The 144,179-nt window shown below is 39.6% G+C and overlaps 2 protein-coding genes and 1 long non-coding RNA gene across 6 annotated transcripts in view; 1 reads left to right on the top strand and 2 right to left on the bottom strand.

Moving 5' to 3' along the window:
- lzts1 (leucine zipper, putative tumor suppressor 1) overlaps positions 1-21,590 on the bottom strand; it is a 22,494-nt gene extending 904 nt beyond the window's left edge. Inside the window, exons 1-9 of one of the 3 annotated variants that reach the window (XM_077522971.1) lie at positions 21,416-21,590; positions 7,813-8,099; positions 7,622-7,747; positions 4,626-4,788; positions 4,143-4,528; positions 2,770-2,943; positions 2,554-2,685; positions 1,299-1,493; positions 1-655 (exon numbers count right to left, since the gene is read on the bottom strand). The exon at positions 1-655 is cut by the window's left edge and continues 904 nt beyond it. In XM_077522971.1, the coding sequence (XP_077379097.1) occupies positions 137-655; positions 1,299-1,493; positions 2,554-2,685; positions 2,770-2,943; positions 4,143-4,528; positions 4,626-4,788; positions 7,622-7,747; positions 7,813-8,043 (1,926 nt within the window). In that variant the 5' untranslated portion in view covers positions 8,044-8,099; positions 21,416-21,590 and the 3' untranslated portion in view covers positions 1-136. Of the gene's footprint in view, positions 656-1,298; positions 1,494-2,553; positions 2,686-2,769; positions 2,944-4,142; positions 4,529-4,625; positions 4,789-7,621; positions 7,748-7,812; positions 8,100-10,291; positions 10,456-21,415 lie in introns of those variants that run through there. The other 2 variants (XM_077522973.1, XM_077522972.1) reach the window with 2 other exon arrangements.
- A 9,841-nt stretch (positions 21,591-31,431) lies between these two features.
- On the top strand, positions 31,432-36,783 carry LOC144019656 (uncharacterized). 2 transcript variants are annotated; one of them, XR_013283736.1, is made up of 8 exons: positions 31,432-32,939; positions 33,550-33,691; positions 33,817-33,894; positions 33,968-34,038; positions 34,153-34,204; positions 34,319-34,381; positions 34,819-34,998; positions 36,481-36,783. It is a non-coding gene; the product is annotated as an uncharacterized LOC144019656 (long non-coding RNA). The 2 variants fall into 2 exon arrangements; XR_013283735.1 differs by having other exon boundaries at positions 31,435-33,691.
- Positions 36,784-63,589: 26,806 nt separating this feature from the next.
- Positions 63,590-140,201, bottom strand: LOC144018761 (GDNF family receptor alpha-2-like). The gene is made up of 8 exons (XM_077521298.1): positions 139,683-140,201; positions 138,496-138,834; positions 125,046-125,132; positions 101,613-101,991; positions 77,975-78,087; positions 76,960-77,100; positions 73,041-73,183; positions 63,590-64,065 (listed from the first exon to the last, which is right to left on the bottom strand). The coding sequence occupies exons 1-8, from the start codon at positions 139,732-139,734 to the stop codon at positions 63,925-63,927; spliced, it is 1,395 nt and encodes a 464-aa protein (XP_077377424.1). The 5' UTR covers positions 139,735-140,201; the 3' UTR covers positions 63,590-63,924.
- Positions 140,202-144,179: the final 3,978 nt, after the last annotated feature.

Raw genomic sequence — 144,179 nt, 5'->3', positions numbered from 1 at the left:
GAACTAAATGTCACAAAAACTAAAACATCTACTCTTTGAAATGTTCAGTTATAATAACAATAATTACCATTGGCGATGACTTCCAGTGTGAAGACTTTTTGTGTTAAAAAAAAAATAAAAAATAGGAAGCAGGCAGTCATATCTCCGTGGCAATGACATCATCGTAGGTCTGTAACCCTGAGCTGTACTTGAGATCCAGGCCCAGCTCTGCTCGGGCCTCCAGCTCAGCAGTCAGTTCCTTCATGAGCCGCTCCAGGTCTTGGTTCTTCTTGTGCACCTGCAGGTAGTTGAGCTGGAGCTGCTTCTGGTACTTGATGACCTTGTCCTTCTCTTTGTTCCACGTGCGCCTCTCCTGGTCGAAACTGGTTGCCAGTTTTGCCTGAGTCGCCTTCTCCTCAATGAGCTGCCGCTTTAGTCTCTCCACTTCTTTTTGGAGGAGTTCCGTGGAGGTTTGCCCCTCAGACTCCCTCTGCTTGTGGTCGGCGATGACACGCTCTGTGTGTTGCATGTGGCCACAAGGCTCAGATTGTGAAGTATGCTGTTGGGGCTTCTGGCCTTCTTTGGCCTTTCCCTCAAAGTCCTTCTCCAGTTTGCCCACTTTTTCTCTCAGCAGGTCAGCTTCATTCTTCTTGCGCTGGAGTTCATTTTGGCACACCTAAATTGGGAGAAAGCAGACTTCATGGGAACTAATTTGTGCCGTGATCAAAAACAACCAAAATGGACGCAGCTTTACAAACTCTTTTTCTTATAGAAACATCTCTTTTAATTGTGCCCACAAGCAACACACTTCAGAAGGGTTGATTTGCGAGGCACCCTGGAGAGAACTTGATCATGTGGTATTTTGCGGTGAGTTACTAGTAGTAACAAGTGTCAAGCGAGTAAACTGACAGTAAAAGTACCTATTGTCTGCCAGTGGTTAAGTTTGGCTACAGGTTATAGTCCGTAACATGAAGCAAATAAAACTATCTTTAATTTTTTTCAATGCTTTAAAGAGTTCAAATTAATCTCCATAGTTAACTCTTTAATTTTGACAGTTCTAATTTCAAGTTTACAAGAAAAAAAAAAACGTCATCAAATTTAGCTGAGGTTTTTTTTTTTTTTTTTTTTTTTTTTTTGGGTGTCGCTGTACCGAATGTTATATCCAGTGCGTATACTTGAATAAACACTTGAGCTCAAGTCACAGCTTGGCATTCTTACAAAAGTACTTTTATCTTAAATTGTAACAAGAGTAAGTACCGTAGTCATTTTCTTTTTGAAGTTGAACCCGTGCTTGTAAGGGAATTCCAAAGGAACCTCACCTCCACTTCGATAGTGCGGGAGCGTAGCCTGTCGCCGCCGTCTTTGTTCTCCTTCTCGAGCATCTCTGCCTTTGCTGTGATTTCCTTCAGCTGTGCCCTCAGGCTAACTATTTCATTGAGTTTGTGGCTGACGTCGTCTTGGCTGTCTCGCAGCTGCTTCTTCAGAAGGGAAATCTCGCCCGCTTTCTGGCACACCTACATTGGGACACAAAAGATCACAGTGTCTTCTGTTGTCTGTGTTGTAACCTACTGGGGGCTGTTCATGTATTTTAGCAGCAAATATTCCACTTTTAGAAACATTTATTATTCACCACTTGTGTGCATTTTGAAATCGCTCTCTCTCCAGTAACCACATTTTACAGTGATGGATTTTTGAATGGATAGAACACTTCCTCTTCGCTTTCTATTTTTCAAAAATGTTAAAAAATCTATAATTTATTTAAAAACAAATCTATCATTTCACTTTCATCCTATCTATCCCACAATGAAGGCATTTGAATTTTCTGGCTTGTAACCATTTAGTAGTTACAATTTCATATATACATAGTATGTATTTTGTTAAATCAAAGGTAAATTATGAATTATGCTAATTAAACTAATTTTCAAAATGAGAATGGACTGTTATTTCATTAGTGAAATATACTATATGTATACCTTAGCTACAAATGACTGGGCCCATCTGTCTGCTTTAAAAATTCAAAATGTGGCCCTTAAGCACAAACATTTGCCCTACCAGGTGGGAACAGACATGATGAGAGCTGTAAAAAGTTGTCTTACAAAAAGTCAATTAAGTTGTCTTTACGGAGGAAATCTAGCAGATGTGCTCATTTATGCAGGTGCTCTCCACTGCTGTATTAATTTACCAACAAGATCTCACAAGAATGTACGTGAAATAAAGCCCTGTGTTGTTTGATTTTTTTATTCTTAATCATTGGCATTTTTTTATTCATTCAAATTTGTGAGGTTTGATCACAACACTTTTTTTTCTGTGGAGTGTCAAATTTCTAAGACATTTCTGTAGAAAATGGCCGGATGAATGGTGTTCTTATTGTAATATAATTAGATTTCATTTCAAATCTTTTTGTGTTTTTCTTGGGAGATGTTTGGATTATGTTTTGAGCACCCAATTATGTCACCAAAGATGCTTATTTAACCATGGTACACAAGTACAAATGTTTAATATTTTAATTTTCACTTTACAGAGACTTAAAAAAAGGTCCTGTAATGGCCTGATGACTTCACAGTCGTGTCTCACCTCCCACTGAGTTTCCTCGAGCGTTGGAGCGAGTTGCGTGCTCTCCTCCTCGCAGGCCCGCAGTCTTTGCTCTGTGACATCCCTCTCTCGGCTTAGCTTTGCGAGATCCTCCTTGAGTCTCTCGTTTTCCGCCTGTATGCGATGCAAACCTTGATTATAGAGACTTCACCATTTAGTCCAACGTGACTCATTGGCGAGAGGTTGAGCTGGTCTGACCTGGAGTTGGCTGACCTGAAGCTGCAGTGCTTGCTGGCTATTTGCAGCCAGCTGCGAGGCTTGTTGTAACGTCGCGGAGCATCGATGGTTCAACTCGTGCATCTCTTCAGCGCAATACTTCTGCCTTTCCTCGAATAACTTGCAGGTGGTTGCTTCTTTCACCTCATAGCTCACCTGTTGTTGTATGGAAGAAATCTCAGCAAAGATGCTTAAAGTGATACTAAAGCTGTTTTTTTCTGACACGGCTTAATAGCTTTTATCTGACAAAAATTAGATATTTTATAATTTGTTTAGTGCTCATTCATTACAGCACAGTATGCATTTTTGAGTGTTTTCATTGCAAGAAGTCTTAAAATGTCCATGCAGTCCAAGCGTTACCTTTCTGCGGCATATTGGTACATTATATTTAGCTTGTTAATAGATGGAACATAAGACACTCCTGATAGGTCAGCAGAAGTTTCCTTCTCTTACAATTGAATGCAAGCGTGAATCGGAAGAAAACAAAAGATGTAATTTCACGAATTAGTGAATTGTGTCAGAAACAGCGATTGACGTCATGCTTATGGATAATGGTGGCACACAGTATGGTTTACATTTAGTATTGATAAAGATTTACTTCCATTTTTAAATGTGGAAAATTGCACATTGCCTCACCAGCATGATGATACAGTATAGGCCCTAAAATAAATAGAATTGAGGTGCGGCAAAACCATTCAATTTTTTTAGAGTGGATCACATGGAAGGTTTTGCAGGAATTAAAATGTTGAGGTTTTATTTAGGAGTGACCGGGTCAGTTAGCAGAGGTGGGCACTTGTGTCTCACAATTTTCCCCAGCATTGACGGACGGATGCCCACATTTTCGGCAAATGCTTTAAGATGCGAAGCATTGAGCATCGACTGAAGTAGGTTTTCACTACAGACTGTTTTTCTCAGTCCGTATATTTTTCCTCGCGTCATAAAGCGCTTGCTGAAAATGTGGGTAACCGCCAAAAATGTGGGCGTCCGTCGACGACTGGGCCGACGGAGAGATTGAAGTGCCCACCTCTGTCAGATAGGATTAGAAATGAGCACACTAGACGGACAACCAAGGTTAGATGTTTTGGGGACAACGTTAGAGAGAGTTTTTGATGGTTTGAACACATCTAGGGGAGAGATTGTGAATATATTGGTAGAAGGGTGATGAGAGAGCAGAGGAAGACCTAAGAGAAGGCTGATTGCAGTGAGGTAAGACTTGAGGGCAGTTGGTATTAGAGAGGTGGATGCAGATGATTTAGATGGACCAAGTTGACTTGCTGTGGCGACCCTTAACGTCCCGTCGAAAGGAAAAGTTTGCTTTATTTCGCTCGATTTAGTGATGTGAGCTAAGTTCTTACCTGTAAGTCTTGTAGTTCATTCTCTCGCTCGAGTAGTCTTTGTTCCAATGTTTCAATCAATGACTCATCTGTTGTCAGAGGGGACCGACTCCCTCCCACAGTTTCAGAGAGACGTTTCAGCCGATCTGAAGCAAGCGGGGAGCCACCGTCACTGTGAGCCTTAGATGACAAGCCCCCTGGGCTCAAACTAGCCCTGTAGCCACGGTCTCGACTACCGCTGTTCACCCAGGGGGACAAATTGGGCTGAACTCCCTTGAGGTGGCAGTTGGCGGGAGCGGAGTTCCCATCGCTGTGACTGACAGGGCCTGTGGAAGCACTTAGGCTACCGCTGTTGCTGTGGGTGGGGAGGCTTGACATGGAGTTACGGCCGGAGTCTGACAGATTCCCTGAAAGGAAAGGTGGGGATGAATCATTTAAGAATTGTCTGGAATTCAACCGACATCATAACATTTGGATGTTTATCGGTGTTGTTTATATATAGACCAGAGGATGTGTCTTGTTTATGTCGGTTATCTGGACTCTTTGGTTTGTCCAGTTGGCTGAGGATGTGGTCCAGGCTGTTTCGTTGTGCCTCTGTGGAGGATACAGTCCTGGGAATTAAAGGCTTGTATGCAGTGGATCGGACCAGCGACTTCTCAGCAGTGGTCTAGAAGAGTGAAATGACACGCTGTCAGAAATGCTCTGCCCGCTTCCAACCCTTTTTTCTTTTTTTTTTTTCTTTCTCATAGTCACTAACTCCTTTTAGCTGACAGCCTTACAAAATGCAAGTCATCCCATGCCTCACAGAGCCGAGGATGTGTCTCAATGCAAAGCTTAAAATCCCAGCAACTAATTTTCTTCAGATTCGGGCACAATATCCATCCATCCGTCCTTCCGTCCATCCATCCATCTTATCCTCTTCATGGACAAAGGGAAGATAGAAAAGATATAGCCAATCCCAACTGACTTAGGATGTACTTACATTTGGAAATTACCCAATGCAAGTCTGGCAGGTTTAAATCTATGCCGGCAGGCTAAGCTAAGTTTTGGCCTTTTTTGCAGCACATGCATGCCAGTGCAACGTGGCACATTTTAAAAAGTGATAGCTCCTGACATGGCGGAAGAAGACACTGATTTGTGTGAGGCCTGCAAAGTACATTTATAAGGACCTGCAAGCACACCTCTTCGGGCAGATGAGGAAGTTGGCTAGGGAGATCACAGATCTGTGAAGTGGGCACTTGGAGACCGCTTTCTCCCCAGATCGTATGTGTCCGGTCATATTTTGGGTGTTTAGAATGTATTAGTTTTGTGAAAATTGCTTCAATTTTTGTTTGATTCAGTTGTGCGTGTTAGTCACGAAAGTAGCGTTCCACTGTACCTCACTGTGCATACTATGCCCAGAAGTTGGTGATTTTGATTCAACTTCATCAGTGTGCACAGAATGTGCAAGCATGTAGCATGGATCCAATTCTCACTCACTGATGGTGTGAATGTGAGTGGTTGTTTGTTGCTACTGTATTGTGTAGACTCAATGTCATTAACTGGGGATGAGTTTAGGGTGTTGTACTCTTTTTTTTTTTTTTTCCCCTGAAGTCTGCTGGGATAAGCTAACTATTTAGGATAAGAAAATGGATGAAACTTATGCAACTCTGTTGCTATTCAATGAATGTAAGCTTCATTGAAGGTGCATTAAACATAAACAATACTAGAAAGCTTTGTTCTTGCCAGAACTACAGCGGTCTTGTATAAACACTCCCTTCCTAATCCAATATGTTTCTGAATTGTGAACTACAAATTGATAGTGTTATACTATAACTCCTTATGTTTGTATTGCTCTGCATTGCATTATACTGTAGAGAAAATGTGAATGTTCAGCATTCGCATTTTGTGAACGCCACGGTTTCTATCTGTATTGTCCAAGAAAGACACAAGTGGTACCATACAGTACCTCCCTTCCCTTTTCTGCTCCCCTCTCCTCCATTCTGTATCCCCCACCGCCCACCCCTCACATCCTGCCATGGGGAAGATGAATAGCCCTTTACTAGGTTGTTAATAATATGGGATGCTGAGGTAAAGAGGGAACGCTTGTGAGCTCAGCATTCCTCCTCACCGACTACATGACTGGGATATGGGATGCCTTCTTTGATATGAAAAAATAAATCTCTCCCCTATCCACCAAGCTCTATTGGACCCTGATCTATCTCCCATTTCTGCTTCCTATGCCCTACACTTTGGCCTGGGGGCCCTGAGGCATATAAAGCTTTTAGAGAAGGTCATTTCACCGCCTTATTCTCAGCACTCTCAAATCACTTCCCTGAGTAGATCAAGGAATTGTAGCGTATTCATTTGGAAAGGGGTAATTATTAAGATGGTGAGGTTCACAAGTGAGAAATGTCTGCTACCTGCTGTGAGACTTCTATCTGGATTTTTTTTTTTTTGGGGGGAGTGCACTCATGAAGTCTGACTCATTAATGGAGCATAATGGAGCACTGGGAAGACAGATCCAGAGGCAAGGCTACTTCCTGTCAATTCTTCTATACACGTGAGCTGCTTATACAGTACCTACAGTACTGCTGCTGCTCTTTGAAATGTATACTATAATATCCATACTTACAATAATGTCATTAGGTTATTACAGTTTTTGGCCAATTTACATGGTTCTACTGCATTACTGAGATGCTAAATATTGTTCTTTGCCAAGAGACAATTCATTGATTATTTGATCACGGCCCCCACCCTCATCTGGCATAAAGTTTTCAATCATATTAGCCCCCTTTCATTTAAATATAAATCTAAAAGGTTAATTCATCGCCGTAGGTAAACACCAACAATTTTTACATTTTAAAGTCAATAGTATTTATAATAGTAATAGTATTTCAAAATGTCTCATAACTTAGAGACTTGATCAGTTTCTCTAACTGGACAATTCGTTAGGTATACACGAGTTGTTTGAAAAATTTCTGCAAAGAGATAGTGATCCTACTATTTTGAGAAAAATCTAATCACGGTCCCCTCAGTGCTGCTATTATGATCTAATATAGATGACAACAAAAATACAAATAAATATGTGGCTTTATCAGTTTGTTTCGTGGAACAATGATCAAAAACAGATTTTGTAGGCCGTCATCACAATCACAGCCCATCTGAGAAACAACAATAACCAGCAGAGGGAGATGGAACGGGAAGCCTAGCGGTTTGCTAGTTAGTGCCCCGAGTTTCGTAGATGGAGAAAAGGAAACATGAGGAAAAAGGGAGGGGGGGAAACAAGGCGTAATCTGTACTTAAAGGGGCGCACAGTATGGACCTGGAAAAATTTGAATTTTGACTTGCAAGTGTGGGTGGGGGGAAGTCATGACAACACAGGCACACTGGTAAACGCTGTCTCAAGTAGTTGCCAGGCGCATCGTCAACTTGAAAAAATAAATGCCACGACAAAAATCAGCATTTGCTAAGTAAATGCACTTTGTACAAATAATGACAATCGATCATTTTATTCTTACCCCATCAGTCCCTGACATGAGCGTCGGTTTCGGTCGCTCGTCAGATTTCTCCTCTCTGTTCCGTCCGCTGATGCAGTCTTCCACTGATCCTCTTTTATGGTGCGCTGGCCTTGGTTTATGGCTCACCTTATATGAAGCGCATATAGCATTCAATATCGTATACACGTCATTCAAAAAGCACACAAGCTCACCTTGATGTAAAAAAAGTCCTCGCTTCGTCCTGAACGGGAGTGTGAGAGGCCTTTAGGGAGATGAACGGGGGAGTAGGAGGCCTGCGTGAAGCTACACTTCAGTAAGCCATCAAGGCTGCAACCTCCACTGCGTCTAGGCTGATTCGTTCTGTTTTTCAACCTCAACTCCGTTGCCTTGCAGTGTTTACTGTTGAGTTCGTCGTTGGTGATGAGGCTGCTGACGCTCCCCATCTTCCCGCGGGCAAGTGAAGGGGTGATTCAGCTCATGACCCTCCGGAGAAGTTCATCTGCAAAATAGCACGTTGAAGTGAAAAGTTGTAAACAGTTTTTTTTTCCTCATAAAATTCATGCCTGTGCCGCCTTTAAAGCAATTTTAACTGCTGTTTATTTAACTTCATTGCTTCCCGTTCGGTGAAGAAGCGACATCTGGAGCAGGTGTGCTTTCATTTGCAAAGTAAACATGCTGGTATAAAAAAAAAAAAAAAAAAAAAAAAAAAAAAAAAAAGCTCGTGTTGGCTCCGTGCCCAGCTTTGTATTTCTAGATTTATGGCTTAACCGTTGGATTGGACTCAAAAGGCCTTTGTGCTCTACTTTTCAGCAAATTAGGATATTGACTGACCACTTGCAAACGTTTGATTAATACTTGGCCTTCATTTTACTGAAAAAACAGCCGCATGTATTCTTGATGTTTACATTCTAATTTGTAATTTTCCATGAATAATTACACAGCAGTGCAAATGATGTTGTCCATCCCCAGTAAAAGATGAGGGCCCAGATGTATTGTGACATGATCTGACCCACAGTGGAGAGTGGTGGCTATCAGGCTCAGAGGCACCCCTAAACCAGCTGGTCCTCAGCCCCTCACCACTTTATAATGACCACAGCCACAAAGGCTTGGACTAACGTGTACTTAATCACATCACATTTGACTTAAAAGGGTCGTTTAGGATTACTGGATGCATGACTGTGTTTGTGGAGTACGCACAGCCACAATGTACACTGTAGGTACACCTACAATTTAATGAGATGCATTTCATGGCATCAAATGCCTTTCTGCAGATTATGGTTTTGATAAATATTTAATACATAACTTCATTATCCATTAGTTTATTAATTTAATATTAATTTGTAGTAGTTAAACTATAGTAACTTTGTTACATACTTTATGATATACTGATATACCCCCCCCCCAAAAAAAAGTTAAATATGATCAGAAATATTATTAAAAACAATATCCACATAACCTAAAAATGCATTTATGGAACTAATGCTAATTTATTATTAGTCGAATTGTTATTATTGAGTATCTGCAGTTCTGCAACACTTGGATTTCCCCTCTGATATTATTTTATGGTAATTTATCCATAAGCTATACGCACAATAATGAACATAAATTCATTGCTTCACGTTTCTATGTTGCATAATTCTGCATTTTATCAGTGTTAACCACCTGTTATTTAAATTAACAACTGTCCTTTGAAATAAATAAACACATAAATAAATAAACAAATAAGTAAATAAATATATATTTAAGCTGCATTTAATTAGGGATGTTTGATAACACTCACTTTTTTTCCAGACCGGTACAAGTACGAGACAGCTCTTGAGTAGTCTCCGATACTAATGCCAAGATCCCACTAGTACTTTTCATACGTGAATGAGTGAATTTGAGCATTTGTTATGTGCTTTGAGCACCATATGGTGTGGATAAAAGCACTACATAAGTGCACTCCATTTGCCATAGTTTCCCCCCAAAAAATAATGACAGACCTATATCGGCCTGATACCGATTCAGTATTGGTAGCCCATCCTTATATTTAAGGAAATATACAGAAACATATTGTGCAGATAGGGTATTTTATATTTGTTTTATTTTTGTTGCGATTTGTTTGTACCGAGAAAGGGATGGTAAATAAATGTAATATGAATCATCACAATTATTGTGAAATGAAAACCTCTCCGACAGTATCAATCAAAACTGCATTTATTTTCTCACAAAAACAGCTCTCGTAATCATAAATCATTGATTTATTGCAGGTGTACCTAATATATGGCCCGCCGCCAGTGTCATTTGACTGTCTTGTTTGATTACAAGAGGAAAAACATGAATAGCGGCGCAAGCGCCGATCAATTTTCATCATCGGAGAAAACAATAAGCAGACACCACATCACAATGAAATGCAGTGAGGAGGAAGATAATGGTAGCATCACAAAGCAGAGAAACCTTTACACAAAAAGTCATTAAAAGAAAACAAAAGTCTGATTGTTGCTAAAATAAAGGAAAGATAATCCAGAATTCCATCATCTAATCCATGAATCAAGATGATATTAAACAGAGCAAAACAATGTTGTAAACTTGGCATCTATAAAAGTGTAAACAGTCTTTGTCATGACTGTGTTGCCCCCATTGTGGTGCTCCAGCTTTCACTATCACGCTCACAGCACTCACATAAACACAGTGAAATAGCTTTTTACTTACTGAGCATCCATCTCTAACCAGGCCTCACATCACACGAGTGATCTGTCCAGTCTTGCATGTGTTGACCCAACGTTCACTCATACGCACACGCGTGCACATGGAACATGCTCTTGAACGCTAAAATGCTACTAGGCCAAGAGGGTCTGATAATGTGCAGTTGAGGGGTGGGGTCAGCTTTGCATTATAACTGACATGTAAATGGAATTTTGTGTGTGTGTTTGTGTTGGGACCTCCCTCTTTACACCCCCCACCACTCCCTGGAGAGCAAGTGTACAACATGTGCACCCTCAGAAGCGGCGTGTGCCGCTCAAGTGATTAACTCGAGGCCCTCACAAAAGATCCGCCCGTGTACCCCTCCCCTCCGTCTCCCCCTCCCCACCGTCACCCAGACACCTCCTGCTCTGTGCCCGCCCTGCACCCACACTGAGCAAACAAGCCTTCAGCCCAAGGAGGGAAAAAAGCTGCTTGCTTACTCTTTGTGTGTTGAAGTGTGCCGCTCTTTGTGTTGCACTCCTGTTGATGTATTCTCCCAAACGGCCCCGGACCATATTTGAGTGTTAAATAAAGGACTCAACCTCACAATGGAGAAGGGGCTGGAGAGCTTCACTTTTAGTGTGATTTACCACCTTGGCGCCACACGTATTCAAACGGACGAGTCTGGCAGGGCAACGTATGAAAAAACAACAAAGAATTGAAGATATACTGTATTTGATGGTCCCGGAGCGGTGCGGACAAATCAGGTGTAAATCTAACAGGCTATAGATGTCGCAAGTGGGCTTATATTTTCTGCTTAATGTGAGGAAAACAGACAGTTTTGCAACACATCTGCTGATTCATTGTCATGGCCATACAGGAGGAAATCAATGGGGAGAACATTTGGTGACATCATGTTATCTGGGAAGAACATTTTTATGTGCAGGATTTTCTCACTGTTAGAATAAGACACACTATCTCACTACCACTCCTCTCTGTGAATGTTTTCCCCTCGACTATAGAAACACCTGCACAATATAATGACAGTAAGCTCTAAGGTTGAAAGAAAAATCTGCCTTTACAAAATAGAATGGTATAAAGTTGGAACACACATACCGTCAATCCCTCTCTTTTCCCATTTACAATCTTAAATTCTTATGGTTGTGGTCAACACCAAGTTGGGCCAAGCCACGCCAACTCTGTGTGATTGTGATTCGAAATGAAAAGAGCCTGTATCGTTGTGCGTATATGTTGACACATAGGCTACAGGCCAGATTGTGATAATGATCAGTGTATGTACGTATTTGCCTAACTCTTATGTTTTTAGTGTGCTGTTATAACCATCCCCCTGAGGCAGCCATAGCAACAATAGGGTTTGTGATGATGAAAACAAGTTTGACCCCCCTGAGAATTTGAGTTTTCCTGAAGGGAGTTTGTCAAAGTACGAGCCATGGACGTTGCCCAAAGTAATTGCTTCAACACAAAATGATTTGTTCAACTCTGGTCTTAGGTGCTTGAGAGGTTTCTTTTTTGAGAGTTTTTGATTGACGAAATCTGCAAAAAGTCATTAAATCCCTGTAAAGTGAAAATACAGGTCTTCTAAATTCGACACACCATAGCAAGGAATTCAAACAACCCTGTTAAATTTGAATCTTTCTTATGCCAACACATCCCTACCTGTTTGAGCCGCGAAAATGTATACGCTTAAAGGCTTTGGTGTGGAATACCGTATATCCCACTGGGTCTTATGCAGGGCTTTCCATGCTGCAAAGAGAGGGTCTAGCCAAAAACTAGCTTGTGAATCACCATCTGGCGCGTTGCCGTACTACGGACGGTTACACTACGGCTCACAGTACACGACAGACATTAGCACACATACTTGCTACTAGTATATCCACACTACTTTACGTTCCAACTTATTACGCTAGCCTGAAAAACACAAACTAAATAACACCTGGTTGTTCTTTCAATTCCAGCATCCAGAAAAGATGCATTTTTAGCGTGTAAATGTAGCTAGTTAGCTAACTGCACAAAATAGTGATAGATGAGCCAATGACTCACAAACGTGCTGGGTAGGCTAACTGTTGATATGAATGAAATCATTCAGTTAATATATAATGGGGCAGGGGCTTCACTGTGTACCATTTTAGCCCAAAGCCCTAAAGTCTCAAGCCCTAAAAACTGACAATAATATCATTAAAATTTTAAAATTAGAGCCTAAGTGTCAATCAAAATCAGTCTTTCTAATAGCTTGTCTTGGAGCTCACGTACAGGTTGTGGTCCTCTTGTATGCTATTCACATTTCTCAGTAATGATAGTTTCATTTGGCTTTTATGAGTGTTAAAATACTTAATATTGCATCGGGCAGTCGGCGTGATATAAGTGCTTTGGTGAGACGGTGAGGGATGATAGATACATGTGTTCCTCTTTTATCTGTAGAAAAGTGTTTGCACTTCTTTGTCACATCTGTGTCGAAGCAGGGGGTTCTCTGTGTGTATTAGGGGGGTATCATACTTAGCTTTTGAGCACCCGCTGACCCGCCTGACACAAAGCAAGTCCAGCTAACAATGCACCCCCCTCCACGCACTCACACACATATACACACACATTCATAAAGGAGCATAGAGCATAGCCAATCGTTTTTACCGCAGCCAGTGGAAGGCAGCATTGTGTTACCACGTTGTGAGATTTATACCTGCTTCTCTCACACAATAACCATGAAAGTTTCCACTGTACCTCCACACTGCCAGATGGCACCGCTTTAATTCTCACTGTCTGTATGTTAATTTTGAACAGATGCATGTATAATCTATCTGGTTCACTGTGTCTGTTTTTTTAGGTCACCCTCGGCCGCCGTATTGTTCTTTCGGTTGGGATTTCCTCAGCTTTAGTAACTTACTATTGCAGCTGCACCTTTACTGAACTGCGATTTTACTACTCCCACCAAAGCTATGTTTTTATCATGAGGGTTTGTTTCTTTTTTTGTTTGCAACTTAATCCCTGAACTCATTATATAGTGTAGTAACCTATTCTTCCAAGGATGTTCCCATTGAAATATTGTCAGTAGGGGTGTTCGGCAATATATCGCGATATTACACTGCGCAATTCTCGAATCGATTCAATAGGCGGCCAAATCGATTTTTAAATATCCATTTTTGATGGAAAAATATTCACTAAAACGTCTTAGGGTTCACACCTTAAGCATGGAAGAATGTTATGTTAATGGAACATTAAGCCTTAATATTTTATTTCAATGCTGTTCAAACATGAAACAGATTACAACCTGTATAAAACTGAAGTTTTAGATAAATAAATAATACATTTTCATACAAATCTTACACTGTACAAGTTTACTGATTAGTATTTTCTAAATTTAAATTAAAAAAATCGCAACAATTGACTTATAAAGTCGTATCGGGATTAATCGGTATCGAATCAAATCGTGATACGAATCGAATCGTCAGGTACTAGGCAATTCACACCCCTAATTGTCAGCAATACAAAGCTAACAAAGGAAATACCCATACCCAATACATATTAATATTGATATTTTCTGTGCTTAAATTGTAGCCATTAACATTTTGGTACTTTGGTACTGCGGGCTCACTCTCAATGAGTTTTCTCGCTAAAGAAAGGCAATATAACGTCAACTTGAGGGGGAGGAGGACTCTCGCGGCTCCTTGGGGCCTACTCGCCCAGTGCGCTTGTAGTGCGCTTTATTGGTGTCGGGTGGGGCGGGTTTCTGGGCCTCTGGTGGTTCCTTTGTGGTGGGGTCTAAGTAGCCCATTGGCTTGTGTAACCTGCCGGTTTCTCTAGCTTGGGGGAGGGATGGGCTGAGCACCAATTATCCTGTTCAGGGTCATAGACAGTTAGAGCCTATCCAGCTGATTTCGGATAAACGGCAGACTACAACCTAGCCTGCCGCCACTCAGTCACATATAGAGACGGGCAACCATTCAGTCTTACATTCACACCATCACGGAATTGGAACTGGAGCAGATCTGGATCTGATTATGTTTACATCAATTTTTTGAACGGCCATGTAAAATATTCAGATATGTCGTCTTATTCAGGTTTTAAATTAACTGCCATTGATAACTATACTTGTAAATTTGCTTTTTTTATGTTGATGGGCCGGGGAGCGTCTCACATCTGCTTCACTGAAAATTTCAAATTTGAAACAACTTTCCTGATGCACAACCACCAGTAGATGGCACCAATGCCCCATTTTAGATATGAGATCAACATCAACAGTTTGCGAGTCCACTGGGGAGAAACAGCTGAATTTTGTGAACCTACCTTTTTTTCTACTGTTGATTATGAAAGACTGGAAAAAGGCAGAAAAGAGAGTCTCTTCTTTCATTTGGTAGAGTCGGTGTATAGCTATAGTATATAAAATATCCTGTGGGTATTAAAAATGCCCAAATGCTCTTAAATGGTTGTTAGTGAATGAGTTTTAAAAAGGGCCAAATAAGACCCCTGCTTTTCTAATCCAAATATGTGGTTATATAAACGGGATCGGGGTACCTCCTTTGAACGCAACTTTGGCTTGTGTTCTCTTTTCGCAAGGAAACTTGGTCGTGGTGTAGTACAGGAACTACTACTACTCCTACTATCTTATGTTTCTACTCGCTAAACGAGTCTAGTTTGAATACATTGATTTCTCTGTGCCATTTTCTCGTTATTTTCGATCTTTAAGGCAAAAAAGGCCAGCCACAGTGTGTATTTATGCACATGTGCAGTCTCCGTGTGTGGTGACACTTACTCCTCACAAGGGTCGCGGGGGGGGGGGGGGGGGGGGGGGGGGGGCAGTAGGCGGGGTATACCCTGAACTGGTTGCCAGCCAATAGCAGGGAACACAGAGAAGAACAACCATCAACACGCAAAAGCATACCTAGGAACAATTCGGAGCGCCCAATTAACCTGCTCTGCATGTCTTTGGAATGTGGGAGGAGACCGGAGTACCCGGCAAAGACCCACACAGGCACGGGGAGAACATGCAAACTCCACCCAGGAAGGCCGGAGCCTGGACTCGAACCCGAATCCTGAGTACTGGGGGGCGGACCTGCTAACCAGTCATCTACCGTGCCGCCCACCGTAGAAAGTAACAAACATAAATTATATGTGTTCTAAATCTATTGGTGTGATGGCATCCAGATTTGTGATATCTTTAAGGGCGTAATTCTGTTAGTTTACGCATGCAGACTGGTTATCCCGAATGTTTCAGAACCCGGAATTTTCACATTAACCTAAACGTTGACTGCACAGAAACGTAGCCAGTGAGACTTCATCAAACATTTCCGATTTCATTTCGAAAGCGTAAAACTATTCCAATTTTGCCTCCATATACTGGCATGCATATGATATACTGGCCATCGGCCGTGATGTTCGGTTGCCTCAATGCAAAATGCCGGACATATTGCTGTCAGCGTTATGTAACACATTAGATAACCGGAATCAATCTGTGTTTCACGCGAAGTAACTGATGATGACTCCCGTGTAATGAAGCAGGCACTTCCTCTTATCATAGTCATGACACGGGGGAAATTAAACTCACAAATTAAACAGGAGCAAGAGGAGGAGGAGGAGGACGACGACGATGGGGGAAGCTCAGAATGATGGGTTGAATTATTGAGAAGTAATACTCCATCACTTTCTCTGTCATCCGCTGTGGCCTGTCTGACACACACACACACGCACGCACGCACGCACGCACACTCGGATGTCCTGATCTGTGTGGCGGACTGACTTGCAGGGATGACTAATGTGACCTCCAACAGCAAATCAAATAGGAATGAAGTGTGGGCTACAGACAGCCATCCATCTTTGACTTTCACTGCTAACACTGCCACTGACCGCGCATCATATGCACGCACACACACGCACACACTCACAATGACACCAAATAGCGTCTAATTGGCTAATCCTTTTAGTGCATTGTAAAAGGAGATTGAGCATGAATGGGGGGCTTCAGTGGTGAAGAGCAGAATAGCAGATAGTCATTACGGGCCCCACAGTGACGAGACGGAGCGCCAGGCTCGGACTGAAAGAGAGAGACGTGCACCGAGTGCCTAAGAGAGAGATTTATGGTGCGAGAGTGTAACGCTGCATAATAAACCGATGACTGGTACATTGTCCTGCACACAGTCGTGTCTGTGAAAGGAGTTTGGATGCAAAGGATGGCTGTTCTATTTTAATCAAATGGTTATCACATCATCTATGCTCATTGTTGGCCTCCTCTTTGATAGTGGGCCAGTTTTTCATGACGTACCCCCTCTGGAGAAATGAGATTGGCTTCAGATGACGCATTCAAATGAGACAGCGGGTCAACCAAACAATCAAGCATCTCACATATTAATAGATAAGGAAGTCAACTGGGTTTGTGTGGCTGGTTAAACACTAATTACGCAACACCGGCATTTGCATACGCCTAACAGCTGCAAAATGTATAGCGAATGAGTCTTGAATGGAGCCTAAACTGATGCTCAGTATGACAATATAATAATTGCAATTTCCTTTTAACAGTCTTTAATTTGGTGCATATACTATAGCCATTACCATAAAACATGTTACAACACCTTTTGTTGTAATTTATGGAATATATTCTCCCAAATACTGAAGCGCCTTTTCTCTTCTCACGGCAGAGGCTATTGTAAGTTTACCACCTCTTAAGGTGAAACATCATATTGCACGTTTTGATTCTATTAACTGCTTCACTGGTGACTGAACGACTGCTGACTTGTGCGTCTAACTATTTTTGTTTTTGTTTTGAAAGTTTGTCTCAAAGTGTCGCTCACAACAACTGCATTCATTGTAAAGGTAGCGATGGTGAGTAAAATTTTGAATCATTTTTTTTTCAACTCATTCACTGCCAGTCATTATAGAAATTTTTTACATTTCCAATACTCACGTGATATTACATTCAATAATTATATATAAACCGAATCTACCAAATAACAGAATAGACTCCCTACTTTTTGTCCCGTCCCGTTCTTTTATAATTGACAGCAGAAAAATGTAGGTTTGCCAAAATACAGCCATTTCTCCCATGGACTCTGAAACTGTGTTTATTTCCTATAAAATGGGGCAATGATGTCATCTACCGGTGGTTGGGCATCAGTAAAGTTGTTTCCAAGTTTGATATTTACAGTGGAGCATGCTCAGATTCGCCCCCATTTAGCACCGCTCTAAAAAATACAATTGACAAGTATACTTGTCAAAGGCAGTGAATGAGTTGTTAATCTTTGCCGGTTGGGGTTACTCGGCCACGTGACACGCATGACACGCAAGCAGGGTTGCTGGGCAACGTTGATAGACAACAGCTGGCTAACTCGCTTTTGTATTGATGCACCAGCGTTCAGTCATGATGATCACAGTATTCTGATTAAATTGCCGGTACTTTTATTGGATTTATTAATGTTATGTTCTGAGGTTGGATCCCAAAAGCGCAGACACAAATAATATTTTAACTCTTTATTCGCGTAATATCGAGAGGCGTAGAACAAACTTGACGAGACGAGAAACAAGGAGAATGCATCAAGAATCACGAGACGCCAAGCCCCCTTGGGCTGTGGAGATGCACAGAGGAACCGAAGTAATAATCCGACCAACTCACACTTTTCGGTTTGGCTTAAATAGACAGTGAATTGATCGGATTGGCTGTGTCTAGACATGTGGGTAACAGGACTGACATGGTATTATCTGATTGGCTGTTGACCAGAAAATGAGATTAAAGATTCTTGCCATCACATAGCGCATGACATCACATAGCTTAAAACCAGTTGAAACTAGATGCTGATTACATCAGTTAAAAACATCAGTTCAAAACAGATTCTTGACCTCACGGTCATGACCCAAACATTACCCTTGCAAGACCCAAACCTAACCCTGGCATGACCCAGTCATGACAATTAAATGCAGAATAAAAAATAACTAACTAACAGAACTACTCTCCTCCAAAGTAGTGAAGTAAATTCTTTGAGGTGGAATCATCCGGTGTTGTCAGGAATAAGATGAAGAATAATGAAGAAACTTTCTTTTATTAGTCCGGTTTTATATTCACAACAGCTTGTGTTTGAGGTAGATTTAAAAAATAAAATAAAATAAAAATGGTGCGCGCTCTTTGTCTGCATCCCATCTTATAAAAAAGAAAAAAAATGACGAATGTTTCTGATTCTGTATGTTGGCTACCTTTCAAAGTTGCATTATCATTCACATCTGAGCTGTACGATGTTTATAATGGGATTTTCTTTTTTTTAAGACACTTCACAGAACTATTAGCACTGCAGGGTAAAAAAATAAGGTAAAAAAAAGAATTCTAATTCATTGAGATCCATATGTATATTATTCCGCTCTTGCATTGGATCTTGAGCAAGTATTGTTGTGGCCAGTGAGTTTTATAGCTTCTGTAAAAGTTGGTCACTCTATAATATAAAATATTTAGCTCCCAGGCTTTTATTACAGAGTAAAAGCAGCAAAGTGGATTTTTAGGCGTGGATGTTCGTTGCACTTTTTAATTACTGCCCATCTCTTATCCTTTTTAAACCACCTCCATGGCTTGTTTAATGCATGCGGTCTTGCAGGATTGTCCCTTTGAGGCACAAATTACACATTTTAAAAGGAAAATCCAAAATCGGCATGTAATACATACACATACACATGCACGCACACATACAGTGAGCAAGCCGGTCTGTTTGAAGCATTATATGTGCATAGCGAGGTAGAAAAGAATGAAGCCTTTCCTGGCACGGGGGCCCATTGACCCTGCAAGCTGAGCAGCGAGTGATAAGGTTGTCATTCTGGAGCATAACCATCCTCCCACCTTCTAATCTGCTCACGCTCCGTGTGTGTGTGGTTGGTGTAATGTGGGAGGAAGAGGACGTACAATGAGCTCACTTTTCAGAGGGGGGAAGGGGGGGGGTCAAATTTTTTTATTTTGTAGAGCGTCGCTAGAAATATATGCCTCAGGCGATACCTGTGCTCGTCTCCAAAATAAAAGCCGTTTGACCTTGTAAGTGCTCACTTGTTCATTACAAGGGGGAAGGCCGCGGGCTTCTCCCTCTCGTGGGGGCGCACGTTTGCTGAGTAAAGAACTAGGATGTAACGCTCTGTAAATGGAGATGCTGTTGTATGAGAATGAACATCACATACATACAGTAGCGAGTGTGAGGCTGCACGTCACCGACTCAGACTTCACTCATGAGGGGGATGCTCTATTTGGGACAGTTATTTTAAGAAGTGTCTTCCTCAGTAGGTCGGAACAGCGACAGTGAGGCAGCCTACATTTAAGAAGTGAGCTGCATTCAACAAGGAATTCCTCTTAAATACACGGTACACACATAATTGGTAATTGGGCCTAATTTGAACATTTTCTCCCTCTTCTGTCCAAAGATTATCTGATGTCACTTCAAGATGATCCTGACTGGTTACCCTCTGGTTTGGGTTAAATCCAATATTAATTCAATTAATCTCCAATCTGCTCGGAAAATGATCGGTTACACATATTAAAATTCTCATGTGCGTGGTCAACACCAGGTTCTGTGATGGGAAATGGAATGATATCCAAGTAGGAAAGAGCAGAGGACCAACTGGTTGTGTTGAATGTTGTTGAATGTGTCAAATGTTTGCTTTCTGACTACAGCTCGGACTTTTGTGGCGACGTTGGTGAACGGGTTACGACTTGTTTCGTATCTTTTGCACTTTTCCGAAATACCACATATAGTCCAACAGAAAAATCCAATTTGATCCAAATGGCAATTACAGTGCACTTATCCCACTTTTCCTACACGATACGGTTGGTGCCTAAAGCGCTTTATAAAGCCTCACAAACACTTATCTAATTATCTGTTGAACTGGAAAGTACAGCAGCATCCTTTGCCTCGCTGGTGGCCACTTTTAACTCCAAAAACTTCTAAAAGTTTTTTTTTTGTTTTGTTTAAAATGGCTTACTTTAACCAGGATCCTCCAAAGACAGAATCTGGGTTGTTATTATGCCTATTGGTGTTGTACATAACAAATCCTTATTGCCATGGCGTTTAGCAGATGTATGCTATAGCTAAGCTAGCTAGCGAGTTAGCTGTGGAGATGGTTTTTCTGGGGCAAACTCTTCATTTGTTGTTGACAGATGTGTTGATGCAATGCCAAGAAGGGCTTCATTAACCATACTGCTGAACATTTGATTTGATAGATTGACCGAATAGCTGCCGAGCTAACTATTCAATACCGTACACGCTCATCAGCATGCGCACTCCACATATGCTATAACTGTTTTACATTTTGAGTTCCCCATTCAAGTGACAACATACATCACCAGTATTTCAAGATTTGTTTCGATTTGTTTTCGATCCGAGTGCGAAAATTATGATTCAATGTTTGCTTTTTCACGCCCACTCGAATCACCATTTGTATCACCACCTACTTCCGAGTAATTCTTCTTCTACTGTCCTTTCTGCTTTTTTTGTATTTTCCTGTCACTCACGCTGCCTCTCACAGGTCAGTCTTGGTACTGTGTACATCTCGACAACACAGTACATAGAATAACAACACGCATACTGATTTTTTTTTCTTCGTCATTTGTGGGATCTCTCACATTTAAAAATAAACAGATGTGGTTTCTCAGTTATATATCATACCAGGTGCAATGCATCCTCCAAAAACCTGCCACACACCCAATGTTTTATCAATGACAATGCACAGCAATGTTGAACATGCTTAGACGTGCCCGTTTGCCTTGTCACACCCCAATAACATGTATGCTTTTCACATAGGCTGCCACTTCATTCCACATAGTTTGAACAGAGTAGAACAGCAGTGCAAACTACTCTTTGACTCAACAAAATGATAAGGATAATCTTGAGACTTGAGAGAATGATTGGTAGCCTACTAGTTGGACACCTTAAGGTCACCAATGCAACATGTTGAAACAGGTTTGTCCAGTAACGGTTGTGATGGCAATGGGCACATTTGGGAATGCAAACTCCTCATTCTCAGTGAGGACATCCTACTGAAATGTATGCAAGTCAAACTTGTATAAAATTAATTTATAGTATGTGAGCCCACTAACTTTCACACAAGACAAACTAGGTCTCCTAAAGTTGGAAGTTGCCAGAGCAGACAGTGTAACTTGAACATATAATATTTGTGGTGACTTACCTGCACAGCCTCTTTTCCCTGTCCCAAACATGGACCGCTCTTCCCCAAAAATGGAGTGGACGACCGATGATGATGATATTGATATTGTTGTCTTTCTCTGTGCCCGCTCTCACCTCCTGTCAACCGCGTGCTATTGTGCAATCAGTCCATCCACTGAACACTCACATTCCTTCATAAAGTCGTTCTGGCTCTCTCTGCCCGCCCCCTCTTTACAGTGCGTCTTTGCAGCCTCCCCCCTGAATTCCCATCTCACTCCGCTCCGTCACTCATCGTCCAAACACCGCTCGACTAAATCCTCCTCCAGCATGCACTTCGCCTCTCTTGTACTCTCTTTCCACTTTGGTCCTTTACCTCCTAAAAAGCCCACCAGCCCCTGGCTTTTGCATGCCGAGTGGCTGTTTCTTTGTGATTAGACAACCCTAGAGTCATACAAATCCATCTAGTGTAGCATACATTTTAACTGGCAATTTAGTTGATGAACTAATATGAACAACACTCATTTTTTGACATTATGTAAAATTCACTTTTTTTTTCTTTTTTTTTTTTTTTAAATTGTAGCTCTTTTGTTATCTATTTCGGAAAGCTGTGAGTTAGCCGTTGTGTACATTCGCTCACTTTTACGTAACAGTGGGCATAATTTACATTACAGTTACCTTTGAGTTTCCCTGCCAATGACTTGACAGCTAGGCTGTGCATAGTTCCAGAGTGAAAGAGAAACTTTCAAGCAGCAGGCAAAATGTAAGCAGTTTAGCATGTACAGGACACTTTTTTTTTTTTTTTTTGTCATTCCTATTGAAAATCTTCGGTCAACTGTTAGCATGTGACATGATCTATTCCAAGCTGCCGTTTACATGTACATGAACAACCGTTTTACAGCCATGTGACACGCGGATCAATTAAACATCAAATGATTTATCAAGATAGAGTTCAGTCATCTAGTTAGTCACACTTGTTTTTACACTTTTATTAAAATAGCATAAAAACAAGTTACAAGTAGTTAAAAAAATAAAATAAATGCTCTCCCATTGAATCCCAACTATGGTTGGAAGCCACCATTTTCAACTTTGTAAACGATTATGTCACTGTGTATTTAGGGCCATATTCTCTCACTGGTGCTTATTAATTTTTCAATTTCTCTTCAGATAGAGAGACTGCTCAGCTGTTTTCTGTGTTTGGTCATGTGACATTAACAAGCTGAACGCTTAGGTACTGTGATGTCATTTTCAGTTGACAGCAAGTAGGGACTTCTGAGATGGATAAAAATGGATGAACTTGCTGGATTTTGCTGCTTAATTCATATTCCACAAAGGCAATTAATCGGAATACCGTGTTTAGTCTAGTTGGGACGCATAGAGCATACTGTATTATTTTAAAGGAAATTTTTGACTTGACTTCCACTTTTTTCTGAATTGACAAAACTGTACATCTAAATTAATTTCCCTTCGGATTCAGCCTTTTGACTCCGATTGATCTGTTCACGTGGACCATTTTCATTTTGTTTTGTTATTCGGCTTTATTATAATAGGAATACAAGAGTCCATCGAAAATACAAATATCATTCGCTTCTAATAGTCCATATATGGACGATTTTCTTTTCATAGTGTGTTTTCTTGGTGAGCATTCAAACCTGTTCACGAATCACGATCCTCCTGTGCCGAAGAACTTCCTGTCTTGCCGTTGATGCAGTGTGAGGTGTACTCAGAATCATCTTACCTGGCCTGGCCCTCCTGCGTCAGCCAATCAGCTTCTTCCCTGCCCTCTTGCCCAGCTTTCCCTCATCTGAGTCTTTTTAACTTCCATGTTTGAGCCACTTCTGGTTGGTTCCTTGTTTGTGCTGTAGTTTCATTGTGCTTGTTCTTGAGACGTCAAATGATCTTTTAGGGGTTTGCCTTCATGATTTTTTTTTATTTTTTTTGGCATGTTTTTGTGTTTGGGGAGAGAAAAAAAAAACCCGTTGAGGTTTTCTGAACCAGCGCTTGCCTCCTTTGCTTGTGGATTTACCTGCTTTTGTCATCCATTCTGTCCTCTACGGCATCAGTAAGTATAAGTACGCTACATGTTGTTCAAGTTAATATGTCTGCTCTGTAAATGTACGGCAGCCATATTGAACTGGGCCTACTTGAGCTGAGCTAACTAGCAAGCAAGCAAGCAAAAAAAAAAAAAAAAAGGCTAACCTCCCAGTAATAGAGTGACACATTTGAGCTAGATTGAATTGCGCTTTTTACGAAAAATTATGTACTGATAAAACACAGCCTAATTGTTGTTGGACTGAGCTCTGCCTGGATTAGCTGATTAGCAAACACAGCTGGTGAACAGTTGCTAAACTACCAGAGTTCCAAATTACAGTAACAGGACACACATGAGTTTCAATTGACATGGTTTTATGTATATTTAATTTAAAAGATGTTGGAATAATTCAAACTTTCTTGCTCCAACCTTTTCAGTCACCATGTGTTCTTTATAGCATAATTTTCACAACAAGCAGTAAAATACATGTGAGTAGTTCAGAGTAATACCCATCATGCCATAGCATGCATGCAAGGAGGTAATTGACCTCACTTTGTGGTATCATCTACTACTTAAATGCCTGCTACCTTGATTTGTTTAATGACTGCTTGCACATGATTCGAAGAAAGTGAGCCTTTTTTTTTTTTTTTTTTTTGACATTTTAATGATTGTATAATGGTACCAGAAATGCCACACTTTCTCCCATTTAAATCAGATGTTATTTAGTATGTGGATGTAGTTCTTTGTGACATTTGAATGCGGTTGACAATAATAAGGCAGGGAGAGGCCGGCTGTGCCTTGCTGTTTGGTTATGAAGCCCATGAGAATGAATGGCAGTGCATTTTTAAACCCCAGTGGAAAATCTTGGCGGAAAATGATTTGAAGCGTGAGTACATCCTTTCTTCTTTGTGTGTCCATCATTTTTGCCTGTGCGCCTGCATAACTGTCTTGTTTATGTCGTCTCTTTTCAACTGACTATCCTATTCCGCAGTCTCCCCTCCGCAATTCTCACTCCTAATCTTTCTCCCTGAAACTCTACACATAGACTCCTGCATTGCAATTAGAAGTATCAAAGTTTTGCTGCTGTCTCGCACAGAATATCAAGTTTGGAATTAGTCAAATTTTCTGGCTGAGAAGTTTTCTTTTTCTTTTTTGGTCTTTGCTGTCAGGGCACATTTAGGGGAATTGTTACAGACTTCCCTCTATCATTCGCCAATTTGTCTCAAAATTACACACAACCATATTATTGTGGATATGGTTGAGCCTTTCTAATTTGCAGCTTGGAACTTGGTGACGGCTCTTCGAATGTGTGACTATACACTCATTGACCACATCATATGCAACACCTGCATGATCATCTGAGATCCCACTCAAGAGCTGTATCATAAGTAGTAGTAGAATGCAGTGCTCACATATAATTTGATATGCAATGCATCATCCTGAGATTTGTTCCCAATGTCCTATTGTAGCAACAATAGAAGGTAGCCCAAAATAATTTCAATCAAACACCTAACCTATACCCCTGAGATGAATTTAAATTATAGTCAGTCCTTGTCTTAGTCTTTCTTTAAAATTGTCTTTTGAGTTCTCATACTGGTATTAGCCTGGGGGAAAAAATTGTTTTCCACATCTCTAGTCTTCTTCTTCTTCTTCTTCTTCTTCTCCTTTCAGCTTTTCCCTTCAGGGGTCGCCACAGCGAATCAGTTGCCTCCATCTCACCCTGTCCTCTGCATCCTCTGCTCTCACACTAACTACCTTCATGTCCTCTTTTACTACATCCATAAACCTCTTCTTAGGTCTTCCTCTCGATCTTCTACCTGGCAACTGAGCATCCTTCTGCCAATATACTCACTCTCTCTCCTCTGGACATGTCCAAACCATCTCAGTCTGGCCTCTCTGACTTTATCTCCAAGGCTTCTAACATGTGTGGTCCCTCTGATGTACGCATTCCTGATCCTATCCAACCTGGTCACTCCCAAAGAGAACCTCAGCATCTTCATCTCTGCCACCTCCACCTCTGCCTCCTGTCTTTTCCTCAGTGGCACTGTCTCCAGACCAAACAATATTGCTGGTCTCACCACAGTTTTATAAACCTTTCCTTTCATTTCAGCTGAAACTCTTCTATCACACATCACACCTGACACTTTTCTCCACCCGTTCCAGCCTGCCTGCACACGCTTCTTCACTTCTTCTCCACACTCTCCAATGCTCTGGACTGTTGACCGTAAATACTTAAACTCCTCCACCTTCTTGGTCTCTTCTCCCTGTAACCTCACTCTTCCACTTGGGTCCCTCTCATTCACGCACAGATACTCCGTCTTGCTACGGCTAACCTTCATTCCCCTCCTTTCCAGGGCAAACCTCCACGCTTCTAGCTTCTCCTCCACTTGTTCCCTGCTCTCACTACAGATCACTATGTCATCTGCAAACATCATAGTCCATGGGGATTCCTGTCTAACCTCCTCTGTCATCCTGTCCATTATCATAGTGAACAAGAAGGGGCTCAGAGCTGATCCCTGATGTAGTCCCACCTCCACCTTGAACTCCTCCGTGACACCTAAGCACACCTCACCACTGTCTTACAGTCCTCATACATGTCCTGCACCACTTGAACATACTTCTCTGCCACTCCAGACTTCCTCATACAAAACCACAGTTCCTCTCTGGGCACCCTGTCATAAGCTTTCTCCAAGTCTACAAAGACACAATGCAGCTCCTTCTGACCTTCTCTGTACTTCTCAATCAACATCCTCAAAGCAAATACTGCATCTGTTGAACTTTTTTTTTTTTTTTTTTTGCATGAAACTATACTGCTGCTCACAAATGTTCACCTCTGCCCTCAGTCTAGCTTCCACTACTCTTTTCCCATAGTTTCATTGTGTGGCTCATCAGCTTTATTCCTCTGTAGTTGGATGGATATTATTGAAATGCAATCATCCACTTGTTTATGGAAATCCATCCATCCATCCATCCATCCATCCATCCATCCATCCATCCATCCATCCATCCATTTTCTTAACTGCTTACTCCTCACAAGGGTCGCGGGGAATTTTCCCATTGCACGTCAAATAAAATTTACTCTACTTAAACAATTTGGTGTTGATACCAAGTTTCTTTGTTGTTGTTGACGCTTTCAGTTTTTGTGGTTTTGACAACACCAGTCATTGTAGATATTCCCAAGCTGCGTTGCAATGAATGCATATTTAAATACATGGCATTTTCTCCTGTTTGTGATTGCCTATAGTGATTTATAGAATGTGTTTTTGCTCTTTGACTTCTCTGGATCAGGGGAGCAGGCATTTAAATGTAGGTTGTGTAAAAGCACATGTACTTAGAATGCATCATTATTCCTCCTCCCTCTTAAAGCATGACACATAATGTAAAGATTGCAATAAGAAGAAAGCAATTAAAAGTTTGTTTGTTTTTTTCTTCCTCTAATGTCCTGACTGACATGGACTAAGCCGGAAACATCAACAACTAAATGGCAAGGATTATTTTTGAAACGTTCTGTCTGCAAAAGGCTCCTAAAGACTGAGAATGCACTGCACAAATCCATTGACTTTTATGTCAAAATCACTCATCCAGAATATGCCTGCTATTCTTGCTCCAGCCTTGTCTTCCTCCATTCACCAGCCTCCCTCACACACGCACACACCCAAATGTTCAGGGGAAAATCAATACCTCACCAAATAAAAAGAATCATGCATAATGTTGCATAATTTTGTTGACCCAGCTGGCCCAAGGAACTGACCCAAATCAATATAGATACACACACACACCCACACATTGATGGTGAGGCAGCTGTAATCAAAATGAACTGATAATAAAATAGAAAAATAATTCTGAAAAGCGGCACCAAGTTGGCCTTTTCTCCTCTCGTACTAAAATCAAGTTATCAAGCTAAACATGACAATTATCGGAAGATGTGAAAATCCCCGGGCAAATGTTTTCATGAGAGCTTCCGTTTCTCCAAATAAAAATCCTTTGTGGGAGAACTTCACTCTGTTAATCGACAGTAATAAGTGAAAGGCGAGCCTCTGTGCCGCACGGAAGTGGTGCTCTTTAGAGTCATAAACAGGTAGCAGTGACATTGACGCTCCAGTTTAATTACTTCCAACTACTCCCTGGTGTTTCTTCCATCACTCTAATGCCATTTGTACCGCTGTTTCGCGGCCCTCCATCATTTCAACCATATTATTTGGACACTATTCAGCCTTACCACCCTAAAAAATATTTAATAAAATGTGCACAAAAATAAGTGTCATGAAACACAATAATGTAGTAATTTCACCAATGCAATAATAAAAAAAAAATATGACTGATTGGATTTTTTATTATTATTATTTTTTAAACCGTTAATGTAATACCTTATTACATTATTGGGGATTTAATACATTTTCATTTGGGTCTTTATCTTCCCTCACTACTGATCATGTAAAAAAAACTCAACAGATAATATCTACACTGTATGTTAATTTTCAGTCCAAGTTGTACATTTTGTGTTTTGAGAATCTAAGACAGCTTTCACAGCAAAAATTGCAGTCTTAAAATTTTGGTGTTAAATGTTTCAGTTGATTTCAACCCCCAAATTGTATTTTTAATACTGTCTGATTTAATTGGAGGTTGAAGTTATTTGACAAAGAAAATGTATTTATTGTTAAAACAAAAGCATGCATTTTTGTGATATGGGCTGTGTTAACGAGTGCAATGACCTCCAGTAACCCCTTGCACCTCGGTTGTTGCTATGGATCTAAAATGGTCCATTTTCTCTTCCTTTTCTGTCAAGGCTGACAGCTCAGGTGAGCATCTGCATGTTCCCCCGGGGTTGGCTTTGGGACCACTGAGGTAATACTGGCACAAGTTGGAGTGAGATGAATGCATTATGTCTTGCTGGCAAAGAAATGGAACACAGACAAGGAAGGGGGAGTCATTTGGAGTGAGAAAAGGTCGAGGAAGTGGCACAGGGAACGGTTTTAGGACTTCATTGATTGTGTTAGCTTTTGTCTGTCAGCGCCTCAGAGGCAATACTTGGCCTATGATGTATACGGTTGCCTCAATCTATGACGTCCCCTGCGAAGTGACATGAGTCAGAGAATTGTGCACTACAGAGACCTTCTGGTTAGCTTGACGCTACAGGTGCTGTAGGGTGGGGTGGGGGGAGGGGGGAGTTGTGTTGCACCCCTGAGAGCGTGGCTCATTGCAGGTGTAGTAAGCAAGACCTTCACCTGGTTGTTGACCCGTAAGGATGCTCATTTTGCAGTGGGAACTTAACAAACTACATTCGCTCTCTTAACTACAGCAGAATAGCCCTCAGTAGAGCAGTTTCCCAAATTTAATTGACCCAAGACGCATATTTTACACAAGCAACTCAAATTGGGTGAAATAGCTAGTTTGCCCATGTAAAGTGACTGATACTTCAATTTGTTTTTGTTTTTTTCCTTCTTCATTGTACTTTTTTGACTGGTGCAATTTATAGTCTTATAAATACAGTAATTAATACGGATACATGATAATCCTATTTTCAACCGGTACGGATAAACCAATAATTTAGAAAGTGCATATGCCAAAAACCAAAGTTGAATAAAAATATACTTTTGAGTCCTACTATAAGTCTAACGTACAAATATATTGAAACACTGTGTAAAGCACCATGAAGCCGAATTTTATTGATATCTATGCTTCAAAGACAACTAGTAACTCATTTTGAATTTGCCAAAACAAAACAATCGTGTTTTAAAAATGCAACAAAAAACTGCGAGGGTAACATTTTGGGGAGACGGTAAAGAAAGCCCACACTGGCGACTGCCATGTTGCCATGACGCATCTTCTGTGAACAAGAAGTCGCGAGCATTATGACGTCACAAATATGCAACATTACCATAGGAGAGGGGAGGGGTTGAGGAGTTGTGCATAACTTGAGCCACAACCACAACGGATGGACCAACGTGGCATGTCGATTATTTTCAGCGGATTTCTTTATTATCTGGTTTATCTGTATGGCATCAAATTGGTCGATAATTGCCGACAATTATCGGCTACCTATATTATTGTGCATCCCTACATCATCTCTGCCTGATGAGCCTATTTCCCAATGTAATTTTATTCCAAATGTTTTTTTATTGTTTTAAAGTGATGTTTAAATTGGCACATTTCCATCTTTTTTTTCATTTAAAAAATAAATTACATCTGTCCAAGTTCAACACAGTCAAATTATATGTATTATAAACCATATTTTCAGGGTATAAGTCAAACTTTTTTTTTCATAATTTAGCTGTTTCTGCGAATTTATACTCGGGTGCGACTTGTACCTAAATATCAAAATTAGAGCTTGGCATCCAAAATGCCTCGTTCCGTTGACTGCGGTGAACGAGTTCCGGTTAGATTATAAACTTCTGCTTCTAACTAGGCGGCACGGTGAATTACTGGTTAGCACGTCCGCCTCCCACTACTGAGGACGCAAGATCGAGTCCATGCTCCGGCCTTCCTGGGTGGAGTTTGCATGTTCTCCCCGTGCCTGCGTGAGTCTCCTCCGGGTACTCCTCCCACATTCCAAAGACATGCTTGGCAGGTTGATTGGGTGCTCTGAATTGTCCCGATGTGTGCTTGTGTGTGCGTGGATGGTTGTTCGTCTCTGTGTGCCCTGCGATTGGCTGGCTACCAGTTGAGGGTGTACCCCGCCTACTGCCCAAAGCCAGCTGGGATAGGCTCCAGCACCCCACCACCCTTGCGAGGAATGGCGGTTAAGAAAATGGATGGATGGATGGATGCTTCTCACTAGAGTAACATTTTCGTTTATAGTTTAAAATGGCTTCTTTTTCCATTCAAAAAATAAGTGAATCAGTAGATAATTACCACTCAGTACTTGAGTATTTTTTTTCCCTCTGAATACTTAAGTAATGATTTGGAGGCCTAATTTTTACAGTTGATGTAAACATTATTCTTAGTAGAGTCCAATTTTTGGCTCCTCTACCCACCTCTGACAGCCACACAGATGCTCTCACTTCAAAGCAGCGATGGCTGTCTCTCTCTGTGCAAAGCCAATTTGCTCTCACTAAGTTGCCTCTCACCCGCAGCATATAAATAAGCCTGGCAGCAAGTGGTCAGGGCGCACAGTAACCGCCTGTCAGATGGCATGAGGACAATGGAGTTGTCTCTCTCACACACTTTCACGCAGCCGCGCGCAAACACCTCATGACAAGTACAAAGGCGCCGATGTTGATGAGACCCTGAGACTGATAGGAACACAAACATTTGGCTTGTGGTATTGATTCAACAAGCTCGACTCCTCTAAGCCGCAGTTTGATGAGACTTCCATTCGTCAACATGCGAGCATTGTCTTCATCGCTGTAAGAGGATTAGGCCTGCCTTCACTTAATGCACGCGAGATCATCAATGCGCATCTTGACCCTTCAAGACGTCTTTGATTGCAGCTTCCAGCTACTGTTTCACCCTCGTTTTACCTTTCAGACTGGATTTCCCTCATAATCCTATTAAAGTCTCGCAGTTAATAGGGGAAGTGGTGAGCGGATGATTTAAGTTTTTGATGTGCGATCGCGCGGAAGGCGCAGATTGAAAACCGCCAAAGTCACCCTGATCTCGCCGCCTTGTCCTCCAGGTGTTGTCTGTCTCTCTGCGTGCGTGTGCGTGATGTCAATTTGACAAATAAAGCCATTCATCTCGTCATGTGCTTGGCACATCAGAGGCTACCCAGATAGCAAAAGATGTTTATTCAACGTTGAATTAGGGTTAAAATGGATGATTTTTGGTTACGGTTGAAGATTGATTGGTCAATCAACATTGATTCAACAGCATTATGTTAACATTGAAGTTTGTGTTTAAAAGATAACATTGAATCAACGTTGTATTTTGGTTAAATTAAAACGTTTGAAAGGTCAATGTTTAATTAACGTTGAATCTATGTTTGCCCTTCTTGTTTTTTTTTTCCCTTCAGCTGAGAAATTGACTAGGAGAGGGGGAGGGGAAGTATTTTGGGGACAGGTTGGTGGGTGGGGGGTGTTAGAGTCTTTAAACATTTATAATAAATATAAAACATAAAGCTAACTACTTTGCGGATTTCATTTATTGCGGGTATTTTTTGGTACCTAACCCCAGCGGAAAACGAGGGAACACTGTATTTGCAAAACTTGTAAATTATTTGAATGTACTCGAAACACCTGGCATTTCCACCAAATAAACTGTACACGTTAGAGTTTCTAGTTTGTGCATTTCAGCCCAGTCATCAAAAATATGTGCCCACATCCGGCATAAGTCCGGCACAGGTGGCATTCAGTCGACACTGGCATAAGGCATGTGGGCCGAACATGGCCCAGGAGCAGCAAAGGTGGCACTGGCTTGACTCTGGCAAACAGGATGTGGGCCAGTTGCTGTGTGACGCATCTGGCCCAGCTATCAATTTACAACTCTGGGCCACATATGTATTGCCAGTCTTGTCCCACTCTTAAATGCAGTTTCAGATTTATTTATTTTTTCTACACACATTTTTTTACACATACTTATTTGCATAACAGATGTTAAGAAGAATTTTAATACATCATCACACAGACATTTCAATATGTTTCTGGTCAAACAATCAAAGTTTGTGTGTGAATTCTGTGAACGAACTTTCATGAAGCTTCCAGAGAGAAGTTCTTCGAACGTGCGTTCACCATTTCTTTGTAGCGATTCAAGGGTAAGTATTTAATTTTCCTATGTTTTACATTTGATATTTTATGGCTTCATATTGACACAATTACTGAATTGACTTCACAGACATTGGTGTGTGCGTGCGTGCGTGTGTGGTTATCTAAATTTTCCCGTTAATAGTTTCAATGCCATAATATTTAGTTAGGTGAACTCACTGGCTGATCAGAGAAAATCTCATTTTATCTGATCAGTTTTGTTTCAACCTGCAACGCATAAACTTTAAGTCTAACAATTCTAAAATAAAAACAACTATGAATATTCATATGAAAGAGATAATTATTTACATTTAGTGGAAATCTGATTCAGAGGTAAAGCTTTTAGGGGGCAATATTGTAATGAAGCTATTTTATTGAGACGCAACTCTGCGAGTATAATCATATAAAAAGGTACCAAATTATCACTAGCACCAAATATTACATTGTTCTGGGATAATATTCAGCTTGTATTGTAAAATATGCAGAGCTTGAATTATGTATTTTTTATAGTGCTGTGTGATATGTACATTGTGTGCATAATATTATATTAAAAAAATACAAAAGAGGAATGACTTATGCGTTACACACATTTCCCAGGTTATGTTTTAAAAATCTATTATATATCTCATACAATTTTAATTTCATCGAGTTGATTTAAATATCTACTGTACTTTCTAACGTTATTGGATCGCTGTTCCACAGTACGCCACTAGATGGCGGGACATGCTACTAACCAGACTGACACACACAGTCATACACAGCGTAGAAGAAGAAGAATTTCAAATTGCCGACAGCCGTGCTAAGAGCGGGAATCCAAACGTCGACGTTCTGTGTTTCAGGTCGGTAAAAGTTACATTAAATAAAACAAATATGTATCACCATGTCCATTGTCAGTTGGGTCGCTAAGCATATTGGTCTTTAGAGGTGGTTTTAGTGAAGAAATTGTTTCGAATGATCCTAAACGTTGAAGCTAAGTTGCTAATTCCGACGGCCTCTTAACAATGAGAGTTACTACAAGCCTATCTGTGTGCTATGTTGCTGATATGCTAGTAAGCTAACGAACTACACTGAAGCGCTACAGGAGCGTTTACATGAAGAATGTATCTTTTTTCAGTCGTTTTTAACAGGCTGGTTTAACAGTTGAAGATAGAACATTGAATAGCGTTTTCTTTTAGGTTTAGTTTTTAAAGTAAATTAAGTCCACTTGTATAGTAATGTAAGGTTTATCTGTAATTTGTTTAACTTCTGTATATAACTTAATTCATCACGAAATCTAGTCGAATCATGCTTCAGGATATTTATTTGTTGAGGGAAGTAAAAGTATTTTTTTTAGTAATTACTAATTATTGAGCCTATAATGAACACATTTTTTTCACACTGTAATAAAACAAAGGTGTAAATGTTGTACTTTGTTGCTTTTAATATCATTTGTTGTCTGTTGATGTACAGGTTACTTGTGCTGTTTTGACGAGTCACATGGCGTACAGGTGGTGCCAGCATCTTCGAAACCAGATGGCTAATTAGTAATTTACTACTTATTCAAACTAAGAAGGCATGTTGTACCTTGGCCAGAGCTTGGTGAACCTCTTTGGTAAGTAAACAAGTGAACAAACACTCAAAATATTCATTTCTCAGAATCTGAAGAAAGCTTAGGTGAACTACCTTTCACCACATCCAAATGTTGAAATTAGTGACAGAGAATATAACTTGGCACAGGTTTAATGGGGAAGGAGAACATGCAGAGGTCTGTCTTACCTATAAGGAGGAAGAGGGCAAAGTGCAAATTTTTTTAAGGTAATGTTGGTATGTTTTCAGAATTCATAATATAAGATAACATAATAATTAATAGAATATCGGTTGTGCTCAGGTTTCAGGCTCTGAGTGTTTCTTCAAAATGTTCTGTCCACAAAATCCATTCTGAGGAGTAGCGCAAGACAGGTAAATGATTCTGCGCACTGTACTACATGATTGTGATGATTTTATTGCGGTAACACATTGCTGACTTGTACAGTAAGTTTGAAACTTACATGCTGTGTTGTTGATATTGTTTAGGTGCACAACTCACTTTTTCAAGACTACAAACACAATTACAGCTCTACAACAGGTACCTAGACCCATTGTTAATTTAAGTTGTGAGTAATAATAACTACTATGATTATGAAAGAACACAATCACATTGTGAAAAAAAATGTTGAACAGGGTCTTCTGTTTGTTTCAGGCAACCCTTTTTGCGGTGCTTGGGGACCAACCGGAAGAAAGGGAAATACTGTATTCGTAGTTGGTAAGTTTTTCAAAGGTCACTGTTGTAGAACCAAATCATCATAAATCTTAGCACACTTTTTTTTATTTTATTTTAATTTTTTTTACCAATTTGTAAGGCATAATTATGGAGGACCAAAACTGCCAAAATTCAAAATAAATAAATGACTAAATAAATAAATAAATAAATTACTAAAAGTGAAAGTAAAAACGGATGAAAAATATACAATTCAAAAATGAAATACAAATGTATTATTTTTATTTTCAGTTTTAGTCATTTAGTTATTTAGTTAGTCATCTGGGGGGTGGAGAGGGGGTGATGTATATGAATATTGCAAAATTTAGTAAAGGTTATGTAATTTACTTAAAAGTAAAATCTTCAGGCATCGGGAGAATTCTATCAACAAAAGTTGAGTGCAAAAATTACATTAATAATAATAATAATGTCGTCTCTCATAGATTAATCACCTGGCTGTCGTTGAAGGCACCAATTCGGACAACCTAATCAGACGGATGATGGCAACTGTGATGACAAATGCCCTGGGCTGTTAAATGAATACAACTGGGCAGGGAAGCAAGACAAGTGTTGCATTGGCAAGAAGGCATTCAAGGAGACAGTGATGCAAGACTGTATGTTTGGTGAGTTATCGCCTATGTAAACTACTTATTACAAGACAGAGTTGTTTTTGAGCAGAATGTTCTGAGCTGCTTTCTTTTGTTGTGTAAAATCACTCCACCTGGGGTATGGAGTCAGAATCCTTCCAATACCGAAAACTCGTAATAAGGGTTTGACTCTCCGAAAACATTTTTGTATAACTGAAAAATTGTTTTGAATTGTCCAAAAATATTTTTGAATGACTGAAAATTCCCAGAAAATGCTTTAAAAAAAAAAAACACTAAGAAAAGACACATTTTAAAAGTGCGGCTCCACATAGACATTATTTATCTATTAATTTGAGAATGGTCAATTCCGAAATCAATGAAAAGAAAAAAAAAAACATCATTGATACTTCACAAAAACAGCAATTAGTATATGTATCTTTGTCTTTTCATTAATATATTGCAGTCAAGATGGACTCCATCAGGCCAGGGCTCTACACTAACTTTTCCACTACTAGCACTGGTGCGAGTAACATTTTTGGTTGCTCGCACAGCACAGGATTTAGTCGCACCATTATTTGTGGAGGTGCAGCATGACCTGGCTTAGGCATACGCAACTCGATATATTTGCAAAATATTTTATTGGAACACGAGGTTTGCCTGCAACAGCAGTGGCTATCAAAACAAGTCAATCATTTCTAATAAATTATGTCAACATTATTTTCTTTAGCTCAGTAAAAATCAGTATTTTTTTTTTCTTCACCGCTACTCCCCTTACCTTTTCATCTTTATGCTGTCCTCGCTCCGAAGCTTCTAAATTTCACCAGCTAGACAGCGAGTTAACGACGTTCCAAATAACCAGACTTCATTTTCCTTTTGTGCTATTAATTTGAACAATGGCCTCTGACCATTACCCTCTTTAAGTCGTAGTAAAACTAGAAAATAAAATAAACAATGTACCTAACTATACACGACACACTTTCATGCTAGTAGCTAGTTACATTGCACATTCAACATTCTGTAATTGTCCTAATTAACTCATTCACTCCCAAAAACGTATACGTTTTTTAGGTTTTTGTTTGCTAGAGTTTTTGTATGAAGGCTTTGATGCAGTTTCTGACTTGAAGTGGAAGCTTAAAGCGATAGTAGTTATTACAAAAAAAAAAAAAAAAGTGTGCTTCATCCGTTTCATGAATGAAACTTTTTTTTGTAATAACTACCATCGCTTTAAGCTTCCACTTCAGGTCAGAAACTGCATCAAAGCCTTCATACAAAAACTCTAGCAAACAAAAACCTAAAAAACGTATAAATACGTCTTTGGGAGTGAATGAGTTAACTAAAATAAATCTACAGTGGTTTTTATATTGACATCGCATGTATTTACCAACATTGTCAAATTCAACAAAAAAGTGTTACTTAATACTTACTGATAGTTACTGTAACAACAGAACAGCTTTTTTTCTAAAACAATAAATTGTATTGGATACTAACTCTCTTCTCTTTTGTAATCTTGTCTTTCAGTTGCTGCTCGACAGCTTGACCGTACACTGACTCAGCAGGACTTTGGTGTTACTGTCAAGCATTGGCTGCGTTTTGCTCATGAGCGTAACGGTGGCATCCCAAGCAATGCTAGTGCCTTGGACGCAACTGCGAACGCAAGTCAAAATTTAGTGTGTCTTTTTATGGACTGACGTACAGTCAAAGTGAAATGGTTACCGCTTTATACACTGATGTTCCTACAGTTCATTTCATGTTTATTTCATTCCTTTGTCAAGAAAAAGAATAATACAATAAAAACAAACATTATTTGAGGCAGAAGCCAAACGGGTGTTATTTTCTTTGCCTCCATTCTCCCCAGAATTCAGTTACAAAGTACTGTGTTTTGATTTCTAATAAATGTTTGAATATTAAACATATTTTCTGTCCTAAGATTTTCATACATATGGGGAAGTATGGTTAAGGAAATCAACAAGCTAATAATACATCCAAGTAAGTTGTAAGACATCTGCAGAAACACTAGGTGAAAAACATACGGTAACTTTTTTTTTTCTAGTGGACTAACCCAATATTTTTTGTTAGTTTAAAAAAGTAGTTCTATATTAATGTGCATGATAATAGTAATAATAATAATGTACATTTAGATGTAAATTCCAATGTAAATGATGATTAACTTAAAACATTTATTCCTCACATTAATTCACTATAAAAATGCATGTAGGTTCTGATTTAGATGATAGTTGAAACGACATTGATATTGTGTGATATATGGTTACAAAGCAAACGTTGACTCAACATTTTATCAACCTTGCACTTTCTGTATAATTTAAATGTTAGAATTCAATGTAAAATCAACCAAAGATACATGTAGATTCTGATTTAGATGATGGTTGAAACGACATTGATATTGTGTGATTTATGGTTGAAAAGCAAACGTTGACTCAACATTTTATCAACCCTGCGCTTTCTGTTTAATTTAAACGTTAGAATTCAATGTAAAATCAACCAAAGATGCATGTAGATTCTCATTTAGATTATGGTTGAAACGACATTGATATTGAGTGATATATGGTTGGAAAGCAAACGTTGACTCAACATTTTATCAACCTTGCGCTTTCTGTATAATTTAAACTTTAGATCTCAACGTAGATTCAACACTTAAGCCGAACTATATTTCAACGTTGATTCAACCACATTTTGCTATCTGGGTAACAACGGTTAACTGCTTTGAGGAGTCTTAAGCATCTGTTAATCGGGATTATATGGGGTGTAACCGAGCTATAAAGTGCGGCGCTAGTGAAGTAGCGTGGATGGAATGCAATGCAAACATCTATCTGCCTTGGAGTTACACAGTCAAGGCAATGATGATCTTATTAGTTTCTGCTTAAAATGACTTGTGTACTATTTGCACTTTGCCAAACTGGCTAACAGATATTCATGCTTTCAACAAGTGCCCCCTTTTGAATAATGATGAGGTCCATAATCTACAAGTTATTACATTCCGAAGAGGCCAGGTTGGTGAAAAATGACGATGATATAATTAAGCCTGTGTGAGCACTATGGCAACAGGCTAAACAAATGTGTTAATACCGGCTAAGCTAATTAAAACTCAGCCTCTGCTGCACTAATGCACTTAAAAAAAAGAAAAAAATCCCGCACTGGCTCGTGATTGCATTTTAATCAGGCTGCTATTTTACCCATTTTTTCATCCCTTCACCGAGCATGCTCAGCTTCTCCATGAGATAACCTCGCTCTCTTCACATGACCCCATTTTCTCTGGTCGTCCTCTTTCTACTTGTCCACATGCTGCATTTAGACAGTGTGAGCAAGTCCAATGGGCTTACACGCTAATATTGCAAACTCCCTCAACGAGCACAATGCAGACGAGTTGCACGTGCGCTTCACAAGGGGGCACTGTTGACATTCCCATCACCTGCATCTATCCCCAACATCACCCTATGTATTTCCGTCCTCTATAAAATGTCTTCTTCTTGCGCTTATAGATTATATCACACATGGAATGAAATTATGTTATTCCTCATAAGCAGAAGGAAAGTATTAACAACAGCCTCCCTCATCCCCTCCCCCTGGTTAGAATTAGCTGTGCGCTGACACTGGGGGCACTGGCTCCATTGTGCTCTCAGCGTCGAATGGTCCCTGTTAATTTCCTAGCTCAGTGGCGAGGCTGTCATTATCTGTGGATGGGCATCTACAATGGATAATAACCCTGGGGAAAAAAGGATTTCAAACTGTGGTGAAAATATTGCTTTCATCAAAATCACTTTATCATAGTCGCTTTGTTTTTTTTTGTTTTTTTGTTTTTTTGTGTGTGTGTGTGTGTGTTTTAAACCAACAAATATCCAGGTGTGATTAGAACCAACTTTGAGCAAAACAATTTTAAAAAAAAACAACAACAAAAAAACACTCCCCTGTATTAATTTTGTCTCCCGCTCAATTCTATATTAATTATTCGTTGTAGATGTCATTACTAAAATGAGCCGACTGGCTGCGGAGACCAGATAATTGCGTGTTATTTGATTGTAGCGCTTGGAAGAAAACAAGCGTGGACACAAACAAACTCACTTTGACTCCGAGTCTGAGAAGATGGAACTGTGCAGGACTGCGACTTGTCTCACTCACCGTCAAGTTGATAACAGTAATTACTTTCTTATGTCTGTTGGTCAGCTCCTTTGGAGGCGCGTTGCTTGTTTTAAACTACCCTCGTTGCGGGGGAAAAGCATGGCTCGGGCCAATCAAACAGTGTGAAAAGGGTTGTCGACTTATCAGCAGATACACTCCGACGCAGGCACTTATTATTTGGGGATCAATTGGAAGCCTGCTCAACACGATGGGAATCATATTTAGCTGTCAGTCATTTTATCACGCGTTGTGTCAATGTCATCTGTGCCGCTTGCCTGCGGATCGATGTGGCACTCAATTTTCTGCATGTGAGGTGTACTCGATCATGATAGTTAAAAATGAGGCCAAAGGTTCAATTGGATACGATTACAGGAGCCATTTGACCCAGTACAGTACAAGTTCTGACCACTTATGTCTGTGCTGTCTAAACATTTTTCTCCGAGGGTCACATACAGACAAAATCAAAGGATGCAACATCTATGTTGAAATTCCACCAAAATCAGTCAATCAAGCAACTGCATATTGTTTATATATTAGTGTTTTGTTTGTTTGTTTGTTTATTTATTTTTTTGCTACTGAACAGCTATCTGAACAGCTTTCTATAAGAAGAATTTTACAAGACCCTGGAACCCACCAGAAAATATCAGCCCCTGCACTGAACAGCAGCTGAATCCCGCCTTTATATTCAGAGCCAAAACGGGAGCAATCTGTCATAAGCTGACCGTTTTTAAAGCAATTACATGGGAATCATGTGATATGTTCACAATTTGGACCTTGACAGAGCAGAAACTGAAGGAAAGCATTGATGCATGTATTATCTTCATTCATGACAGTTTTTTGAAGAGAAAAACTGAAATAAAATGGATTCATTAAATACCATTTTTTTTTGCATGTGCCACAGCTTGCTTAAAAACGGACGGCGGGCAACAAAGGCCCCCCAGGCCATAGTTTGGACACCACTGTCTTATGTACACCATGAACCAGCTATGGACAAATTGCCTTCATTTCCTCTTGCAAATAACATTGCCTTTCCTCAAATTGTGGCCCCTGATAATTGCCAGGTGCGTTGCCCGCTTAAATAACCTCAAATCGTTTTCACAAGCGATTCTAATTATCTCAAAAATAGTCAGGCGGGACACCTATAGCTGCATGAGCTCCGTAAATAGCTTCCTCACATCATAGAAGAAGAAGGAAAGTGGGTAACGCATAACAAAGAAGAAAGTGCGACACATTCCAGTGCGGAGTGTGGACATGTATGTAAACATGAAACAAACATCTTTAAAGCCGCAAATCATGGTTTGGCTACAATGTTTTATCTTCAGGTAAACTAAACCCTGATAAACATGTTGTGTTTCCATATATGTTTGTTGTATGGAAATACTACTAATTGAGCAAAACAATATACATCATCACGGTCTCACAGCCATACAGCAAGTGCAAGCCTAAATTTACGTCTTTCTTTTTTCCCCGCTTCTTTTTCGACAAACTAAGGGGAACTGTGATGAAAATTAAAATGGTCTCTCAGCCACACGGCAACTTCAAAATGAAGAGACATGTATTCTCTTTACTGTTTAGCCAAACTAACCAATTAGAACTTGGTTGAAATGAATTAGGATTAATAAAACAAACAAACACACATCAGCATGGGCTCAACGCTATACCGTAAGTGCAAACGTGAATCTATACATCTTAATTCCTCAGACAAAATTTTTCAGAGAACTGAGTTTAAATGAATTAAGGCTACTATTAATAAAGCAAACAAAATCTCAAAGCCATACATACCTCAAGTGCAAACTTAAATATACATGTGTTCATTCTCTTTATATACTTTATTCTTGTAGACAAAATGTATGAACTACTTTGAAACAAATCACTTTTACTAATACAAACAAAATAGACATCATGATATTACAGTTGTGTAGAAAGTGTAATCTGGAAAAGACATTATTTTTTTCAAAGCTTTAGTTGAGTGTTTTAACTAGTGTTGTTCCGATACTTTTTTTTTTTTTGGCCCCCGATACCGATTCCGATACCCAGCTTTGCAGTATCGGCCGATACCGATATAAGGTTTTTTTTTTCCCTCAACATAAAAAAGCTGTCCTGCCATTGGTTCAGAGCATTCAAGGGCCAATAAGATATCTTACATAGGCATGCAAAAAAAAAATTAATAAAAAAAAAAAAAAGATAGGCATACAGTGAGCATGTCACATATCGGTGAATGTCGTGCGAGTGTCGTCCTATATTAGCGTTGGAATTAATGGTATCGGCATGTTACTTCTGAGTATTCACCGATACCGATACCACTGTTTTAATGCAGTATCGGCGCCTCTGCCGATACCAGCATCGGTATTGGAACAACACTAGTTTTAACTAAAGTACGGAACAGGTTCCACTTCGAACTTTACCACACATCAGCTTTTGTAGCTTTTCTCCAACTGGACATTAGTCGGAACTAAGGCCCCCTCTTAAATAAATATCTGCTAATCACTTCATTTGAGTGCATAATTGCCCCTCACTACCTGCGTAAATATGATTCTGTATGTTCTTGTGCTTAAACTGATAATGTGCACTGTGCTTCAAACCCCAACTCGTCTAAATCGCATCAGACCAAAAAGAATGTTGTTATAGATTTGGAGGAGGCTCAAAGCACAGACAAGCACTCTGTTTCCTCTTTCGCAGCCTCCGTTGTTATTGACCCTGGTGGGCCAGTGATGAAGGAGGCGCATCTTGTAAAATGCATTACACCCTAATGAGATTATCCCATAAACAGATAAAAGTTCAATAAAATAACATCATTTCTTCCTAGTTCAGGAATAAGCAGATGACGGCGCTGATTTGTTTCTGCTGCTGGTTTAGCTCAACACGGCCCAGCTGATTCCGAGATAAGTGAGCCTGCATGGCCGTCTGGTTCGAGCTAATGCTCACGCACTAAACATCAGTCGTTTATATCGGAGTGCTGCAGGGTGTGAGCGCGGGGAATTGAAGAGGTGCAACTCTTCTGCAAGTTTGGCTTTCCGCTCGTTCCCCTCGGGTCTCGGTTCCTTCAGCTTTTATGCTCCAAGCCCCTGGAACATCCTTGCCGATCACTGTTGGCGCTCCGAAGCGAGCTGGAAACATCGCTTTCTGACTTTGGCATGTTTCTGTATTTCAACTTGAACAACAAATGTGTGAGTTATGCAGCCGGTACGCCTTGTGTTTTAACATCTACATAGTGAATTACTGTACAAGAGTCACTCTCTGTGGAGCAAATTGTGCTTCAAACTTGACTTCAACCAGAAATGATGTAAAATCTTTTACTGTAGTTGTCTGACCACAAACCTACACAATATAACAAGTTGTTACCCTTCTTTAAAGATAATAATTTTCAACTTTGACATCATCATAATAAGGCATTTGTTATGCAGTATTTTGCCCCTGTTGTGTACCGCAAAAGAATAAAAAAGCATATCACAAGGGCATTTTAACATCACCGCAATCCACAAACCAGAATAGCACATCTGTCAATCCAAACTGAGCAATACTGGGTCTTCCAATTTATTTTTATTACTTCATTTCCCTCGTCTAATAACGGTCATTACCTTTTTATTTTTAATTTTTTTTTAATTTTTTTAAATGTGTAAAAACCAGTGGTGAATGGAGTAAATTGTACTCGAGCACTGCTACATTAGAAAAATAGAACTTGAGTAAAAGTAAAAAGTACTCCTCCAAATACTGTAATTTCTTGAGTAAGCGTAAATGAGTGAAAGAACTATTGAAATACTGAGTAACTTGAAAAAAAATAAAAAATAAAATAAGAGCATAAATGTCATAGAAAAAAATACCTAAATAGGAATGTGCATCTTCAGATATTTGCCAATGTTATCACCTTAAAATAATGTATAAATATTTTTTAAAATAACACAAATTAAGGTAAATTTAGCCACAAGCAGTGGTTTTAAATAAATTTTCTTTGTTTACGCTTGTGAAACATCAACTCTTTGCGGACATCTTTCAGCTCCCCAACTAAAAATGGCCATCCATGTTCCAGCAGGATCCTAAACACACCAGAATTAACCTTTAAACAATGAATCCATTTGTTTTGTATTTCCTTGATTATTTAGTTTAAATATACATAGTTTGTTTAGGGATGGGTAAGTACCGATAACGATTATTGGCTGCTTTCTTGTTGCCGTTTTGCAATCAGGAACTAGAAATTAGAAGAATAGACAATTGCCATTAATTTCATGCAATTTTAATGAAAAAAACTGTACAAATATGTCGGCTATAGATCTTTAAAATGATCTGTCATTGTTTTTTTGGGGGAAATTTTGTGTAGTACGTGAAGTATCAGTACTAGGAGTTGAGTATTCGTACTGGTATCGGCCTGAAAAAAAAAAAAAAAAGTGGTTTCGAACATTCCCAATGTTGTTGTGTCTATTTTATTTTGGGTGATATTCAATACTGAAGTTTTTCATTACACTAACTTATTAAGTGAAATAATTAGGATATAATTTTTCAAATGCATGGCCACATCAGGAAAGTTCAAGTGTTGACCTCACGATCGGAGTTATTAAGAATCAGGGTTCATTATAATTGTCTTTAATTTATTTCCAACAACATCAAACAAGTAACATTTTGTGTTTGGCAATTTTCCAACATGGCGGCACGGTAGTCGAGTGGTTAGCACGTCCGCTTCCCAGTTCTGAGGTCTCTGGTTCGAGTCCAGGCTCGGACCTTCCTGGGTGGAGTTTGCATGTTCTCCCCGTGCCCGCGTGGGTCTTCTCCGGGTACTCCGGTCTCCTCCCACATTCCAAAGACATGCATGGCAGGTTAATTGGACGCTCCGAATTGTCCCTAGGTGTGCGTGTGAGTGTGGATGGTTGTTCGTCTCTGTGTGCCCTGCGATTGGTTGGCAACCAGTCCAGGGTGTCCCCTGCCTACTGCCCAGAGCCAGCTGAGATAGGCGCCAGCAGCCCCCGCGACCCTTGTGAGGAATAAGCGGTCAAGAAAATGGATGGATGGAAATTTTCCAACATGAATAAACCGTGCTACAAATGGAGCCACCTTCTCTAACGTTGGCTTGAAAGCAATTTACAGTTTTCAGTTTATTATTTTTTTCTTTACCTTTTTTTTTCCCCAAGGTAAGTAATGGCATTGACTCGCAATGTAAAGGCATTTTGTGTGTTATTATCTAGATGGAACATGCTCAAAGAGTCAAACGAGTGCAGCATGCATTTTCAAGGAAATGCACTGACTGGAAAGCACACGTGGGCATGGCACAAACAAATTGAAAGAGGAAGGCAAAAAAGCAAAGCGTGTGTCCGTCATGTACATTTGTTTGAATATGTTGATTCAATTTGGTAGACATGTAGTTAATCAACAATTAATATTTCAAAAGATGTCACATTTTTTATATCTCGGATTGTGCATGGTATCTAATATTATGACTGAAAGAGGAATATAATTCTAATTTATATCATAAAAGAAGCCTTCAGATGTACTCGCATGATATGGATTGAAAAATGAGAGACGACAGTTAGCGAGAATGAATATTATATTGAATTTAAGGCTCCGTCACGCAGGGCATGTCGCTGTCATCTGAATACACTACTTTGGGATTTTTGGATTTTCTTACCCAACCAGTCACCTCACTTTCTCACTTTTTTTCGTTTTTTTTGTTTTTTTTTACCTCCTCGCTGTCTCGAGCCGCTTCACGTATTCTATCAACTGGCGTGTCCCAGTTGTCTAAAGATGAAAGGGAAGATAGCCAAAAGAAACACACAGCACTTCTGAATCTATCCTTTAAACTGCTGCATCCTACTCAGTCAGGTCATATCTTCCCTTGTGTGTATTCTGCCTTATCTAGAGGAAGTTTAGCCTTTTAAAATTAATAATTAAATCCGGAATCCAACCAGGATTTGGATGTTTGAAGGCCATGCTCTTGGATTGTTTACTCTATAGAGTACTATCTTTGAAACGCTTGAACTTTACAAAATGAAGCCTTAATCCAACCCTCTGGTCAGAGCTTTAAAAGCAAACTCGTAAGTTGATAGGAAGCTTTTGGCCTACCGGAGAACCGATCGCCAGTGTCATGTTTGTCCATTACCGCGCAGCCTTTCCTCCATTAGCTACAAGCATCAATGAGGAGGAGTCTTTTCCACAACATACTTGTTGACCTCATCAATTAATCACCCCGCTCTTACTTTCCATCACATGTTCACTCTGCTACTCTCAGTCCAGCTCTGTTTCCTTTCCATCTCACGGATATTTCCGCTGATGTCTTTTCATATCATGCACTCATCATTATGCCGCGCGACGGCGCGAGTAGTCATTTATGATAAATGCATCACTTGGTGACAAACCATGTGCGTTTACGCGAATGTGAAGCACGCTCGCCCATACGGCTTCTTTTGAAGGATCCGATCGTTGCTGTCGGGCGTAGACGTCGTATGTCAGAATGTGGTCAATTTCATTATGTTTTTACACAAATCCGTATGAATGGTCGGAACCCCTTCCAATAGACAAGTGCTCGACTTGACTTTTTTTTTTTTTCTTTTTTTTTTTCCTTTTTTTTTTTGTATGTTTACTCATGATAAACATGCCCATCAAATGTCATGTTGCTAAGATTAACTGGCTTGCTTTGGGGGATGCATATTTATTTATTTTTTTTTGCATGCAAAAATCTTTTGGGGGCAATTTATATGACCAAGAATTTAATTTCAGAGAGATTTGAGGTTGCCTTGTAAAACAAAGTAAAAAAAATAAAATAAAAGGACTTTAGGGCGGGGTTGTTGGGGCTAATAGCAAATCATGAGTAAACCGGTAATACGGTAGTGGAAAAATGGATATACTCAATCTGCTTGTTGTAGACAACTTTTGAGTCAATGTTACTCCAGCGAAGATTGTATTTGTTATAGTTATAATAACTCACCTTTTCATTAGATTTCCTACAAAATTTCAAAGTAATGAATTAAACCGTTCCAATATTCAATATTACCACCAGAACAGAGCTGTCTTCCCAAAGGGCATTCGATATTATGAAAACCATATCTAAAAGTGAGGCAGAATCCATTTTATTAGTTCATTTTAGACTATTAACATTCATCACAGTGAGCACTAAACCACTGGACGGGCCCATATAGCTTTGACTTATTCTGACTGCTGCGACTGAGGAGGATGTTAATTCAACTTTTTTTTCTTTTTTCGGTAGATACGCTCAATTTTCACTTCTGACAAATCTAACCTAAAAAGACCTCCTTCAGCAGACCTGCTTGATTTGGCTCAGTTGGTGTTTATTCAGGAGCGGAGTCTGTGTGAATTTCTCTTTTGTAAGGTCGGTATTACAGTACATGGGGTGATCAGTGCTTGGGCTGGTTGACTGACTTATACCCTGACCCCGTGTTCAATTTATCACTGAACTTGGAGCAGTTTGCCACAAATATGGCAATGGCCTTTTGGAGTGAACAATTTGTCTTTCAGTTTGTGTTATTTTCATTCACGGAATAACTTATTTTGTTACATCTTCAAAGCTTGTTAGTGACTCCCTACAAAAAGCACAGTACACGTACCACAGCCTTATACACAAATGCAGTCTAACAAGATGCAAAATAATATATGTATTCTTTGGTTGACACTATCAGAGAGGTGTTAATCGTACAATACAGTGGGACCTCAGTTTAACTCAACTCAACTTTATTTCTAAAGCGCTTTAAGAACAGGCGTTGCTGTATACAAATTGCTGTACATAAACATCAGTTTTGCAGTAAACAAGAACAAAGTAAACATTTTGAAGTGCGAATACAGTTTTTTTGTTTTTTCTACACAAGTAAATACATTTTACATCAGTAAATAACATTATCTATCATTTTTATTTTTATTTATTTTTATTTTTTTTAGGGGAAATCTGTTTCAAAAGTATAAAAAAAAAAAAATCTTGTGTTTTTAGGCTACGCAAAAAGTACTTTGTCGTAACAGACAGTCAGCACAAACGGACGACCCCTTCCCCTAATTAGCCCATTACACCGAAGTTCCACTTTACCATTATTTATACGGTTGCACTTTCCAGCAGTTTAAGATGGTCTGGTAATCACAATGAGCACTGTAATTGTCTCACAAAAGCTACATATGTCGTTTCTCTCCAGGGATAAAGAGATCTTCTCATGATTCGGATTAGATTGTGACGGTTTACCTAATGTTGTAGCCCTAATTGTTTGCCTGTGCAAGAAACTGCAGTGAGAGAAAAGGTGCAATGGAGACTGATTTAGTAAAGAAGAAGAAAAAAAAAACAGACTCCAATAATTTGCAGGGAGTCCCCGCCCCCCCCAATTTTTTCATTTTCCTCATGGTCTTTTCTCTATGTGCTTTATCTATCTGCCATGTGCGCTTGATAATCACACTCACACACACACACGCACACCCGTACACATATAAAGGCGTCTAATCATTGCATCCCCCACTTTCATTTTCCTTTTCCTCAGTTTTCCCAATTCTCATTATGTTTCAGTATCCACATCTCCTCCTCCACCTGTCCTCTGTGTCTCCCACATCTTTTATAGCCTCTCGCACTCTCCCTCTCTTCCTGTTTTCTCCCCCATCTCCACGAGTGCTTGTAAGAGGAGATGTTTGGACCCGACATTGGATTTGTTCAGTCCGCAAGTGCTGGGGGGGGCGCCCGTGGGGTCCTGTGGGGTTGTGCAATGTAGCTCTCCTGCTAACAAGCTCATTGCAAATCCAAACCTGGTGCTGCACTCCGAGTGGGAGGGTGAGGTGTGAGCGGGGGGTTCGCTACTGTTGTTTTTTCTTCTGCACTCCCGTCATTCTTCTCAACGTTAGTTCCCAAGCACCACCGGCCGGCTTCCCTTCCTCCTCCTTTCATGCTTCAGCGCTTGTACAGTGTACACAAGCATGGGATAGTCCAACAGCCCTGGGGCTGAGACCTAAACATACAACCGCATCCCATGAGTGGGCACACAAATGGACACTGAGAGAGTTACTCCTGCATGAAGGAGTGACCAGATTTCTGAAGTTAAAAACTAGGACACTACAATTTCATCCATCCATCCATCCATTTTCTTGACCGCTTATTCCTCACAAGGGTCGCGGGGGGTGCTGGCGCCTATCTCAGCTGGCTCTGGGCAGTAGGCGGGGGACACCCTGGACTGGTTGCCAGCCAATCGCAGGGCACACAGAGACAAACAACCATCCACACTCACAAGCACACCTAGGGACAATTCGGAGCGCCCAATTAACCTGCCATGCATGTCTTTGGAATGTGGGAGGAGACCGGAGTACCCGGAAAAGACCCACGTGGGCACGGGGAGACTACAATTTCACTGAAAAGTAAATATACATTAAATTATTAATGGGAATTTATTTATAACAAATGTAATGGTAGTCAATCTGGTGAGCGGTGCTTTTAGCTAATGCTAAATGCTATCTTGGTTGACAGTTAAAACTGTGCTAAACACATCAATGCACTCACAATTACACAACTTTTTTTTTTTTTATTTATTTTTTTTATTTTATTTTTTTTTTAAACTTGGTCCTGGTTTTAAAGAGTTAAGTTTTAGGGTAGGGGTGTCCACATTTTTTCTTCCAGTGGCCACATGCATAAGAACGAAAGAATCCAAGGGCGACATTGACATTATTCACCTTGAATTTATTTAGACTTCAAAAACAGTGTCATTGAGAATATGCTTGGAAATTTTATATCCATCCACCCATCCATTGTCTGAACTGCTTGCTCCTCACAAGGGTCGCGGTGGGTGCTGGAGTCTATCCCAACTGGCTATGGGCAGCAGAAGGGATACACCCTGTTTCTATTATGTTTACATATATTATATTTATTTATAAAGAAAAATAGCTATGAAACAAAACTGTGAATGATTTTTTGGGGGGGAATGGCCAGGCACTAACGAAAAGAAATTTTACTGTTTTCGAAATTTGTAATTGGTGGAAAACAAGGAAGTGAGAGATTAAAAGGAATTACGAACCCTGTAAAAAGTCGTACAATGCAGATCAATGACATATAGGCCATGTCAGTTGTGAATTTTAGCATATGCCAAGGGCCACTAAAAAAAAAAAAAAAAATAAAAAAAAAAAAAGGACAGTGGGCCACAAACAGCCCCTGGGCCATAGGTTGGACACCTTTTCTATCTCAGGTGAAAGGCGGTCACCCTGGACAGGTTGCCAGTCAATCACAGGGCACTTAGAGAGACAAGCAACCATTCAGTCATACGAGCAGCACAACTGAGAAGGAACTGAACCCACGCAGCCCGCACGTGTCTGTCAGACAAGTCAGGTGGCCCACAGTCACACATTAAGGTATTTTCTTAAAAATTAATTTCCCATTTTTTTACTTTTCTACTAAATACAACGCATTACTTTCATACTAAATTCTAGTCTGCACAGGTTTCACTTAAACGCGACATCTGCATTTTGAGATCATAACTTAATAGCCACAATTCATGTCAATATAATATCCATCACCGTGATGCATTTCCATCAATAACTTTTGATTTGCTTGTCTGTCATCTCAGGCATCTTCTCAAGGGACTTTTAGCCATACAAATAATTCAGACAATTTTTTACTTGGCCCTGATAGGACCGTTAACAGCGGGAATAAATAAGAGCACCCGTAGAGTTTCAGCATATGTGCTTGAACAGCAAAAATTCAGTTTTAGAGTAATTGATATAGCACTGCAATAAGCAGTATTTCATATGCGGGGGGTAATTTTCTAATTGGTTGGGGGGGTTGTAAGTTGTTGTGCTGCCCTGAGGCAGGCACTGCGAGTGGAACCATTCACTCGCCAGACAGAAGTGACGTTGCCATTCAATTGTGATGAATTGTGAACCTCTCAAAAACTCGGCACAAATTGAATTTTCCGGAATTTTATGCATATTTGTTTTTCATCAATACCTATCGAGTCGATATATACTGTGCACTTACTTTGCATTGAAACTTTTCTGTAATAGATTTGTACTGCATATTTACTTGGGTCGACCTTTCAGATTCTTTCCTGACAATTTGTTGTTATGCGGCAGGTGTTATTCTTTTGTGCTGGTGCTCTCATTGCATTCAAGGAAAATGGGAATCCGGACTTTTCCAACCTCCGACCAGGAAACGTGCCCTTTGAACTGGGAAATCCGAGTTGCGAACCTTAATCTGACGTCACTGAAAAATGGCGAGCCCCCATTTCAGACTTATTTTGCCGTATCACATAAAGTTTTAAATGAATAACACCGGATGGGTCCTGTGAATTTGTGAATACTTGTCCACGATACGAATAAAATCTGTACCTTGGAAAAGATGTTTTTTTCCCCTGATAGCTACTGTGGTCCAACTGTATTGAAGATGAATCTCTTTTGAATTGTAAAACCTTTATAAGGCAGATTCAGAGCGAAAAAGTCACTTATGTGTTGCTCTGTGTTTTATTTAAAGCAGGCATCCTGATGGGTCACCCTTTCTAAATTCAAATAGTACAACTTTGCCCAGTTTCAAAGAGCTCTTGCAAAAAAAAAAAAAAAAAAAAAAAAACACCCACACCATTTGAAATCACCACAGGCAGCAGGAATAATGATTCCTTCACTATGTATACATCATAAACATGCAAACGTGCTGGGCCACGAGGCTGGAGAGTAATGTAAACTAAGTCCAAACAGTCAGTCTTCATCATTGCCTTTTTGGAGAGTATCTCTTACCCAGGTCCCTGCAAAGTGTATGCATATGTAGTATTATAGCATAGTTCTGCTCCATTTATCAATAATACAAAAAAAACAAAAAACAACTTGTGTGTCACTCCAGCCAGCACACAGACTGCATTAGCATTCAAGATAACCGAACCTGTCATGTGAATTTTATACTCAGTCTCTGCTTTCTCGCTCGCTTGCCTTTCATTTTCCCCCCCTCTCGTTTGGATATACTCCTCCCGTGGCCACAAATACTGTTCATGAACTCCAAGTCCAATGAAATATTCAGTTCCCATCCTATATTTACAATAAATTATGCATATATTTGTGTTGGATTATACATATTCTATATTCTCCTTCATGAACACACTGGCTTTTGTCCCCCTGCCCCCCAGATTGTGTTACATGCTAGCAACAACTGTAGTTGTGTACTGTTGTGTCCTTTTTCTTCGGGAACTTGTGTTTTTATTTGGCTTACAGTCTTGGTTCCTCCCAGAGTCGAATTAGGATGGCGTGAAAACTAGGGGTGTGCCAAAAAATCTATTCTGTTAAGAATCGCGATTCTTATTTAGTACGATTCAGAATTGATTTTAAATGTCCCCAAATCGATTTTATTGAAATTATTTTATACTGTCTTGACCTTGTTTGTGTGTGCCTTTATTGGGAGCGCTGTTGTACATGTTGTACTCGATTTGACCCTTAGGGGCACTGTGCTTCCGCAAATTCTGATACACTGTTAGGTTGTTGCCACATCAGAGTAACCTGGCAATAGCCAGATTGATATTGTGATTCACTCAAGAGAACATCAATCTGGGACTGCTCCACGATTATTTGCTCGGCAATGGCGGGACAAATACTTCAAACTGATTGGACGATGCGGCATCTTGTGTACGTTTGTTTTGACCGGTCACGGCCACGGATGAAAATGTCGTCTTCGTTCTCGTCGAAAGGGGGGGGTAGCACGAACATCTTAGCTAAAAATGCATGAAGCCCCCCTCACTGTTCAACATTCAACAAGGAAACGGTGAGTAATTCTACGAGAACAGAATTAATTACAACGTCCATTCATCCATGTTAGGTTTGTTTGTTTGCCCCATTGTCGGCGCTGGCTTCCTGGTTTAGTCACAGTTACATATCCCGCCCCCAAACACAATGTCGCTCTGTGATTGATGGTTCAAATCGGTGGAAATCAACGGGCCCGGTACAAGATGTATTCTCGGGAGTTTAGCTCGAGAATTTATCTTGCAGAGAAAGGTTAACATTAGAAAGTAGAAGGAAAAACTCACAATCAAATTGAAGCCAATTAAAGTTGGGGGTAGGAAGAGCATGTGCCGGTGAGTAATGCTTCGCTTTCTACATTCCTGAAGGGTTTTGTATGAATAGCCGTTCTTTTGAGTGATAAAAAGTGCCGTGAGTTGCACGCTAATTAGCATTAGCGAGTCAGACTAGGGCAGATAATGACGATTCTTTGCACATCTATAAATTGAAGCAGAAATTATTGTCAATCAAATAATTTTGGATTAAAAATGGTTCTGAATCGAATCGCAGATCCAAAAATCAGAATCGAATCACAAGACAGTTCCCACCCCTTGTGAAAATTCAGCGATGGTAATATGACAAAAACAGCAGCTAGTGTGAGAACCGCACGGCATACAATCACAATGCGCACAACTCTATGCAGTGCTGTGGAGTGTGTGTGTGTGCGTGTGTGTACACTGCGCAGGGTGGCCTTGGTGGCTATGCAATAAAGTCCAGACTGCAGCTGCGTGATAGACAGAGATCTCATTGCCAAATCCAATAAGACGAGTAGAATTTCATTACAGATGTTCAGGCTGGATATGATGGCTCCATCAATAACCGCCCCACATACGAGGGGCCGTTTGCGCGAGCATGGCGCAGTCAAAGTCGCGCCGCCGCGTCCGAATCCATATCGGACTGTTTCGTAATTCCGGGAGGTGCGAGCGAGTCCCGCTCTCTCTTCTGCTGCTTCTGTTCCCTTCATTCCCGCTTTCTTTCATCCGTCTGCCAAGCCCTCCTCCGTAGCTTTCTCGCACCTTCACTTTTTTTTTTTTTTTTTTCCTGACAATTGAAATGTCCAGGCTTGCCTCAATGGAGCAGGGAATTACATCTCAAGTGGTCTGCTGTCCTCTGCTCGCCACACAACCAAAAGTGTTGCTTAAAAACATATTGTGTCCTTTTTTCTCTCTCTCCCATTTCCAATTACAGTGCTACCGTCTGCCGCTGTTGCTTTCCAATTTGCTTTTCAATGATCTAACAGCATGTCAGGTCTGCAACAGGTTGAGTGAATAAAGGAGGGACATTTTTTTTCGAGGAATAGTATGTATTAATTTGCCCAAAGACCAATAGGTTCAAAATCACAAGTGTGATGCACTTAGAGCACTTTTTATTTCTAAGGTAAGCCAACTTGATTGTATGTAAGATATGCAACTAGCAGAATGACTTCCCTTGAAGTGTCTTTATTAAATGGACTTGCACATGTGATACAATACTGAGCTTCTGGTAGCCGGTTAGCTAGCTGGCTGCTAGCTAGCACCTCGTCTTGGGGCGTGAAGCCCGGCGACCACTCGGGTGGGATATTCCTGATTGACAGTTTTTGATAGAACGGAGCACTGTTCCAGCACATGCAGCGGACATACCCACGAAAAAGTTTATTCAGGGTCAAACATTTTAAATTTTAATTCCTCGTAGAAAAGTTATCACCTGGAAGCAGGCTATGGTGACACACACAGCACAAATATAGCCACAAGGGAAAATGAGCTTTTATTTTATTTATTTATTTATTTATTTATTTTCCCCCTTACCCATCACGGAACTCCAATTCTTAAGGTGCAGTTTTACCTTCGTGGATTTTCTTTGTACATAAGCATCTTACATCATTTACTGTATGTTGTAGTGTAATTTAGTACACTAGCATCTGTACTAACTATGCTATACTGCTCAGTGTTTTTATCAACATTGCAGCATCTTATCAAGATCATGTGGTTTGTTGTCATAAAATTCTTTCAATATTGCAGAATGTTGTTGTATAGAAGGGGGGTAAAAAATCGCTTCCTGTTTGCCTTTATCGACAAAATGATCAAGCCAACTGGGTGATTTGTTGCTTTACTTGACATACTGACTTTGTCATCCACAAGATAATGTGCAATTCGTCTTGATGTGATGATAGTAACTGAATCTCACGTTTGATAAATATGCTTGCATTGCCTCACGCTGTTTTTAGGGATCCTCAATCATACTCACTCTTTTAAAGGTTAAAGCAACTCGCCAGCATGGACACTATGGAAAGAAGACTTCTAGACAGGAAGTGCAAACCACTTAGCATCTTTGTTTTGCAATTTAAACCTAATAATAGAAAAGTTTCTGGAGAACTCGAATAAACTGTTTCTTATACAATCGGTGCAGCAGAACTGATTCAGATATCTGAAGGATTATCACCCCCACCAAAGTAATGTTACTACAAACTTTCATGTTCTGAAGAATTCAAAGGCTTCAAACACCAGGCTCAGCAATGTCAAATATTTAACCTGCAATCCTGTTGAAGAGGCCCCTTTCTTTTTATATCATGGTATTTTTCTTTTGATGTCATGAATGACCTCCAACCAGAGAGCATTTATCAGATTTTGATTAAAATGTTGCTCCGGAGTGACAAGGACAACTGAATCATGAGTGCAGCTACAGATACATTTCACCATTAAAACAGGCTTGTTAATGCAAATATTTAGTGCAAAAAAATGTATCATTTGCATTGATCAAATATTTATCATTACTGAGGATGTGGTGATTTGTGCACAGACACTGCTTGGTTTGCATGAATGCACGACACTGTCGGCCTTTTTTTCACTAGCCACCATTTTTGCTGCTTTGGCCAAAAGGCTATTTTTTATTTTATTTTTATTTTTTTAAAGGGTTGCCAAGTTCTTTTCGCTGTTAATTGAGCTAATTATCCTGAAAAGCCAATAAACCACGTTTGCACTTTTTAAAAGGTTAAGTTAATTTCCTTCCAGGCTCCCCCGCTGTCATGAAGTGAGTTTTTATTTGAACTCTTTGGTGAATGTGTGGTACAAAGGTTACAAGCAACGGATATTTATGCTGAATACTGTCAAAAATCAGCTGCTCTTTCTTGCAAACGGCAAAAGTTTGTACAAAAACTGCACACCAGTCTAATGTGACCATTAGTGGTGTCCACTTTACAGATTTCTAAATTACACATAAATGAGCCACGGTCACTTTTATACTGATTCTAAGCCATTAATAACAATATGTAATTTTCCAGATCGAATTACTACATGTGGATGCTTTAATCAGCTTCCACTTACTGCCATTGGTTTTAATAGCATAAGTCAGTCAGTCTCCAATGAAGACATCTTTTTTATAATGCCACGGTTTTAACGAGTGTTTTCATCGAGAGCTTTCACACATGCTTCTGCCCATTAACTTTTTTTCAAAAGCTGATTGAACTTATGTTGTTTTAATATGCCATGGGCTAACAACCTACTGTATGATCATGATCATGATCACGTGCGCAGATGACTTACAAAGTTAGTTAGAACCTATTGGGCGGAGGCATCCGTTTTATATCCGAATATTCTCACAGCATACTGTCTGAAGAAGGATGAATACGGAAATTATGTTGAGCTTGTATCTTTTTGCTCACAAATGTACTCCGAGTAAAACAAAACAACAACAAAAAAACAAAACGATCTGTGTGGTTTAGTCTTGACATCGATCTGATTGGCTGGATTGGATCAGACGATATATTGATATCGAGCCGATGCCTGAACTTATATTGTATCGGTTCTCATGACGGTGTTGGCCACCCTGTTGTGGCTGTTTTACGATGAGGAACTAGAAATGAGAAGAATATAAAATTACCATTAATTTCATGCAATTTTGGGAACTAGAAATCAGAAGTATAGAAAATTGCCACTAAATAATAATTTTAAAAAATTATATATGCTAATTTTATGTATTAAAAGTACTAAAGGTGTCGTTACTTGGTATCGGTGACTATTCACGAGTTGAACAACCCCATCTTTAATACATGATCAATCCATAACGTCATTGACGTCCTTCATGAAATAAAACACTACAACCAGTTTGCCATAATAGCAAGCCAAACTTTTCGTACCACCGAGGGGAGATTTTCAGCAAAAATGATCACAGCACCAAATGATCAATGTGTTGCCTTTAAGAAGCTTATGCAATGCAGCTTTGCTTACCTTTTGTCTTTGACCTGACCACACTTGTGGAAAATATGGGCGTTTTGGCATATTAATGCTACAGACAGACTTCGGTCTTGGCTTGAAAGTGGCTCTGGATCTTCACCCAGCTGAGCCGATTATGTCATGCGTGGAGAATCGCTGTGTGGACACTGTCATTATGCTAACTAGCTGAATTGTGACATAACAATTTGGCTAATTTACATGATAACTTATGCCCAAAATTCAGAATGGTTTGCACACCGACATGTTTTCAAAAATATGCAGATAACAAAAGATTTACTTGGTTGTTTAATTTCACACTTGCTTGGTGGGCAAGCACCCCAGAGACCCAACTATTTGGATAAAAGCAATTTCAAAAGCCAATTTTACATAATATGCCCTATTAACGATTTTTGTTAATGCGCAGTTTATTACATTGCTGAAGACGTTGTTGGTAAGACACCGAAACCCCCCACAACTGCTCCCTGTTGTATTATACAAGTCACATCTTCCTCCAGTGTGTGCTTCATTTTCACTACTGTGATGGAAATGCGGAAGACATTTTGTTAATACGCATGTAAAAGTGGGAATTAATGACAATAAAGATGATGATTCTTTTTCTGTCATGCCAGGCTCATGTCACAGTGGTTTAGAGAGCCACTGAAGCGTGACATGCATATTTATGAAAAGCAACAAATCCACACTGCGTATCAAACTGGATCAATCTGCGTTGGTATCAAACATTCAGCTGTGTCAGCTGTGAATGGGATATATTTTTAAGCCTGTCCGTGTCCGTCACTAAAAATTTTAGCCAGGATGTTTGCCAGCTGTCAGCCTGCCGCACTTCCCCGCAGCACGACAACTTTGCACATTAACGTCTCATTATGTGTGTTTACATCATTTCCAGTGCTAAACTCAAAAACAAAGGCCGTGATGCGTTCCGTCAACTTTTACGCTAGCAGATCCATCAAAGGTTTCTCAGACCAAAACTATTTGGCACTTGAGGTAGGTCCAATTGCATCAGTGTGCCTCCAGTTGCGGTGACATTTCGAGATGAGGAGAACCCCCACTAAAAAAAAACAAAAAAAACAACGCAATGATGGGGTAGCGATGGAAGTCGTGTGTGATTGCAGTATTCCGAGCCCCAGTAAACCATCTCTCAGCAACATGTGCAGAATGTTGATAAGCGACATCATCCCACTGACTCATTAATCAGTTGTGAAGCTACCTGACGCTTATTCTCATTCCCATGCCCCCAAATGATCACGCCCATCCCCCCCCCCCCCCCCCCCCCCAACTTCCTCCTGCTACCTGCCTCATCTGCCGATGTCTCGACATGGGAGAAACCAGCTCGACTCCTTTAATTGCATTTAAAAAAAAAAAAGTACAGTAATCGCCCCTCCATCACACGGTCCATGTTTGCGGTTCCGTTATTTCACTGACATACATTTTTTCTGCAGTTAATAACTTTATATTGGTCTAAAACATTTGCTGACTTTGGGTGTAGTTCCACTGATGAACACTAGATGGCGGCACACTTGGTTGTAGTGCAAATTTGAAAGAAAAACAAAAAAGAAAATGCAATGCTGTATTTCATTACAGCCTACTGGTAGCTTTTGTTGAAAATGATTGAACATCAACTGTAATCCTACTTTTTATGCCTACAGAAAGTGACAACTCTAAATTACTTTTATAATCTACGTTATTGGGAAATATTACACTGGGGAACAGTTTGGAAAACAAATTCTGTTGAGTTGGATTTTTATGCTGATTTAAACGGAAATTGGCATGGTGACTCCAAAGTTGCAGTCAGTTTTTGTGTAGCATGTCATCTTTTTTTTCGCCACAGCTTAACCTTCACATAAGCAAAAATACATTAGCTGTAGTAAGACTATAGTAAGAATTGATTGCAAGTCATCTACAACTATATGTGGTAACTTGTTTGTGCGGTCACAATTGTACCAGTGCGGAGAGGTGAGCGAATGTCTCTATAGATCGGTACTTATGAATATTTGCAACCAAAAAGCTAGCATAGTAGCAATTAAGAGGGTTTGGGCTAGTTTTTACCTTAACCTCGTAACCCTGGGCATACTGTTAAGTTCTATGTCATTTTATGCTTTTTTTTTTTTTTTTTTTTTTTTTTTTTTTTTTTAAAGCTTCTAACCATTCCATCTTAGCGTTTTATTTAAATAAATATACATGTATTATGTCATTATTATTATTATTATTATTATTATTATTATTATTATATATATTTGATATATATATATATAATATATATATAAAACAGAGAAAAATAGCTCAAAAAGTTGACATGATAGAGACAAACTGAAATCAGTTTTGGATTTCGCATCCAGAGAAGAGTTAAAGATGCCAGCTCTAACTTAACAAAAATAGTGTTCTGTCGTGTTATGATCTGTATTGTGAGATGATAGAGTAAGTTTATTTATTTATTTTTTGGTGGGGATTTTACGATAAACACAATGAAGAATTGGTATGTGTTCCACTATTCGTACAATATTTATTTAGTAGTTCTCCATTACTCTTGCTCTCTCACTCAGTTATGTTTAAAATGTGTTTGTACAGTTGTTAAAAGATCTTGGAGAGAGAGAGAGAGAGAGAAAAAAAAAACGGTATAAAATTCACGATGGAGTGGTGGCCATCGGCACCAGAAATATTTGGGCAATCGCGATCGGCCGGTCCATTCCAGACTGAAATGAACCCCCCCGCCCCCCAGGTCAACAAACGTTTTGGTGCATGCCAGCTGCCACACCAACAAACGCTCCCCAACCTGGCCCTCAATCTGTCAAATCCCCTGCCTGAAAGGAGCGCCTACAAGTTTGCGCTTCAAAGTTTGTCTCTTCTATACAAACGCAGGCGCGTGTCCTACGCATTTCTATCTGGGGGAGCTTAAATCGAGCAAACACGCATCGCTATCAGTTTGGCTGTACATCTAACAAGCATACCCGGCCGCCACAGAGCCCTCCTTCCTGCTCTAAAAGCACTTTATTTCTCTTTTCAAGCCCTCTCACCACTGCACTCCTGCGTGGCGTTAAGATGGCGGGAATGTGTCTAAATTGTGCTGCTTGTTGTGTAACTCCTGCATAAGAACTCTCTTGGGTCGCGTTAAGAACTGCTGATCCGCAGTGTTTTTCACCTCGAACTTGGGCCGATGAGAAGGCCGCCATGAATATTTGATTAATTTGTTTTCTGCGGGTCGAGACCCTTCATCCAGCTGCTTTTTTAATTGCCTGTTTAGGTAAGCCAAATAAATGTTGTTGTTGTTGTTGTTTTTTTTGTTTTTTTTAGAAAGACCAAAATTACTATTTATGGTTAGTGGCAGGAAGCAAGGTGTGTGCATTACAGTTTAGGCCACTGAGTCACAAATAGGAGGACTAATAGGAGGAATATCATCCCTGCTAAATAGGTTGGTGTTCATCTCCTCAGAGGATTGTTTAACTATGGAATGTTGGAATGTTTAACTATGGAAAAAAACAACAACAGCACAGCATTATACAGTCTCCCCCCCTCTCAAATTGTTTTATTTTGTAGTTATTTATGTTTCGATAAGACCTCTAATGAGTGCAGTTTTGACCGCCAGAGACCCGAAGCAGATTAGAAAGTCTTTCCATTTCCCATGGAAACTGATCATTGTGTGTGTGTGTGTGTGTGTGCAAGGAGCCGCAGTCAATTATGGTATTCTGGTCACAGTTATTTTAAATCTATTTGCACCACAGAGAAAGAACATCTGACTAAGTCTGTCTGTATGCGACAATCCGATGTTGAGTTTGGACAAACATGATGTATTGCGTTTAGCTACTGCTGTTCACTTCTGATGGAATCCAGGCGACCAAAAAGAACATCTTCGCATTTGTTATTGTTCCATTGGAGGTATTCAGCTGCAGGACAATTTACGAGGCCGTTTACATTCTGCAGAATGTTTGGTTTCGCGAGAGATTTACTTACCGTGCTCCAATGGAAGCTCTGTTGACTAATATTTACTTGTTCGCTTCAGCTCCATTTTGCACAAAGCGTCAGCGCTGCGAACGTGTTCCTTGTGATGCATTCGTGTGATTCCTTCCCAACCAATGCATACTTTATGAGATCCTCTCTGTATTATTGTGCCCAAATTTTCCCCTGTACTGCATGTGAGCAGTCAGAATGTCTCAAGGTAGTGTGATGATGCACAGCCGCAAACACAATTGAAATATAAAAGTGAAACTATAAATAATCACCACAAGCAGTTAAAAGCACATCATTAATGAAGAAAAGGGCTGTTCTCATATGCATCCTATAATTACAAGAAAGCCTTTTTGCTTCTGTCTGAGATGCAGCAGGCTGTTAACTCCAACTCAAGACTGACGTGAGACGCACGGAGCTACCGTGCGAGCGCATTCGAGCTCTAATTGTTTAAAAATAAAATATGTTTAATCGTTGGCCACATATTGCAATCAGCCGGCGGAGTCTGGTGTTTGCGTGGCCCATGTAACTTTGCTCCCTACGCGACTTGCACTATACATTGACTTCATAAGCCAAATTCTTCTTAAGCGGACATAAAAAAGATGAAGTTGAAAGCGCCCTGCAAACGATGCGCATCGCCAGCACATGCGAGCGCGGTGAGACAGTGCGGCTGTTGGGACGAGCGAGCAGCATCATTAGTTGGTGTCGTGAGATGAGAGTGGCCGCAACAAGCCTCATGGGGAAACGGAGCCATTACATCGTTTTAAAGACGACTTGATTCCTCCAATGTCCTCTTTGACTGGCCACGCAGTTAACGGGAGCTTCTGCAAGCATGTGCCTTGCCACACTATTATTGAAAAGTGTTAATAAGCATTCTTATAATCCTTTAGTTACATTTGTTAATCATGGAGGTATCGTATATAATAAGCTCTTAACCATAACCTATTTGCAACTATCGATTTCGTTGTGCGGCAGGGTTCCTCGGTTTTACAAGTTCTGTTGTCATGGCAGCGATCCATCCATCCATTTTCTTCACCGTTTATTCCTCACAAGGGTCGCGGGTGCTGGAGCCTATCTCAGCCGGCTTCAAACAGTAGGCGGGGTACACCCTGAACTGATTGCCAGCCAATTGTAGACCGACATATTCTGGAAAAAAAAAAAATCTTAATTTAACTACCACGAACCTTCTTATGCGTTTCGATGATTTATTTTGTTTCAAAAATTACAGCACACATTACAGCAGACATATATCCATGTCTAAATGTGTTATGCTGCCCTCAGGTGGCTAACCTGTGCACTACAGGAAGGAGCAACACAATGTCCAGAGCCAAAAAAAGAGAATTGAATTTATTCTCATTGTATTTAATTGTAATTACGGTATGCTTTTATGAAGTACAATATTATGGAATTCATTTTTATTGTTTTTTTTGTTTTTTTTTCTCCTTCTGTTGCAAGATGTGACAATGTGAATATGGCTTTATGCTGCCATGGCGACAACAGAAACATCATTGGTTGAGAAATCATGATAGCTATATATTGTATGGTTGATGGCTAAAAATAAAACAAAAAAAGTGAGACCGATAACAAGAGGAGACTCACATACTGTCAGGACATTGCGAAATGCGCTGTGAAGACTATGCTAGTAACGATAATTGGAAGTGCAAAAAACAGAACTAATTGCAGTGTGAAAGGGGCTAAACAGCACACTGTATGCTACAGTAATCGTGCATCCAATAACACTGAAGTTCTTAGATTTTGCTTTTGAAATAATTGCGGTGCTGTGTAGTAGTCACGTGTGACTAAAAATAATACTGGCGGCCATTTTAGGGGTTTAGATGTGAAGAAACAGACAAGCCTTTTTCTCAATTTGAATCTTTATACGCAGCTAAGCTCAGTAGCAACTACACTTGTCAACTTTTAGCATACAGACAAAACAGTCCATCAAACTTTGAGCGGGAAAAAAAAAGCCTTACTGCAAAATACTTTACTAGTCTTATCAATAAAATTCAGCACAAACATCAGATTCAACTGGACAGTGAAAAATAGCTTTCCTTCCTTTATCAATGTAAGATTTCTGTCTTGCCTTCTTAATAAACTCGTCTCATCATAAGTGATGACTTGACACTTTTTTCCAGCCATGTATAGTGATTATAAAAAGTCTACACACCCCTGTTCAAATGTCAGTATTTGTGATATAGAAAAAATGATTCCAATGTAAATATTTTCACAACTTTTCCCACTATAACGTGAATATAAACTACTTTTTTTTTTTTTTTTTTTTTACCTCTCAAAAACAGGTGAAAATAACTGAAATGTGGTTGTATAAGTGTGCACACCCTCATGTATTTGGGTTGGTTGAACTATTTGGCCAAAATTTCAAAAGTTATGGCACAAACAAAACACTAGCAAACCTGAAATTTTACGTGCTCAAGCACCAAATTTAGGTGAGTACACTGTAATTAATTTTGCGAAGTATATTCTTATTTTCATTTTCATGATAGTAAATACGATGAAGTGTGGAATAGACGTTTGTCAGCCAGCATAAAGAAAAAATGTGAAAATGTATTGATTGTACATGTGCGAGTAAAAGAAAAAATTACTTGCGCTGTTTCAAATTTTAGAGACAAAATGCAAGAGCATCACACCACAGTCAAGCGTGTAGGTGGCAGCATCATGATTTTGAGCTGTTTTTCTTCAGCTGGAACTGAGACCTTAGATGAGGTGTAGGGAATTTTAAAGAAATTCAGAAATATCCAAATCAAAATAGTAGTCAGTGTTATCACAAAACCTTCATACTTAACAACTTAAATGGTGACGTGTGTAATGAATCCCATTTAACAAGAGTCTGAATGTGATTGGTTAATTCTCTGTTTAATTTAACTGGTAAAATGAATTTGCTGTACATGCTATACTTTAGGTCTCATAAATGGCAGAGACGGTTTTGAAATGAAAACAAAAAACTGGCATTTCAATGGGGGTGTGTAGACTTTTTAAATCCTCTATGACACATTGTGTTGATTGTCTTGATGAGCACGTTCAATCACTCACACATCGGGCCGTAGCTTTCTAAGCAGACATAGTTCATTTAATCTCATTCCTGTATACATTCTTTGTCATCATTCCTTATATAGACACATTGAAACGCAGATAATGAAGGCCTTACATAAGTAGCAAATCCATTCCAAAGTCAACACACAGTCATCATAGTTTGACGGTACTGCAGATATCATTTTGGCTGAGAGAAAGAAAGCAAGGAGTTGTTTTTCCATTTTTTTTCCCCTTTCATTAAATACATAGAGACAAATATTCACATGTGCAAGAGGATGTATGGTATACTGCCATGATGGTCAACAGCAACATCTCAAATGAGCAAAGAACAACATTTGACCGTCTCCCGTCAAACTGCACTGGGACACCCAAAATGTTTTTTTTTTCTTTTCTTTTTTTTCTTTTTTTTTTTTTTTTTTTGGTGTGTTTTTTAATGGTCACCGATACGATATCAACACTGAGAACACTGAGTAGGTTTTACAGATTACAGTTTACAATAAACACGCTGTAATCAACATCCTTTGGGCCCCCTCAAGTCAACAACCCAAAGACAGTAAAAAGGAGACTGATAGCTGAAACGTGTTTCTTTCTAAACCTTCTCATTGATCGCTTTCTCTTTGTCAAATCGTCATGGCTCCCTCCTTTGTCGAAAGGTCCTTGTGGGAGGGGCGGATGGCCCTCATGCCAGCGAGGGTCCTTTTAGTAAAGCCATGTGTTCTATCCATGTGGTCCGTCGTCGGTTGACACCAAATGAAAGTCAACTTCAACCCTCCATTTATTTTATTTTTTTCATTCTCCCCTTTTAAAGTTTTTTTTTTTTTTTTCTCTCATATCAAATGTCCAACGATGTCACCTTCCTAATATCAGTCAGAGAAATAACACCTTCTGCTTTTTTTTGGGAGGGTGACTTCTTTTCCCCCTCCTGGCACTTCTATAAGGCATGTTGAGCCCGGAGCAGAGCCAAAGCCAGGCCGGGAAGCAGAGCCCAGACGTTGGCACGCACGCAGGCGCAGTGATCCCCTGGCAGGCCCTGAGGTTTGCCGGGCCCGCCGCCGTCTCTCGGTTCGGGATACTGAGCGCATGGAGGGACACACACGGAAAGGGAGAGAGAGTTAGACGTGTAAAGGTTAGACGTGACTCAGGTACTCGCTCTCATGTCGTGGCATTTGATTCGGGGCGGAGGTGACACCGGGCATGCCGTCCGAGCAGAAGGAGGAAAATGATGAGTCAGAGAGTACAAATCGTCAATGCGTGAGGCTCATTTTGGTATGAATATCAAGTAAAAAACATATTTTCAAATGTATTATTTCTACACTTGAACATCTTCGCTATCTTCATACATACTTCATTCATACTGATGAATGATGAACAGTCATGTTACGTTTTGCTACATTCGACCATCACGTAGACAACAACAACTTATTAGCTGATCTTTGCAAAATATGAAATGTGCAACAAACCTTGGTAGCTTTCAAATCATGCTAAAACAATAATGTATTGGAAAAATCCTGAATAACATTTTTACCAATAAAATAAACCTTATTACATTATTGGGGATTTATTAAATGTTCAGGTGTGCCCCAAAAAAACAAAAAACTGATAATGTAAAACTTGACATATGTTCATTTTCAGTCCAAAATTCATCTAAGCATAATTAATCTATGCATAAACAGCAAAAACTGGAGTGTCAAAATTTTGGTGTTAAATCTTTCAGAGTTGATTTCAACTCCTAATGTGTATTTTTAGCATTGTGTGTTTTAAATGGAGGTCAGTGTTAGAGTTATTAGACCGTTTTTTTATTTAGAGTCAAACCAACACTGGAGAGTCAAGCAAGTTAAGCTCCGCCCACTTGATTAGAATTGCTCGACTGCAAAGTCTTCTGGGAGTGCTAAGTGTTGCAGTTAAATGTTATTCATGTTTTATTGTGTAACAATCAAGGAGTCAATCAGAGTTTTGGTTTTGTTAGAGAAAATGAACATGGCACCCTGCAATAAATATAATGCTTGAAAATGTTTTTCTTTTTTTCATTATTAATACAATTTTTACATTATTGGGTTTATATTATATTTTAAAACAAGTAGAAATTTTATTACATCTTCAGGTAAAGGTTACATTATAGGTTGCTACAAGCCTCTGGTTCAATATACTTGGTGGAAGTTTACAGTACATTGATTGCAGTAGTAAATTATCATGGACACCGAAGTCAACACACGGAACAATATTTTCTGCAGATGCATTGTCACATTATGGACAGCATGGAACTCGATGAAAGAGTATTGTGTTGCATTGACAATGTCGGTTTATTGGTAACAACTGTTTTTGAAATGATTGCTTTTTAAAGTGGAAGTCAACCTTAAACATTTCTTGACAATTATATATTATATGTGACCTCACTAGTCTAAACATGACTTTTTGATTAATTAATGTATTTGTGGAATAAGAGTTTTGAAGCAAAATAGAGCTATTTTTACCTATCTCAGGGGGCGGCCATTTTGCCACTTGCTGTCGAGCGACTGAAGATGACATCACAGTTGCTCAGGTAACAACCAATTACAACTCAGCCTCAGAAAACAGGTGAGCTGTGATTGGTCATTGCCTGAGCCCTGAGCAACATTGACGGCATCTTCAGTCGACAGCAAGATGGCAAAATGGCTGCCCCCTGACATGGATGAAAACAGCTGGATTTTGCTGTTTAACTCATATTCCACTAACGCAATAATAACCAGAATACCATATTTAGACCAGTGGGGGTGCATAGAACATATTTTTGTAAAAAAAAAAAAAAAAAGGTGGTGGTGGAGGGTGTTGACATCCTCTTTAAGGGTATAAATAGCCCTTAATTACATGGGTACGTTGGCATTTCACTAACAGGAAGTGGTCGTGACAGCTATTTTTTTTTCACAGCTCAAAACAAATTCGCACACAAACGACACCACATATCTTAGTGCGTTTGTTTATTTTATCTCTGCATCTTGTTTGCAATATTGTAGCAGTGAAATCTGCCGATTGATTGTAAAGTGAAAAATGTATTGACTCTTGAAGTGGATCAGTGTTTGAGCATGTGTGCTGCACCATCCAGCAAATTTTCACTCGAGCAAATGTGTTGATGCGTGCACATTTGTAGCTCGCGCCGCTTTGTATGTTGCCTCTTTCAGGTCAAGCCAACCCATTTTTTTTTTTTTAATCCAGAGTTTATTTAAAAGAAGAAAAAAAACATGCTATCAAGCCAAGCTAGTGAAGCTAGCGCCGCCCGGGGATTCGCTTCAATATTTCATTAGGCATAAATTATCATGGGAAGAGGTCAGAACGACACAGTTAAAAGGAAAATCGTTGTTTGTGGTTTGATAGGGGGAAAAAAACAGACAATGCTCATGGAACTTTTCGCATAGTGTGCAAAATGAGAGAAATGTGCCACACTGGTCGCATTATAACAAAGAGCAATGGGACTGCGTCAGTCCAGATATTAAAATGCCTGGCCTCTAGAGTTGCTATGTTATTGCTACGCACAACAATAGCCTGATTATGTGTGTGTGTTTTTTTTTGTTTAGTTTTTTTTATCTTCCCGGGAACAATTGGCATTTGGAGAACTTTTCCAATTTTCTTGGCTTCTCGTAGCACAAAAGCGTAACAGTTTGCCTTCAAGTTAAAACAGTCTCGCTCAATTTGCGGGAGGCATCATTTTCAGCGTCGCAGCAATACAGAAACACATCATAAGGAACATGAAACATTTTGTACTCCAGCGTCCCCTCAACTCATCTCCTCCAAAGTAACCTTTTGCAGAAATTGCGCTCCGTGCCATTTCCCCGTACGTCCAGGGACAAATGACGTTATCTCTCCGCAACTCATCTTGCATGGAATGAGCTATGAGGAGAATATAAATAATGAGAAAGTCATTGAATTATCATTACAGGTGAAAGACATTTTTCTTTCCTTGAAAAGATAGAGAGCCTGACTCACAAATAAATGGTTAACCAAAGGCTGCCAAAAATGATGAGGGTGAAAAAAAAAAAAAAGCCATGGGTAGCTTTGACAATGCACCAGACACATCTGCAACTAAAAGCCAATTAATTAGCAGGGGCAGCCATGTGTGGCAGCAGCCTGTTGACATGAGTCCAGATCTGCGGCTGCAGCCAATAGCCACACATGCACCGAGGCCTTTGAGAAGGCGTAAACACACCCACACATTTAGACACCGTGACGGAGACAGACAATGTCCAAACACGCACTTGTTTACTCGAGATCGCGCACCCGCATGCGCACGCGGGCAGCTCGCCAACTTTTGCCAGGCAAGAAATTGTTGACAAAAGCGCGTCCTTGTTGTCATCGAGAAGGTTCGTACACGAGTAGATGTTATTGATCATGACGTTGACACTGCAGTTTTTTTTCTTTGTTTTTTGGTTTTATTAGCAGCTTTTCCAGTATTGGTTTAATTTAATTGAGCTGGAAATCACATATGATATGACTGTGGTCCAAAAAAAAAAAAAGTCTACACACCCGTGTTCAAATGCTTTTTTAAAATGTATTTATTTTTTATTTATTTATTTTTTTTATGTATAAATAGTACGGGACCTCATCAGTCGCCTTCTGTCTGATAGGGTGTTTTTCCTGTGTGCAGTGGTTTCTCAAAAATAAAATCAGCTACAAGATGCGTTTTATATATATATATATATATATATATATATATATTTAAATTAATTGGCTGATTTAATCAATATTTTTTATGCCCTAATTATTTTTTTCCCAATGCCCTCTTCCTTTTTATTTTTTTCTTAAACAAACAAATAAATTACCAGTAAAATAAATATTATACATATATGGTGTTGGTCTTATGGATTGACTTATGCTAAAATAAAGATAAATGAAACATGAATTAGTATGTCAGTTTTTTTTTTTTTTTAATCTGTTATTAGCGATATGCTCACATCAGTTTACTTTATTCACTATAAACAAATAAATAAAATAAGAATATACCATAAGCCGACCAATTGACCAAATGAGACATTTTAAACTGCAGCCTTCGCAATCTGATAATTGCGATCTACAACATTGTGATGTTGATTTCAATTTAATTAACTGTTCATCCATTGTTTTAACAATATGGAAAAAGTGTTTTTATTTTTTTTTTAATTAGCAAGCGCCCCTATAACTAGTCCTCTCTTTCGAAATCTTAGCAATATGAGCGCCATAGTATACATCATGTCTCCCCCTGAGAGCTCCAAAGCTCACAGGACGGAGCTTTCCGCCCACATGTTTACTCAGTGAGCATGGGATAAAAAGCCCACAGTCAGAAGTGGAAGTGACGTGTGGAATAATTCCGCATCCAAATGAGCTGTTGAGGGCTCAGTATGACTGACCTGAGCGGGCTGAGTCACACACACTTTCTGCACTTCTCGCTGACTGCACCTCATATCAGAGGTTAGCGTTTGGCTTGCTCTTCATACATGCATATATTATTTAATCAAGCGCGAATCCATGCATGAATCCATTCTTCCAGCCGTACGCGTGTGCCCACAATGTATTGATGTACAGTAAACCCGCAGCTATGTATTTGCTTATGCATTACTGTGAGCATTTCTTTTATGCTTTCCACATTAAATAATAACAAAGATCCAGTTTGAAGGATTGCACCCCAAAAAATTCCAAACTTTGCAGAGGGTTGATGCATGAACTGGTGTCCACCGTACCATTTGATGGTTTTATATTTAAGTTAACAATGAATTTGTCACAGGTCAAAATGTTAAGTCATGTTTTGTAACCTGGAGAAGTGAGACTGACAGATGATTCTTATCTTCCAAATTGATTTTCAGTCATCAAATGTCACTTCAATGAAGTGTGATTCATTTTGAGGAGGAAATTGCTTTGTTACACATACTCGTTTGAATTTTTATTATTTGTTTTTCCTCCTGTTGATTGCTTCCAGAAGTAGCCTACTTGTGGAGTCATTTATTACCTTTGTGAAATAGATCGACGGTTACATAAATAATAGAACTACTCGTGTCCATATTTTTCTCTTTAACCGAAAGTTCAACATAACAACGGATGTAAGTAAATCATGCAATTCAAACTATTGTTCTTGTATTTTTTGAAGTATGCATACATTGATATTCATAGATTGTCTTCCTTAGCTAATGTTTAAATGTTTGGAATGTCCCTATTGTGGGCCACGAAAGAGGAATATTATGAAGCATTAATAGGGAAAAGATTCATTTCCACATAGAATACATCATGAATTCACAATGTTTCTTGAACACATTGTAAATAGAGAGCAGGAAGAAAAAAAAAAGATTTATCTACTCTTTTTGTTATTCATAAGAACTTGAATAAGAAATATATACGTAGTGATTAAGTGTTTCATAGATATATTTAGTGTTCAATAACATTAGGACCGACTTTTTGCATTGCATTGCCATTGTAGCAATGAAATTCAGGCGTAAACTAAAGAATGCAAGGTGTGACTACAAGGTGTGTCATTAAAGTTTCAGGACTGGGTCGCCATGATAAACGGACCTGCTCAGAATGTCCTCATGAGCATCTGACAGTTTCTGTCTGAGAAGTCCATCGCCGTGCTGGAGTAACCTCCTAACTGGCCTGAGCTGTCACCATTTTATTTTTTCAGCGCTTTCTCAAGTTCAAGGGTTCATTGGGCAGTTAACAGTTTTCATATCAGTGAAAGTGGACGGCAACGTTAAACATTTTTTTGCAATAATATGTTAGATGTGACCTCACTAGTCTAAACATGACATTCTGATTACTATTACATTTGTGGAATATGAGTTAAGCGGCAAAATCCAGCCGTTTATATCCATCTCAGGGGGCGGCCATTTTGCCATTTGCTGTCGGCTGATGATGACATCACAGTCGCTCAGGTCTCAGGCACTGACCAACTACAGCTCACCTGTTTTCTGAATCAGAGCTGTGATTGGTTGTTACCTCAGACCAGAACAACTGTGATGTCATTTTCATGCGACTGCAAGTGGCAAGATGGCCGCCTTCTGATATTTATAAAAACTGCTAGATTTTGCTGCTTAACTCACAATTCCACTAGCACTAATATTAACCAGAATACCCTATTTAGACTTAGTGTGACTGCAAGAATTTTTCAATCAATCAATCAATCAATCAAGATTTTATTTTTATTTTTTAACTTTCCCTTTAAGCATTTGTAGAGGTCTGTGTTCTTTGTACTGAGCGCCATTCAAGTTGTTGAGTGTTGGTTCATTAGTATTACAAAAACAACAAGCCTAATGGCGGCCTCCGACTTTTGCACGGTAACGTCCATCTGCCCAACCAAGCATCCACGCATGCATGCGTCTAACTATCTATTCAACCATGCATGCGTCCGTCCCCATGTTTTGAGCTCGCTTGGAAGTCCATTACCGTCCTCTGCCAACAGGAGTCAAACAAGGTTCTCCCAATTTATCTGTCATCCAGGTCTGACAAGTTTTAATTGCCGGGCGTAGAATGAAAGGCCGCCCAAAATGTCCCCGTAGCTCACTCACTAATTATAGACTTCCTGCTTGAGTAATCACACGTCTTATTGTTTCCTAATTACCATTTTTACAATAAATTAAACGTCGCGCCGCTGTTAGACGGGCACAGATCGGTGCATCAATACTGTCATGTACACACAAACCTTCAGGCGAAAACAACGCCACCTCCCCCCCGAACTTCCCCTCATCCTCATCACTTCCACATCCATCCATCCATCCATCCACGCACATTTTTCAACAATGCAGCTCATTGTTACTGTTTGTTCTCGTTACAACCGTAGTTCCAGGTTAAAATGTCTTCACAACTATGCGGGGGCGTCATACAATACCGCGTGACTCGGGTGCGTTCAATGACATGAAGGCCCTTGGAAAGCCTCAAGATAAATAATATTAATGCCCATTCATTCGGCATGCATTCATGCATTCATAAACATTCCACTTTTGATTTGACTCCAACCACACAAAAATATAAAATTAGCATCACAATCAGCAGATTGCAACACGGCTAAGTCTCATTTAGCCAAGATTTGTAAGCAGGTCTCCTGCAAAGGTGAGAAAACATCATTAGTTTTAAACTAGAGGCTGCACAGGGGGGAAAAAGGAAAATGTCGCCTAGCCGAGAGCACAGCGTGAAATATTTCTTCCCTCTACCAGAGAGACAGAGGGGGAGTTTTTGGCAGTACGTTTCTGTCATTTCTGTCACACTTTATTTGAACGCAAACTGATGCAGCGTTCTATTAAAAGACAAACATTTGTGCGCTTTTTCCGCACCAGACGTTGAACCCAGTTCCAGTCGACTTGACTGCGGTTTTCCGAGGAGACGGTATTCAGTAGAGAAAGAGGCCCAGGGCCAGTATTTGAGAACCTCTAATCCAGATTAAAACCCCCACTTCCATTTCCTTTCACCGTTCCATTCTGTGCGGGAGAAATATAACATTTCAACAGATGTCATCAGCTTGGGCGTCGCACAAACTGTCTTATCATGAAACGTGGGATCTGATGTGCCAATTGCTTTAAGAGGCATAAAGATTGAATTTGATGTGAATTTGGACGGCGTGGCGCGCTCGGCTTTACCGCCGCAAAATCCTCCTTTCATGGTTGCCGAGTTGAGGGGTGATTTTGTGGTTCTTCAAGTAATAGGCCTATTTTGACAAATGTATGCAAAGACTGCTGGGATGTACCAACCGATGCGCCGAGACAAACCTTTATTTCACCCGTAGATAAACTCCACACAATGCATACTGCATATGAATGTGGTGCTTAAAGAGGAAGTCAACCCAAAACTTTTCTTGACAATAATATGTTGTATGCACCACCCCCCTAACTAGTCTAAACACGGCATTCTGATTAGTGTGTTTGTGGAATATGAATTACTGTAAGTGGCAAAATGCTGCCATTTTTATCCATCTCGGGGTGCGGCCATTTTGCCACTTGCCACACGATCAATCGGGGCCAGGCTTGCGAACGTCACATGATCAAATTCAGAAAACAGCTGAGCCACAATCGGTCGTTACCTGAGCCCCAAGCAACTGTGATGTCACTTCCAGTTGACAGCAAGTAACAAAATGGCTGCCACCTGGTGGATAAAAATGGGTGCATTTTGCTGCTTTATTCATAATCCACAAACACATTATTAGTCAGAATACTGTATTTACACTAGTGGAGCTACATAGAACATATCATTGTCAAGAATTTTGTTTTTGGTTGGCACTACATTTAGCTGAAACTTCTCACCAGGAAGTATTTGTAACAAATTTAATCGCTAGTCAATCTGATTTAGCTAATGCTAAATGTTATCTTGGTCGGTGACTGTGCCGTTTACCTCACGCTGGTCCCGCTTTGTAACATCGGAACTATACTGCCAGAAAAGCTCAGCTTGCGTTTGGCTTGCTTGACCAGCAATCTCAGCATTAGGCTAATAGGACTACATTTCCCATGATTGATGAACTGTGTGATTGACATGGCCCAAACAATTTTCTTTTTGACTGGACAAAAAAAAAAAAAAAAACACCCACGTAAAAGCAATGGGGCTGACAAAATCCGCATGTTTGGTCAGTGGTCACCAGTGTTGGGAACACCACAGTTTAAACTGTCATTATTTCCATATCACCATATATCACTTTTTTTCTGCTTCCTGTAGTATTTGGCAATGGTCGAACATATCTGTCATTATGGAGTGAGACATTTGTGTGACATAAATATTCACAAAAATAATTGAAAACACCCTATATAGCCTAGATATAATTTGAATGTCTTATATAAAAAATAAAAATATAGTTTAATAATATAATAAGGATGTAAATATGTAAAATGTGCAATAATAAAAATAAAACAAAAATCCGAACTATTTGATATAAACATTTTTTTTAAGTAGTGAAAATAGTTACTTTGTGTGGTAACAAGTTGCTTTTATTATGAAGTAATTCAATTACTAACCCAGTTACTATTTTGAGTAAGTATTGAGTAACTAATTACTTTTATAACGTAATGTTCCCAACACTGGTGGTCACATTATTATAAATACTTGTGGTGCTTGAATTAATAAGATGCACGTTACCTTCACAATGGTCACAAAGGGAGGCTCGGTGGACGCTGCCAACCGATCCGGCCTCGTCTTCACCGTGGCCGAGGGGTCGGGGACAGACTCGTTCTTGCTCGCCATGTAATCCAGACCGTACCCAAAGGCCTGAATGGCGTTTCCTGTAAGAGATACAGATGCACGGATTGTGACTTGAAGAAGCCAGTTAACACGCCAGCGAGCCAACAACTCGCTCGCTCGCCCGCCCAATCTTTGGCAAGCAAAGTGTGACTGGGGAGTGACAAGGACTACGGCGAGCCAAAACGTTTTGATTCGTCAGTGGGATTAAGAGTCGTATGCCAAACTAATCAAAATCAATCTGAGATTTGTGTTTTAAAATCTGTCACCGGGGAGGCCGCTCAGGATTTTCCTCTCACAGAATAGCGACGCTGGCCCGTGTTCAATAATCAAAGATGCGCCCTCCTTATGTAAGTGCTCATGTAGTCAATTTAACTTTCTGCAAAGAAAATCCTCAGGGATTCAATAGACATGCTCATCAAATCTTTGGTTCGTGTCCCCCGCTCAATAAGGAAGCTTTAATGCTGCTCATTCTACGGCGCACGGACACAATTGCAGCGACGCGCCCACACTTTGAGATGATGAGCCCCAATTTGTTTAGCGATCAATGCTCGCACCAAGAAATGGGATCTTTTTTAAAACAAGCCAATCAGTCGGCTCGAACGGGGCAGCATTAGCCTGTGAATACATATGAGGTGCTTCTTCGCCTTCAGAGCATTTGTTGTGTCTAAGCACATGTGCGAGGCTCTGCAAAAATGTGATAAACGCCCGTTCACTCAGCTTTTCAGACACGTGGCAAAATAGTGGCGGCGGCGTACCTTTTCGCTTCTCAACCGTTTAAAACACGAGACGCTTGTGTCTCTTTGCTCAGCCAGGAGGAGAGAAGGCATATAATTGCTTGGCAACCACCTCCATTATAAGGTCAGCATGCAGAGATGACTTGGAATAGATTTTATACCACTGATGAAATTCAAAACGGCGTAGAATAAAAGGTGAAACGATCCCACATGGCTAATCCTGCCGGACACAAACACGGTTGGTGTAGGTAGGTGTTTTCACTTGCACAATACTGTGCAGCTACATACTAACATGTATACATGCGCTGGACACATTATGGGGTCCAGTAGAAGAAAAAAATCTGCCTTTTTGATTTTAAGATTACTGTGCTGGAATATGGATAGGGATAGTTAATATTTGGTCTTAGTGTACTGCACTAAATATGCTGCAGTGGATTTCTACACAACTCTACCAACAAACACATCAATAATATGATGTTTTATGAATACCTGTCATGCGTAGCTGTGTTTTACTGCACTTTGTTTATGCAAATACTATGGACTTAAATTAGGAACTCCCAGACAAGTCAATGAGCAACAGCATCATTAATTTCTTAAGGGTACATTAGTTTGAGTGTTTTGTGTGAAGCTGTACCTAATGAATTGTCCAATGAGTTTACCCTTGACATGTACTGGAGATAAACATGCTGCACTGTGGTGATAGCTGATGCATTTCAAATGAAAAACAAATACAATAATTAACTAGAATTTAAGAACTTTTTTTGTTCGAGCGGTAGAACTAAAATTGGTCAACAAAAAACATTTTTGTTAAATTAATTTTTTAAACATTTTTGAAAAAAATAAACCTGCTCTAAAAATTAATTAATTTATAAATAAATAAATAAATATATATATATATATATATATATATATATATATATATATATATATATATATATATAAATTCCAAACTAATCCTGTTATCCCTGCTTTAAGATGCAGTGCATGTGTTTTTTAAGATTCATTTTTTTTTACCATATTTGGTAATGTGGTATAATTTCCAGAGGTCCATATGCTATATAATAAATCATAAATCATGGTATAAACAGACTAATTTTAATTAAATATACTCAAATATATTTTATTATATATTATCATACACAACGTGTACCTGTTTTTTAAAGTATGATCTTTACTGTTAACATGAATTTGTGTGATTTCTACTCATCACCCAAAATGTACAGAGGCACATAATGTTTGTTAATTTTTTGTTTTTGTGTGCACCATTATATATTTAGATACTAGGGTACAATAAAAATGTTATTGAGTAAGTTAAGAAGGGATTACTAAATTATTATTTAAGTATTCATACTTGTTACAACATTTTTTTGGTAGCGGGCCATGAGATGTAAAATGCTGCTGTGCAGATGCTCTTGGAAAAGACTTATCATAAGTTGGTCACATTTTCTTCACATGCAAATTGTACTGCACTTTTAAAAGTACTTCTAAATGGTTGAAATGATAGGCAATTATTGTACATTTGGATTCTGGATAACTACCCTCTTTAACATTTAGCCGAAGCCTCCATTGCTATAACTGCAGAGATGGATGCAGGATAAACACTTTCTACATTTCTACTCCATTCTTGGAGTGCGGTTGCTATAGCAAACGCAGCATTGTGTACCTTCCCCTCCCCGGTGTGTCGAAGTTTATCGCCCGTTCTCCTTGACTGCAGAGGGGGAGATGCTGCATTCTCGGTGTTATTTTTCAAGACGCCTCCTCAGCTCATCCCTCATCTTGCACATTCAGCTAAAAGGGAACCCCTGCAATCTATTGAAATGGTCTGAAAGCATTTATCCACGCGGTGGAACATGTTAAAGGTGTCGTGTCGCACCGAGCGCCACCGTATCAAGGAAGGATTTTCTGCTTCTGGCTGAAAGAGAAGCAAGGACGTTTGAGCCCGGCGCCTTGTTGAGCTGCAGCCGCTGTCTTCGTGAGCACGAGATGTACAGGAGATATGTATTATTTAATTATGCGCTGGATTTTTATGACACTTTTCTCCCGTAAGCGATAAGCCTGAGATTGCCAGTGAAAATGACATGCAAATGGTTTCTTTTGTGTTAAGGTCTGGGGCAGATGTGGCCCGAAGGAAGGATGAGCGGAGAAAAGAAGTGAATTCTTTCTGACAAACTTAATTCACTAATTCCAACTTAATCAGCTGGCAAAAAGACGTCTGTTGAAGTTGAATGAAAGTGTAGAGCTGACAAATTTTATTACGACTTGACGTTACAGTAATCTTTTTTTTTTTTTTTTTTCGTTTCACTTAGCCCTTCCAACATACTGTATTTTCTCAAATAGTGGTCCATGATAAAAATGCCATGCACCATTTTTTCCTCAGATGCAAGTTGTACTTGAATAAATAAATGCAGTTGCACAATATGTGTCTGCTCACAGTTCTAAAGTTCTGGGTTTGAATCTGATGTCTCCTCCTTATGCTTGCTTGGGCTTTCTTCAGTTATTTTGGTTTCTAGCTATGCCCCCCCCAAAAAAAGGAAAAAAAAAAGCTAGACTAATTGAAGACTCGACTCAACTCAAAATGCAGCCATTAATAGCTAACCCATGGCAACAAAAGTGAGTACACCCCAAAGTGAAAATGTATCTGTAAATGTGTTCAATTGGGACTTTTTCACTTAGGGGGTGTTCTCACTTTTGTTGCCACTGGTTTAGCTATTAATGGCTTGAGTTATTTTGAGGGCTCCTGTTATATAAGCTGTACAATAACTACTTTTTATTGTGTCAGTGTCATTTCTCCACTTTGAGAGGTACTGCACAAACCGAGTTTACCCCTTCAATGTGGGCCAGATGATCAGTGCATGAGAAGAGGTCAGAACTATGGCAAGACAGTCATTCAGCATTTTTGTGAAGGCTCTTGAAGAATTTCCCTAAATTCCCTTAATTCCAAGCTTTCGTTCTTTTCTGACTTGATTGTTCCGTAATTCCATGTTGGATGAGTTTGGTGTGGAAGGAAGAACAAAACCTGATCTAAATTGCTCATTTACCACATTAGTACAGTATTTGATGGAAAACGAATAAACATGTCTCACTCAGGCAAGTGTTGTCGGTGAAGCTCCGCAGGAAATTGGCGCACTCCTCTTCCTGGTTTCCGCTGCCCTTGCAGGTGCACCAGGGTGAGATGGTCCAGTGGGTGAAGCTGCTGTCCACATAGTTGGGTGTCATGTCCGTCCCTGCGGGCACGCACACAAACACATCCCGACACATCCACACATTCAAATGAACATCTACGGGTCACTAATGGACAATAATGGCCGACATTTATTGCAAATAGTTGCTCGAAAACACGGCGACGCGGGAATGACATTGTCCTGTTTGAGATTTTATGGGAAGCGTGCGCTCGTTGTAATACTTCATTTCGGATGTAAAGAGGCCATTATGCTTATGAATATTTTCACAAAGCAGGTGCTTTAGGAAGCGCGCGCGCGCCGTTGGGCGAGAACAGTGCTGCGGCAAAACACTTCACTTTTGAAAGGTCTGTCAGCAGGAGTCAGCGATGTCATCCACTTTGTGTGAGCAGCGTGACTTATCTCCTCGCTGTGAGGCATTCTATGCAACCCGTGCAACTGGTGCGCTCAAAAAGAATTCCAATTTTGCACCGCGTATAATCTCCGCACGTCATCGCCAAGGTGCCGTTATCAAAATGTGTGTGCATTAGCTTGCGCACATTGTTGGAGCAACATTTAATATGAGCAAACAGATGGTCATCAAGTCTTTTAATTAAGTAAACACTCTCTCTGTGCCTCCCTAATTACTTTTAGTAGTAAACTGATGTCCAGGCCGCTGGGGGAGATATCGCAGCCGCCGGGGAAAAGCTGACAGTCTCACTCCTCCGCCTGCTCCGCAGGATAAAAAAAGAAAGAAAAAAGAAACACTAGAGCACTGCAGCACTGTTTCTTCCTCTCTAGACCATGAACCATCTCCCGTAATCGCGCAGTGCTGCTGACATTTGTGAAAAATATTGTGAGATCTCCCAACGGGTCACTACTTTTCTCACTCTCTCTCTCTCATTCAGGCGCACTCTCACTCCATCACGGCGATACTGACCGATGAGTCTTGTGTAGGAGGTCAGGCAGGCTTGGTGATTGTCTTGGTTGGGACAGGTGCTCACCGTGGGCGGGATGTTGCGGCAGTTTGCCATGAAATCAGCCAGTCTGGACCTGCAAAATAAAACAAAACAAAACAAAAAAAAACAAACACAGTAAGTGGATGAGCAGACAGACACAAAGAAAGTGGTGACAAAGTATCACAAACACAAAATATACACCAACGCGTCTTCATTCCGACAGAGAAGCCAAAAATGTTATTGAGGATGTAGTTTAAAGTCGAACCTCAAACTTTCTAAAAGAAAGTATGTTTATAACAGCAATGTTTTCACACTTTAAGTCCTCACTCGACCAATCATTACGAAAACAAACAAAATGCAAACATCGTGAAGCAGCATTTAGCTGTTATGCTGCAAACAAACACAATTTGGAATTGAATTCAATGCCAAGTGTGAATGTTTTTAAGTCAAGATTAAAAACTATGCCTTTTTTTTTTAATATATATTTTTTATTCATGCTTATGATTGAGCTCTTCCAAATAATTTTAAGAGGTTTTTTTCTTGCACTTTAAATTCATTTAGTAAATTTAGTAAGCTGTTCTATTTCTGTACTTTGTTTTGAAATGTTTTTAGGTCTTTGATATTAAATATTTATAATTATTATTATTATTATTATTATTATTACTATTATTATATAATGCACATTAAGGTACCTTGTGAATGAAATGTGCTATATGAATAAAGCTGCCTTGCCCTGCCGAGAGTGCATTAAGAAAGCAAATGATACTTTTAAGGATGCCCGATCAACCTTTTGGCAGATCATTTCTAGCATGTTGTTTTTGTAGAACTCACGGGTCAACTATTACTATCTTCTCAGTATTGTAATAGTTCATATTTTCTGTCCTACTTCAATTAATAAAAAACAAAACAAAACAGTGAAATAACTCCTTTCCATGATTTATATTCCATTATCTTCCAACCATTTTGAAGAGAAAATGATTTATGTTATTCCTGTTCTGTGGTTATCACTGCTAGCCTTCCTTGGTGACATCCATGAAAAAAAGTCAACAACAAAAAAGTCAAAAGCCAATGCAATATCTGTTGTACTTATTAAATTAAATACAAAATCCTTTTTAAACAGTTTTGAAGTAAAAACGTTTTCTGCTCCTGTAAAGAAGGATGTATAGTATATATGGATACGGTGGGAAATCACTTTGTTGCGGCAGTTTCATTTACAGGCCATATAATGGAGGGGCATTAAAGAGGAAAAAAAAAAAAGTCGAAATGATAGTGTATACATGTACATTTCTGTTGGTGTTGGTCACTTGCCTTCGATGTCCAACATCAAAAGTGGACTTCAGATATGCACATCTGTTTTTGTGGCAGTCAAACAGGTGGACTGAATATCAACCAGCTCCCTCATGACTAAGAACCAGCATTAGTCTTTTTTTTTTTTTTTCCTTTCGCTATCTTGACAACATGCACAACAAACCCAGCAGTAATTAATTAATGTAGAACGAGAGCGTCATGCTTCTTTTGACCCATTCTTCCAAGATTATCCCTCACATCTCAGCGCGTTCCCAAAATTCACTTTGGGCGCCAACCTTGGGTACCGATAAAAGTGGTCTGTTTTTTTTTGTTTTTCGGTGTGTTTGCGATAAGAGCTTTAAGTCTGCCGAGGCCCCCAGGGTGGCATTGCTAATCCACTTAAGTAGGTTTATTGGGAGGAGCGTGTGCAAAGTTACTCTGTCTGTGCTGCTCACATCACTGGTGCCCACTCCGTGAATCACAAAGTGTTGCATTTCTCTTCTTCTGACCACTTCGAGGAGCCTCGCGTAAAAAAAGAGGCTCTGCAGTGGATTTTAAGTAGCTGTGAATAACACGTTGTTGGATTTTAACTATTAAACTAAAATTAATGAACTGAAAACTATAGCCAAACATTGTAATAGAAGTTATACATAAACAGAAAGGCCACAAATGATGGGCAATATAATGATGTTCAACACAAAGAGCTGCATAAAAATTCTGTCCTCATAAAGATAATGATGCCTAGTTATGATTGCTGCTAAGAAAGAGGTATTCATTTAACAATATGTTGACTGTTGTTCTTTGTGACAACTGTAGTCCTTAAGGGAAAAAAGCTAATGTTTTAGCTACCTAAAGTAGTTATGAGATAGACCAAAAATATTCGGAACAGATTAGACATAAACATAACATAAAAGCAGTATGATGCGGTACATGTTTTTAAAATTCATCAAAATTATGAAAATGTTTTGAAAAGTTAATTAAATTATGGTAAAATGTTATTTTCTAGGCAAATTTAGCATAGCTAAAGCACTCACTTAACAAATTCAATGGCCACAGGACGCATTATGTTGGAGAACATTGCTGCGGGTTTTATGCATGCAAACAAAGTTTATACAGGAACAGAATAGCTGGAGAAGTGTCCACTTTGAATTTTATTCATGGCTCAGAAACATATTCACTTGCACCAATAACAAAGTGCGTGCGTGACATCAGCTAATCTTGAGAGATTTCTGCAAATATCATGATGCTTAAGCTCGGTATGCATCAAAAACATTGACTCCACAGGTGTGTTTTGTTTTTATGAGCTCGGAACATGAAAATAGAAACCTATTGTGGCGTAGTGACCTAAGTAGCCTCCTAACAAAGTAAAAAACAATCTGCTTCTGCATATACCCTCATCGGAGTTCATCATGAGAAAATGACTTTTACATTTGCTTGGTGCTTATAAGCAATCACAACAAATAAGATCGAGTCTCATGCTGTGTTGAAAGTCAATCAATAAAATGAGGTTGAAGGCAGCTTTTAAGAATGGACAATGAGGCCTTTTTAATGCGCACCGGGAGATCGTTCCATGTTTTAGGAGTACTGGAGTAGCAAGAGAAACATCTCAATCCCCTTTGAGCTTCTACTTGAACTTGTTAGTACCAGAAGCAATCGCTCAGCTGACCCGTGACACCGGGCAGGAGTGTCGGGATGAAACAGCTCAGAGAGGTTTGGCAAGGCCAAGTCATTTAGAGATTTGAAAACAAAGAGCGGAATCCTAAAAGGAACTCCTAAGTGCACAATAGGGATGCTCCATACCACTTTTTTTCCCCAGACTTGCTCAACGTCAGGCCTTTTTACCTTAAGTATCAATGCTTGGTATTAGTAGCCTCTACGAGTACACGATATATTCAAATAAGGCCAGTATCGGTCCACTAGCGATGCCTGGTGTCAGTACTCACCCATCCCTAATGCGCAGGCAATCAGTGAAGGGAGGAGGAGTTACAGTTTATGCTCCCTCTTATGCATTCCAGTCAAGATGCAAATATTAGCATTTTGAACCCACACATTTCAGTTCATACAGGTTTTTATGATGGCGACTGATTCTCTGGATCAGCTCATGTACAATCTATGAGACAGCATGTTGGCCTAGTGGTTAGTAGGGGTGGGAATCTCTGACATGAGGCCGATTCGATATGTATCTCGATACACAGGTTGCGATTCGATTGAAAAACGATTATCTTTCAGAACAGAACGGTTCGATGCGGTTCGATTAAGTTTGGGAACGATACGATTTTCGATTCGATACGATTCATTTCAATATTCAAAACTTATAGTGACATTTGTTGCTTGTAAACATTAATCTTAAAACACCACAAATTTTTACAGTATCTACAAATGTGTTTAAAAAAACAACAACAACAAAAATGTCTTCTATATTTTTATATATTGAATCAATTATTTAAATGGACCGCAACAAAGGGCTGGGCGATATGACTGAAAAATGTATCAGGTTAAATATTTATTAGTCGTTATTGAGAGTTATAATTGTTTTTTATTTTTTTTGTTTTTTTTAAATTCAAAATAAGGATCAGGAAAAAAAGGCTGATAATTCAATTTGAAATATAAATATTTAACCTTTAAAAAGACACCAACACAATTAAACAGAATATGTGCACATTGTGAAGTATTTCAGAAACATAAATTTAAGACATGAAATAAACCTACCGTCCAGCCAAAAGAAATATGAAACCACCTTATGGAACAATAAATCTATCAAACACATTTTAACCACTTAATATATCCAAAAATATTTCCAAAAGTGCCCTTCCCTTTTTATCAACAATTTTTGTTTTTAACAATATTTGTTTTTCTTTTGCCATCATATTCATTTTTGGTTAATGTATGACATCTTTTTGTTTTTTTTAATCTGAGACAAGATGATGACCACGGAATCACTACTGTTTGTTTTGTTTTTTTGGGCTGTCGTTCATTTTGCGTTTGATGACGTAATCACGGGCACGTCTCAGTTCTCCTATCTGCTGCTCATGCTAGTTGTATACATTGACAGGGAGCCACAAACTGAGAAATGAGATACTTGCAGTGTGCTTTTAGCTTAGCTGGTGTGTTGGCTGTGGGACATACCTGTGTCGTTTGAATCCATGCATTGGATCGTCACGGGAGTTATTCTTTTTGGCTCGCGCGCAGTACCAACGCCGGCCCGGGACATACAAGTCCCCCGAGAGGACTCGATAGCAATGGGTTAGCTTCTGCTAACTGTTGCATGTTGTCACTCGTTGTGCGCGCGCGCGCCGTGTCGCGAGCACGGCGTTGACGGTAGGCTCCCCCCCAAGGTGCGTAACGTCTTTGCATTATGTTTACAACATCCGGGGAATGAAGCGTCTCTGAACGCTACTTTGCTAGCGCTCTGTAAACAGGGAAGTAGCTTGAATAGTGATGCTACTGAAATGTAAACAAAACAAGTAGAGCACGGCGCAGAACTCTTGCTATTGTTATGAAAACCATAAAGCCTCACTCGCAACCGATTCACAGCCACGCGATATCCGGTCCACAGCTTTACAAGCGATGTATCTAAGGATTCCCGGCGGATTTTGTATCGGTTGACAAGTCTGCTACCGATACGGCCGTTTAGCTCCCCTTGACGACCGATGGTTCGGTCGAATCGGTTTTTTGTCCCACCCCTAGTGGTTAGCACGTCTGCCTCAGAGTTGTGAGTTTTAATCTCAGCTCCTTCCGTGAACAGTTAGCAAGTTCTCCCCATGCTTGTGTGGGTCTTCCGGTTTATTCTGCCTGGCACATTTGAAAGCGCATCCAACAGTCGCCACTCATTCAGAAATCTGTAGCTCGGGTACAAAGAGATCATAACTTGTTACTCCACGCCTTTACACTGGCTGGAGAATTGATTTCAAAATTCTGCTACCGGTCTAGAAATCCCAGAATGTTTGGGTCCTGAATACATTAAAGAAATGCTGATTGGCTCTGAAGTCTGCAGACTCGGCTCAATTAGTCGAGCCCAGAGTTCAAAACAAACATGGCGAAGCAGCATTTAGCTGTTATGCTGTATGCAAAAAGTCTTCTGCTAATGTGCTTAAATGTTGTTAATGTAGAAATTTTGGTGAAATACTTTTATTTACACTGCTTTGCTTCTCATTAGCGGTTGTTTTACTTGTTGTGTCTTTGCTTATGGGGAGTTGCAATGTGCTATATAAATAAAGCTGCCTTGCCATATTCTAAAAACAGGCTTCTCTCTGTTAACTGAAGACACTAAATTCTCCATAGAGGTGAATGGATGAATGAATGTGAATGGCTGCTTGTCCATCTGTGCCCTATTCTTGCCTCTCACTCAAAGTCAGCTGCGCTGGATGAAATATTTCCCGTTTTAAATTGTATTGAAATATGACCAATTTGACTATAACCAACATCCTGATTGTGTTTGACTTGTATTTCCTCCAAAATGATCATGGGATCCCGCTGCTCGCTTCCATTACCAAAATACAAATGACTTTTATTGTTACAAAAACCCTGCTGTCTTTACAGAGCTTTTTAACCGGCACGGCCATCCGAGCTGAACGCTTATGCTTCACTTACGGCTGATGTTTTTTGTTTTGTTTGTTTTTTTTCCTCCCCATTTGTTTTGCTGTGCAGTCATTGTCGACAAATTGAGCCTCATGTGTGTTGAGGGGACAATATCCGCTTTGTTGATGTCTTTTACATGGCCTACTATGAAGCATACCTCACAAAAGGGAAATCTTATCATGATGATGGTCTTCTTCGGGGCTCTTCATCATCTTAATGCCTCGTAACGGATGTGAAAATAATCACCTCGTGCACGGATACTGTGTGTACCCCCTGAAGATATGCTGCCTTTTAACAAATGTGATGAGTTCATTAGTAAAAGGGAATAAAGGAGATGAACAAACTAAATGATGTGTCTCCAAAACCTGACCACGGTGTGTGATCTATTTGCCGGATCATACTGTACTGTCGTGAGACACTGAGAGATGAAGTAGGATTTAAACAATGCACCATCGAATGCGACACTCTCCCAAACGTTCCGTCACCTTTTTAAATATGCATAGCAGCTGTATCACCTTCACGCAGTGCAACAGTGCTACTCGATCACCAACGCATTACCGTGTGGTTTTTCCCATACATTTCGGAAGCACCTGGACATGCTTTGATGAATAATGAGCGTTCTTGTGCCGATGGTGAGCCTCTCGCCATCAGCGGAGGGAATATTGTCACTCGAGGAAGTCAGTGAGGAGGAATCGGGTAGAAATAAGGCGGGGTATTTAAAGGGAGAGCCCTTGTGGTGAGTTGATGACAGGTGTGCGCACTATTATGCCACATCCTGAAGCTGTGTGAATAAGGAGTGGACTCAAATGGATTTGTGGGGGGTGACCAGGTCAAAGTATGCACTTCGCCTGACCTTTCACCGGAGTGTGCTATCATGTGATTGAAGGACAACAAAAAAATACTTCGACTGCATCTCTGCTGACCATCCAATCATATTGTGCCCTGGTTAGACGTCCCCTCCATAAAGAAGAAGAAAAAAGGCTCATTATTAGGGATGTAACGATAAGGGCAATATCGTGTTATTAAAACTCACACAATGTCGTCGTGCCATATACACAATATTTAAAAGCAACCTATCTGTCAAAAAAGTCAGGTTGAATTCCATTTGTGCAGTTCTAGCACCCTTTGGTGGCTATTTTTTTTTTTTTTTTTTTTTTTTTAGTGCAATTTCATTTTCATTAGGGATGTTTTGGCCCTTACATTTTTAAAATCTATGCTGTTTGTCAGATGAAGGGGAATGTAATATGCCTGTGAACGGAGTCAATATGTGGAGGAACTCAATGTGTGCGTGCATTAACAAGTCTTATTAGAGATTGTAGGTGGTATATGCATTGCTGGTATGTACAAAAGCACAATACTGTGCTTTTTTTAGTATGAGCTTTCTTCTTCTTTTTTTTTTTCATTATTGTGACCTTTTTAAATGTCGCCAACCTCCCGATAATATTGTGATAATTATCGTATTGTGAGCTTCATATCATGATAATATCGTTTTGTGATGTTTGGATATTGTTACATCCTGACTCATTACCTTGCCAGTGGAAGTCAGTATTTGTGGTTCATGAAACCTTGACTTTTTAAAACTGTCAAAAGAGTAAGTAGTATGATCCACTGGGGACCAGACCAAACTTAACTTTAGCTAGCTTTATTTCTAATCTACATAGGGTAAATTTGGTAATTATGTAACTTTACTTGAAGTGTTTCTTGCAACTTTAACATAGCAATATTATTTTCAATTGAAAATTACATTTTTTTTCTGCTGGCAAATATTTGAAAATATATACCGGCACCTTCTTAAAATAATCACCAGTCATTTTTTCTTTTTTTTAGATTTTTGAGGAAACACAAAAAAATGTAATCATTTGCATCACGATGAGATGATTTAGGACATCAAAACAAGAAAAAAATGGTTTTGTCAGTCTGTGTGAATACGTGTTGTTTTGACACTCTTCTGGCCTGCTTGTGAAACAAAAACAAAGAAGAATCTTTCCTTAATTAAGGGTTTGATACAACCCTATTTTTTTTATGTAAATATGCCACTGCTGTTCGCTTTGTCGCCTCATGTCAGTTGTTTAGAAAAAAATAATAATAATCCAAGAGAATAAAGAGCCTCTGACGCACATACAGAACAAAGCATGTTTTTTTTGTATTTCCTATTTTAAATTGTTTTTGTAAGGTAAGGCAAATCGCTGCTTCTTTTTTAGAAGCGGAATTCTCTAAGACAATGATGGCTTAAAGACAGTAATTTAACGTTTACAGAGGTGTGCTGGGTGTTGGCGCGACGGTGTTCCAACGCGGGGATAGAGCACATTTCAAGGTTTCCACAGGATTTCCATTGTAGCGCCACCCAACGCCACTCGCTGCCGAAATTACAGGTTGTCGAGCTCAACAGAGCTTTTCTGGTCATTTCAGCCACTCAGCCCCCCAGGGAAGTGGCAGGTTGCCCCCCCCCCCACAGAGGTAGACTTCTTACAGCCAACCTGACACTTTAAACACAGTCATTCAGGCCGGCGCCGAGTGCATGTCCGTCCGGGCTGACAGTAAGAGAAAACTAATGGCTTTTTTTTTTATATATATATATATGGTTTCTTATTCCGACCGCTTGATGGCATGACAAACAACGCGAGTCCAATCAAATGAGTGTCAGTCTAAGAAACTATTTCCTCTCGGATGAGACAGAAAGACAAAATAGCTATCAGACTCCCCAAATCCTCTAATAGCTTCTAAAGGATGATTATTTCTCTTCAGATGAGAAATTGCCGCTCTCCTCCCTTATCTCTCGTCTTCAGCATATTGAGGCTGTCAGCGTTATCTCGCCGTCATCGACACAAGGCATAACAACAGCTATGACAATGGCGGACACTTAATGGGATGGCATAATAGCACTTGGAGGAGGCAAATGAAAAAACAAAGGAGGTGCTTTCTGTTGCCGTCGCCTCCTCAGCAACGTTTTATCTCCTTTCTTATCCTTCAGCCTCACCCCCTTATCCTCCTTCCTTCCTGCTCCCCTCAGACTCAAGTAGGCCCATTTGCAAACTTGCCGTTAAGGAATTTGAAAGCGCCAAAGCAAAACCTACAGCCGCGTGTGTGTCTTTGTCGCCTTGATTAACATCGGCGGCAAACAATGGGCAACATTCATTGTGGAAGCTTGCGTACATTGTGGTGCATGGCTCATTACGTCAACAATTATTATGAAAAAGGCAAACAAAGCTCTCTGACCTTGTGTGGGGAGCAGAGGCACCATTTTGATTTAAAAAAATATGATCTATAACTCATTTTCACTTTTAACTATTTTCTAACTTTGACATCCTACTTTCTCCTGTGTGGCCTTGAGGCCAGATCTCGTTCGGTCCAAGGTCAGAGGCCACTACATTAGGTACACCTGCATAATCGAACAAGATCCAATGAGAGCTGTATGCAACAATTCTGCCTTTACTAGTTCTCTGTTTTCAAAATTTAACAGAATAGGCAAAGCAGCATGGTAAGTGCAAGTGTTAGCACATCTGCCTCACTGTCCTGAGGTTCTGGGTTCGAATCTCAGCTCTGACCTTCATGTGTGGCATGCTAGTCCAGGGAATTTTCTGTTATCTTTTTCTATTGCTATACATACTTACAGAAACTGCATCTTAATGGGCATCTGGCATACTTTTAGTTCCATATTGTAAAATGGCCACAAGAGGCTATATATTTGAAAAGACCTTCATCATAGGTGTTGGAAAAGAGCATAATTAGTTTTTAATCTACCGTATTTTCCGCACTATAAGGCGCACCTAAAAGCCGTAATTTTTTTTCAAAATCTGACCATGCGCCTTATAATCCAGTGCGCCTTATATATGGATCAATATTGAGCCGCAACAGGTCTCGCTGTCAAGACGCTATCGGTGACCCTGCACGATCGGTGACGCGCATGCGCAGAAGATCCCGCCATCTTGGATCGCGAGCTAATACTAATACTTTACCTCAGAGAAAATAATAAAACAGCTGTTTATTCATTTTGGGAGTGAATGGAGTTGTTAGAAAGCTGGTTTGTAATCTATTAATAAAGTTTGACTGACCTATCTGACTGTTTTGTTGACATTCCCTTTAGCGCAGCACCATCTAATGGAGCATAACATAACTCCAGCCTCTACTATAGTGCCATATATATGGAAAAAGTTTTAAAATATGTCATTCATTGAAGGTGCGCCATATAATGCGGTGCGCCTTATAGTGCGTAAAATACGGTATATTTAAAACCATTTACAGTTTGTAGGCATGTTTTGAATATTTATTCTATATTAAAAAACTATCAGTTTTTATTGATGTATTTATTCAAAAACTGCTTTAAGTGTGATTATTAGCGTATTATACACTGATATTTTTTATTCACAGGATTTCACAGTATGTTAAGTGAGAATTGAAATTGACATTAGGTGTAAATTAGTGCTGTGATTGGCTGGCAACCATTTCACCAATTCAATTCCACCTGTTGCCTGAAGCCAGCTGGGATAGGCTCCAGCACCCCCACAATCCTTGTGACGAGTTAGAGGTTATGAAAATGGATTGGATGCATGTCAATTAGTGTTTAAATGTAGCCTGTTTTAGTCCAGCTTCAAGCACACTTGTTTTTCACACAAACTCGTCCCATTTTTAATTAGTCAATTTTTAGTTGACTATATTATTTTAGTCCAAGAAAACACAATTTTATTTGTCTAGTTTTAGTCAACAAAACCTGTCAAAATTTTAGTCTATTTTTTATTTTTTATTTTTTCTAAAGAGCTCAGAATTGTTCATTCGGTAGTCTTACCGATTCAACGTCTTGTCATCATTGCTCTTTTTTTTTTTTTTTTTTTTTTTTTTTGTGTGTATGTGTGCGTGCGTTTGCGTGCGTGCGTGCGTGTGCGTGCGTGCAAATACGTATAAATTTATACTCATTCATTCACCTAAAATGAAAAAAATTTTAGTCTAGTTATAATCAGGACAATCATTTTACCACTGTATACTTTTTTTTTTTTTTTGTCAGCAGATAATGTTGAACATTTTTGATCTAAAACTAAACTAAACTAAAACTATCACCTAAAATTTTCTTTCTCTTAATTAGAGTATATCCACAAGTGGCTGCTATGGCTCCATGCTATGAGATAAAAATTAGCCTGCATTTGTTCGTGGTCGGATTAACATTATTGTTGGAATTTTATAGCCGTTGGTTAATGTTACGTTATAACTATAATTGATTTGTTTTTAACCGTTCATTTCTGTCCCATGTTTGTGGATATTGCACTAGTTAGCTGCAGATTTGAAAGGGGGTGTGTCACTGTGTGTCACATGACAGTCACAGTGACAGATTAGCAGAGACAGGACTTAACAAAATCATGTAATTTTTTTTTCATCTTTGTTCATAAACTAAAATGTCCATAGATTTTAGTCCAATATTTAATTAAGTGAAAGACATGTTCCTCTTGTTTTCATTAGTCGACGAAAATGCATACTGATTTAGTCAGTTCTTGTTTATTAATGAGGTGTTTAGTCTAGTCTAGTTTTAGTCCAGTGAAAAATGTGTGCTGACGAAAATATTTTTGCTCAGTTTTTGTTGACAAAATTAACACTGGTGTGAATGGTTGCTTGTCAACAAGTATGCTACGATTAGATGGCAACAAATTCATTCTGTAGCAAAGTCACCTAATGAGGACAAGAGCTATAGAAAATGAATGGATGGATGCTTGTTAGCACGCATAGCGATTATATAGCAACACAAGATCTCAGCATGATGCAGCCCAGTTATGCTCTACTGCAAACAACCACAATCATACACATAATTCACATTTTTATCTCTTTAAAGGCAGATTTTTCATACGGCTCTTGTTGATTCTAATTAGCTTGTCCAGGTATTTCTCATGTTGTGGCTTGTCGATTTATTTTCTATTGGCCGTGCTAGCACCTGCTATTTTTGGCAAGGCCGCACTCATTGGGATTCCCAGTCGATCCGAAAAGAGCCATGTGGACAGATGGTATTCAGTCAAAACACAAGGAAGCTTAGCCATCGCATTTTTGTGCCCATTTTGTTTGGTTTTATGGTTTATTTTCAAAACATTCACCACAATTCTCCTTACTTGGTGGCCACATTGACTTGCAGTTGATTCGTTACCAGCAGCTGCAAAATGACTTCGTACCCCATACCGAGTGTTGTGCCATTTGAATGAATGCTAATTCAAGCATCACACACACGCAGCAGTAAGCGGTGAGCAGATTATTCAAGGTTATCTTAACTCCCTAAATATTGTCTAAACATTGCAAACAGACCTTCCCAACGCAAACAGATGTGAGACAAAAACGTGAGCGTGAGTTAATAGCGCGCTACAGAACTCTTATCACCAGTAATTAAATTATCATTAGTCACACTTTCTTTAGTAAGCCCAACTAGCGTTTCATATTTCATACATCAAAATAAGACCTACAGTGGAACCTTAAAGACTGAACATAATTTGTTATAGGATGCTGGTTGACTTTTTTTTTTTCAATAATTTTGAAAAAATTTAATTACTGCCTTCATCGTAGAAGCTCTTTTAACTCAATTATAAAATCTTTTTTTTTTTTTTTTTTGACAATATGTTTTATGTTCTATCAATGTTGCTCAGTGCTCAGGTAACAACCAATCACAGCTCAGCTTCAGAAGACAGGTGAGCTGTGATTGCTCGTTGCCTGAGCCCTGAGAAACTGTGATGTCATCTTCAGTCGACAGCAAGTGGCAAAATGGCCGCCCCCTGAAATGGATAAAAATGGCTGGATTTTGCTTCATAACTCATTCCACAAATGTCATTAATATTAATCAGAATGTCACGTTTAGACTAGTGAGGTCTCATATAAAATTTTATTGTCAAGCAATGTTTAAGGTTGACTTCCACTTTAATGATGGAATATGTTGCATGTATTTTTCAAATACATATTTCATGTTGTATTTATCTAAAGCTTCTGCAAACAGATAACGTTTGGCAAAGTTCCGAAATGCAAATCAAAGATAATAAGAATATCAGGTCTTTTCCTAACCACACACTTCACACTGTACATAAAGATGATGAGAAGTCCTATTTGCATTAATAATAGATACACAGCCAGAGGAAGTGAACGTGAAGGAAAACAGGAATGCCTCATCAACGATGCCTGCCATTTACATCGATACATATTTCCTTTGATAGTGCGCTTAAGATGGTCAGTGAGTATACACGCACACACAAACACACCCCGTATTGGAATTAAATGCACTTGCTTTAGCCAAGACCTCCCTCTGTGTTCTCGCTCTCTTGCTTGTCTCTCATCTTGTTTGCAACTCTCATGTGCAGCCAGCATGTCTCACACAGCCAACAGCAAAGGCCCGATCACTGCACAACATTGCCGAAAAACTCTACACACAAGGCAAAGGTCACCAGTTGACTCATGATTCATTTTCAAAATCGGAGCTTTCCTCTTCGAGTATACACACATCACTTGTGATAGTCAAGGGAGAGACAGAGAGAGAAATGCTGTATTCCTTTCATTCAAAAGTGTTACGTTTGACATCTAACCCAACAGTAAGTAATATACGATACATCAAACATTTTATTTAGCTTTGAAATGTAATTTATCATGGAAAATGAAATATAATCAGCGCACTTATTTTGTACATATGCACGTATTTTGCCCATCTCTAAAATAACATGAGCAGGAGTACCTGAAGGGAACCCATGCATACACAACATTTAGAAGCAAAAGTACTGTAGTGCCAGAAATTTTTGCCAAATATTACAAAAGTACAAATAAAGATAATATTTGAGTAGCTGTTGTAGAGTAGTGACCAAATACTGAGGGTGGGAGGCAATACTGTGGGGTTTTTATTGGCTCTTAAGGAGGGGCAGGGTCGGGTTCGGAGCAAACGGGGGGAAAAAAAATCTCTGGTCCAATATCAAGTAAGGACCAGTGGTGATCACAAGCAAAAAGTGTTTCAGAGTACAAGTAATTTGAAAAGAAGAAAACAAACATGCTGTCAAATAAGTAAATAAATAAATAAATTAAATAAATCTTGCACTTGACAAATACATATAACAACAATAGTTATATATATATATATATATATATATATATATATATATATATATATATATATATATATATATATATGTATCAACTAAGAAAATTTAAACAAAAATGAAGCCTTTTACAAAAATATATTAAAATGAGCAAACCTGCTCTGAAAACTAACTAAACTTAGAGAAATAAACAATAAAAGTTCAGTATAAATGTTAAACTATTGTAAACCTGGGCCCGGTTGTTCAATTCTCGGTTATTTTAACCACCATTTAACCCCTAACCGCCGGTTAAATTCTTAAAAAAAAAAGAAGCTGGAAGTTTTCTGCTGATGAAGAAAACGTTAAACAGTAAATGGTTGAAGTAATTTAGGAGCTTTTGTGACATTATTTATTTGTTTTTAATTCATCATAATTTATATATATTTTTTTACTGTAATTACTGTTTTAACTTAAATTAAAAAATAATAATAATAATAATTATTATTATTATTTTATTATTTTTATTATTTTTATTATTAGTATATTTAATTTACATTTATTTTCACAGTGTTGTCTGTTCGATTACTGACTTGAAAGCAAATAAAAAAACATCACAGGTAACTTCTCTTTGGGCTAAATGTTGGGCAAGTCCCCTCTCTGTTCATTTTTAGAACTCGTCTTAAAAAACACATTTTTATTCTTTCTCTTTTGACTCAGCGTGAGACTTGAAATTACGGCTAAGCGGTAACGTGTGTTGAACTCTTCCAGAATAATCACCAATGGCAACGTCACTCTCTTTTTCTTGTGCTCAATGGGCATCATCTAGGCAGAATTAGCCACGAACACAGATTTTACCAGACTGTTAAAAAGTTAGCAGCGGTCCTTAGGTGTGTTAACTTCAACAGCAAGTTAACTGTCGGTTAAAGTTAACAGAGTTTTGAACAACAAGATAACAGTGCCGTGAAAGTTGACAGTCGGTTAAATCTACTTAACCAATGATTAAAGATAAAGAACCCCGTTTTGAACAACCAGGCCCTGGTGTGTATGTTTGTGCACCTCTTGGATGATCGATTGTCACGAAGCACTTCACCCTGAAAACCAGCAGGAAAGCATTCAATAAGCAAGCGCCCTTCCCTGAGTGTGATGATGAGGGGATATAAATCAAAGATAGAAGTGTTGCATTGATCCTACAGCCAATCAATCGACTTCACATGTACTGCAGGACTCTGCGCTCCTTGGATTGGCGGCATCAAGTGACGTTAAAATGGATCGGGAACTGCTTTGGTTAGTCACATGCAAGCGACTCTCCACCAGCCGCAATAGGATGTCCAAATAGAGCCGGCTGTCACTGTTGGACTCGGCGGTCCTCAAAGGAGCACATTCGTTTGAAGGTTGAAAAAGCAACAGAGGAGAGCGACGTGTGTTTTTGTTTGTTTGTGCTGGATTTTGGAACAAAATAACATCGTCGCAAACTGCGGGCAGAAGTACAGCCGAGCGGAAGAAATGAGTGCTGCTCCATTTAACGCATGCTCGTCGTCCGGTCCCCAGATCTCCACTGAATATCAACAATTGCCTCCGCAGAGACAAGCTAGAGAATGAAATCTCAGTGCACAATGCCACCACAAGCCCGGCCAATATTAGATGTTTGAAGTCCACTCAGATATCTATTTTTTGTTTGCGGGGATTCTGGGTTCCACCTGGAAACAATATGAATGTGAAATGACTTGAATAAAAAGTATTGTCATACTGCAAAGTTGGAACGGATGATTTGAATGAGCATTTTTAAACGACTTTTGACTTGTGCAAGTTGTAACTAGGGCAGTTTGCCTTTTGTGGTTCAGTGTTTTTGGAAACCGACCAAAATATAAAAATATCCCTCCAATAACTGCGCAAGACTTGGAGGTCACCATGCGTGGAAATACGAGAGATTTTAACAAAACTCAGTGAGTATCTGGAAGATGAACTCAAATTGTTGTTTGAGTTTCCTTTTGGGGTCTTTCTCTGTCATTAACAAAGGGGGGTGGTGAATAGAACCTTATATGGAAATTGGAGCCCTAACCATTGCTGATGAGAATATATCTTAAAACAATTTCAATGTTGTTCACTTTACATTTATGGCAATCATAAATATTAATAAAAAAGCAAGATGCATGTATGGTTGCCTGCTCAAGTACAATTTCACCGTTGCATTTTAACAAAGGTAGTTTGCTCTTCATATATGTGCCCTTACTAAAGAAATCAAATCTTGACGTTAACTGTCTTGCAAATGACAGACCTGGTGTTTTGTATCAAACGTTTTTGCACAAGTGGTTTAAAGACAGCTTTTAGGTTTTTATTTATTTATTTATTGTTTTTAAATCCCAGAATGATCTGTTTGAGCCATCCATCATTCCACAGAAACAGCTCCAACAAAAGTATTGAATGATCGACTACTGTCACCTGATTCAGACTCAACATTTGTTCTTTTATTTTTGGATATTAGTGCTGCTTTCAATACTGTTGATCACCACATATGATTGGACAGGCTCGGGAACTTCTTCGGTATCCCAGGACTGGTACTAAATTGGTTTGATCTCATTGTATGGGCGCGTGCGTGTGTGTGTACTTTTCTTCTTCATGCTCAGTTAAACATGGGATCCCACAGGACTCTGTCCTTGGCCTGTTGCTCTTTTCATTATACTTAGCACCTTTAGGTGAATTTATGCACTCTTTTGGGACTTCTAAACCAAGCAAAAAATAATAATTATGATCCGACCGTTAAAACATAGAAATCAACTTTTTTTTTTTTTATCCTGTCTTTTGATGACTGTAGGATTGATTGAAAAAAAAATAATGTAAAATAAAAAAAAATAAAAAAAAAATAGGTTATTTTTTGATCAGACTCTTTCATTTGTGATCCATATAAAAGAGGACATGTGTAGCATTTTTTTCCATCTAAAGAATTTTGCCCATTATAGCGATGAAATTTTAATTCATTATTTTGTAATTTGTAGATCGGATTATTGCATTGCTCTGTATCTGGTTTACCAAAAAAAAAAAAAAAAAAAATGTGTGAGAGGTCTGCAGCGTCCAAAATGCAGCAAGTTGGGTTTTAACTGGGTCATCGAGGTTTGACCATATAATCCCCATATTGGCCTCCTGTTCACATCAGAGCAGATTTTAAGGTGCTGCTTTTAACCTGGAAGTTTTTAAGTGGTTTAGTACCAGCGTACTTAAATGAACTTGCGGACATTTACTGTATGTTTCCACATGGTCTCTGCGCTCAGAAGGGAGCCGCTGGCGAAATATTCCAAGAGCTTTTTCTGTCCATGCCCTCTCTCCCACTCATTAGGCAAGCTTGTTTCATTGAGGGGTTTAAAGCTAAGCTAAAGACCCACCTTTTCACTTTTATATTTATGCCATAGTGAGTGCTCTCTATTAATGGTTTGTTGTTTTACGTGTCTTGTTTTATTTTTTGTTTTTTTATTGTGTTGCAATATTTGGACTCTGTAATCGCCCTTGGTCAAGGAATTTCAGCGCTGACTACTCTACTGTGTAGGTCCTCAGTGACACACTAAGTTGATATCACAACTATTTGGATATTGCATGTTATCAAGAAAATAACACGTAATCAAATCCCCCTCAAGATGACAATTACTTAGTATAAGTTGACTTTTCCATGTTCGTCCTCCTTTTGCTGCTTCGTCATCTCAGTCCAAATTTGATCAATCTCATGAGACCTTCCTCATTCCTCTCCTTGCCGTTCTGCCACGTTATCACAACATTCCCGCTCCTCCAAAGCTACCAGCTTCATTTGGAATGAAAGAGACTCAGGCGGGTGAGCTGTGTATCCTGTTTGGAGGTGGATGTCCCCGGGGGGAGACGGGCCTGTCGTTGAATGATCATCCCTTGCTTTAATCAACACATCTCCCAGAGGGAAGAGCCAAAAAAAAAAAAAGTTTCCCCTGGCATTTTTCTGGTGTGTATTGTTGAGAGTTAACTTAAAAAAAAAAAAAAAAAAAAAACTTTTAGGAGCGTTGTCTCTAATTTTGAAAAGGTTCTCTGCAGGGATTCTTCACATGGAGCCACAAAATAAAGTCCTAATGCCTTGACGCTGTCTTCATTAGCATGACAAATGAGTTGAAATTCGATTTCCTTGTAGAACATATTGAGGGTGCAGCACAGATTAGGGCCAATGCTGCAGCGTCAATAAATGATCCGATTAAATGAAATCAGTTCTCCTGATTTTTTTTTTTTCTCTTTCTTTTCCAGAACTGTCTTCCAATAATGCCTGATGTCACATGGAGGACATCATTGCATAGGTGAGCACTCGCTGCCATTTGGCTGAATGTGTGCACAAAGAAAGTAAGAAATTGTCAAGTATGCGTTCCAGCTCATGTGTGTACCGTACAATTATGTGTAGCGACGTGCTTATCGAGCTGTTGACCTTTCGTGGCCACAGATAATGAGCTTTTATGTTCTATTGCATCTCTCTCAATACGCCAGGTGAACCCCTGACACCTGAGTCCCATCCGGTCAAAGAAATAATCTTGGTCTGAAAACAGATGACACAATGCCAGCACGCAAGCAATTATCAGGACAATCATAAATTGGGGGCGAGGGTTTAGCGGCTTTGGATGGATTTAATGGGAAGATTGTGGCTTTTGAGCAAGGTTTCTCAAAAATGATCAAGACTGCTGCAAAATGTCAGAATGCCATCAATTTCCACGAGTGTCTGACAGTTGGAACTATTTTTAAAATTTTGATAATAATAATAATAATAATAATAATAATAATTTTCAAACTAATATAATTATTTGTTTAACTAATTTTTGCTACAATTTGAAATCTGTCGTTATGCAATATTATTATTATTATTATTATTATTATTATTATTATTATTATTATTATTATTATTATTCGGTATTGGGTCGATACAAGGGCACATTGGCTGACTGGTTAGCACGTCGCCTCCCAGTTCTGAGGACTCCGGTTCGAGTCCAGGTTCTGGCCTTCCTGGGTGGAGTTTGCATGTTCTCCCCGTGCCTGCGTGGGTCTTCTCCGGGTACTCCGGTCTCCTCCCACATTCCAAAGACATGCATGGCAGGTTAATTGGGCGCTCCGAATTGTCCCTAGGTTTGCTTGTGCGTGTGGATGGTTGTTCTTCTCTGTGTGCCCTGCGATTGGCTGGCAACCAGTCCAGGGTGTCCCCTGCCTACTGCCCAGAGCCAGCTGAGATAGGCGCCAGCACCCCCCGCGACCCTTGTGAGGAATAAGCGGTCAAGAAAATGAAATAATAATAATAATAATAATTTAATGTCATAATAATAATAATAATAATTATTATTATTATTGTGTTGTTGTTGTTGTTGTTGTTGTTGTTGTTGTTATTATTATTATTATTATTCGGTATCGGGTCGATGCAAGGCCTGGTTTCAGGGTAACTACTCGCAAAGGCCAAAACTAGTTTCAGCCGCTCTCTTTTGGCTGTTTTACCATCAGGAACATAAGGCACACATGTCTGACGGATGCCCATTAAGAATTTATATATTTATTTAAATTCATTTTATTGTATGTCCTTTGTAAAATATGTATTTTATGAACTAATGCCAAAAAGACATTGGCGATAATTTTATGCAATTTTAATGAAAAATGTGATTTTGGAATATATGCTGTAGGTCATTCTTTAAAATGATTTGTCATTGATATTTTGGAAATTTTATGTATCAAAAGTTCTAGTGGCATCAGTAGTTATCGATGACTGCTCCAGTTGAGTATACTCTTATCTCGTATTAATATGAAAAAAAAAGTGGTCTAAAAATGCTAATAATTTAATCTTTATCTGAAAAATATCAACTCTCCTTTGTTTCTCTTTTGCCTTCTTTTTTTTCATAATAATATAATTAAAGCGGCCAGGACAATACTTATGTGAAAGTCATGTATGTGGTTCAATTAAGTGCTAATAAATTCGTATATGTGGTGCTTCATAACATTCTGTTTTTCTGTTGGAGAGAGTTGGATTGTGTGCGAGGGTCGCCAATTATTCTTTTCACAATTGCCGGCTGCGTCACTCAGTATGCAGGCCTAAGATTACTTTGATTAAAAAAACCCAAAAAAGTGTAAACAGAGCATTTTAAAAAGAGCGACAAAATGTAATTACACATCGATTATGTTGCTCATATGGCGCAAGATGTAATCCAGTTAAGTGCAGAGGAAATTAGACCGTGGGGAATTTGTAGTTGCAGCTAGCAGAGGCGACCATTTATTGCTAAATTGTCACACTAAAGGAGTCTGTTTTGGGATTTAGTGAACAGTAATTAATAGAATGTGGACATTTTGAGGTTACTTGAAAATAAAAATCCCCTTCGGGGCAGCAGTAGTTCATCTCTATGGTCCTGGACTTCGGATTTGCAGGTCCCTGTTGGAAACCAGGGCAAATCGTTGCTACGGAGAGGCTGGAGTTTCCTCGTGACTGTTGAGGTGCCCTTGAGCAAATCGACACAAAAATATACAGTGGAGTAAGTTGATTTTCCACACAAAGCTTATAATCAGTAATTCACCAAATAAAAGCTGATTGTGGAATTCAATTTAGCACTCATTTGTGCTGCTGCAAAAATCTACAAAATTCATCTTGCTCAAAAGTTGATCTATACATTATGATATTTTGCAGAAAATTGCCGGTGTTGCTTGCTCCAACTTGCTGTATTCAACATGTAAATGCCACCGAGATGTGGCACTAATGGCTGTATCAGCTGCCTAATCATCAGTGGGAAAATGGAAAATTAGCTGTTAATGTTTTTTTTTTTTCTTCCTCCCCCTTCTGATGTTTCTCACACTGGCTTTTATTTTTGGCGGTGGACGTTCAAGGGTCTAGCACTCCGTCGAACTTCATTAGGCTCTCAAATGAGCTTTTAAATACTTCAAATTATTCAAATGTCCCACAGTTTTTGTGCTATTAGGCTAATGAACTGACTGGACACACACGCATTTCTGGAAAGTGTGAAGATTCTTCCAGTTGATTGGGTGAACAGCACATTGTGTGTGTGTGTTTTTGCCTGTTCTCAGCGGCTCCAACACAAGCAGACATGTCACGGCTGGCTAGGTGTGAATTGAACGCGGCTGTCTGGCTCCAACAGAGTCGCCATGGAGTCAAAGTGAGACACTGTTTTTTTTTTTCCCCTGCTTAATTGGGCATTGTCTCAACAAGTTAGCCTTACAAGTTCATCCTGCACTGAAGAGCTACGGCATCCTAAAAATGGGAATTAGTTTGCTGGCAAAGTTAGAGCAGAAAAACATAAAAACTTCAAAGATGCCACGGGAGGAAGATAATTGCTGTCGAGGAGTGACTCTTCGCCGGTCCCTTGTTGCTTGTTGCCATCAATATAAAATAATAATGATGAACTCAGATGTACCGCAACTCTTTTTTTTTTCTGTTTTACTATCAATTCTAAATATAAAAAGAAAAAGACCAGTTATAAAATGAGTTTTGTGGGGGTACTCTTGGGGCAACACAGATATGTTTGCATCTAAATAATTTAGAATACCTTGATATGTATTTCAGGAGCTCAATTCAAAAAGTGAAATTTGTGTATTGTATTTATTCACTATACACCGTTTGAAGATTTATTTATTTTTTTTTATTTTTTTTTTAATACCTTGCATTTAAAGCAAACTGAAATTCTTGATCTCAAGATATTAAACAAAATGTTTTATGTATAGAAATGTTTTTTTTTTTTGTTTTTTTTTAATGAATCTTCATGTGAGCTTTATCTCTTGATTTGAACTCCTGAGATGAATACATCTATAAATAATGGCATTGAGATTTTGCAAGGTTTGTTACCATTTCCATGGTAAGCTGAACAATAATTGAACAAATTCCAGTATTAACATTGACTTCTGATGTCAAAATCCATCCATTTGTTGCGTATATGTAATAACATGATGATAAGATTAAATATTTCTAATAATATAACATGGGTGTGTTGTTAGAGAGAGGTAGAAATGACACTAGAAACAACTTTCTTTGCCTTAAAATCAGTACATCTATCTATTTTCTGTTAGCCAAGAGGTCAAAAAGGCCACCATACTTCTCCATGTTTGGAAATGCCAAATTAGCCAAACAATGCTGCTTTGTTTTATGAACATCTGTACAGGGTCGAAACTTTATGGTATAAATATAAACAGAGGGCAGTGAGTAGAGATCTTCTTGCAGTTCCTTTAAATGTACTGTGCGCCTTCATCTACCTGCCATATAGACCACGCGGCTCTCTATGCGCCAAATTTTAAGAGAGCCTCATCAATTGGCCGGGAGTTGGCTGCATTGACTCCCACAGCTGCGCGCAATGAGGCAAACGCCCACTTCTTACCTATGCTAGTCTAGGAAAATATCAAAAGAAAGAAAACTAAACCCATGCACACAGTTAGACTACACTTTGTGCTAAACTTAAGATCGGGCACATAATGTAAAAGTTCAGCACCTCATGGACCTCATAGCCAGTGTTATTATAGTTTTGAAATTTTTCATTTTGTTATTTTTCGTTTCGTTTTGAGTTTGTTTTTTAAATTTAGTTTTAATCAGTTTTCAGGTTGGTTCTGTTGTTTTTATTAGTTTTACTTTTTTAATAAATGCTTAGTTTTAGTTTAGTTTTAGTTAGTTTCTGTATTAGTTTTAGATTTTTTTAATGTGTATTAATTGTGCACAATATTTAAAAAAAAACACAATGGAAACAACATCATCTGAAGTGCTTTTCTATTGGCTGCTGCTAGATGACGTCACTTCTGGGTGACACACTTTCAAACGTCCTTATTCTGGTTAATATCAAAATAAATCTACTTCAAATCACATTTACAATCATCCCCAAAGGCTCATGCATTAAATTGATTACCAAAGACTAAAACGAAGGACATTTTTGCTATAATTATAGTTTGTTAGTTTTGTAAACATAAAATGTAGTTTCAGTTAGTTTCCATTTTCTTTTTTTCTTTAACAAAATTGTTTTTTTTTTTATTTTAGATTTAGTTTTTTCGGGACTTTTAATTAACTGAAATAACTTTGCTCATAGCTGGCTACGATGACTATGCAGACAGAAAAATGAGATTTATTTTGATCATATAAAAAAAAAAAGATTTCTAAACATAGTAACCCCTAGAGTAGATGAACGTAGTCCTACTTCAAGTCGCAAACGTTTACTTCCTGCCCTGCTCCCTACTGATGGACCCTGATTGTCAGCTGGGCGAAGCTGAGCCAATTGTCATTCATGAGTTTCAACAGTGCGTGTTTTGGAAAGAGTTGAACCCGACAGGAGGATTTATGTATCAGGCAACCCTTACGAATGGATGATACATGATTTCCTGCCATCATGGGGGCTCTCGCCAGTGGCATCGCTTTGACGGTTGGCTTTGGAAGGTGCCCTGTGGCATCAAATGCGTAATTGTTCAAAATGAGAAAAAAATATAGTAGTAGTTGAAGTGTGTAACATTTAAAAAAAAAAATGTAATTTGGGAGCTGTTACTCTCCCCTCTCCTCAATTGCAGTTTGATTCACTTTTGCATAGCCAAAGGCAAAATTTAGTAGTCTTCCAAAGGGTCCAAACATCTCGAAACTGGTGGAGCCATTAGAAGACACTGATACCAGACTTGCCCAGGGCCCTGACAAATGCTGCTACGCTACTGCTTCAGGCCCCCAACCTTATGAGAACTCATCAACTCCTATTATCCCCTACTTAGCATGCTCCCTGAACGCTTCCCCGTCCACACGCACCTGCAGAGGGAGTCCTGGCGGCAGACCGTCCTCAGCTCCAGGCAGTTGGGCTTTTCTTTCTCTTTATAGGAGCAATCGGGCACGATGGTCTGTCGGCGGCGCTCGGCGCAGCCCTCCGTCTGACAGGGGCAGAACAGCAGGCGGTGACTGAATTCGGCGGGCACGCGGTCCAGGAACATCCGCAGAGCTTTGTGGCAGCGCTTCTTGCTGCAGGCTTCCCCCTTGTTGGGGTCCTCCTTGCTGCAGGTGGCGATGTAGGCCGAACGGTGCCTCTTGCAGGTGCCGTTGAGGTTGCAGGCTTTGGCCGCATCCAGGCAGGGGTTGCATGTTCTCTCGGCGTCGGCGCAGTGAAAACTCTTGGGGGCCACTGTGAGCATCCCTATGGCGCAAAAAAAGAAAGATACTTTTATTGGTTTTATAATTTTACAATATTACGAAGAAGTCGCATAGTCCAACACAGATTTCTGTCCAATACAGATAAAGGCAAGAAACATATTTGACATTACGTTGATTGACTTAAATTATTTACTTATTGTGAAATTGAGCCTGTTTATTTGAAAACAAAGCTAATTCCTGTTTTTTTAAATGTTAAGAAAATGTTAGTCTGCCATCTAGTGGAAGAGCATTTAATTGCTCTGCCTTTTATTATACATCATTGGCGTAAATAGATAAACAGATTTGCCATTAAAAAAAAATATATATATATATATATATATATATATATATATTCTGACCATTTAAAGCTGCTCTATGTAACAATTTGCCCCAAAATATCTTTACAATTGCCTTACAATTGCCATTTTTTTTAAATTTATTAGTAGATTAACATCTTAACTAATAGGTCTTCAGACTGGATTCAGGTTCGAATTTCCCTCTCTGCAGATGTGACGTCATGTGCGCATTGTGTACACGAAGAAAGGATTGTGCGGTTTCCCGTTTTGGCCACAGGTGGCAGTAGTGATTCTAAATGAAATGTTCTGCATTCAGCAGCTTTAAGTAAAACGGTTTTATTGCTTTAGGCACTGTTCAGAAATGGATGCCAAGGCACATGAAACTCAAAATTGTAAATCACAAAACAGATTTTGTTCATCCATCTGCATACCTATTTTGATTCCTTAAACAGAAAATCAAACTCACATTGAAAATCCCCAGTAAACAGAACATGCTGTGAGAATTTTTAGACCGTGGGAGGTAGTGGAAGTACCCAGAACTCCACAAGGACTATTGGAATTTATTCAAGAAGGATTGTCAATGGAGGCACGGTCAAGTTGTGGTGAGCACATCTGTCTTGCAGTCCTTCCTGTGTAAAGTTTGCATGTTCTCTCCGGGTGGTCTCCAGGAACCTCTGGCTTCCTCCCTCATGTCAAAAACAGGCACGTTTGGTTCACTGAAGACTATAACGTGTCCATATGCTGTGAACGTGAGTGTGAATTATTCTATATGTGCCGTGGATGGGCAGGCGAACAGTCCATGGTGTACCCTGACTCTCGCCCAAATTCAGTCTCCAGCTCATCTGTAATGAGGACAAGCAATATAGAAAATGGATGGATGGGATTGTCAGTTTGATGAAGTTTTTTCCACTCCAAAAAAACGTGTACAGACGAACAAAACCTGTTGGCAACAAATGCAATAATAACCAAGAGATACACATCGATACTAACAATCCAATATAGATCACAGGAGGCTTGGCAGCCAAGTGTGGTCAACAAACAAAGCACTGATCCTTGCAGCTGTGGTCAACAGGAAGTTCATTTCTCAATAACATCAGAAGATTGTCTCTGTGGAGTCACTGGAGAGACAACTGCTGTACATCTGTTGCAAGTGAAACATTGATTTCATCTGTAGAAGGACCTGAGTCAATTACAAATGAATTTTGCTACATTTCAAATGACATGTTCATGAATGCGACATTTCAAAATAATGTACAGACTAATCTTAATCATTATATCATGAAGCAAGAGTTAGTAATCAGCAACGTAAAATCGTCCTCAACGCAATGCCACAGTCAATGTATTCAAATTCAAAGCATTTCAGCTTTGACTGAATAAATGTCACATGATTTGATTTATTAGGGTCTGAGCACGAGGCCTCAACATTCCTGAAAACTCACCAATTGTTTATCAGCCTGTGAATCACCCCCATATTGATCAGGAAGTCATCCATTTTGGTTTGAAGCAGCCATTCAGGGCAATTCCAGGCCTTGTACTTTGACACTTTTATTAAATCTATGACCTCACAAGCCAGATTGATAATTATGATTCCCTCAAGGAAGTTCTTCACTTCATCATTCTGGGACTTCTTACCAGACCCGTTCGGGAAAGGAGTGACTTCCTGTACAATAGTTTGAGCTGATTGGATGATGCAGCATCTTTGCACATTTGTTTTGACCAATGAAGACAGCTGATAAAAAATGTCGTCTTTGGGGGAGCACAAACATCTTTACATGATCTTTACCTGCACAAAGCGCCTCTTGCTGTTCAAATTCAACAAGGGAGTGAGTAATTCTGCAAGAATAGAATTAACTGCAGTGACCATTTGCCTGTTTGTGTTTTTTTGTACCACCCTGTATGCTAATTAATTCCATGTTAACATGCTGTATGTGGATTAAAAAGTAAAGAGCTAACTAAATACTCAACTTTCGAAAGCACTTAATTAAAACTGAACACAAAGTGCTGTACTTGGAGTAATTAATAGCAAAAACAGTAAACATTATAAAACACTAAAACGATGCAGAGTAGTCAAAGAATAAAATGTGTTTTAAGAAGAGTTTTTTAGGTAAATGGATTGCCTAATGTTTAGTGAAAGGTCATTCCAGAGTTCCTGTAGACAGGACAAAAGTGGCCTTAATGAGAAAGCAGGACATCGATCTGTCATCCACATAGCAGTGGAAGGAAATACCCTGTTTTCATAGGCAGCAAATACAAAATGATACCCTGTGGAACACCATACGACGGTGGGGCAGAGCGGGACTCAGAGCAAAAAGTTGTGTCTGCCAAATAGGCTCTAAATCACTCTCGAGCGCTGCCACTAATGCCCACTCGGTGCTGCAAACGAGCCAACAGAATATTCTGGTCCGCCGTATCAAATGCTGCAGTCAGATCCAACAAAACAAGACACACTTTGTCTCTAGTGTTATTAGCCAGAAGGGTGTCATTAAAAACGTAAAGTACAAGTAATATCACAGTGCACAAAATATAAGCCTCAAAACCACATACTTTAATATCTCCTACTTTGTTGTACGAGCCACCATTTGAATGGTAAACGATTAAACTCCCTTCTGTTTTTCAAGTGCAATGACAGGCCGAAAGACTGTAATTAACCCCGATATTTGTGGATAACAGACGATGCCATTAGGTGTGCTCCCTCCCACCACAGGGCAGGGGAAAAATGATACACCTTTTGTACCCCATTCCCTTGTATTCAAGCGATATTAGAGAATTTAACCTCCCTCCCCTGTAGATAATGATATTTCAGAGGTCATGGCGCAATGGTGACACCCAGAGAGATTCATCTCTTATTCAACAGAAACAATCTCACACTGTGTCTATCAGACAGCCTGCAGCAGGAAGAAGAGCCATTTGTTTTTGGAGGGGTGCGCCACGGAGAACGCATTGTTTTCAAGCGGTGTATCGCACAATATCAATCCCGCAAATGGGGTTACGTAGAACACAGCACACTGCGAGCGGGAGAGGAAATAAGAAGACCCTTGGAATTAATTATTTTGTGTTTTCAGATCCCGGTCAGATAAAAACGAAGCCTTCCTGCTATTGAGAAACTGCACAAGGGGATTCTAAGTATTTCATCACAGGCAGAAGAACGTATAGTAAATCTTTCTTTCCATTAACTAACTTTCATTTCGATGTATCAAGGTTAAATGGAGACGGTAGTTGGGGGAAAAATAAGGACAGGAGAGAAGAGACATGTTACTGTACGTGCTTGCCTCTGAGTCATCATGCAGCAGGACCTTTCCAAGTAGTCATTTGTTACCTGAAAGTTGTACTTCAGTACAGTATCTGTTTACCTACGTGTTTGTCTGATTACTTCTTTTTACCTTTACTCTCTACATTGGAAAACCAATATCTGAATTCCTACTCCTTACTTTGTCAAAAAATACGTTTTTCTTTTTATTGTACACAAGTATCTGTACAACTTAGTGAAGTGCATAGTGTGAGTACTACAAACACATCCGCTTTTCCTATGACTCAAATGTAATGTGACAATTGTAAATTAATTGTAAACCCTTTTTATCATTGTGCACCCTCAGGGGAAGAGGAAAAATCATTTCTACTCAAGGAGGTTCATGTTTGTAACCGCTTACTTGTAATATCTGTTTGGAAGTTAGAGGGATTGTGCAAAACAAAATGTACCTTCTAAATGACGTGACGAGAACTATCCGTGCGCTAGGAGATATAAATTTATATATTATACAGTAGAGGTGTGAATTGCCTTGTACCTGACGATTCGATCCGTATCACAATTCATAGGTCACGATTCGATACCGTTACCGATTAATCCCGATATGAATTTACAAGTTGATTGTTGCGATTTTTTTTACTCAAATTTTGAAAATACCAGTCAGTAAACTTGTACAATATACACTGTAAGATTTGTATGAAAATGTATTATTTATTGATCTGAAATTTCAGTGTTATAACTGTGAGCCTCTGTATTTAACAAACAGGTTGTAACATTTTTCATGTTAGAACAGCATTGAAATAAAATATTAAGGCTTAATGTTCCATGAATATAACATTCTTCCAAGCTTAAGGTATGAAAGTTAGACGTTTTGTTGAATATTTTTCCATCAAAAATGGATGTTAAAAAATGGATTCGGCTGCCTATTGAATCGATTCGAGGATTGCGTGCAGTAGTATCGCGATATATTGCCGAATCGATTTTTTTTAACACCCCTATTATACAGTAGTTCCATCATTTAGATTCAATTTACAGAGGTACTTTTACTTACTACTTTTAAATAACATTTTCGATAGATTGAAGTTGTCAGTGTAGTTTTAAAGCAATACTACTAGTACTTGAGTACATGTTTTGACTACTCTACCCACCACTGGTGAGAGGCTATTTTTGTTATGGTATCCCACTCGATGTAAGTGTAAAAAAAATAAAAATAAATAAATTCTGTCCCCATACAATATGTATCCTGTTCAGGGTGTAGTCAGCATTCCCCCTCGGTCTCTGTAAGTTTGACCCAAAAGAAATCAAGCTCTATATAAAGCACGTATTGACTATTCTCAATATAAGCATAGCAAAAACCCTTTGTAAGTATTGATAAAGTACATTCTGTGATTACAACACAGTGTGAAAAGTCAAGAGAGTTATCTGTGCCTGTTTGAGGTCCTCAGCACTCACTTAATTGCTGCACGGACATGCTGGTTTTTTGTTTTGTTTTTTTGTTTTTTTTAATCTTTAAGAATCAGCAAAGTAAAGGTTTGTGAAAACTGAAAAGAAGAAGAGAGGCCTTTCTGTGTGGAGTCCACATTTTCTCTCCACACTTGTGTCAGTTTGCTCCGGGCAGTGGTGTGCAAACGTGCAGGGGCTGATGGGGCACAGGCCCCCAGGCATCTACTTCAAAACGCTTTCCTCATAACGACACTAGAGGTCGCAAATTTTCTGTTACAGCAAGTTGAGAAGGTCACTTGGTTTGCAGGTGTGGGTTGCTGACTGTATTTTTCTCCCCGCATTTTTCTAGTTCTGTCACATTTACCACTCAGCGTACTTAGTAATGCACATTAACTCATTCACTCCCAGCCATTTTCATGCTCTATTGCTATAAAAAGATGGAACCTGCCAAAAGAAAAATGTGTCTCTCCTTTCATCCAGAAAACAAACAAACAAAAAAAAAAAAACAGTATGGTATATTTTTTTTATCTGTTTTTATGTTTTGTAGCAATTAGCATTAGAATTAGCTAAGTTTCATCATTATTCACAAACCTGTTGAAAATACTGGGAAAAAGAGCTTGTTGCAACATGGACCTGATTGATCTCTTATACTTTGCTGCCACCTGCTGGCCGTTTTTTTTTTTTTTTTTTTTTTTTTTGTAATAACTACCATCGCTTTAAGCGACCACTTCAGGTCAGAAACTGCATCAAAGCCTTCATCCAAAAACTCTAGCAAACAAAAACCTAAAAAAAACCCCGTATAAATACGTTTTTGGGAGTGAATGAGTTAATAAGCATGATTGCAAGAATCACAATACAATTGATGAATTAGTTTTCCATATCATTGATCAAGAAAGTTCCCATCCCTTGTCTCGTCCAAAGCAGATCCTTTGGTGCCAGGATCTGAGCCCCCAAAACGTGTCTGAGAAGGGAGCTATGGCGGCCGAGGGACGGCAGACTCCTGACTGAGGCCTGCCCACAGGGGGATGGTGGTCCAGCTGGATGAGAGCTTTTCCATGGCGCTTGTCCAGTTACATTGATGAATTGCAGCCCCTAAATCTCCCCTGACCATCTGCAGGCTCTAATGTTGGCCACTGGGGGTCCAGGAGGAGACGGATGAACTACAAAGATTATTCCGGGTTGAAGCCGCTTCAACTTGTTTTTCTTTCGCGACTACCACTGGCTGTGGAGTTGAGATTGAATTTGGTGATCAAAAAAAAAAAAAAAAAAGTCCTGGGGTGAATGTAAGACACAAAGCTCACTTCCTGGCAGTGCGGCAGTTCGACACACTGGCAAACACACACTCAGGATGCACTGGGAACAGCAGGAGGGAAAAGGGAAGGAAGCAAAGATTGCATATGGGAGGGGAAAAGTGCAGTATTGTGTTACTAATTGATTTTCCGAGTGCATTTCAAAGAAGGTTTGTTTTGCTATAACGCAAGAGGGAAGAGGTTGATAAGCTAATGATAAAAGACATATAAAATGGAAAAAGCTTTCAGCAGGCAGATGGCTGTTGGTCATGACAGATAGAGGGATGTGATGAGAGGATTGCCACTTAGGCGCACACACACGCACGCACACGCACGCGCATACACCAAGGCGAGCGTTCAATTAATCCAGACTAATTCGGGAAAGATGTGCGACTCCCGCTCCTAATAATTAACCCGGCCCATCAGCGATGCAATCAACAGCTCTCATCGCTACACTCTACACATACCTATTAACTTGGCTTGCTGGCGGCTGTACCAAACATTACCGAGAAAGTGTGCGAAGCTGCCGGAATAAATGAACAGCAGCTTGACACACTGAATGGTTAATGGTGCTCTCATTACCCCCCCACAAAAAAATCTGTTTCCTTCAAGTTTTACAGGCAGATATTCGTCTCATAGCAAATAATAACATAGCAAACGTGGACTATATAATCTGACTTCATTATATTTAATGTAGTTCAAGTATAAAAGTGTGTATAATGATGTGTTTTTGATGGTTGTCATTCCACGATGATGATGCATCATTGTAAAGTCATCGTATTGTCATTTACATTCCCAACTACTAATGTAATAATTGATTGAGACAATCACATGCTGAATCTGCCAAAACAACAACAAGACATCGAAGCCAATCTGTAATAATAAAAACTGCATTGTCGTCATTGCGATAACAACCTCATATTCTCCACTTTATCGGGCCACTATGGACCAGCCAGGGACACGTCGCACCACTTTTAATGACATTCTTTCTTTCGTTCCATGCCAAATTACCTGAAAAATCTGAATATTTTAACCATTTTGATTTGAATTAAACTTCCAACAAGTTAGGTCATGGGACAACACTCAAATTTTGAGTCAGTCGGCGCAGGGGTTTGGCGCTACCATTTGCCGAATTTTGCCATTTTTGGCTAAAAGGGGTGTGGCAGCCTCCCTTTGAACCTTTATATCTCTAGAACTATTGGCTCAATCTTCACATAACAGGTAATGTTGGAAAGGAAATTCACCAAGGATTCAACATTTGCCACATCTCATTTAGAAGATTGACCTTAAAATTGACCTTGCAGATCACCTTAAAAATTTTCATGAAACATGATCTCTCACATATTCTCTAAAACATAGAAAAGTTTCAGACAAATTGTTTTTGTTAAGCAGCAATAATGAGTCAAATTAGTATATTAATTGAATATTCAACTTTCAATGATCAATCAAGATTTGTAATCTTTGTTGAATTCCCTTTCCAACAATGCTTGTTTTGTGAAGATTGACCGAGTACTTCCTGACATCTAACCCCGGGTTTTCACTGGATGCGGTTGCGGTGCGGTTGCGGTGCGGTCCGGCGACGCAAGCAATTAGATTCCATTCATTCGAATGGTGCAGTTTACACCGCTTGCGGATGCGTTGCGTGTCGACTGCGGAAGGCCTGCGGCGTGCCGCAAGCCTTCCGCAAGGATAGACCTATTTTCTATTTTTGCCGGACGCCGCAGCGGTTGGCCTCCGGCAAATGGCAAGCTAGCACAAAACACATCGAGCGGGACAGGAAGACCGAGGCAGTTTCAAAATAAATTTCCGGTTACCTTTCAGAATAAAATACTCGCCAGCTCCTATTTCGCAAGTTTTTCAGCAAAATGTGACGTGGGCGTCGCCGGGCCATGTGCTCATTCACGGTTTAGACACCAGCGAACATGGACGAGGAGAGGTTTATATTGGAGGTGGAAAACCACAAAATAATATATGACACGGCACATCCTTTTTATAAGGACTGTAATGTATTGTGAGTTTGATGTTCGCGATTGCTTGTTGTGCCCGTCTCGCTTGCCGTACTGAGCGGCAGCCGGACACGGAAGACAGAAATAAAGAGTGGACCCGCACTGACCCGACTCTCGTTATTAATATACTTTACAAGGACAACCAAAAAAAGGATGCCGCATGGAATCTCATATCTTTCTGCTTCTCTGTTGAGCAGACTTTCTGTATGTTTGTCGTTGTGAAATGCCACATGATCGCGCGAGCGCGGTCCCGCGAGACACGTTGGGAAGTGAGCGGCGACGGAGCTGCCGGACCGCAGCTGTGCGGAGCCGGTGTGGATTGACAAAAAAATTGACCCGTCCGGAGCACGCAGTCAAGACGCACCGCACCGCAACCGCACCGCAACCGCATCCAGTGAAAACCCGGGGTAAGGGTTCAAATGCAGGCGGCCACGCCCCTTTTTGCAGAAAATGTCAAATTCGGCGGGCCGTACCTCCCGAACCCCTGCACCGATTGACCTTAAATTTGAGATTTTGTGTTGTGCCATCACTATCAACAAGTGCACCAAGTTTCATTCAAATCAAAATATGCTTGGTAAAACTCACTGGATGAAATTATTTTGTATTGGTCTGACAATCTCTTGCAGGATATTATGGCTAAATCAGGAGAGTAGGAATGTTGTCCCTGCCTATGAAAACCACAATGTATGATAAAACCATAAATAATATCGTATCGTACCTTATATTGTTCCACAGCTGATCAAAGTAACTAATGCAACCATATGTAGAAAATGCACCTAAAAAATATGTTTGTTGTGTTTAATGCTTGTATAAAATTATTTAAAGACAGTTCATTTCCACGACAATAGTTAGTTAAAAAGCGATGTTAGTCTGCAGCTCAGTGGCTTAAACATAAACTACACTTCACCGACTGCAGGGGGGGCACAAAACAAACAATTATTTTCTTACTGTTGATCCAACGCTTCCCCGTTCTTTGGGTTAATCCAGCCGTTTGACTCTAAGTAGGCTTTTAATGGACATCATGCCAGCATAATGGAAATAACCCTCATTTGCCTTTTAGTGTGCATGCAGCCCACATGGGGAGCGAAAGGGAGACAGGCAAAGATGCCGGCAGACATGTAGAACAGTTAAAATGTGACTGGAGACCCCTGCAGGGACAGAGAATCAGGACGGCTGAAAATAAAGTAAGATAACAGTGAACTGTACTCATGAGGAGGTGGTGAAAATGTACACTGTATCTGGAATTGGATGTTTTTCCTTCCTCATTTTTTTTCTCCCCCAAAGAGAACGATCTCCTCTCCCAAGTAACTGCATTCCGTCAGCCGAATTTGAATTGTGCATTTCATATATCATCCCTTACTCAAGGGACGCAGAGCTGCAGAGGGGCAGGTAGTTCATCCCAGGTTAGAAAAGAGGCTGTTGGCGATGCGTATGTTCTCAGTAATTAGGAAAGGTGCCAAAGTTTGGATTTAATATGGCCCTGGGTGGGTATGCAAGAGCTTGTTAGGGAAGTCTTTAGTCCGGACCCTGAGGAGCATGTCAAGCATCGCTGTGTCAAAGGGCTCATCAGTCATTAGCACTGCGCTCGCCGCCACAGCGGGGTCTGCATTAGGCACAAAGAGGGTCTACAACATCATCTCGTCTCAGCCTCAGATGGCAAATCATTCAAACAGACGTCCTTAGAGGAAGAGTTCAAGAGCGCCGACCAGCTGAAATTTACCTCAGAGCAGGAAATGATTGCCGTCAAGCCAAGCCATCCGCGTGACGACCTTCCGATGACAACGTTCGGGAGTTTGAAGTGTGTGTGCGGGGGAGAATCGGACCGAATTTGAATTCATTGTAAGCACACTTGAAAATACTCCAGCTATTTATGAGCATCTGCGGTCTGCTAACATTCACAACTGCCAAATTGCTTCTATTTCTTTTTGTCTGTCTTCAAAAGTTGAGTATCCCCTTTTTAAATGTAAACATCTGAAGAAGACCTCTTTTCCAATACACTTTCAACAAATATTCTTCATCTGCTTATGTGCTTGTATTTTTATCTTTTCATGCTTTTACATTTGTATACTCTTTTTATGACTATACATAGGCACAAAGATGAAGAAGAGTGGAGCCTTCAAAGTCAACACCTCCCCAAACTCTTATAAGAGAGTAGAAACCAATATTTTACGTAAAGATGTTTTTTGGTTTGAGCAATATGTGTATCCTCCTTCCTACACCGGGTATAACTGCCTGCCCCTCCATTCACTTCTCTCAAAAAGTAATTGGACGCAATTACCTTCAAAAAGGTGGTTATTTTACGCAACTCTGCAAGCAGCCTGCAAGTCCTCTCAACCTTACGGGCAGTATTCAAATCAATTCAATTCAAATTAATTTCACGCTTTAAAATAAAAGAAATGAAAGGGGGACAGAAAGAACTAAAACTTGTCATCCTTGATCAACACACACAAAAATAATCAACGCAGTAATATTAGCAGTTATTGAAATCTTGACTTTTAAAAACCATGGTAAACCGTCAAACTAGTCATTGGCCCATGGCTACACCAAAGCAAGAGTAATTTAGTATTTTTAGAAAAAACAGTGACGGTATTGTGCTGATCTACTGAATGTTTAATTAAAGGGATACTTGACTCATTGAGCCATTTTCAGCAGTAAAAGAAATATTTTGTCCAGAATTAATTTGATAACTTCATTATTTTTCGTGTACAATTAATACCTTTAGAAACAAGTTTTCCCACTTACTGTCCACTGAAGAGGACATCACCTTTGCTGAGGAAGTAGGTAATGGCTCAGTTTACTGACCAAAGCCAGAGAACAGGTGAGTCATGATTACTTATTTCCTCAGCACAGGTGACGTCATCTTCAGTCGACAGTAAATGGCAGGTATTAATTGTACGTGAAAAATAATGAGGGTATCAAATTAATTCTGGACAAAATAGTAACTTTTTACTGCTGAAGATGCCCCAATGAGTCATATCACCAAGTGGGCCGGATCGGTAAAATTAAACTTAAAAAAACAATTCCGTCAATTATACGCAAATTTTTGCTATTTAGAGCAAACCTTAACTGGTGCAATATTGTTCCAAAAAAAAAAAAAAAAACATAAATGCAAATGGAACGCAGCAACACTTTGCCCTCAGAGTTCTGGATGTGTTACATCTACCTGTTTTGCATAAATATAGTTCTCAGAATGCATTGTGTGGCGCAGTTAATGAATGAATGTTGGTCTGTTTTCATTTTTATTTTATTTTTTCATCAAACCGTAACTTTAGCTTATGTGTAAAATAATGACACAGCAATTCCATGTAGCTGAAATTACAAATGTATATGTTTTGATTGTTGCTAGCTGATTAATTCAGCTTTTTTTTTTTTTTTTACTTTTTTGTACAAAATCTCACGAGCCGGATTAAACCCCTTTGTGGGCCTGATCCACCCAGGTGCTGTACGTTTGACACCCCTGGTTTATAGTGATGGGAGGGAGGAAGTCACAGTTAGGATGCCACCGTGTATGAACCTAACAAAACAGTCTACTGCCTTGTCACATTGCACCTTTATTGTGTGGAATGCTTTGATGACTTCCTTTCCTTTTCACCCCATTTGACTGTTATGTGTATGTTCAACATAACATAGTCTACTGCCTTGTCATACACATGTACGGAGAGAACATAAAGTAGACAACCGCCACTTCAAACTGAATATTACAAATAACAGGTCTAGCTTAAGTAAGCTTCAAAAAGCAAACGCTGGTGCTGAGGCTGGAAGTGATTCCACAATCCACACAAAACTGAAGCATATAAATACACACAGGCTTTACAGCCGGCAAAGCCAATCACGTGCAGCCTAATACATGCAGCGATACCCCTTGGAGCCCTAATGACAAGAAAGCCGCGTTTGGTGCGTGTCTAAGAAGACCTATATGTTTGCCTAAGTAATGGTAATTGTATGGAGGACAATGCGTAAATGTCAAACATTTCAACAGCATGCCACAACGGCCGCTACGCTGCTTCCTTTTTTGCCTCCCACCAGCGGCGGATAGATGTGGGTATTTAATTGGATAGGAGGCACACTGAGCTGAGATGAGAAGCTTAGTGGCGTGGGGTAGCGACTCGCACTCAAAGATGTTCAACTTAATTCCCGGAGCGACCTCACTAGCCATCATTCTAAGCTGCCCTCTGCCCCTAATAAGTTCATTAGCTCAGCATTTGGGTCAAAAGACCACAATGCATTGCATGTGCTGCATATTAACAGTTGTACTTAATGATCATTTAATGATTTAACTTTGCATGCTGGATGTAATTTTCCATTCGTTTAGACTTGGGTTGAGGGTCTGCTGCAACAGCAAAGTCTTGCATTGATTTAATGGAGCAATATGATGGAAAACAATTTTAAGCGCTGGTATACTTACTGTATTTTCATCTCTGTGTGCCTGCCTACACATCAAATGTAAAATTCCCAGACAAAAACATTAAGGTTTCTATTTTTAGAGACAGCACGTCTGCACCGTGGCGCAAATGCCGACGGATAGTGATTTTTATTAATCTCGCCTAATTTGAGGTTTTTATTTTCAATCTTTCCAATTAAAGTTGGCAAAGATCTGATCATCAAATTTCTCGGAACGATTAAGGTCATCACTTATCATGTGGTGTTGTGCAGGTGTTGAACCGATCAAGTCGACCAATCAAATTACATCAACATTTAATGCTTGAAGTCAACTAATCATGTTTTTGGCATCTCACCTTCCTTTCCAATTGGTCAATTTACAGTCTGCTTTTTTAACTCCCTCTCCAATGCTGTCATTGGATGTTAAAGGACTATAGAGAAGCAAAATGTTCGGCTAACAGGGTGACACAGTCTTTGTATGTCTGTACGGGTTCCAGAGTACAAGAAAAGCAGTTAGTTTTGCTAGCTTTGGCTATTTCAATCGCCGCTAGTCTTAATTAACATAGGCAATATCTTATTTTGAACTGCCTACGGGCTACAAGACTTATACCAGCGGCAGCCTGACCACAGGACTAAGAGAACGAAGTGAAAGTCAAACGGTGTAGCCACAATGTTCTGTTCAACATGCACAGACATGTGCTGACAAGAACTTTAATCATCATAGAAACTGTTTGAAACGACACACACCAAAATCGAGACACTTGTCGCTTTACGACACTGAAAGCAGCACTTGGCCTTACTTTTTCTATTCAAGTAAGAGCAGTAAGCATACAAAGACCCCCCACCCCCACATTATGTGTGAAGTCTCTCACATTTAATATGTCAAATATCAGTATGTGTGTACAGATTTCATACTTTAGCAGAGCTGAGCTATTTTTTTTTTTTCACATTGAAGCTTCTCTGATATTCGAGTTACTCCGCACCAGGATGCATTTGTAGTCCACACCTGCAGTTCAACTCCACCAGGGCGCAAACTAACCAACCAAACTTATCGAGGCAGGTGCGGCGTTATTTGCAGCCTTTATTGCAAAACCACAAAATGATAGGAATGCATCAAAGAAGCAGCCGAGCTGCAGTCGAAAGCGTAGATGATTCATCTTCAGAGTTAACTAAACTCAGTGGGGCGAGACGCTGTCTGCCAACGCCACGTGTGGGACCGTAAATAAGACAAATGCTCCTTCCTATTGCACTCCTGCGCTTCATCTTTTTGACTTTGTCTACATGTGGATAGTATGGCAGGCGGGAAATGAGGAGAAATATATATACAGTACTAGACATGAGTGTCGTCTTTTTTCCGGTTTTATATATATATATATATATATATATATATATATATATATATATATATATATATATGTGGCCCCACCCAGTGTATATACAAGTGTGTGCGTGTGGTGCATTAAAATTGGGAGCAGGTGAGTCGGAGCAGAGGGAAAAAATTTCCCCTACTCCGATACACCCGCATCCCCCCAAAAGAATGAATATGTATATGTGTGGTGCATTAAAAAAGGAAATGGAGGGACAAAATGACACGGACAAATGTTAATTTCCATCCATTTCAGTGCAAAAGAGTTGAGTCAAACGTTTTGTGTTGGCACCACTATATTTCTCCTTTGCCATGACTGCTACATTTTTTTGTCGTGACATCATATGCTAAAACCATTTGTGGAGTTCAACCTTAAGAAGTTTACTGAGCTGACATCTGACATTCTGATTGTTTGAAAAAGTTCTGATTAGGCGCCAACTTTTTTCAACTTTGGGTGATTTCCACTTTCGATGTTTCAGTGCACTCATGCATGGAAGATATTCAATGAATGCCTCTCAGGCAGTCTGTGCCAATCAACACCGAGCGCTATTATTATTTCAAAGGTAGTGTTTTGGCGTCCAAGCGATGGAATCGCGGTTGGCACATCTGCCACAGTCGAGAGGTTCTGCGTTTGACTCAGTTTGGGCCCTCCGTGTGTGGAGTTTGCATGTTTTCACCGCGGTTGCATTAATTTTCTCTCTGGCTTTGATTTTCATTCATCGAAAACTCGTAACTATGCATCGTGTACTACGTCTAGCAAGTCTCTCACCCAAAGTCACTTGGAAGCTGTATAGAAAATAGGATGGATTCACAGATTACACTTTAATGACGGTAGCTACTGTATGAAGTTGGATATATAGAATAATGTCGTCTCATTGGCCACCATGGGAGCTAATAAACATTGAGGCATTCGTGCATTGTGCTGCTGTCAAAGGCATTTCATACACCCCCTAATTTGTTACAACATCCTTGGCATCCGTCATAAGTGCGGTCATCAATTGGGTGATACGAGCGCCTGTGAAATGATGATGGGGAGATTAAGTTGTCACATCTCTTTCTCTCAATCACTCGCGCACACTTGCTCCGCTGCTTGTCGCTGAATAGAGACACATTAAGCTTTTAGTGTGTGTTTTACTTTTCGCTGTAAAATTCTATTCCATGCTTTTAGTGTTTGGAGGGGCAGCAGTTTTCAAGGCGCTGCACAAAGCGCTTATAAAAGTGTTGATGAAAGACCTGTCAGATTGATCGCTCGATTGGGCTTTGTCTCATGCAGACACCAAGGTGGCAATTCAAATGGACGGAGATGAGCGAACGTACAGCTAATGTAACATTATTGTATATCAATTTGGGCTATTATACAAACTGCTGCTACAGACATACAGTTCACATTTTCATAATACAGTATATCACCTCCTGAATGTGTATTTCTAGTCCGGCCAATAGTGGATGCTGTGAAAAGTGATATAAAGATGATCAAGCAGGATGGGCCAGCTAGATTCATTGCTACAGTGGAACGCAATTTAAAGGGGAAGTCAACAAGAAAAAAATGTTTTTTTGACAAAAAGTGTTCTATGAAGCCCCACTCGTCTAAATATGGTATTTTGGTTATTATTGCTTTAGTGGAATATGAGTTAAATGGCAAAATCCAGCCGTTTTAATCAATCTCAGGGGGTGGCCATGATTTAACCAACCAATCACAGCTCAGCTTCAGAAAAAAGGTGAGCTGTGATTGGTTATTGAAACCTGAGCAACATTGATGTCATCATCAGTTGACAGCAAATGGAAAAATGTCTGGATTCTTGCTTCATAACTCTTATTCCGCAAATGTAATATTAATCAGAATATCATGTTTAGACTAGTGAGGTCACATATAACATATTCTTGTCAATAAATGTTGAAGGTTGACTTTTTTTTTTTTTTAAGGGGAAGTCAAGTCAAAACTTTTGGGGTCAGGGATCATCTTGCAAACATCACATGACCAAACCCAGAAAACAGGTGAGCCATGATTGATTTTTACCTGAGCCCTGAGCAGCTAACTGTGATGTCATTTTCAGTCAACGGCAAGTGGAAAATGGCCGCCCCCTGAGTTGGATAGAAACGGGCTGATTTTGCTACTAAATTGATATTCTAGGAATTCAATATTAATCACAATGCCGTATTTAAACTTCATCAAAAGTGAAAAAACACAAGCTGGTTTTGCTGTTTGAGAATGCACGGTGAGGAATCCTCGAGATTAAGTACAATATTTTAAACTAAAAAAGGAAAACCTTTCCAAAGGCTTATGCGGCCGCGTTAACATGTTAGCTAGTTTTGATACACTCAAATATCTTTTAAAAAATGTGAATATGAGGCTTGATAAAGTACTTTGGACAACATATGGTGTAGATAAAGCACTATAGGTGTGCATTCCGTTTATCCTTTACCGTTAAGATCAAATTGGATTTTTCCTTTTTTTTTTGGACTATATGTTTTTTAGCAAAAGTACGATGAGTAACCCATTTGAATTGATTTGTGATTCGGTGGTTCAATGCTAAACGAATATGTTAATGCAGATTTGGGGTACACGTCCAGGTACTAGCGGCCACTCAAGATAAATGTGACTTTTTGTCATCGAGTGTGGACGAAGAAGTTCAAACAAAGCTGGACAAAGCATCTTGCCCTGAAAAGATTTATAAGTGCTCCCTAAACGAGCAGCAATGTATGAATTGGAAACCTGAACTAACATCTGTTCTGTAAATTGAGAATTGTGAATCATCAGTCGTGTGTATGAGAGACATGCAGAATGGACAAAGCAATATGTCATCTTCTTTTTTTTTAGGCTTGGCCTTCTGCACGTACTTCAGATGGGAAAACTAATTAGGCAGTCGAAGCGGTTGCAGTAGATGTCGTGCACATGCAAAATAGTGCACGCTGGTGTCCGGCATCATCAAATCAAAAGGTGCTCAAAAAAGAACATGCATTCATTTAGGTCAAGAAAACATTTTGAAATCATGGCCCTGAATAGAATTTTGTGTTAATTAGTTAATATTTTGTGAAGTCGGGATGCCAGTCGACAACATATCAACTTGGCATAATTAGCAATTAAATGTATTTAGTGAAATATCAAATAGAGTGGAAGTAACGGGAATGTGATTGCTTCAGACCCAGCTTGTGGTTCAAATGATGAGGCACTGATTAATTAACATATAATGACTTACTTCCAACTGATTGTAATGCCTGCAACTCTCTTCTCACCCATCCCAATTGAAAATGTGTTTAACTTGACAATTAATCTGTGCATTAATGTGTGCATGACATAGCAAAAACCACCCCGCAGTCTTGCAGCAGACACAATTTGCATCAATTACACAGGAAGAATACGAAGATGAAAGGAATACTTTCTTGTTTAAATTCTAAACGTGTGTGTGAGTGGCAATGGCAAAAGGAGCAGACGGTCAACAAAAAGGATTTTTTTTTTTGTAGTGTTTGGCAACTAGTAAACAACATTTGCTGATCATCTATCAGCTGGCTACGCCCAATAGCTCCTTGGTGTAATAAAAGAAACTGACATGATAAAGAATGCAGCTCTGGGGAAAAAAAAACAAAGACAATGAGACAGTTTATAAATCCTCATTGAGATGCAAATAAAACAAAGTTTTTGGCATTTGCTGTGAACGTCTGTATGATTATGACATAAGAAAAATTGGTCCATTCTTGATTTATTTTTCTTTTGCGTAATTGTTCGGTCTACAGCGGCTTGTTTTTTTTCCAGAGGTATATATTGTTGTTGCTAAAGCCCTGCATAAAACGGTACTGCTTCATGACAAGAGTAGAACAATGTTGATATATATATATATATATATATATAGATATATCGATATATATATATATATATATATATATTAGGGGTGTTAAAAAAAAATCGATTCGGCGACATATCGTGATACTACATCGCGCGATTCTCGAATCGATTCAATAATCGGCAGAATCGATTTTTTTTTTTTTTTTTTTTTTTTTAGGATTCACACCTTGAGCATGGAAGAATGTTATATGAACGGAACATTAAGCCTTAATATTTTATTTTAATGCTGTTCAAACATGAAACAGATTACAACCTCTATAAGACTGAAATTTCAGATAAATAAATAATACATTTTCATATAAATCTTACACTCTACAAGCTTACTGATTAGTATTTTCTAAATTTGAATGAAAAAAAATCGCAACAATCGACTTATAAATTCGTATCGGGATTAATCGGTATCGAATCGAATCGTGACCTGTGAATCGTGATACGAATCGAATCGTCAGGTACTAGGCAATTCACACCCCTAATATATATATATATATATATATATATATATATATATATATATATATATATATATATAAAAATACACACACACACAATTAAATGTTATCTCTGTATGTGTTCCATCGACTGTTTTGAAACAAGTTCAAGCAGGCTCACAAGTACACAGCAGGCACCGCAAGTTTCCTCTTTGTGTGGCTCAGCGAGGATATTGAACTAAAACGACCGTCGCACAAAGATCATGTTATGAAAGCGCCTTGCCTTCATTTCTATCATCATAATGCAAAGTTTAATGGCAAACTTACCTAGCTGATTTAGACTTTTGTGCCTGCCTCAGACTTCATTATGTTGGCGGTCCAAGGTTATCCCGCTTGGGTTTATTCAAATATCAAATCAGTCAGACTATGCTATGAATGGCTCCTTTCTCGATGGTGTTAAGGTTGTTGTACTCCAATTGCAAGTTTTAGTGCGTTTTTAGGTATGCAGGGTTGACAGGACATGGAGGAGATTCACATTATATTAAATATCAAAGTCATCATTATGAGCAACTGCACGGACTTAAGCAGACTGCAAAGGCAAAGTTGTAATTCTCTGTCACTGTAAGTGGCAATAAACAATTTCAAGCCTCTTTTGAAGAATAGTTAACTATTTGCCAAACTTTGTGAAGTGAATACGTACTTTTACACCACCAGACAACGCTCACATCACAAATGTGTGGTCTCAAGTTCAAGCAAAAAAAAAGAAAAATCAGCAGAAAAAATATAAAAATGACAGATGTAGCCTATGTAACATTGATGTATTTCCCCCTTTCTTCCTCTGTTTTTAACGCTGAGTCAAAAAAAAGTCATAGTAAGTATTATTACGTGCTGCAAAACAAAGTCCTCTCACATTCGGTGCATTTTTTTCAACCTGAAATCTGTAAACCATTTACTCCCATTTTTAAAACTAACGTAAGATGAATTTGAAATTAAAAGTGTTTTGGAATCACAGTTTCGGGACCAATATGAGCAACTTTTATAATGGACTGGAGGGCCCACATAGGACCACACACTTCCTAACCAGATATATGACAAAAATACCATTTTAAATTTGGAAAAAATATGTGCCACCCTGTGAACAGCAAAAATCCGTGTGTAATTGAAGAAAATCTGCGCATATGAGTGAGTGAGTATGCGAGGGTACACTGTAGTAGAAGGGAAGAAAATACGTTGGGGGGTTTTAAACGATTAATTTAGGCAATTGCAAATATGTGTAGTAAATTCCATTTATTTGAATTGTGTCGTTGCTTTGTCTCTAATCAGTGCAAATCAGAAGGCTTAACTGTTCTTGGACATTTGACAGTATCCATAGCTGATGTTGATATATTGATACTTTACTGTTAGAGATCATGATGTGCTACAGTATATCCACCCTCTACAGCACAGGTCTCAAACTCCAGTCCTCGAGGGGCCGCAGTCCTGCATGTTTTAGAGGTTTCCCTCCTCAAACACACCTGATTCATCAGCAAGCTCTGCAAGAACCTGATAATGATCCTCCTTATATGATTCAGCTGTGTTTGAGGAGAGAAACCTCTAAAACATGCAGGACTGGATTTTGAGACCTGTGCTCTACAGCAATTAGAGCGCCTGGACTAGAGCTGTGTTTGGAATCACTCACTCATTCCCAACTCAGTTATCACTCGATCGGGATTTAATGGACTCTACTGAATAGTTCACTCGTCAGTGGAATGAAAAGTAGTTCAACTCCAACAATTAAATGTACAATAATCAACCTTTGTATCCACCTGTTGCCCTTCATACAGCCAAATAAATTGTGCCTGCCATACAAGATCATTCTTTTAGAATTTATATTTTTTGTTTGATGATTTGTTTGATAAGGTTTTGTAATATAAAATGGAGGCTTCGGCTCAAATGATGGAAACACTGCTACAGTATATGGGGCACTATATAGAGTAGTCAAGTCAAGTCGTGTATTGGGAGTGATGCGGAACACAGCCAAGGTCTCAACAAGGATGCATTTGTCAGTCCAAACATCCAGTAAAGGGTCAGCTGCAATCATTCTGGGCTGGTGATGAAGTCATCCGTGGGCACGTTGCAGCTAATGCAGATGAAGTCATTGAGGGTGACTCGTGTTCTTGTTGGGGAGACAGACCCCCGCAGCTTCGTGACTCATTGCCTCATTGTCTGCGTGCATGTGAAAATAAGTGGTGACAATGGAAGAGAAGGACAGGTCTAAATAGAACGGATTTAAGTAACACCTGCGGCATTGCTTGAAAAACATTGCCTCGGAATTTCTTGCAGCACGGTAAATTAGAGAATAAAACAATATTTTTTTGAGTCAAACATAAGAAAATCAGAGAAACAGAGGATTTTGCAGTTTAAAAAAAAAAAGTTTTTGAAGCTGTATGTTTCTGATTTGGTTTTATTGATTATTGTGTTGAACAGCAACGAATGATCTCTGTCTCCCCAAGTCAGCTTATCGTCACCTTGCTTCTATTGTTAAGCACTATCCGATGGATGATTGGTAACCAAAACATTAAAAATAAGTATCATGTATTGTATGACTTTCATTTACAAATATTATCAACACAATCCTAAAGAACAATGTCGAATGACTATCTTACATATCTTGTTTTATTTCCAGTGGATTTCTTTCAGGCCCCCAATCAATTACTCTGTGAGCTCAGAAATGATAAATAATGAGCTAAGCTGGCAGCGTAACAGATTTCCTGCGAGCAAATCCGATATTTCACCTTGGGGAGAATGAAGGAAAACAGCTGAATCAAAATGGCTGAGTTAATGACTCCCCTGTTACATCTTAATCAACCAAGTACATTGTAGCAAATGCTTTGTTTTGAACTGCCGGGGCTCAAAATTGGCATACGATTATCACACATTTGGCTGCGATTGACATACTGCAACTTCTGCTTTGATTATGGATCATCGGGGCAGATGACATCACACCTTTGTAGACACTCTCAGTACTTTGATTTTTCATTCATAAATAACCAATAAACCCTACACGGAATTATAATGCAGGGTTCTTGTAAGAAATTTTGAAATCAGAACATTATTCAACTTCTGGATTCTTTTCAGAATTAAAATTAGATTTTTCCAGCCGAATTACAGAAACTTTATTAACAGCTAAAATGGTCATGGTTAAAAGCGAAGTCAAGTAAAAAAAAACAATGTGCTAATTTCTTTACAATATGTTCTCTGCGGCCCTACTCAGTATTCAGATTCATTTAAAAAACAAGGGGGGGCTTGGCCATATATATATATATATATATATATATATATATATATATATATATATATATATATATATATATATATATATATATATATATATATATATATATATATATATGTAGCCCCATTAGTCTCAATATGGTATTAGGGTTACTATTGTGTTAGTGGAATGTAAGTTAAGCGTCAAAATCCAGATGTTTTTATCCATCTCAGGGGGCGGCCATTTTGCCACTTGCTGTCGACTGAAGATGACATCACAGTTGATCAGGTCTCAGGCAATGACCAATCACAACTCATCTGTTTTCTGAAGCTGACCTGTGATTGGTTGTGCAAGTGGCAAAATGGCCGCCCCCTGAAATGGATAAAAATGGCTGGGTTTTGCTTCACAACTCATATTCCAAAAATGTAATATTAATCGGAATGTCATGTTTAAACTAATGAGGTCACATATAACATATTCTTGTCAGGAAATCTTTAAGGTTGATTTCCACTTTAAGTGATTCTTTCATATACCAGTAGAGGGAACCTTACGAAGATAATCACTACTTGAGAATGCTCACTTACGTAGTTGAAAGCGCGCAAGATTCTCTGAAATTTGCATAACGATCGTTTTTGTGAAACTATCTTTGCTGAAAATTTTAAGACAATCGTGTATGTTCACTTCATTTCTACTAATTCCATAATAATCAATGCCTCCATTCCTCTAGCTATTCCAATCATCTTTCTTCCTCCATTTTGCCATGCAAACATTTAATGCGAGACCAAGTGATGCACCGCTGATTCCAAGCTAAGGGGATTATGCAAAAAGCGTGCCTTTGTGGTACATCCCTACAAAGCGAGAAACAAGCAAGGAAAAAAATATGCTGTCTTTAGTGTTTCTAGATTGCTTTTGGCAAAAACTATAAGAGAGAAGAACATCCTCTGGTAATGTCTTGACAGAAGACGATGAAAGAAGCACTGGATGTGCGGATCTGTAGCTTGTAGGCCTGCAGTGGGCAGACATCGTCAACATATAGAACAGCAGCATCAACCCATGCGGCTTTGTGTGAAAGGAAGGTCTGCATTGATTAGTGGCACCGTGATGGTAATAACCGGTAAATTAAATCATTAGCTCTATGGCGCCTGCTGAGCCCAAGCTGTTTAATTAGTAAAGAGGAAATCAAACAGAAAGCAGAATCAATACAATGTGGGCTTGCTCTCTGGTTTACCTCACATGCCCACAATATGCCACAAGACACAAAAGCAACATAAGTAGCAAACAACACAACGGCTGACTTCACAGACTTTTCATCCCAAAGGAATTGACACGCGCAACTGAACTGTACTCAACAACAACAACAAATAACTTACCCCTAGCCTTGAATCATTACGCAGTTAACATTTAATTCAGTGATTCTTTTGTATACCACTAGAGGGAGCCCTTGTACCACATTTTGAAAATCACATGTTAAATGTTCCTGTTCGAGGTCAGTTAGTGTGCAAAGGGTGATACCTGAGGAGATGGAGGCCAAGCGGAATGCATCCTGGTGTCGGCCGGGTGCGACAGGTTCATACGGGGAAGAGTCGTCCATGTCTCCATCTGAAAGGACAGAACGAATGTTTACAGTGCTTCGTTGAAGCCACTTATAATCCCATTTAAGTCTTCATGAAGGCACATTTCTCCTTGAATTCCCACAGAAGCTTTAGCACGTCTGACCAATGTTTTTGTAAAAAAAAAAAAAAAAAAAAAAAAAAAAAAAGTGTATTCACGGTCATGTACGTTTCTTTTCGGACGTCATTTGATGTAGGTGTGCAACATAAGTGGCAGCACATTTTTCTTTGCTTACAAGATAGACGGTCTTTAGAAAAGAACAAAAAAAACAAAACAAGAATTCAAAGAATCTAATTAGCACTGCAAAGAGCCTCTCGTGTGCGTTTGTGTCGTTCCTAATCCCGCATTTAACATTCACAACCATTCGGTGTGTCTGAGAACTTGTCACCCACCAGTGAGCAATAATTTTGCATTGGAATCCTCGACAAACTTTTAAAGCTCGGAACGGTAATGAACCGGCAATGTGATTAATAAACGGGTGACTTATGTGCACCTGCATATGCAGGACACAATACCAAGCAAGGAGGCAATGCTGCTGTTGAGTCCACTGCCTGTTAGTCGGGCAATCGGAACCTCGGCTAGCTTCAGAGCTAGCTGACAGCTAGCACCTCTTCGCAGCATGGAAAGACCCGCCATGACATCAAATATATTAAATGGAGCGTTATCTGAACTGCATGATGGAATAAGAGGCAAGTTTTGAGAACCACATGTTTTTACCTCTGTTGTTTTTTTTAAATTCTGAATTTAATGTTTTATATGTAAGATTTATAAATCTAATTCAAAATCTTCATGATGACTGAGAGCGTGATTATTTTGTCACTAGGTTCTATATATATTGCAGATATTTTTTTCAGTCCATGACCTGTTGTAAATCGAGTTAAACTTTTATTTATTTATTTTTTAATCATAATTTGATCAAGATCTGTGGTATGTTTATGCATGCATTTTTCTGCACTGCCAATTGGGAATTATGTCCAGTTTTTGATTAAGGGGTGGACATTTTGAAAAACTTTTTGATCCGGTTAATCAAAAAAAAAAAAAATGCATTAATTGATCATTAAAATAAATACAATTTCCTGTAGAGGGAGACAAAGTGAGTTTTGTCACCATGAAAATGTCTGCCTATATGTAAATGGACAGCTTCCTGTTTATTTTACCGCGTGGTTTTGTGTATTTGGAGACTAGAAAATGTTCTCCCTGAACAAACAATCAGAGAAGCAATCAGTTGAAACTGAATATTTTGCAACATTTTACTTTTGTGTATCTCCTGTGAGAATGCCTAATCAAGAAATCAGTAAGCAGAATTGAGAGCAACGATGGCATGAGTCACGTGTTGATATTTCACAAAAACAGGAGTTGTAAAAGTTGAATACGACCATTAAAAAGTGATGAAAAGCAAATGAAAAGCCGTAGACTGGCGTGCTGTAAAGGAGAATTTTCAAACGCGTGTCCAGAGGGGAAAGAAAACAAACCTCTGGCATGTGTACGTCTGTAAAGTCATTGCTTTATGTGAAGCTCTCTGCCCCCCTTTCCATCAATATTGACAATCATAACAAGATAGAGAAGCTCTCGTGGAGCCACTGGCAGCTGAGCACAGTGTGCGAACGCTAAGTGTGTGTGCACGCGTGTGCGCGTGAGTGCGTGTAGAGAGGAAGAAATGGAAGCGAAAATGTAATCCTCTAATCCTCAAAGTTTGGAGTGTATGCACTTTTCTTGTTTTCTCCTTTTTGTTTGTACATGCTGATCAAATTATACATCTGAGCGTGTTTGGAAGCGTATGTTGGCTGCCTTGCTGGCTGCCTGCTTGCTTGCTGGATACACGGCGACATCCCACAGTGTGTTTAATTATACTTGCATTCAAAAGTTTTGCCACTTGAGAAGCTTTTCGAGAGGTTCTGAGCTAGCACACGTGCGGCAAACAACGTTTACCATTATTTCATGTCAAGCGTATCAGCGGTGGACACAGCTATTGTGTATTCCATAAAAGCATAAATGATCCTCGGTGTGCTCTGCAATAACCTTCTCGTAATACATCTAAAACACGCTGTACTGCACCTAACAATCTGGAACAAAGGCCCATATATCAATCGCCAACAATCACTCATGCTGCAATTGAAGGTCATCATGTTTAAAAGACATTTATTGCAGAAATGACTGACAAATGCAGCCATTACATGTACTGTACTGTACAGCGGTGTGCAACTGCTATGTTACGGTGGCTTACAGTATATTTCTGAAAATCATGATGGAGGCTCACCAAAATGTACGTGAAAATGTGTAGGCATGTGCTAATCATAGTCTGAAAATATTAGAACACAACTTGCTATATTTTTGTTTCTATTTATGTTGTAAGGTTGGTTCTCCTAGTGGTTAGCACGTCTGCCTCCCAGTACTGAGGGCTCGGGTTCAAGTCCAGGCTCCGGCCTTCCTGGGAGTTTGCATGTTCTCCCCGTGCCCGCGTGGGTCTTCTCCGGGTACTCCGGTCTCCTCCCACATTCCAAAGACATGCATGGCAGGTTAATTGGGCGCTCCGAATTGTCCCTATGTGTGCGTGTGAGTGTGGATGGTTGTTCGTCTCTGTGTGCCCTGCGATTGGCTGGCAACCAGTCCAAGGTGTCCCCCGCCTACTGCCCATAGCCATCTGAGATAGGCTCCAGCACCCCCCGCGACCCTTGTGAGGAGGCTCTCCTCGTAGACGAAGAACATTATATTAACTAATGTCCAAAAAACATGACTGATTTTCACCAAAATGTATATGTACATATCTTATCATTTGCTAATCATAGTCTAAAATATTATAACAAAATTTGCAATATTTTGCATTATATTAACGTTGTAAGGTTAGCTGTGCGAGCTATCTTGTAGATAAAAAAAAAGCAAAACAAAACACACACAAAAAAACAAAAAAACAAACAAATAAAATACGTCACTTTACCGGTAATACCCAAATAAACCAATGACCAATTGTCTCTACAATTGATGTGCACATGTAGTATGAAAATAATCAAACAAAAGTCACAATATTTTGGATTATATTAATGTTGTAAGTGTACAGTAATGCATTGATATGAATGCATGAATAAAACAAAGTTTATTTTTAGAGATTCATGCCACAAATGGGGGAGGGGGGTGGTTCATAAACATCTTGGTGGGCGGCATGGAACCCTATGGCCCAACCCATGGCGACGGGTGTGAGTCTATATTAACCGATTGAGTCACCATCGATGTTCACTACTTCTCCAAGTGCATTGTGGGTAATTTTGAGTGCATTACATTTTTTTATCTTTTGGACATTCAAACACCCCTTCAAAACGGCACAATGGTAGTCTTAATTGTGTGCTTGCTAAAAATGTTTTTTTTTCTTTGGCTGTTTTTGGCTGTTATCTTTGGGTCATGTAATCCATAAAGGTTAAATTGTTTGTTGAATATGTTGTATATGGATATATTTTAACGCAGGAATTGATGACATCTATTCCTAGTTTGTTATAAAAACAAAATTTTGAGGACCGGTAATTCTGCTCACAAATGCTAAATTTTGCAGTAATTTCCCAGTCGTGAACCGCATTATTTATCTCATTCAAAAAGCTTTTTCAAGTAATGCAAAAATATGACAATTTTCTCCTAATTACAGTGCATTTGCTGACAGAATTCTTATCAAAGGCAAAATGCGGTTTGATCACATTAAGCCCAACAGATTCCTTCAGAAGCGGATTCAAAAAGGCATGTTTGGTACAAACACTGACTGAATTCGAGCAACTCCTTAGCATGTGTTCAAATGAATCACTCGCGCTCAAATATCACTGCTCTTTGACCCACAGCCAATCATGCGTCATCATCATCAAGCAATAGAAAAGTCTTCCCAGCTGTTTTGTGATATGATGTTTTTAGCTGCAGGGCGACGATTTATTGCTGTAATTAAGCCGCCATTTGCCTTCATTTTCTCTGCCAGCGCAGAGCATGACAGACCGTCAGGCCTGCGCGGAGCCGCGACATCAGTCATCCTCGCGCATGCATTATCAATGAAGCTCAACTCCCGAGGTGATGGAGATTGTCCTTTTGATTTTCCGTGGCGTTCTTGGCAACCTTCTAATGGCTGCGAGCAAAGTCAATTTTAATAACTGTCATTCACAGCTCCATTATTTTGCTCCTGTTTGATTGATTTCACATTCTCTGTTTTTCTGCGGGCTAATGTTGGGGGAAAAGTCGCAAAAATGACACTCGTGTTCAACTACAGCATAATGGAAGCCACCCTGTGTGACACACAAAAAAAAAAAGCTAGCTGCTTGTGGCTCACACTTGAAGAGAAAACAAACAACAACAAAAAGTGACAAAGTTTTGCTGTCAGAGTTCCAAAAAGCTTGCAAAATGAGCTGTCAGAGTCAAATTGCTTTTGAGGAGGCAGCGCTGCAACACGTCAACTTCATTACATTAGCGCGAGGTGCAAACACGGCGTCGCACGTGCGTCTTTCTTTGAATTCCGCTTACCCCGAACGCATCTGGGAGCATAAATTCAGTTTACGGCGCCGCTTTTGAAGTCATATTGACATTTTAAACTCAATTTCAAACCTGACAAATAGAATATTGGATTAGGCCGTGATAATATTTCAAGTCACATATCCGACTGCGGCGCGCAGGCGGGCAACCTGCGAATAGAAGCGTTTTCCCCCTTCACATTTCCTTGGGCGATGTGTAATGGTAATACGAATAGTTACACACTCACTTAGCTGAAATCACCTTTTTTTTTATATATATATGCCCGGCGCTTGGTGATTGAAAACTGGTTTCCTTCTGAAAACTTAAAAAAAAAAATATAAATCCTTTTATTGCGTTGCCGCAGGTCAGACGGATCATTAAAAGCGGCTGTGCAGCCTCGTCATATCGGCCTCCCAATTTACATTTTATAACAAAACCAAATTTGTGTTGTTACAAAACTAAAAACGGCTTAAATGTTGCTATCAAGCCCTTCAATATTTCATGTAAAACATGATTAGTGCTTCTTTATGGCTGCGTCGCTTTACCCGCAGGAAAAGCAGCCAAATAATTAATCCAGCTGAAAAAGTATTTACAAAATAATTTAACCCCTCCGTGCGGCGAGGGGAGGCCTCCGCTGACAACAAGCGGCAATTTCAATTAACGATGCTGAGCGAGTGGCACACACACACGCACGCACGCACATACCCAGAGCCGTGCTGTGATGACAGCCTGCGGGTCTGGAAGTCGACTTGGGCAAACGCACATTCATTTAGTGGCACTGTGAGGACTGAGTCTTAATACTCCCATCATGACTGCATTGGCAGTGCAGGATGGCCTGTCACTCACTTCCCCCTCCAGCCACGAACACAGAACCTTGCCCACTTCACCTCAGCTAAGGGGGAGGGGGGCTATGTGATCCTCACATTTGGAGACGACAGCGGGAAAGGTGGCTTGACGAGAAAGAAACGCTGTGAAAGAATGTATTGATCGTGTCCAAAAAAGCTATCGGCAGGTTCTTTCTTATGATGATGAAGTAGCTAGCTGTGTCGGCCGCGGGGCGGGGAGGGGGTGCAGGTGGGAGGACGTATTCAGCATGCAAGAGGCTGCTTCCCCTCCTGATCCGCCTGACATGAGGGGCAGCCTGGAAAAATGTTCTGCTTATGACAGTGGATGGCTACGGTAATGGCCGGTGACTGCTACCATTGCTCATAGTAATGATGGTTTCACCCAGGAATACCATGTACCTTTGTAACCCCCCTCTTCCTCCTCATCCTCCCCCTCGCTTTCTTTTCGGTTCTCCTCCCTCATTATTTTTTTTTTCTCCCTCTCGGTCCATCAGAGCGGCTGCCTGATAGCATCCTTGTAAAGCAGCGTGTGATATTAACATGATATCACACGTCATAAGCAAGTTGTGATATTAACGTGATGTAATGGCCTACTCGCACGGTGACCTTGCACTGTTGACATTTAAGAAAAAGCAGAAAATAAACCAAGAAGTCAACATGACTTTTGTGTGGCGAGACAGTGCAGGGTGTGTAGTCACCGTGCTCTTAAGAGTTTTCTTAACAGACATACTTCAATATAGAATACGTGCAGGCCTACCTGTTAAAATAAATAAATATAGCTTGCCAAACATAAACTGGCGTGTAATGTTATATGCCCTGTTAGTATATTTTGCTGATCCATCTAATGAAAGTGGGAAGTTATTTAAAGTTTATAATTGTCATAACATCTGCGGCATTTCACGAATCACAATATACTGTACTGTAAGTTAGCATTAAGCTAGGGGACTTTAGCTAGATGGAATTGTATAGTTTGGTTGAACAATTTAGTCTTCAAATACAGTAAACCTCCCTCCATTGAGGTTCCGGGTTCGCGGTTCCGCTATTTCACAGATTTTTGTTTGTGCTCTTATAAATCAATTGTGTTGTTTATTTTGGATGTAATATCACTGTTGGCCACTAGCTGGCAGCACACAATTGTGTGTAACTAAATTTGAAAGAAAAGTGAAAATAGGATGTAGGTCTATTAGAATATTAAATGGCTCAAACCTCTCCCATCCTGCTTTTTACGCCTACAGAAGGCAACAGAGCTGTAGCATCATTTTATAACATCTTTGGCCATGATTATTGGACATGATATTGTGAGATAAGTTTGTGTAGATTTGTTTACTGCAAACAAAGTGATTGGTACACTAATATGCCATATAATATTTTCCTCTAACCCATTGCTCTCGTTATCTCTCAATATAGTAACTATTTTTAAATGTGTTTGTACTATTTTAAGCGTGGTTCAAGACCTTAAAAAAATAAGTGCAGCGAATTAGAAAAGCACGCTAATGGAGTAGTTACATAAGGTATTTCTAGATCAGAAATTTTGGGGGTTGTCTGGAAAGTAACCACCATAATTTGGGGGGCAAGCATACACTTCTCATTTGTTTTACTGTTAATGTCATCTGGGAGTCCCAGATAAAAAGCTTGAAGCAAGCACGCTCAGTCTCTTATTTGGAAAACGAGAGTCTCCTTTTTGTTTCCTGGTTGTCTTAAGATGTTTCTCTTTGCATTCCAGCAAGATTCGACAGTTTGAGATTTAGAACAGTCCATTTGCAATTGCTTCAACACGCTGAGAATGAAGAACAAGTTTGTTTTAACGGTCAATCTAATTGCATATATCTTGGACCCGGTGCTGGGTTAGCTATTTCACCTAATTTGTGTTACGTTTGACCCAGCATTTTGAAGAGTGTATGAAAAACTAGAATTCATCTGGCATAGAAATTGGAGTCTGGAAGATGCAGAAGAAATATGTGATACAAGTGGTTAATTGGTCATATTGGTCGATACATGACATCAAGTCTGATCCGTAGTTTTTGGAAGAGCGTGTTTGTGAAGTTTCAGCACTGCTGCGTAGATGCTCATTTGCTTTTGGACAATTTTCAGCTAGATTGTCATGTAGATGATTGGGGCTGGTGGATGTGGGTGGCGGTAGTGTCTGTTCTCTCACTGCAGAGGAAGCTGGCTCAGCTAATTAAGGCGCTCTGAAAGGTCCTCGTGAAAGCTCTTTCACGGCTAAGCCGAGGAAATAATGTATGTCGGAGGTGTGCGAGTGATCGTTTGAATGTTCTATTTTGCTGCACTGCTGCAAGGCCACATGCACACCAGTCAGGCCCATGGATGAAAGAGAACCGTGGCAGACACCCCCCATAGTACTTGAGCAGATGTCTTTTTTCTTTTTTTTCTTTTTTAATAATAATCTTTTTTATAATAATATTTCTGTTAATTGTTGATGACTGTTGTATTGAAATATTGAATTTTCTGCCCTTTCTCGTTAGAACAGTGTTAATAGGTTGCCATTAGCACCACTGAAGATGGCTTAAAAACTCACATTCAAACTCTTATTATTTTAAGCCTCAAATTTTGCTTTTGCTGAATGACAAGGTAGTCAGAGTACACTTTATTTGCAGTGAGTAATTCAGGGATGTATACTTTATCGTGCATCAGACAAGTCAATTTATTGTGATATTGACTAAACAACAAGCAAAAGGTACAGTTAGACTGTTGAGTGGGAGTTTATCATGACATTTATTATGGTACAACTAATTTCAGGAGTTTAACAACTTTGTTTATATCAAATAGTCGGCAACATATTTCAGTGAGCAAACTTTAGTACTGTGAAATACTGATTAGCAAAATGAGTGTTCAGTTTCACTTTTGGCCAGAAAATAGACATAATGTGTGCTGTATGTGTATAGCATTATTGGCTAGTTGTGTCATTATCTCCTTTCCTCTTATTAGCAACTCACCATTATAAAATGTTTTATTTGCAAGTGCCTTCTTCCATTTATTGACTGTACGCTGTTAGTTTATGATCTTGTTTGACTCCCTGAGTCTTGCGTGCTGTTACGAGCGCATCCTGCAACTTTAGGGCTTTTTGAGAGCCTGATTATTTATTTTAATAAGCACGGATTATTATCATAGAAGGATTGCTCGAGTTTATTTCCAGTTAGCAGTAGTCCAAGTATATTACACAACTTCCATGACAGTTTAAAGGCCAAGAGTGGATGATATTTTGCGTCCATTATAATTCACGTTTGTTAAAAAAAAAAAAAAAGTGATGCTGATAATGAGAAGCAGTGCTATTTTTTTTGTATCTCTTTATAGGTGGAGGAAGCATGTTTGTTAAACTTGAGTTGGAATAATGAACCATGTGATTCCTCCTTGCAAGGCCAGGAAATCTATTACAACAAATGTATAGCCAATGGTCATAAAATGACAACGATATAACATTTTTTTGTAAATCTCTTTATGGACCCCTTGTGCCCTAGTCTTGTAACTTTTTCGACACACTTCATATACTGTACTGTCTATGGGGTAAAGCAATAAACATTCAACATTCGATGTAGATGAGATGTCAACAATTTGGTCCATTCAATTCCTCTTATGTAAGTCAATTGATGGATCCCAGTGCAGGTGTCAAACCTTGACTTGATCGGCAAACCACTCACAAAAGCAAGTTTTGTTCGTCAGAATGAAGTGAAAAGGCTCCCTGATGATGGCGCTTGCTCATGTCGCGCACCAGTTGAGTTGTAAGGTTATATTAAGGTCATTTCCAATACAGAAGGAGCTGCAGAAAATTGTTGCGTTTGAGGAGGACGCAGACTTTATCAAGGTCATTTGGAATGTCTGCCTGGCTGTGAACTGATCTACAAGATGCTTTTATGCTGTCTGCTCCTTTAGATGGTAAAGTCACTTTGTTCTAGAGAATAAAGATGTTCATGATGAGGTTACTGGCTCCTTTCAAATATAATCTTTTCATATGTGAGAACAAATCAGCCGTGCTGTTGAAGCAAGCCTGCATTTAGCGCCACTTGCCACTCAAACCTTTCACTTGCAACTCTTCAATCTTTTTTTTTTTTTTTGTTTAAAGAGTTCATGTTACATTGACTAATGGTTGAAATTTTTGCACCTTTTCTTCCAAAAATGTTCAATTGTGAAAGCAAAACTACAGTATGTCCTTTTAGCACCCTCTCATCTACTTTCTATTGCTTATTCTGTTTAGTTCACGGTTGATCTGGAGCCACTCAAAGCTGACTTTGGGGCAATAGGCGGAATAGGATGAATCAGGGGTGTCCAAACTTTTTCTTCTGAGGGCCATGTACAGAAAACAGGTGCAAGGGCCACTTTTTTTAAACTAACTTATTTATTTAACATGGTAAAATCAATGAAGCAATTGTTGATATAATGTAAATATATAAATAAATATGACTTGACTAAAACTGCGACTGCTAAAGGTCATAAGGCAAATGGTTCAGGATGTTTTTTTTTAGGTTTTGTGGTGATCCTGGTGTGCCACTATAATAGATCCACCATTCCACTGAGCAGGAACTGAATCCCAATTCAACATTCTGAACCACAACAAGAACAATCTGTAGTAAACTGCGACACTAAAGAACCATTCATGTGAATGTGGATGGAACCATTTTGTTTCTGAAACTGAAATATCTTGATATCCACAATGTTACAAACAGAAATTCTATTACTATTTTAGCCGTAAACCTACATGTGAATAGCTAGAAAAGTTCAATCTACCCTCTTTTTAAAAATAGCATTGTGGCCATGTCAAAAATTATTTTGACTATATGCCATGGGCTGCCAAAAAAATGTATGGTGGGCTGCAAGTGGCCCCCGGGCTGTAGTTTGGACACCACTGGGCTAAATCCTGGAGTAGGCTACATGAACTAAACATGCACGAGTTAGTACAACAAAAAGCTCGATCATTTATTTGAGACGTGCATTTTTCAGAGTTAGGCTACATGAAAAACAATTTCGTGACCAGAATACTCCCTTAAGTGCTTTTGAATTATGGCACTTATTTCAGGATGATTGTGTTTGCTGAGTTGAACTCAACAATATGCCAGTTAGGAATGAATTATTGTGCTTAACTTTATGATTTCTTTTTGAAATCTCAAGATGGCACATTTGTTTGTTTGCTTTTGACAACGTTCAGCTTTAGTTTTAATCTATAAGCTCCAGAGAAATGTTGAATGTATATTTGAAATCAAGAATATCAATATTAATCTTCATGCTCGTGGTCTATCTATAGTAACTAAAGTACCATATTCATTGCATTTATTTATTTATTTATTTATTTATTTATTTATTTATTTATTTATTTATTTATTTATTTATTACTTATTTTAAATCAACTTATTTGTACGTTAATATAAATCTGGGTTGTCCGAATCCAGTCCTCGAGGGCCACTATCCGGCATGTTTTAAATGTCTCCCTCATCCAAGACACCTGATTCATATGATCAGGATTGTTATCAGGCTTCTGCAGAGCTTGCTGATGAGCTGATTGTTTGAATTGGGTGTGTCAGAGGAGGGAAACGGGTCACCAACTCCGGTCCTCAAGGGCCCCTATCCTGCATGTTTTACACATTTCCTCCTCTGGCACACCTGATTCAAATGATCAGCTCATCGGCTCGCTTTTCAGAAGGCCAATAATGATCCTGATTATTTGAACCAGGTCTGTTGGCTCTGGAGGTCCCGATTTGGACACCTCAAGCAATTTTGAAGTTTTCATTTATTTATGTTTTTTTTTGTTGTTTTTTTTTTCTCCACATATCAAATTTATCATTCACTATTGTCAGGTCATAGTAAAACTTTTAAGAAATGTGACTTTTTTTTTCTTTTTTTTTCTTTTTTTTAATTGCTAACTCCCGTTTTATCTGTTTAGATCTGCATTAATAGTTTCAGGTTGTCCTCGCCAAGTCAAAAAGGTAGACATCGTAAGAAAAATGGCAGGTTCTTGCCAACAGTATAATGCAAGACATGATTTTCTAGTTTTGATGTTATATCTCCTCTGTCACAGCGAAGTGTCATTTGAGCATTGTTTGTCCTCAAGCCAACATCCAGACTCAAAAAACCAGCTTATTTTTCTATTCGTATTAATCATCATGAAATCCACATTACACTTGAGTGATTTTCTGAGTGAGTCTTTCAAGCAAGTGTCCAGATAAGGGTGTTGTCGTACATGGGTTGTTAATAAAAGCATACTCGAGTGCACAATGGAAGATGATTAGATTAAAACTGCACTTGGTATGTGTTGATAGCTCATCTCCACGGGCGACGGGACCAAAAACAAGCCACTGCTGAAGAGCAGGCTCGAATGAAACGCAACCTCTGCAAAGGACACGCGGAGACAGACGGACAACTTGTGTGATGCATTCAAATAACAAGGAGAAAAAAAAGCCTGTGGAAGAACGAAAACAAAGCGCAAAGAGACCACCATCAAGCGGGCAGAGAGACGCGATGCCCGGGGAGCATCCGCGTCATTCAATGCGCCTTGAACCCATGACAGGGACCCTCTGCTGCCATCAGTGTGATCAAGTGAAGCTGGTGCTGCGACTTGCCCCAGCTGCGGAATCACTTCACGGATCACCACGTCTGCAATCCTCACAGACATTCCCACCATTAGCCTGCTGAGTGCATCATGTTCTTTACATGGCGACACTGCCACTCTGACTCAAAAAAACTCCGTTCAACCTCATCAATAGGACGCGTGACCCACCCCGGCTGTCGTTTTAGTCTTATTACCAAGGCCTCTGATGGACGGCAGACTGACGGCAGTTAAAGTGAAAGGACTTTTTCACTCTCAAAGTGTTTTGGTGTAAAATCCAGAGAGTTCAGGGTTACAACAAGAGTGCTATTTTATGTGCCACAGAAGTGGACGCATAAGGGCCATTGGGCTATACAAGCGTAACCTAATTACATGGTAATATGGAACACTTTAGGTGAAAAACAATAAGTCTACCATAACAGGTCCTCCTAATGTAATCCCATTATGCTTCCATTACCTTGGAGAGGATGGAGCCAGCAGGGAAAGCATGTATTTTTCATCCCGGGGTTCAAAGCATCTTAAGAGGACACCAGGGTACGGAGCATCAGCAGGGTGCGGTGGTCTACATCTTACAAGCCTTATCAAGGGCTTCTCATAGGCTACTTAACATATGATATGCACAAGTACAGTTTAGTAGTACTGTATTTCATTTTTTGTTTGTGCAGTTTGAAAGATCTGTTTATTAAAGGCGAAGTCAACCCCCCCAAAAAAGTGGAGTTTTTTTTTTTTTTTTTTTTTACAATATTATGTTCTTTGCAGTCCAACTAGTCTAAATATGTTATTCTGGTTAGTATTGCATTCATGGAATATGAGTAATGCAGCTAAATCCAGCCATTTTTATCCATCTGACGGGGGCGGCCATTTTGCCACTTGCTGTCGACTGAAGATGCCATCAATGTTGCTCAGGTCTCAGGTAACAACCAATCTCAGCGCAGCTTCAGACCAAAACAAGTGAGCTGTGATTGGTCATTGCCTGAGCAACTGTGATGACAGAAAGTGGCAAAATGGCCGCCCCCGGAGATGGATAAAAATTGCTGGATTTTGCTTCATAAATCATATTCTACATTTGTAATATTAATCAGAATGTCATGTTTAGTGAGGTCACAAACAAACTGGCTCAAGTGAATGTGAGTACAAGAGTGGACAAGAGGCAGAAGTCAGCTAGCCGGGATAGAGTCCAACTCGGGCTACTCAGTAATTGAGATGGATGGATGCATTGATTTATCTATGCCAGCGACGTACTGTGACAAGCAGGACAATTAATTGTTCTTCCACTAGATGGCAGTACAATCAATCTGTGTATGCACCTGTTGCCATTCATCCAACAACAGCTTTTTGTCCAAATAAACAGACACAAACTTAACATTATATTTCACAATAAATATCTACTTTTTTGTGACAATTTTTGTTTTGCTGTGATTTTTTTCTTCCACTTTACTCCACCTGAGCTGCATTTTGAATGACACCATGAGCCCCCTACCTTCCGTGAGTCCCATGTGGATGGTCCAGTAGCTCTGAAGACACTGCAGCTCCTTCTTCATGCCCCTCTTGCAGCGGCAGTCGAAAAGCGGACTGACCAGCAGCACCTCCAGGGCCGCTTGGCACTCCCTGTTGTTGTCCAACATGGCCTCCTTCTCCTTGCCCACCAAGCACTGGCGCATCACGCGGTACCGAGAGCTGCAGTGCGGGTTCTGGTTGCACATTTCGCTCGCCTGGATGCAATCCACCCATTCCGATGGCGTCACCTCGGACCCGGGGTGCCCGTCGGCCAAGAGCACGGACAAAGCAGAGGAACTGTCCCAGGAACTCACGGTTTCATCTATGAGGAGACAAAAAAAAAGGGGGTTGGAAATTAAGATGGTTTTTGTCGTCTGCAAGTTGAGGGCTTTTATTCTGGCTTTGGAGGCAACAGGTTGGACATGGCAACAATAAAAAAAAAAAAAAAAAAAAAAAGGTTGATGGCCTGTGACAAGACGTCTGTGCGTGCTCAAGCGAGACTGTGAAAACCTTTCACGGTCCACTGGAGTCTGTGTGCAACACAGGCCGATTTGTCACAATGTTATGCAAGAGCATGAAATGTTACTTTGTTTGTCCGGTGCTTTATTTTACGCCACCAACTGCTCCGCACCGCACAACATCTCGTTAAATGTTTGCTGAGGCAACCACATGTCACAGCAGAATGTTGTAGCTACTGTATCTTGCAGGGAATGAGATGGGATCACACAGGGGCAGACGCTCAGAAGCTTCCGCATGGCACAAGAAACAAGATCCGAGCCAACTACCACCTGCGCGCAGTTGGGAAAAAGGTAGAAGGACAACAGCGACCCCTTGTGGTGATCTTGATAAGTCAACTGCCGTTGAATGAGACAAGATCGTCAGGTACGACAGGGGCATGAAGTTGAATCGTGCGTGATCACTATTATTTTTAATGCGTTTGTGCACTGAAAATTGTATTCATCTCAATCACAATAAAATGACAGCTTTGTGGAAATAATTGACATCAGATGCATACAGTCTGTGGTGACCTTTGTGCCATTAAAATGGTCAATACCGCTTTTAAATTTATTGATATGCATGACAGTTTATTGTAATGCACACGATGTAGAAGAATTTACCAAATCACCTTTAAACATTGCAGGACATGTTTTTGCACATTTAACCTCTCACCTAAGAGCAGAAGAAAGCTGCACACGCAAATCCACGCAGTGAGGGACCTCATGTTGAAGCGAGGATGCGGTTTCCAATTTGGATCTTTTAATCTTTCGATATTATTCCAAAGGTTAATCCGTGTTTTAACAGAGGAGGGAACAGTATCCTCATTCAACTCCAAATTACCGATGCCATAATAATCCACTGCTTTAAATTTAGATCAACTATACTGACCACTGTTGTGGGGGGGGGGAAAAATAATGGAGAGGAAGGGGGGAAAGTCAAATTCCAGTCATTGAGTCAATCCATGAACGCAGCTTGTCAAGATCCGTGCGCGCTCACAGCGACCAACTAGTGAGACTTCTTCATCTCTCTGCATTCTTTCAAAACCTCCTCAAGACTGATTTTGCTCCCTCGTGGAATTGCGCGCCTGTCATCAACGCAATTAGTATCTCGCATGGAGTGAAAAGTCCGTGCTGAAGTGAGCTCTGGCAAGGAAGTGTGCGCCTCGCAGTGAACGCAGCACTGACTGCGCGCGTGTGGAGTCATCGCAAGCGTTTTATTGGAAGGGGGCGTGGGTGGAGGGGTGAGAGAGCGAGGCGGGCGCTAGGGGGAGCTGTGAGAGGGCTGACCTCATTGGAGAACGTATGCAATGCAAGAGAAACTCTCCACCTGCGTCTGCAGGAAGCTTGAAAGAATGTTCCCGGAGGGGATGACATCATGACATCAAGCGACCTCGCTTAACATGTGTTATGCTTATACACACTAGGGACATTTTATGAGGTACATTTGTGCAATTTATCCATATTTCCATGCGCGGTTGTCCTCATTATGGAGTCTTGGGTGAGATGGAGTTTATGGTGGGAAGAAAAGAAGTACAACCTATTTTTGTCGAGAGGTGCACGTGCACTTTGCATAAAAACTGGTGCATCTCCATTTTCGGGCCGGGGCAAGTCTAGTTTAACGTGTTTGGGAATTTGGCAGACTGCGGTTTGGCGGAACGAGGGTGTTTCCTCTTTCACCTGAGAGAATATAGACCAGGTGAAATCAGGTCTAAGTTGTGGCGCAGGTGGTGTAACGCGATTTTGGATTTGATCCAATGAGTGCATATGCTTGGACCTTACCTAATCCTCATTTATGTCCATATCTAAGACAATTTTTGTTGGCAACTACGAGAATGAATTACGAGGGAAAAGTTGCCCTAACAACCTGCAGCTTCAGCACACTAATGGGTAAGGTCATTTGTTTTTCTAGTTATTATTTTATATTCATTTTCAAAGTTGAAAACAAATGACATTTTCACTATAACTATATGGCCATAGTAAGTGTGGGAAGTGTAAGATGTAGATTCATTTATTTATTTATTTTTTTACTAATTTTTATTTCATTAACAAAAACATTTTTTCAAATTTTTGTTTTAGTTACGGAGGCACGGTGATCGAGTGGTTAGCACGTCCGCCTCACAGTACTGAGGATTCAGGTTCGAGTCCAGGTTCCGGCATTCGTGGGTGGAGTTTGCATGTTCTCCCCGTGCCTGCGTGGGTCTTCTCCAGGTACTCCGCTCTCCTCCCACATTCCAAAGACATGCATGGCAGGTTAATTGGGCTCTCCGAATTGTCCCTAAGTGTGCTTGTGTGCGTGGATGGTTGCTCGTCTCTGTGTGCCCTGCGATTGGCTGGCAACCAGTTCAGGGTGTACCCCGCCTACTGCCCATAGCTAGCTGAGATAGGCTCCTGCGACCCTTGTGAGGAACAAGCGGTTCAGAAAATGGATGGATGGATAGTTTTAGTTATTTTGTTAGTTTTCGTTAACTATAATAACCATGATAGAAACACGTATGACAACTTTACTGTTTTGGATTTTAGCTTTAATATTGCAACTTAACTCAGATCATTCTTTTTAAATATATATGTGAAAAGTAGGTGGCTTATTGGCTATTTTATGTTTTCACTGATTATTTGACTTATTCTATTGATACTGTATAAATATTAAATATGAAGCCCATAAAATATATGCCAAATATGTATGTATATATATATATATATATATATATATATATATATATATATATATATATATATATATATATATATATATATATATATATATATATATATATATATATGTCAGGTGTTTAATTTATTTGTATTAAATTTACATTCTGAAGCTGTGCGTGTTAGAAGCAACTGTCATTATGATGCAGTGCAGTGCTACACCACAATAATAAACTTATTGTTGAGCGAATACTTCTCTGACAGTGCCAATGAAGCATATCGCTGTGTCTGCGAAGACTATAGTTCACTTTCGACTTCCTCCACATTAAATTCATTTTGGATTGACAGAAAGAAATCAAAGCGATTCACAGGAGATTTGTTGTGGCGGATTCCAAGTTGGCTTCGCCAAATGACATCACTCATTTCAGCAATATCCTGGCAATGGCATCTGTGTTTCCTTTGACTGAAAGGGAGATTAAAGCTATGGCACAACGCATGGTATTATACTGTATTTGTTCTCAGGGAACGGTCAAGCCCAAGGAATGTGCCATTTTTCAAAGTGGTTTCGCATAAAACAAAATGACTTTGTTGTACATCATCGCTCAAATGGTGGCGAGAATGTCATAAATCTTTACGAATCTCGAAAACAAAAGTCTCCATTTAAAGACAGTGACAGTGACAAAGTGCCGGGCGGCTGACTCATATAATGATGCTTGACTGTCAGCACCGGCTGCCTTCCAAATAGTGAATTCTTCATTCCGCCCGGGTCGGGCTGAGCTTCTTGTCATCTCCCCAAGAGTTTGGGGGTCTGTCATTATGACAACGGTCGGCTACATCCTGCCACGTGTTCCTGCGTTGGCACTGCAGCGGCTCAAATCATCTACTCCGCTTTTTTGAATGGAGTCTCTATTCCATCACAAAATGGTTTTTCTTCAGGCAACCGCCACCAAAACGTCACCATTTTCATTTCAACAGGAAGCGTCATTTTCTCACCAGCTAGTTGCGTAAGCAAGTGTGATAAACAGGGGCGGGACATTTTTGTTAGCCAGCAATACAAATGGCAGAGATGTACGGATATTTATATCTATACATTTTGTAGAGTGCTTGTCTTCATGGGGGTCAAGGGTGATCTGAAGCCTTTCCCAGCTGACTTGGGGGGTTGATACACCCTGAACTGACCTCACTGAGTGGCCCTTTGATTAATTCAAATAAATAAATAATTAAATAAATAAATAAATAAATAACACCCACAATTATTGGAAAAAGTGAATAATTTATTTTTTGAAAAATTGTCACCCCCTCCAGCATTTAAGTTGCCCATCCCTGACATCAAATCATTCATACTTGCATAAAGACTTACGGACAACATGGAAAAGAGCAAGCCAACGAGGCAAGATTTGAACCCTCAACCACAGAATTGTGAAGCTGACATGCTAACCACTAGCATTGCCTTGATATGATTTATTTTCCTTTTATTCTCAATGAGTCGCAAGGTGTATGCCTAAATTTAGCCTTTTACTAAGATAACAATGCTCAAATTGAATGAAGTATTCATTTAACACCATTTTTATTGTTGTTAGTTTGCATTGGACTGCATCCTATTCAGATCCGTTTCTAATATTTTGCACCACATTATAACAGAATGCTTTATTTGCTTCAAACAATAAACACACACCATAATCATCATTACTTCACTGGCAGATGTGACACAATGGCCCACAATTATGGGATTATTTTGTCATAAAATGTGTTATGCAACCTGTTGATTCTGAAGGAAATCTGTTGGGGTCTACTCATTTATCAGCACAGTTAAGAACAAAATGATTCATACCTGGATTAACTAGAGATACTTTTGCTATTTGACATTCTTAATTGAATATGTCAGTGGATGGTGCATATATTTTAATGACTGATTCAAGAATATACAAGAGGTAGCTATGTCAAAAGGTGCTAATTCAAATAAGTATGGATGGGGGTATTAGCAAAGGCACACTTTTGATACAGTTCTTGTATTATGAGCTAGTGTACCTAATATTGTGGCATCATAAAGCATGCAGGTGCATCTCTTTACATGGGCAGCACAGGGAGCCACTCGTAACTCGCACCTCAATCTGCATGCATTCCTCTCTGCTCATATATCCAATTGTGGGGGGTGGGGGTAGTGGAGAGAATCACCCTATTGTAAGAATAAGCACACACAGAATCGCATCTAATCAGCAAGTCAGCGGATGCAGGAGACGGTGAAGATAAATACAGCGTGTGTGTGTGTGTGTGTGTGTAGGGGTGCGCGCATGTGCGTCTTGTCTGTTTGTGTGTGAATAAAGAGCACATCAGCGTCAAGAGGACGCCTGCTCGTGGTGCCTCTGACAAGTGTGGCTAATATGCTGAATATGGAACATGTCATGATGCCTTTGCGGGGAAATAATGACGGCGACAACAGTTAAGACCTCTTGTGGGTCAGACGAGATGAGTGTCGGCTTCACATCAGCGTTGTTTTGTTGCGGCGTGCACACGAGGGCAA

The sequence above is a fragment of the Festucalex cinctus genome, chromosome 5 (genome assembly GCF_051991245.1).
Source record: "Festucalex cinctus isolate MCC-2025b chromosome 5, RoL_Fcin_1.0, whole genome shotgun sequence".
In the NCBI taxonomy this organism is placed as follows: domain Eukaryota; kingdom Metazoa; phylum Chordata; class Actinopteri; order Syngnathiformes; family Syngnathidae; genus Festucalex; species Festucalex cinctus.
The sequence above is the reverse complement of the archived record's forward strand: the minus strand, read 5'-3'. Positions and strand labels throughout refer to the sequence as shown.

What these genes read in the sequence shown, in the direction of transcription:
- LOC144018761 (XM_077521298.1), bottom strand. Translation starts at nt 139,734, where the DNA reads ATGAGGTCCCTCACTGCGTGGATTTGCGTGTGCAGCTTTCTTCTGCTC. An exon ending in CGCCAGGACTCCCTCTGCAG is followed by an intron (nt 78,088 to 101,612) that starts GTGCGTGTGGAC and finishes TTTATTTTGCAG; the next exon opens with GTCCAGACTGGCTGATTTCA. An exon ending in CCTTTGTGACCATTGTGAAG is followed by an intron (nt 64,066 to 73,040) that starts GTAACGTGCATC and finishes CCATGCGCTCAG; the next exon opens with TATCCCGAACCGAGAGACGG.